The sequence below is a fragment of the Ranitomeya variabilis genome, chromosome 1 (assembly GCF_051348905.1).
Source record: "Ranitomeya variabilis isolate aRanVar5 chromosome 1, aRanVar5.hap1, whole genome shotgun sequence".
NCBI lineage: Eukaryota > Metazoa > Chordata > Amphibia > Anura > Dendrobatidae > Ranitomeya > Ranitomeya variabilis.
In genome coordinates this window covers 942991905-943096708 of record NC_135232.1, presented here as the reverse complement: position 1 = coordinate 943096708, position 104804 = coordinate 942991905, and the positions used below count along the sequence as shown (strand labels likewise).

Below are 104804 nucleotides of genomic sequence, written 5' to 3'. Positions count from 1 at the left end.
GGGCAGATGTTTTTAGCCAGGAAGGGGGGGCGGCAATAATCATGGTCACTCTCTGGGTTATTAATATCTGCCCTCAGTCACTGGCTTTCCCTCTCTGGCAGAGAAAATTGTGCGGGAGAAGATGCCAGTTTTTTCTATGAATTAAACCTTTAGTTTAACACCTACAGCTTCCAAATTTTATACTCAAACACTTCTAACATTATTAGTGAGGGATATGTAAAAATCTAACAGATATGAAATGGTTTACTGTATGTAAACCATGCCTCATATCCTGTCGGGTTCGGTAAGGATTTATCAAAAGCCGACAATTTAATTACCGGCTTTTCTGCTATCTAGCTCTGTATGAAAATAAATAAATAAATAGAATATATAAATATGTGTATATAGTTAAAAATAGAATAGATAAAATAAATGTCTACACATAGTATAGGTATATACACAGTACAGACCAAAAGTTTGGCACACCTTCTCATTTAAAGATCTTTCTGTATTTTCACGACTATGAAAATTGTACATTCACACTGAAAGTCACCAGACCTGAACCCAATCGAGATGGTTTGGGGTGAGCTGGACCGCAGAGTGAAGGCAAAAGGGCCAACAAGTACTAAGCATCTCTGAGAACTCCTTCAAGATTGTTGGAAGATCATTCCAGGTGACTACCTCGTGAAGCTCATCAAGTGAATGCCAAGAGTGTGCAAAGCAGTCATCAAAGCAAAAGGTGGCTACTTTGAAGAACCTAGAATATAAGACATAATTTCAGTTGTTTCACACTTTTTTGTTAAGTATATAATTCCACATGTGTTAATTCATAGTTTTGATGCCTTCAGTGTGAATGTACAATTTTCATAGTCATAAAAATACAGAAAAATCTTTAAATGAGAAGGCGATTCCAAACTTTTGATCTGTACTGTATATATACCTGTACTATGTGTAAAATATTTAGAATTGAGAGTCCTCAGTGGTTGATACCTTTTAATGGCTAACTGAAAAGATGGTAACAAATTGCAAGCTTTCGAGACTACATACTCTCTTCATCAGGCAAAGACTAAAACAAATTCTGAAGAATCACATATTTATGCACAACATAGTATAGAGAAAAAAAAAAAGAGGGGAAAAAACCATGGATAAGCCAGGTGACATGAGGCAGGAATGGATGTGTCACATGGATTTATGTCTTTTTACATTAACTAAGGAACTTGCCCATCAGACCATGTGGGGTCATCACAACAGAGACCCTAATCACAGGACAATAAAACAATCCTTATCTAAGAATTGGCCCAATATTTATGGACGTAACTGTTTATCACCCATGGTAATTCTGCTTCATGTCACCTGGCTTATCCATGGTTTTTTTCCCCTCTCTTTTTTTTTCTCTATACTATGTTGTGCATAAATATGTGATTCTTCAGAATATTTTTCTATCTACTGGCTAACACGGTACCAAGATATATTTCTTTCCTGTATACTATGTGTAGACATTTAATTTTATCTATTCTATTTTTAACCTGTCAGTGTGATTTTACTGTACACCACACTGAATTGACATCTTTTCTATAGGACAACGGTGCGTATTTCTCACAAGTCACACTGATGGTCCGTGTGGTGTGCGAGTTTTTCTCACACCCATAGACTATCAGCGGTGATTCTCGGCCGATATATGGTGCAAATCACCGCATGCTGCGATTTCTCTCGCACGTATAATACGGCCGAGAAAACAACGGATGATGGGAGCTGCCCCATATATTAACATTCGTCCGAGTGCTTTTGAGTGATTTTTTTTTATATCATAGCACTCGTCCGTATTATGGTCTAGTGTGACTCCAGCCTAACAGGGAAGATCCTTGCTTAGATTCAGAGGCTTATGTCTTGCCTATGTCCAAACTAGAAATAGGCCCGATGCTATCGCATCGGGGGTGCGGTGAAATTGCGGCCACGAACTGCACCTGCGCAAGTGACATACACGTCACAGCTATTCATGCACATGCGTAGTAACTATGCAGCTGTTACTGCACCTGCATGGGAATTGTGGGGATGTGCGTGTCACTTGTGCAGGCGCAAATGACACTGCCACAGTGCCTTACGGGATTCGGGGACAGCGGCCGGAAGTACCAACTGGCGATTTTATATATGACTAGAAATAGGCCCGATGCGATAGCATCGGGAGTGTGGTGGAATTCGCAGGCGCAGTAACAGGCGCGTCTCGTTACCGCGCATGCGCGGGTAGAGCACGCAGTTGTGGCTGTTACTGCGCATGCGCAGGAATAGCGGTGACATGAATGTCACTTGCGCAGCAGCAGTTCGTGGCCTTGCATCCATTAACTGTGCCTGCGCAAGTGACACTGCCGTGGTACCTTATGGAATTCGGGGACACCGGCCAGAAGTCCCAAATGGCGATTATTATATAGATGACAAAGGCACATAAGCTCATTACAAGAGAGGTGTAAATTCATGAGGATTTTACGTATATGAAGTCAACTATGATACATGCATTCACTGGTGGTAGCATTTTAAATTTAAAAGTAGATAGTAGAGTTGGGAATTTTGGAGGACATTTCTTGCGCCAGTAGCCTCTGCTGCAGACTATAATGTCATGTCAATTACTGGTAAATGGATTAAAAAAATCTGTCTTGTTGCACTCAAAACGGCCATATTTATTCCTGAAGATGGATGTTTTGTATTTTAGTCTTTATGCCGAGATCACCGAGTATCATGTGCCAAATTCATCAAGAACAGGGTTCTCAATTAATTTGGTGCCTTTTTCATTTCTGTTGCAAAAGAGGCAGAAATGTGCTCAAGTCTTAGACTTTATACTGTTTCTGCTATAATTTACACCTCTTTGTTTCGGGCACCTCCTGCTAAGCTTTGTCCACTTCTACAAAAGTTGTCAGAGCTGCCATAAAAAGGCCAGAAGTTACACATTTTTCAGCAGTACATATTTGCGCAAAAAGCTCTGCAAGACTTTCACATCGGTATTCTGGCTCAAGCTCATTAATCTAGTCCAAAAGTTAGGGCTGCTCAATCTGCCCTGATAGAGAAATCTCTGGTCACTGGCAAACATCTGCAGGGCTTAGGATCCCATAAGCCGAAGACGTAACATGTCGGTCAGAGTCTTATCTCAGGGAGAACAATGCGATTGAACACGCCTGATTGACATCTCTCCCGACTAGTTGACTGGCGCCTTCATACGCATTAGACAGTCATCCGATCCAGTTGGTAACGGTGTGTTCAGCCGATATTAGTCTAAAGTGTATGGGGGCCTATACTTCCAATCTATCACATCGACTATTGTGTTGGACAGAGGAAGATATTGTCCAGTGACTACAGTTTTCCTTCAATGTCGGTGCTGAATGGCCTCGGTAACAGCTACATTAGAACCATTCAATGCAATGACTGTGCTAACAGCAGCATGAAACCGAGCTGCTTGGCATCCAAAGATATCTTTGGAAGGAAGTGTACAAATAGATAAGCTGTGCCTGAAAGTGGGGACAGGGCAAACCAGAGCCCTGCCATATGTACAATTATAAAAGTTTACAATATGCACAAGTTAGCAAATTTGGTTACCTATAAATGTTGCAGGGTCTCAATTCTTGAGCTACTGAGCTCACAGTTCACATGAGGATTAAGATTGAAAGCAAAAAATGCATCCACAAGAATGGGAAAATAGAAATATTCTGGTGACCATTCTTGTGCTACATGTTTGTACAACTCCACAGCCCCAGCTAAAACCCCAATTGTCAAGACCTCCATCACCCATTGGTTCAACTCATGAATTGTTTTTCAAAAGGTTTTATTGCATTATTTTTGGTACCTTATGTTTGACAACAGAAAGGAAATGACATAAGTATCTGCAGAGATAAGAAGCTGGTCTGCTATTGGAAGAAGGGAATTCAGTATCTGCTGCTCCATTACAAAGCATAGAGCCTCGCCGATAACTGAGCAAGAAAGTCATATTAGAAATAAAGGGCTTCAAGTATAACAAACCTGCCAATGTGGAAAAAATCCAGAGGTATCGAAACTGCAGTTACTGTGTTTAATCTGCATGACATGAGCAAGGCCTGCTGAGGTTTGTCTCGAACACCACCAGACCCAATGGCAAAGCACTCTCCACCAAGCCAGCTGTTGATCACACCACGTGACAGACGAAGCAGAGTCCTGGACAGCTCGCTTGGTGTCACATCATTTCTTTTGGTACTCGTAATACAGTTCTGACATGTTTTGGCAAAAGAAAACAAAAAGTTACAAATTGTTGGTCTGGGCCTTGATTTTTATCTCAAACAGTAAAGATCACAACTCAAGTTTCTCTTGCAAATAGGTTATTCTAAAATTGCAAAAAAAAAAAGTAAAAAAAAAAAAAAATAAAACAAACAAAAACCACATCTCATTTAAGCACAAATTAAGTATCCAGAGTCACCATAATGTACTTTGCTGAAAGTCCTTAGGCTCTCAATATATTCATTTTATTCTATGCCATACGCAGATCACACTTTCTTTCTGTATATCAGCAAACTGCGTTTTGTGTGGAGTATTTCAGATAACCTGGAAAGCCCAGAGAATCTTTTGTGCCAATAATAAAACAGGAAAAATCCAGTGCTAAAACAGCAGCCTGACCATGTGCAACGCCTGAGGCGTCTGCAGAGCTGACTTTGTCCTGCAGGCCCCCTTAACATTATTGGGAGCGTGCTGTCAGAGATCGGTAATCTCTTAGTAAAGGGGAGAGGGTTGGGGTAATATTTCTGCCACACACCTGCTCTGACCACTGTAACATCTTCTTATGGTGCCCATAAATTATTTTAAAAACAGCATTTGTTTCATTTTTTATTCCCTCTTCAAATTTTAGCAGCAAAAGGTTAATTTTAGCGACTCTCCACCCATATCCTGGCATACATTGTATGTTTTTTCTGCATCAGGATATAGAACATATATATATATATATATAAAAAAAAAAAAGTAAAACAGTCTTTAAAGGCAACAACTCTTTTACTCCTTTCAATCTCCACATAAGTTACAGAGCAATACAGCAGGTGCGTGACAAAAATATTAGATTGTTGATATGGTCCAATGTCTGTTCGATATAAGCGTTCACATTTCGTTGGCCAGTTCCTCTGGTTCAGCAGAACTATCTCCATTAATTGTGATACTCATGTCGTCTTCGTATCCAGGCGGCATGAAAGCTAAAGCGTAAGGGAACAGCTTGTGGCAGCTCGCTCTGTACGACTCGACAGCTTCTTTGTTTTCTCCTAAGTTGCCATCATGCAAGGCTTCTAGCACCTCCGTACACGTCTGCAAAACACAGGAAATGAAAAGGCTAAGATGCATCGCACAATGCAAGGCCTACAAAACTGGGCATGAACGCAAGTGGTTTTCAACCCTGCTATAGCTAAATTCAGCCATCTGTGTGGTCCTTCTACAGTCTGAGCTGTTTGGACTAGCCATAGGTCGCCGAACCCAACTCTAGGCACCAACATACACCTATGTGGCTGAGTTAGTACAGAGAGACCTGCAGCGAGCCCATACATCCCAAACCATGCCCAGGAAAAAACAGTCATCCGTGTAACATGGTCCTTCTAAGATATATGGAATAGCCACGGTTCGCTGGACCCAAACTCTACACCGTTATATACGCAGTGTATCACAAACATGAGTACACCCCTAACATTTTTTAAAATATTTCATTATATCTTTTCATGGGACAATACTAAAGATAAGACATTTCGATACAATGTAAAGTAGTCAGTGTACAGTTTGTATAACAGTGTAAATTTGGTGTGCCCTCTAACTATAGCATTTTTCGGACTTTAAGATGCACTTTTTCCCCCAAAATCTGGGAGGAAAATGGGGGTGAGTCTTAGGCTATGTGCAGACGTTTAGTATTTGATTGCAGAAATTTCTGCAACGTTTCTGCATCTCTAGGAATTTGTTGGCAGCAAAAAAGTAACATCAAAAAAGCGTGTTTTTGCATCTGTTTTTAGTACAGCAATGAATGCTTTTTGGAACTAAATAAAGATATTTGAAAAACATTTTGTGGTGTAATTTCCTTGTAAAACCCCTTCTTTATGCTTATTTGCCCCATCTGAATACATGAGAAGGTAGTGTATATAAGAGGGCCATAATGTGGGTAACATAAGGCTGACAGAGACCTGTGGTTTTGGATGGACACTGTTCCCCGCCGCGTACCGCTAATGACGTAGTGTGTGATCCTTATCCTCCTGAATCGACATTCAGATAAGTTTTCTGAATAGTTAGAAGTATGTCTCCTGATGAACTGATTTCAGGGAAACGCGTCAAGAATTACATACTTTATATGGGCTTATAATTTGATAATGGACACTGGTGTGTTGTTTTTTGAGTACTTTGTCACTTTTAGGAAGCTGCCGCGTTATTATAATTTGTTCTGGTTGAGATTTTTTTTTTTCCCGATTGAGGGTTTTATCCCTGTACAAGTAGTGCAGGGTGCAACCAGGGAGAGACTGTGCGGAGTGGGGGCGCCATTTGCGCAGGATTGGAGGGTGCCAACCCCCACAGACAGGTAGGGGCACCTAGGCACGGAATATAGGTGACCCTAGATTCCTCTTTTTGAGAAAGGGTGCAATACAAAAAGAGTGCCTAATATTTTGATAAAACACACTAGTGTATCTGGGCATGTGCAATATAGCTGTGGATACATGTTATCAATTATCATTTCAGATTATTTGTCTAGAGTGAATGCTTTGTTGTTTGACTTTTTCTTTTCATTCTTGCACGTAAGGGCCCATCAGGGCGACTTAGGGAGAGCCTGCATTGAGCAGGGGCGCCATTGTGCAGGATATATAGTGTGCCAATCTCCGCGGCAAGGTAGGGGACAGATAGTTGATTCATTAGGGATTTAGTGCACCCTGTATCTTATATCTTTTTTCTCGTGTCAAGCAACTGGCACCGGTCTAAGGTTGTATGTGGTGTGATCTTTTATTATAGAGATAATAATTAAATGTTAAGTTTTATTGAGAAAATTATTCATTTTTTATGTGGTGTTCCTTGGCTGTGAATTCATTTGCCCCATCCAAAGCTAAAAAATACCAGCCTGTTAAAATGAGAATAATAACCAAACAACTCAAAATGCACAAAAATATATTTCTAAAAAAAAATATCACTGACCAATATAGCCAGAAGTCTTTTCAATAACAGCCATAAGCCTTCCATCCATAAAGTCTGTCAGTTTCTAAATCGGATGATCAATTTTTTTGTGAGCACCAACCACTACCTCCCAAACATTGCTCAGATAGGTGTTCTGTTAACCTTCAGCATAAATATTCAGTTTAAGAAGGGCCCAAAAGTTCTCAATAGGGCTTAGGTCTGGTGAGGAAGACGTCATGTAATTACTAGTGATGAACGAATATACTCGTTACTCGAGATTTCTCGAGCATGCTCGGGTGTCCTCCGAGTATTTTTTAGTGCTCGGAAATTTAGTTTTTATTGCCGCAGCTGAATGATTTACATCTGTTAGCCAGCATAAGTACATGTGGGGATTTCCTAGCAACCAGGCATCCCCCACATGTGCTTATGCTAGCTAACAGATGTAAATCATTCAGCTGAGGTGATGAAAACAATCTCCGAGCACTAAAAAATACTCGGAGGACCCCCGAGCATGCTCGAGAAATCTCGAGTAACGAGTATATTCGCTCATCACTAGTAATTACTCTTTAATCTTAAAGGCCTTTACTGGCAGCTAAGTAGTTGAGACTTGATGCATGCAAGAGTATTAATAGTTCTGCATAAAAATCATGGTTTTGTTGAAAGATGCAGATTTCTTTCCTGTATCACCGTTTAGAGAAAGTGTCTTCTAAAAATAGACAGTAGGTTTTGGAGTTCATTTTGAGTCTATTTTCAACCTGAAAATAGCAGTACCCCATCTCCACTCATGCTGGCGTCTCAGTTGAAGTGGAGGTCTGTGCCCATTACTAATCCAGCCATAGTTTCATCCATCTAGTTAATCAAGAGTCTCAACTCATCAGTCCATAAAACCTTTGAAAAAAAAAATCTGTCTTCAGATATGCCTTGACCCAGTCTTGACGTTTCTATTTCTGTACTTTGTTAGTGGTGGTCTGGTTTCAGCCTCCCTTATCTTGGCCATGTCTCTGAGAACTGAACACCTTGATAAAGGGTGGTGATATCCTTAGGCCACAGTCGTCCTCATTACAAAAATACACATCACCTGATCTGCTTCATCCAATAAGCAGTCAAATTTATACGGCTTCAAAAATATGTATAGAAATGATGATATGGTAAAAATACTCACTTGCCTGAAAACTAAGACAAGGCCTTCAGGTGTCGTGGCATCCATAGGTTCCATGTTTTTTGAGGGGCTAGTAGACACCAAGGCAGGATTATGTGGTTTAGATAGTTAACGAGCAAGATCAGAGCTAGCCGAGTACCACAGCAATCACCGGCCCTATGTGGAGTCGGCTGAACTCCTGAGCCTATGACCCACAACAACCCATTCTATCAAAGATAAAGCTATCATTTGGCATTAATGGATAAGGGAAGTCTTCTAGTCTAGCAGATAAGAAAAATATATTTTTTTTCATGCATTTAGGGTGAATATATCTGCAAAGCAATTTCGCTCGATTCGCAGAATTAAAAAAGTTCTAGTACCTTATAGGGAGTGATCTCCGGTATGATCGCAAGGCGAACGACCGAGCTTTCCGCAGGTCTCATGTGATTGTATGCTTTCTTAACTTTCAGTTTAACTTGCTCAATAGATGGTTGTTTTTTTTGGAGGCATCTTAAATACTCCTTAGTATTATGACTAGTGTTGAGCATTCCGATACCGCAAGTATCGGGTATCGGCCGATACTTGCGGGTATCGGAATTCCGATACCGAGATCCGATACTTTTGTGGTATCGGGTATCGGTATCGAAACAACATTAATGTGTAAAATACAACATTAATGTGTAAAATAAAGAATTAAAATAAAAAATATTGCTATACTCACCTCTCCGACGCAGCCTGGACCTCACCGAGGGAACCGGGAGCCTTCTTTGCTTAAAATGCGCGCTTTTCCTTCCTTCCGTGACGTCACAGCTTCTGATTGGTCGCGTGCCGCCCATGTGGCCGCGACGCGACCAATCACAGCAAGCCGTGACGTAATTTTCAGGTCCTTCTAGGCATTCTGTATTTTAAAATTACGTTTCGGCTTTGTGATTGGTCGCGTCGCGGTCACATGGGCGACGCGACCAATCACAAGCCGTGACGTCACGGGAGGCAGGAGACGCGCGCATTTTAAAATGCGCGCGTGTCCAGCCTCCCGTGACGTCACGGCTTGTGATTGGTCGCGTCGCCCATGTGGCCGCGACGCGACCAATCACAAGCCAGAACGTAATTTTAAAATCCTGAAGGACCTGAAATTACGTCACAGCTTGCTGTGATTGGTTGCGTCGCGGCCACATGGGCGATGCGACCAATCACAAGCCGTGACGTCACGGGAGGCTGGACACGCGCGCATTTTAAAATGCGCGCGTCTCCTGCCTCCCGTGACGTCACGGCTTGTGATTGGTCGCGTCGCCCATGTGACCGCGACGCGACCAATCACAAAGCCGGAACGTAATTTTAAAATACTGAATGCCTAGAAGGACCTGAAAATTACGTCACGGCTTGCTGTGATTGGTCGCGTCGCGGCCACATGGGCGGCACGCGACCAATCAGAAGCCGTGACGTCACGGAAGGAAAAGCGCGCATTTTAAGCAAAGAAGGCTCCCGGTTCCCTCGGTAAGGTGCAGGCTGCGTCGGAGAGGTGAGTATAGCAATATTTTTTATTTTAATTCTTTATTTTACACATTAATATGGTTCCCAGGGCCTGAAGGAGAGTTTCCTCTCCTTCAGACACTGGGAACCATCAGGGATACCGTCCGATACTTGAGTCCCATTGACTTGTATTGGTATCGGGTATCGGATTGGATCCGATACTTTGCCGGTATCGGCCGATACTTTCCGATACCGATACTTTCAAGTATCGGACGGTATCGCTCAACACTAATTATGACCCTTAGTAATATATATCAGCAAATGTGTGTCCTGAGGGATCTCAAATCTCAGTTACGAAAACTACCTCACAGACTGTTCTACTTGTCCATAGCAACCAATCGGAGACTCGACTTTCACTTTACCTCAGCAGCTTCAATGCTGACAACTGCACTCTGGTTACTAAAGGCAATCTGTGTTGAACGCTGAGGCGAGCAGACACTAATGAAGCTATTCGTGAATTTTAGAAGTTTAAAAGAATCGTGGAAATGTAAAGAGCATCCAATCTTTCTAAAAAAACAAACAAATGGATATTTCGAGGCAACCAACACCCAAGTGAACAGGATTCACAATTTGCAAGCACGTCGGCAAATAACAGAAGAACTTTGAAAAATATCGGGTTGAGTGTTTGACAATTTCATCACTCGCAATATGCAAAACTTACAAAAAGAATGTAAAATTATTTTAGACGCCAGATCGAGGTGTAGGATTTAAAATGCTGTAAAGATATTTACATTGATTCCTCAACAATTATTGACAAGTCATTTGAAATCACCTGTCCCACTGGGTCTGTTTTTCGACTTTAAGGGTATGTGCACACGCTGCGGATTACTCTGCGGATTTTTCCAGACCGATTTTGGTAAATCCGCAGGTAAACCGCACCGCGGATTTCCTGCGAAATTACCCCGATTTTTTTTGTGGATCTTGCGTGGATTCCACCTGCAAATTCCTATTATGGAGCAGGTGTAAACCGCTGCGTAATCCGCACAAAAAATTGACATGCTGCGGAATAAATAACGCTCCGTTTCCGTACGTTTATTTTCCGCAGCATGTGCACTGCGGATTTGGTTTTCCATAGATTTACATGGTACGGTATACTCAGGGAAAACTGCTGCAAATCCGCAGTGGCCAATCCGCTGCGAATCTGCAGTAAAATCCGCAATCTGTGTACATACCCTTAGTTGTTGAACAAAAAGGCCTACATTTTTTTGCGGCTTTATGGACATTTGCCATGGCATAGCTATAAACACATCTTACACGTGCAATGAAAAATATATGGAGAAGCATCTACAGTGTACAATGGTATTTTATTGTAAAGAATGAGGAAGCTGGATATGTTGCAACACATTTAAAGGAAACCTGTCAGCAGGATTCTGCTCAGTAACCTACAGACAGTGTCAGGTTGGCGCCGTTATACTGATTAAAGCGCCCGCTCTGAGCGAGTCATTGCACTGGCTGCCCATTTGTTATAGGATTACGGTAATTTAAACTGCTTGTTCTCACCCACAAAGCTCTCCACAGTGTGGCACACCCCCCTACATCTCCTCCCTCATTTCTGTTTATCGACCTACCCGTTCGTTACGCTCTGCAAGTGATTTTTGACTAACCTCTGTACTAATCTGTACCTCCCACTCACAGCTCCAAGACTTCTCCCCGGTCGCGCCAATCCTCTGGAATGCTCTCCCCCCAAGAATTAGGATTATCCACAATTTACACAGTTCTAGGCACTCCCTAAAAACACGTTTGGTACCTCATGCAGCCTATATCTATCCCCCACTCCCTGAAGATGGCTGGACCATCAGTGTAAATAAGCCCCTGTACTTTGTCGTCCCACCGCCACCACCACCTCATTGTAGATTGTAAGCTATCACGAGCAGGGTTGTCTTATTTTGCTTTAATTATTGTATTATCGCTAATGTTATTACTCATAACTTGTGTATGAACTGGTAAACTGTAAAGCGCTGCGGAATATGTTGGCGCTATATAAATAGAGATTATTACTACTGTATTTTTTCGGACTATAAGACGTACCCCCACATTTTCAGAAGGAAAATGGGGGGAAAAAAATGAATGTGTCAAATGGGGGTCCCTCTTACAGTCCTGAATTCAGCTTACCCTTGGGGATGACAATCAGCGCTGGTGGAGCGGAGTCAAAGGGGGTGTTTGGTGATATGACCGAGACTGGTGCAGCAGGTTCGGCAGTGCTCGCTGGTGCAGGGGCTCCGGCGACATTTTGTGAAAGCCCGAAGCCCCTGCACTTCCATTGCCTTGATGCTATGGCCTCCGGGAAAATGGCCGCCGGAGGAGGCACATGCGCAGATAGAGATCTCGGCAACAAGATCAATCTGCGCATGCACCGCCAGAGGTGGCCATTTTCCTGGAGGCCACAGTATCAAAGCAATGGAAGTGTGGGGGCTTCGGGCTTTCACAAACTGTCACCGGAGCCCCCGCACCACCAAGAAACCTGCCGCACCGGGATGGGAGATAATCGCCCTGCAGCTTCAGACCACCGGAACAATTCCGACTATAAGACGCATCCCCGTTTTCCCCAAAAAAATTTGGGGGGTCTTCATGTGGTGACCTGATTATGTATTCATAATTAAGACTACTGACAGGTCACTGATCCCTCAGTGACCTGCCCCCTAGTTAAAGGGAACCTTCCACCCCCAAAATGGAAGTTGAGCTGAGCCCACTGGCATCAGGGGCTTATCTACAGCATTCTGGAATAGGTTATATTATACTCACCCAGGAGCAGTCCCGCTGCGGTCCAGTCCGATGGGCGTCACGGTCCGGGGCCTACCATCTTCATAGGATGACATCCTCTTCTTGCCTTCACTCTGCGGCTACCGCTCAGGCGTACTTTCTCTGCCCTGTTGAGGGCAGAGGAAAGTACTGCAGTGCGCAGGTGCTGGGCCTCTCTGACCTTTCCCGGCGCCTGCGCACTGCAGTACATTGCTCTGCCCTCAACAGGGCAGACAAAGTACACCTGAGCGGTAGCCGCAGAGTGAAGGCAAGAAGAGGATGTCATCCTATGAAGATGGTAGGCCCCGGACCGTGACGCCCATCGGACTGGACCGAAGCGGGACTGCCCCTGGGTGAGTATAATATAACCTATTCCAGAATGCTGTAGATAAGCCCCTGATGCCAGTGGGCTCAGCTCAACTTCCATTTTGGGGGTGGAAGGTTCCCTTTAACTGTTTTCAGACCCTATATTTGAGCCATTTCACTACAGCCATCTTTGATATTACCTTATTTCTTAATCAGACTGGTGCAGCATTGCGGAGTATATATTTTCACTGCGCCCAGTGCTGTCACAGTGGTGACCACACAGTTTTTATTTTCTCTAAGTCGGCACTTATTTACCAATACATTGCCGCTAATCTTCAGTTGTCTTTTCTACCTCATGTACCTTTTGTCTATATACTTTATATGTGCAATAAATTTATACATTTTTATCAATACCCCGTTTTTCTCCTCATTGGTATTTTTGGCAATTAATATATTATTGGTAGTTATTTATATATGATAAATTCTCATAGCAGTGATTTTGCCCATATCCAATGGGATTTTTGTTTGGTCCTATGTATATAGCTTTAGGGGTATGGTCCCAAGTAGCTATGGTGACCACATTGTAGGTTCTTAGGGCAGACAAAGTACGCCTGCGCCGGAGCTGCGGCGTGAAGACAAGAAGAGGACGTGATCGTAAAGAAGATGGGAGGCCCCAGACCGGACCGAAACGCCCATCGGATCGGACCGCCCACGTGAGTATAATCTAGCCTCTTTTTTTCATCTTTCAGGATACATCAGGGGCTTATCTACAGCATTTCAGAATGCTGTAGATAAGCCCCTGATGCCGGTGGGCTTAGCTCAACTTCCATTTTGGGGGTGACAAGTTCCCTTTAACATATCTATTATATCTTGGAAAAAAACAAAGAAACCTGCTCTGAAGCATGATCGCAAATGTAGTGACTTATATACACATTTGTTTGATGTAATCCTGAAGTTCCTAAAAAAAAAAAGTTTGAAAATGCCGGAATCTGCGCAGTAGCAGTTATTGGTGACCTGACAGCTGCTACTGCGCAGGTGATACCATCTTGCTAGATAAAAAATATACATCTTGGAGGAGGCACCGCCTCAGCAGTAGCAGCTATCACGTCATAGTTGCTACTGAGCAGGTGTCGGCGGTGCCATTTTCAAACAGATTTATTTTAAATTAGGAACTTTAGGATTACATCAAACAAATTTGTATATAATTGATTAAATATGTGATCATGCTGTAGTGCAGGTGCCACTGGCAGCTGCCTGCAAAAGGTTTTTTTTCCCAAGATATATATTATTCATTATGTAAACCAGGGGGCAGAAGCCATACACATGAATACCTTCAGAGCACCACATGAAGACCCCCCAAACACACACACAGCGCCGTCCTGGAGCACGAGCATATCATTAACTCAAAAATGAAAGATTAAACAACAACCACAAGACAGGTTTCATCACCAGGTATCATTTGAATCAGTATAAAGGCGCCAACCTGACACTGTCTGTAAGTTACTGTGCACAAGGTTCCCCTTTAACAGTTTCCGGCGATGGAACATGGGGGGGGGGGGGGGAAGATTGCTCATTTTCATTTGGTGCGTCTACTCTAATTGGAAAACATTGAAAAAAGTAGTTGATGCTGTGGTTAAAGATTGTGCTAAGCGTGTAGTATGTGGAACAAAATAAAGGACTACAATATTGAAGAATACAAAGAATGGTCTGAAACATATGAAGAAACATGCTAAATAAATCACGAAGGCAGTGTGGGCAATATGGAGACCAACGCCATCACTGAAATGTTTTTGAGATCGTAGAAGCACAGAGCGCTTTATGAAAAGTACATTGGAGACAGGGACAGCAAAACGTTTAGAAGAATTTTAAATGCAAATCTGTTTGAAGATGAAGCTACTGTGATGAAAAAAGAATGTGTCGGCCACGTAGACAAAAAGGATGGGCTTGAGACTTTGCAATGTGAAAAAAATTAACAAAAAGGTATCGGTGGCAGAGACGATGGAAAGTTAACATATAAAGTTATTAGTGAACTCACTAAGTATTATGGCTTGGCTATTCGCAGACTTCATCGACGACAGAAATATGGGCCTCGTATATCAAAAGCCCCACCGATGATAAACCGCAACATGACAACTGCCGACCGGGTAAAGAGAGCTGGGGCAAGGGGTGTAAAGCTGAAGGTACACTCACAATTTCCATCACAATAAACCACCTCTTACGGCGAAGGTATTGGTGGTAAGAAAGCCAATTTATGAAGAGCTGTCATTGGATGATTGGCTGGAACATTGTGTTGGAGTAGAAACGCAAAATAACAAATCGCTCAACTCACCCATTTGGACTTTTGCACCAAAACATCTTCATTCGGGTGCAAAGATTGTGAACATAGCTATGTACTTGGGCAAGGGATTTGCCAATTCTTAAAGTAATAGTTGTGAAGGGAATGACTATTGGACAGCAAGCTGAAATGTAGGCACACACTCAGGATGAGGCTTGTTAAATCGCTCAGAGTAGCGTTCGTCTGACTCTGCTCAGGATGGCAGATCTCATCGCAGAAAAGAGAGAGCAGCTCTGCAGGCATTTTATTAGCACGAGGAAAAAAATCACTCTATGGTCCCGAAATAGCTGATTGATCATAAGCAAAAGAGACACTGTGTAATCAGTACGAAACTTCAATACGTTATTCTTTAAACCACTTTTTTCAAATCTGTGGCCAGCATATCTCAAGAACCAAGTGCCTATCTCGTGTATAAGAATCAAGTCAAAATTTTATTTTTTTGTAATGTTGAAAGGCCTCCAAATTGTGCCAAAAATCAACACAGTATTTTCAGCATGGTGCCATTATTTTCATTTTCATTGTTTTTAATTCTGCTACCGGAGATAGTGACAATTACAGTAATAAAGAATCTCTTTGTATTTTTGTTTCAGAAGACAAAGTACAACAGCTAGGATTGTGGCCACCATTCACCCGTTGTTTTGTTTACTTCACTGCATTTTTACAGTACTTATTTATACTCTTTTCGCTATATAAAAATTTTTAAGCATACTTAAAGGGAACCTGTCACCACGTTTTTGGAAGATGGGATAAAAATAGCGTTAAATAGGGGCAGAGGTGGGCGTTACATTAGTGTGTGTGTTATGCGTTTATTACCCACCTAAGTTGCCGAAATAACTTTGCAAAGTCTCCGTTTTCGCCTGTCAATCAGGCTGGTCAGGTCACATGGGCGTGGTGTCTTCACCCAGATTTGGCGTAGTTTTCCGTTGGTGGCGTAGTGGTGTGCGCATGCCCAAAGTCCGGAATCCTCTTCCAGGGGATTTAAAATAGCGCGGTGTTCGTTATTGCATTGGTGATCGGTGGGCGCGGCCATCTTCCTTTGGCCGCGCGTGCGCAGAAGCGGCGCTCTGCTGGCCGCGGCTTCAGGAAAATGGCCGCGGGATGCCGCGCGTGCGCAGATGGATATCGCGGCGGCCATTTTCCTGAAGCCGCGGCCAGCAGAGCGCCGCTTCTGCGCACGCGCGGCCAAAGGAAGATGGCCGCGCCCACCGATCACCAATGCAATAACGAACACCGCGCTATTTTAAATCCCCTGGAAGAGGATTCCGGACTTTGGGCATGCGCACACCACTACGCCACCAACGGAAAACTACGCCAAATCTGGGGGAAGACAACGCCCATGCGACCTGACCAGCCTGATTGACAGGCGAAAACGGAGACTTTGCAAAGTTATTTCGGCAACTTAGGTGGGTAATAAACGCATAACACACACACTAATGTAACGCCCACCTCTGCCCCTATTTAACGCTATTTTTATCCCATCTTCCAAAAACGTGGTGACAGGTTCCCTTTAAAACATTTGTAAATATGTTGAAAAAGACCCTATCCCAAGAATCCTTATACTTTTTCCACATTGCAAAAATAGCATAAAGATTGGGTGTCTAGACTAGACGACCCCCTTATTTAAGTTGTTGCTTCTTGATAAAGGGGTCATGGCGCGATTGTGCGAACCATGGCCCTTTCATTCTGCTGATCAGTTGGAATCACTATAGATCATACAATGAGGGTCTATGCCAAAGATAATCCAGCAAATGAAAAGCCTGGTAAGTGCTATTATGGTACGTTCACAAAGCGTTTTCATTTCACTGAAAGTGTCTTTACTGTGTGGGACTCATGGCAGTTCAAAATGCAAAATTTGCTGCTGAAATCTGAGGGTCAGTGATTCCATTGCACACACAGTTGAATGTGCTTACAGGAAAACTGACGTGTAAAAGAAAAAAAAAAAAACACTCTATAGTGCTACTGAGAACATACCCGGAGAGTAATGCAAATGCAGAATATTAACAAATATTATTTGCATCATGGGAAATATCTATTCATGCATACATTTTTTTTCCCCTCAGATGAGCGAAGGGTTAAAAAAAGATGAAATTAAACGTATAAACCTTTAGACATCACATGTAATTTGAAAATTGGCCAAACAAAATCATGTCCTCAACAAACCATACGATCAAATGCTGCACCTACCCAGGCCTTACTCAGACAGAAAGGACAAAAGCCATTACCTGGAGGCTTCTGTTTGTGAGCGATTCATCCAATGCGGTGGCCAACTCCACTGCTCGTTTCTCACTAGAAGGGTCCAGATAATACATCATTTTGGCAGCTGTAAAATGGAGGAAAAAAAGAAAACATCTATATTAATATGACTCAAACATGGACACAAATTATCCATTCTTAACCATTAAGCAACTGCTGCTTACATGTATGACAGATGAGCACCATCACTAGATGGAGTGCAAAATGTTAAATCCCGCTGTTAGGTGTGATATCTCCAGTTAGAAGGTGTCCACGATGGCTGGTGTCAGTTCATAGCCCAAGATCTTAAGGAACTCCACTCAGTTACTGCTGGGCGCCTGTACAGAATTTTTAGAGACTCTAGTGACTGGATCAGTGCCAGGCGAGTGGCACAACACTAATGTGGTGTCCATTTTCAAAAAGGTCTTTAGCGGCCATCTCTTATCTCAGTAATGGGAGAGTCTGTCTTCTTTGGATACAAATTTTACCTCAGAAGGAGGTTTTTGATAGTGACCATTCAATTCTCGCAGAGAAAGAAGTACGTTTCTCTGATCAGATATATTACAAATCGTGATGAGCGAATATACTCGTTACTCGAGATTTCTCGAGCATGCTCGGGGGTCCTCCGAGTATTTTTTAGTGCTCGGAGATTTAGTTTTTCTTGACGCAGCTGAATGATTTACATCTTTTAGCCAGCATAAGTACATGTGGGGATTCCCTAGCAACCAGGCAACCCCCACATGTACTTATGCTGGCTAACAGATGTAAATCATTCAGCTGCGGCAAGAAAAACTAAATCTCCGAGCACTAAAAAATACTTGGGAGGACCCCCGAGCATGCTCGAGAAATCTCGAGTAATGAGTATATTCGCTCATCACTAATTACAAAGTTGCTTAGTTTCACATGTACTATTGATTTATGAAATAAAAATGAACACAACAGTTACCTCTTTTATCCATTATGGGAAAAATGTCCAAAGGACTTCTATACAGGAGTATGTGATGGAAGGGAACATTATACATGATGACCAGGATGGGTTTACTAAGGAAAGAAGTTTAACCCGGTTCATTTTTATGAAGAAGTGAGTACAAGCCTGGATAGAGGGGTAGCTCTGGATATAGCGTTTTCAAACTTTGCTAAGGCGTTTGAGACTGCCACAGAGACTCCTAATGGGTCAATTAAGGGTTATAGGCTTAAAAAGTAAGGTTTGTAATTGGATCATAAAATGACTCAAACACTGCACCCAACAAGTTGTGGTGAATGAGTGCTACTTTGAATGGTCTCTGGTAGCAAGTGATGTACCCCAAAGTACAGTGCTGGGTCCGCTATTATTTAACTGATTTATTAATGATGCAGAAGACTGGATTAATAATATTGTTTCTATTTTTGCAGCCATGTAATATAGTGCAATATGTGGAAAATGTTCATAAGCAGGCTGAGTTCAAACTGAGTGTTTGGGCATCCACTTGGCATATGTAAAGCTATGCACCTAGGTACTAATAATATGTTGGCATCATATGTTCTAGTGTGGACTAAAACTAGGAAGGTCAGGACTCCGAGCCGTGCGGACGCGTGTGGGGTGAGCTCCTCAGGGCTCACTAAACTAACCCGGTAACTGCCATCAACCGGCTGAAAACACCGGAACCACGCAGCTTTATTACCTGCTCTGCTGAGCGATCGTTCCTCAGGGGTCCCAGTGGTGCTGCACTCCCGCACGGAACGCCATTACCGTCCATCGGCCGGAGCAAGGAGCCGGAGTGCCGCTCCGACCGAGCGGCAGAAGAAGAGGAGACAGTAGCGCCAACGCCGCGGTCGGCGCTGCAGACCCAGGCGCACCCGAGGAAGGTCTGGGTGAGTGAGGGAGCGACGGCAGAGCGGGAGGGAGACTATATAACTGCAGCGGCGGACATCTTGATCCCCGCGTGCCCAGGAGACAGACAGGACGTGGGTGGCCCTGGGCGCCGGTGTAGTTCCCCCGCTCCCCTCCTCCTGTGTCTCCGCACACTTATTCCACCTGCCGCGGCCTTATCTACCTGCTGAGGGGGACCTGGACTCTAGCAGAGCTGCGGGACCTTTGGAGCGCTCTCCTTCTCTGGGGACTCCTTTTTTGGCGCCAAACGCCACCATCTTGCAGCCCAGCAGTCTTTGAGGCAGTGACCTATTTTTTCTTGCTGAGACATAATATCACCGTTGCTGCGTGGCTTCTGGGAGGCTTCAGGGCACTTCTCTACATTGGGTGGGGGTTGCATTGGGGGAGGGAGACCTGCTGATGGGGGATAAGGTAGCTTGATGTGCCCCCCCCCCGCGACCATTTATATCTCTATAAAGTCCACTTACATATGGGCAAATCCAAAAAGCAGGCCGGACAGTCTCTGGCTAATAAAGTGATCGCAGAAGAAATGGATCGCTTTCTTACTACAAAAAATCCACAACGCAATACCAGGTCCATGTCTTCCAAGACCCCCGGGGAATGTTCCTCTTCTCAGGACTCTTTAGCTTCACACAGCTCGCCTGATAGAGCAGCGGAAGATGGGGACGATACTCCTGAATTATCAGATGACTTAACTATTCACGATATTGGTAAATTTATCAGAACCCTCCCCACTAAAAATGACCTGGAATAATTCGCCCGCAGAATTGAAAACTCTTATAAGAAAGAACTGCAGGTCCTAAAATCAGAATTCACCTCTAGGGTGGAGGATGTGGAGAAATCCCAGGAACTCATCTTGCAGGAACTACAGACCCACAGAGAGGTGATTACTAGCCAAGCCATGAGATTGGAAGATATGGTAACTGGACTGGAGGACCTGGAGAACCGTAACAGACGGAACAACATTAGAATCCGTGGCCTCCCGGAATCTGTGAGCCCTTCCGAGCTGGACGCAACGGTACAAAAACTTTTTCTTGAGATTTTAAATGAAAGTGGAGAGGGTTCCATAGAATTTGACCGGATCCACAGAGCGCTGGGGCCTAAACCATCATCTGAGCTAAGGCCCAGAGATGTCATCTGCAGAATACATTATTATAAAGTTAAAGAATCCATCATGTCTGCAGCCAGACAAAAGGGTACCATCACCTTTCACGGAACCCAGATCCTAATACTTTCGGACCTGTCTAGACGGACTTTGCAGTTGAGAAGGGCCTTGAGACCAATTCTATCTCTTCTAAAGGAAAAAGACATTCCTTATAAGTGGGGATTCCCATTTCAGCTGATAGCTTTCAAGGGAGGGAAAACAGCAATTTTTCGCAACTTGGGTGATTTGGCTACCTTCTTGGGAACCTTTGAACTACCCTTAATGGATCTCCCGGATTGGCCGAGATCCCCTCAGCTCCCTGACATCCCACCGAGGTGGCTGAAGGCCCAGCACGCTAAACAGCACAAGAAAAATGGCTCCGCTTCTTGCCAGACCTGAGGGGGTTCTCCTATTCTTCCCTGTTGTTCCCTGAGCTTAATAACCTGCATACATATTCCCCGATGGGTTTCCTTGACCCGGTATACGTCGGGTTTGCCCGTGTTTAACAATATGAGCAATCTTCAACCATGTGGACTGCATGACCTGTGTTCTATTACAGATTAGGTGGTTTAATTACCCCTGCTACAGTTTGCATTTTTAGTTAGATCTTAAAGTTAATTTTTAATGGGGTAAGATGTTGAATAATTTTGACAGTCATTAACCAATGTTTTCTTCAATGGTCATTACTTGCTTAGGCCGCGGGGGTGGCTGCGGGGGGCCGGACCTCGCCCTCGGCTGTTTTTCACCCCAAATGGTGTGTCTGGTGGTCTCATGTTTCACCACCATGTCACGACTTTTGTTTAAAGATGTATATATAATATGCACTAAATTTCTCCTTGTTTCTCTTCTAAACCTGTTTGTTTTCTGTTCTTTCCCTGCCTCTTTACTGTTTTTTTCCCAATCCTTTTCTCTGTTCCCAACTCCGGATGTGCATATGATAATCCGAGGAATCCGGTGTCCGTTCTCAACTAATCAATTATTCAAACAACGCCTTGATTATGGCTGGAGTTAAATTTTGTTCCCTTAATGCCAAGGGGTTAAACATTCTGGAAAAAAGAAAGCAGATCCTTTACTCCAATCATAAGCAACGTGTCTTGGTCCTGTTACTCCAGGAGACGCACTTTAAGTCCGGTGTGACCCCTGAGTGCTCATCTTTTTATTACCCGAAGTGGTACCATAGCACAAACCCTCATGCCAAGTCCAGGGGGGTCTCGGTGGGTTTTCATAAGTCCTTCCTTCCAGAGGTTCTCGACTCAGTTATTGATACGGAGGGGAGATATATCTTCTTGAAGTTGGCTTGGAGATCTCGTGAATTAATTTTGGCGAATGTCTATTTCCCTAACCAGGACCAGCAGAAATTTGGCTATTCGTGCAAAAAGCTATTGGAGAAGTTTGCGGGTGATTCGCCGATCATTCTCGGAGGTGACTTTAACCTTCCGATGAATCCTCTGGTCGACGTGTCGACGGGTAAGTCCTCTTACTCTCTGTCCTCCATTAAAAAAGGAAGAAAGCAGATGAGCGATCTCCGCTTGGTTGACGTGTGGAGGGCTCTCCATCCGGATGAGAGGGATTATAGCTTTTAATTCACGGGTACATTCCACTTACAGAAGGATCGACTACTTTTTTGTATCCCACTCCTTGCTGGATCTGGGGGTGGGGGCGGAGGTGGGGTCGGTGTTGTGGTCTGACCATGCCCCCATTTATTTCTCAATACAATTAGACCCCTCTGCAAAAACTAGGTTCTCTTGGCGACTAAACGAGAATTTATTACAAGACCCGATATGCGTTTCAGAGATTAAACGATCTGTCGAGGGTTTTGTGGTGGACCATGCTGAGGACCCCACATCTCCTTCAGTTAAGTGGGAGGCCCTAAAGAGTGTTCTGAGGGGTGTCCTTATCTCACAGGGTGCCCACCTTAAGAAGATTCGCATTGCGGAGATAGCTGACCTCTCCTCCCAGATTTCTAAACTCGAGACACAACATAGGCAGGACCTCTCCCCGCTCACCCTGGCTAGTCTATCTACAGCTAGGTAAAAGCTTCTCAATATTAGATCAGAAACCCCGCTGCCTTAGGGAGAGGACTAGGAGCCGTTTCTACCATCTAAGTAATAAAAGTGGCAAATTTCTAGCGAGGGCTCTAAACCCACGGGGTCCGCAAACATTTATACCCTCCATTAGAAATGCCAAGGGTAAACTTGCCCATTGTACACGAGATATAATATCCAGCTTCTACGACTATTATAATTTCCTATATAACATAAAGAGTCACTAAAGGGACCTCCCGGCCTGCTCACTTCATGATAAAATCAAAACCTATATACAACTAACCAAGTTGCCCGTGGTTCCAGAGGAGATATTGGCGAGCCTGGAGGAAGACTTCTCCTTGGAGGAGGTTACCTCTGTAATTGGGGACCAGAAATTGGGTAAGAGTCCTGGCCCTGATGGTTACACAGCGGGATTCTACAAACAGTTCGCAGATCTATTACGCGCCCCATTTTTAGCGGCATGTAATTTTGTGGCATCAGGGGGATCTTTTTCTCCACAAGCCTTGACAGCCCATATAACGGTTATCCCGAAGCCAGAGAAAGACCCCTCGCTCTGTAGCAGCTATCGCCCTATCTCACTCATCAATGTTGATGTGAAGATATATGCCAAAATGATCGCTAAAAGAATGGGGGGGGTCTCTTGCCCCGCTTGATTAATCAGGACCAGGTGGGTTTTGTTCCAGGGAGGGAGGCAAGGGACAACACCATAAGGCCTATCTCCCTGATAGACAGAGCGAACAGGACGGGGGATCCCATGTGCATATTTTCAGTCGACGCCGAAAAGGCTTTCGACAGGGTGGGGTGGGAGTTCCTGCACCGAACTTTGGAGGGTATTGGATTGGGAACGAGAGCTCTGAGGAGCATTATGGCCCTCTACGAATCACCCTCTGCACAGATTAAAGTCAATGGCGCCTTTTCAGATCCCTTGCTTATTCGAAACGGCACGAGACAGGGGTGCCCTCTCTCCCCCTTGCTTTATGTACTGACTATGGAACACTTGGCCAATGCGATCCGTAATAATCCATCTATAAAAGGGGTGAAGATCCTCTCAGAGGAGCACAGGCTGGCACTTTTTGCTGACGATGTGCTCATGTTTATTACCTCCCCCATAACCACTTTGCCAAATATCCTATCGGAACTGAATCGCTTTGGTCAACTGAGTAATTTTAAAATTAACTCTCATAAATCCGAACTATTAAATGTATCTTTGCCACCCTCTCTTGCCTCCCAGTTACACTCTTTCCCGTTTAAATGGCGTGCGGATTCTCTCAGATACCTAGGCATTAACCTAACTTCGAAAACGTCTCAGCTATTCGAGGCCAACCATAAAATAGCCCTCCGTAAAGCAGAGCTTGACCTGGAGAGATGGAACAAATTGCACTTATCCTGGCTTGGGAGGATTAACACTATAAAGATGGACCTTCTACCACGCCTCCTTTATTTTTTCCAGACTATTCCAATGGTGTTACCCGCTTCCTTTTTCTCCAGGCTCAAGACAATAATCACAAGATATGTGTGGTCGGGTAGGCGCCCTCGCTTGTCGTATCAGCTATTGAGCAGACCTAAACAAAAAGGAGGATTGAGTCTTCCCAATTTCCTATTCTACAACTATGCCTCTCTCGGAACATGCCTTCTGGATCTTTATCACCAGATTCATAAAAAAAAAAATGGGTGGATCTAGAATCAGGGATGTTAACTAACAATCCCAAGGCAAGCATTTGGCGGAGGGGTGGGGGATCGGGGGGAGGGTCTGCCCTATCTCACAAGAAATTTGATCCTCTTTGTTAAATATAACAACCAAAAGCTAAACATCTCGTCCATACCAGGCCCCCTGACTCCGATTTCTGACAATCCGGACTTCCCGGCGGGTCTAGATAAGGTTGTGTTCCTACATAAACACAGGGATAGCCATCCAATAGTACATGACTATATAACCCAATCCGGTATTAAGTCCGTGCAGTCCCTTTTTGGAGAGTCGGGTCCTCCCCCTGGCTCGTGGTTCTTCTATGAACAAATTAAAAGCTATATTACTAAAATATCCAAACAGGTAGATCTGTTTAGACCTCTTACTCCCTTTAAGTTGGCTTGCCTGGATGGAGACCCTCCAACGCGTACGGTTTCGTTCCTTTATAAAATGTTTCAAGAGCTCTGGATGTCTACGTCTGATCCTCCGGCTTTCTTCTCAAGATGGGAAAACGATTTGCATAAACCATTAACAATGGAGGACAGGGATAAGAGTCTCCTCTTCACGTTCCGATCTTCATTGTGTGCAGACTTTCAAGAGAGGAGTTATAGACTGTTGACTCGCTGGTATAGATGTCCAGATAGTATTCACGTTATGTTCCCCTCTACTCCAGACACATGTTGGAGATGTTGGAAGGAGAAGGGTTCATATGCTCATATCTGGTGGTTCTGCCCACCCATCAGGGGATTCTGGGAGGCTGTTTTTGCTCTGTTCAACGGACTGTCCATCCATAGGGTCTGTCCTGCGATGGAGGTGGCTCTGCTGTCTATTTGTGATCTCTCTATAGCCAAATATAAGAAAAGCCTTCTTAGACATTTCTTAACAGCTGCACGCAATCTAATACCTCGTTATTGGAAACAATCAAACTTCCCTTCTAAATCTGAATTTGTGGCGGAACTAAACCACCTCCTCCGTATGGAGCAGTTGGTTGGTCAGGATACCGGAACCTCGGATAAAGTTTTGAGAGTCTGGACCCCCTGGTTGGTGTTCAGGGAAACTGAGGAGCTTAATGTCTGGCTTGGTTGATCTACTAGAGTACTATCGGGTTTGCGCATGGTGCCCATTTTAGGTAGTGGAACACACTTAATTCTAACTAGCAACCGAGATGGACGAAACGCCGGAGACCTTGTCCTTTTTCCCCACCCCTTTTTCTCTTCTTCTTTTTCCTCCCCTCTTTTTCCTTTAACTTTCTATTTCTTTCATTAATCATAATGTTGGTTTAATCATACCAAAGTTCATATAATGGGACATCCTGGTTACTCTTATCCCAGCATTAACAAACCTTAATCAATAGAGCGGGCCCTGGAGAATTAGACCTATAGTGGTCAGGACTTGCCCATGGCTTTAGACCACTTCATAGTCGACGGGAAGACGTACCCAGGCCCGCCTTCTAGAATGTGATCACTGTTCGAGGACTCTCCTCTATAAAGTTTTTAAGATAGCGTTCTATATATTCAAGGAGACAAAGAAGCCTTTTCGCAGATTGTTTTGAATACTTTATTATTCTTTTATGTATCACAATACTTGATTATGCTGGGAGTACTTGTTATGTTCCTGACTGCTATTACTTTGTCTAGTAAAGTTCTGTTATATGCAAATTCTTTCAATAAACTTGATTTACACAAAAAACTAGGAAGGTCACTTGTAATGAAGGATCTGGGTATACTTGTAGATCAGACTAAAGAACAGCATCTAATGCCAATCAGCAGCTTCTAAGGCCAACAGAAAATTTTCAGATATCGAGGCATGGAGTTTTGGGACAGGGATGTAATACCACTACTTTAACCCCTTCACCCCCAAGGGTGGTTTGCACGTTAATGACCAGGCCAATTTTTACAATTCTGACCACTGTCCCTTTATGAGGTTATAACTCTGGAACGCTTCAACGGATCCCGGTGATTCTGACATTATTTTCTCGTGACATATTGTACTTCATGATAGTGCTAAAATTTCTTTGATATTACCTGTGTTTATTTGTGAAAAAAAACGGAAATTTGGCAAAAATTTCGCAATTTTCCAACTTTTAATTTTTATGCAATTAAATCACAGAGATATGTCACACACAATACTTAATAAGTAACATTTCCCACATGTCTACTTTACATCAGCACAATTTTGAAACCAAAATTGTTTTTTGTTAGGGAGTTATAAGGGTTAAAAGTTGACCAGCAATTTCTCATTTTTACAACACCATTTTTTTTTTAGGGACCACATCTCATTTGAAGTCATTTTGAGGGGTCTATATGATAGAAAATACTCAAGTGTGACACCATTCTAAAAACTGCACCCCTCAAGGTGCTCAAAACCACATTCAAGAAGTTTATTAACCCTTCAGGTGTTTCACAGGAATTTTTGGAATGTTTAAATAAAAATGAACATTTTACTTTTTTTCACAAAAAATTTACTTCAGCTCCAATTTGTTTTATTTTATAAGGGTAACAGGAGAAAATGGACCCCAAAAGATGTTGTACAATTTGTCCTGAGTACGCCGATACCCCATATGTGGGGGTAAACCACTGTTTGGGCGCATGACAGAGCTCGGAAGCGAAGGAGCGCCATTTGACTTTTCAATGCAAAATTTACTGGAATTGAGAAGGGACGCCATGTTGCGTTTGGAGAGCCCCTGATGTGCCTAAACATTGAAACCCCCCACAAGTGACACCATTTTGGAAAGTAGACCCCCTAAGGAACTTATCTAGAGGTTTGGTGAGCACTTTGACCCACCAAGTGCTTCACAGAAGTTTATAATGCAGAGCCGTAAAAATAAAACAAAAATTTTTTTCCCACAAAAATTATTTTTTAGCCCCCAGTTTTGTATTTTCCTGAAGGTAACAGGAGAAATTGGACCCCAAAAGTTGTTGTCCAATTTGTCCTGAGTACGCTGATACCCCATATGTAGGGGGGAACCACCGTTTGGGCGCATGGGAGGGCTCGGAAGGGATGGAGCGCCATTTGGAATGCAGACTTAGATGGAATGGTCTGCAGGCGTCACATTGCGTTTGCAGAGCCCCTAATGTAACTAAACAGTAGAAACCCCCCACAAGTGACACAATATTGGAAACTAAACCCCCCAAGGAACTTATCTAGTTGTGTTGTGAGAACTTTGAACCCCCAAGTGTTTCACTACAGTTTATAACGCAGAGCCGTGAAAATAAAAAAAAAAATTTTTCCACAAAAATTGTTTTTTAGCCCCCAGTTTTGTATTTTCCCAAGGGTAACAGGAGAAATTGGACCCCAAAAGTTGTTCTGCAATGTGTCCTGAGTACGCTGATATGTTGGGGTAAACCCCTGTTTGGGCGCACGGGAGAGAGCTCGGAAGGGAAGGAGCACTGTTCTACGTTGAAAAAGTAAAATTGGCTGGAATTGAGATCGGACGCCATGTCGCGTTTGGAGAGCCCCTGATGTGCCTAAACAGTGGAAACCCCCCAATTATAAATGAAACCCTAATCCAAACACACCCCTAACCCTAATCCCAACGGTAACCCTAACCACACCCCTAACCCTGACACACCCCTATTCCCAACCGTAAATGTAATCCAAACCCTAACCCTAACTTTAGCCCCAACCCTAATGGTAGCCTTAACCCTAGCCCCAACCCTAACCCTAACCCTAACGGGAAAATGGAAATAAATACATTTTTTACATTTTTTACTTTTTCCCTAACTAAGGGGGTGATGAAGGGGGGTTTGATTTACTTTTATAGCGGGTTTTTTAGCGGATTTTTATGATTGGCAGCCGTCACACACTGAAAGACGCTTTTTATTGCAAAAAATAATTTTTCCATATTTGAGTCCACAGAGTCATGTGAGGTCTTGTTTTTGCGGGACGAGTTGACGTTTTTATTGATAACATGTTCGGGCACGGGAAATTTTTTGATCGCTTTTTATTCCGATTTTTGTGAGGCAGAATGACCAAAAACCAGCTATTCATGAATTTCTTTTGGGGGAGGCGTTTATACCGTTCCGCGTTTGGTAAAATTGATAAAGCAGTTTTATTTCTTCAGGTCAGTACCATTACAGCGATACCTCATTTATATCATTTTTTTATGTTTTGGCGCTTTTATACAATAAAAACTTTTATAGAAAAAAATAATTATTTTTGCATCGCTTTATTCTGAGGACTATAACTTTTTTATTTTTTCGCTGATGATGCTGGATGGCGGCTCGTTTTTTGCGGGACAAGATGACGTTTTCAGCGGTACCATGGTTATTTTTATCCGTCTTTTTGATCGCGTGTTATTCCACTTTTTGTTTGGCGGTATGAGAATAAAGCGTTGTTTTTTGCCTCTTTTTTTACGGTGTTAACTGAAGGGGTTAACTAGTGATATAGTTTTATAGGTGGGGTCGTTGCAGACGCGGCGATGCTAAATATGTGTACTTTTATTGTTTGATTTTTTTTTATTTAGATAAAGAAATGTTTTTATGGGAATATTATTTTTTTTTTTTCTTATTTAGGAATTTTTTTTATTATTTTTTTTTTTTTTTTACACATGTGGAATTTTTTTTTTTTTTTACTTTTTTTTTACTTTGTCCCAAGGGGGGACATCACAGATAGCTGATCTGACAGTTTACACAGCACTGTCAGATCACCGATCTGAGTTCCAGCGCTGCAGGCTTACCAGCGCCTGCTCTGAGCAGGCACTTGGTAAGCCACCTCCCTCCCTGCAGGACCCGGATGCAGCGGCCATTTTGGATCCGGGCCTGCTGCAGGGAGGAGAGGAAAGAGACCCTCGCAGCAACGCGATCACATCGCGTTGCTCCGGGGGTCTCAGGGAAGCCCGCAGGGAGCCCCCTCCCTGCGCGATGCTTCCCTGTACCGCCGGCACACTGCGATTATGTTTGATCGCGGTGTACCGGGGGTTAATGTGCCGGGGTTGGTCCGTGACCGCTCCTGGCACATAGTGCCGGATGTCAGCTGTGATAGGCAGCTGACACCCGGCCGCGGTCCCCCCGTGAGTGCGGCCGATCGCGCTGGACGTACTATTCTGTCCTTGGGAATTAGGGCCCACCACACGTTCCCGACGCTAGCGTTGTCTCCGCCGCACAACGGGGGCAGCGGATGCATTTTTCCAGCGCATCCGCTGCCCCATTGTGAGGTGCGGGGAAGCGCGGGGAGGTGGGGGCGGAGTTCCGGCCGCGCATGCGCGGTCGGAAAAAGCGGACCGTCGTGAGCAAAAAACGTTACATGTAGCGTTTTTTGCTCCCGACGGTCCGCCACTGCACGACGCATCCGTTGCGCGACGGGTGCGACGTGTGGCAATCCGTCACAATGCGTCGCTTAATGTTAATCAATGGCGAAAAAACGCATCCTGCAAACACTTTTGCAGGATGCGTTTTTTCGGCAAAACGACGCATTGTGACGGAATGCAGTTCACGCTAGTGTGAAAGTAGCCTAAGAGAATTGCATATATTTAGTCTTTAGAACAGAAGTCTAAAGGTACCTTCACACGAAGCGACGCTGCAGCGATAGCGACAACGATGCCGATCGCTGCAGCGTCGCTGTTTCATCGCTGGAGAGCTGTCACACAGACCGCTCTCCAGCGACCAACGATGCCGAGGTCCCCGGGTAACCAGGGTAAACATCGGGTTGCTAAGCGCAGGGCTGCGCTTAGTAACCCGATGTTTACCCTGGTTACCAGCGTAAAAGTAAAAAAACCAAACAGTACATGCTCACCTGCGCGTCCCCCAGCGTCTGCTTCCTGACACTGACTGAGCTCCGGCCCTAACAGCACAGCGGTGACGTCACCGCTGTGCTTTCACTTTCACTTTAGGGCCGGTGCTCAGTAAGTGTCAGGAAGCAGACGCTGGGGGACGCGCAGGTGAGCATGTATTGTTTGTTTTTTTTACTTTTACGCTGGTAACCAGGGTAAACATCGGGTTACTGAGCGCGGCCCTGCGCTTGGTAACCCGATGTTTACCCTGGTTACCAGTGTAAAACATCGCTGGTATCGTTGCTTTTGCTTTCAAACACAACGATACACAGCGATCGGACGACCAAATAAAGTTCTGGACTTTATTCAGCGACATCACAGCAGGATCCTGATCGCTGCTGCGTGTCAAACGAAACGATATCGCTAGCCAGGACGCTGCAACGTCACGGATCGCTAGCGATGTCGTTTCGTGTGAAGGTACCTTTAGGAGATTTGTGGTATCCCAGGATCCGTTCTACTGCTGCTGAATGAGACAGTTGTCGTCGTGTGGCAGTAGATTTGTTCCAGTGTGTGAAAATTAGTTTGGGCACTGAGTTAGAAGATTGTATTACACAGCATTGTATAGGGACGATTCATGTGCTTTGCTGCCATCTACTGGCCAATGTGTATATGAAAGTTAAAGGAAACCTGTCACACCCCAACCCCCCCCCCCCCCCCCCCCAGTCTTTTCAAACTAAAAGAGCCACCTTGTGCAGCAGTAATGCTGCATTCTGACAAGGTGGCTCTTTTAGTTCTGGGTGCTGTAACTAGAGAAATAATCAGTTTTTTAATTTGTCAGAAATACCTGGTCTTCTGTCGAGGAGGCAGGCATTTCCCCCCTGCAGCAGACGCCACACAGCCGTCACTCAAATCTTCTTGGCCCGGGCGCCACCTCCTCAGCGCTGTTTTGAAAATAGCCGGCACCTGCGCTCTTTTTTCCTGCCTGGTGCAGGCGCAGTGAGTGCTGCCCGTCTTTCCTCATATGCAGTCTCGGTGACTGCGCCTGTGCGGCCGCCCTGCTTGTGAATCCCAGCCCCGCAGTGACTTATGATTTATTCACATTACTGCTGCACAAGGTGGCTCTTTCAGTTTGAAACGACTGGGGGGGGTGACAGGTTCCCTTTAAGTGATTATACTCCTCACAACAAGCTGCCATAGAAACGGCTCAGGGCTCTCACACTTCCTGAGGTAACTCCCAGCTCAGGGCTCTCGCTCTTCCTGAGGTAACTCCCAGCTCAGGGCTCTTGCACTTCCTGAGGTAACTCCCAGCTCAGGGCTCTCGCACTTCCTGAGGTAACTCCCAGGTCAGGGCTCTCACACTTCCTGAGGTAACTCCCAGGTCAGGGCTCTCACACTTCCTGAGGTAACTCCCAGGTCAGGGCTCTCACACTTCCTGAGGTAACTCCCAGGTCAGGGCTCTCACACTTCCTGAGGTAACTCCCAGGTCAGGGCTCTCACACTTCCTGAGGTAACTCCCAGGTCAGGGCTCTCACACTTCCTGAGGTAACTCCCAGGTCAGGGCTCTCACTTCCTGAGGTAACTCCCAGGTCAGGGCTCTCACACTTCCTGAGGTAACTCCCAGGTCAGGGCTCTCACACTTCCTGAGGTAACTCCCAGGTCAGGGCTCTCACACTTCCTGAGGTAACTCCCAGGTCAGGGCTGTCACACTTCCTGAGGTAACGCCCAGCTCAGGGCTCTCACACTTCCTGAGGTAACTCCCAGGTCAGGGCTCTCACACTTCCTGAGGTAACTCCCAGGTCAGGGCTGTCACACTTCCTGAGGTAACGCCCAGCTCAGGGCTCTCACACTTCCTGAGGTAACACCCAGCTCAGGGCTCTCACACTTCCTGAGGTAACTCCCAGGTCAGGGCTCTCACACTTCCTGAGGTAACTCCCAGGTCAGGGCTCTCACACTTCCTGAGGTAACTCCCAGGTCAGGGCTCTCACACTTCCTGAGGTAACTCCCAGCTCAGGGCTCTCACACTTCCTGAACACTGGCACAAACCAGTTCTGAGCAGTTCAAGCTGCCTAAGGCAGAGGAAGCAGACTACTCCTCTCATCATACTTTTCCTTGTGAGTCCACACTGAGGGGACATCTTTCTCCACATAATCTCCTCCACGCAGCAGTGAAGCATCTTCCAGACAGGAGAGATAATGCTAGCCAGGACCTGACCCATGTGGCTGCTACGCCACCAACTTTGTTTAACCTACTCCCTGTAAAAGGGAATGGTAGGCTCAAAACTGTGAATACTTCCACACTTTAATGTGTTTCCACGGAGGACCATCCATCAGTGTAATATTTCTTGGACTGCACATAGCACTTCCTCTAATAGCAAGTGAAGAGAACTCTGCTCCAGCAGCCCTGAGAGGCCATAACCTCACTTGAGTCATGAGGAGAGAACCATTACTTTCATATGCACAATATACAGTGAACTTTGACTTTAAGAGAGAGACTATACCCAGTTACCTCATTCAGTAAAATTGTTATGTCTACAAGTTCACCTGCGTGTCTGGCTGCTTGAGATAGCACAAACACCACGGGCGCCCCAAAACCTTCTCCCAGACACCACCATTACTGGAGTGCCTCCGGGGGGGGTCCTATACATCCACAAGTGCTACCGTGACATCACTATCTGCTGCCAGTGGCACCTCATGCCCCAGCTGGCCCTTCTGCAACATCTGGTGCCTCCCCAGTCGTCCACCAAAGATTTTTGAATAACTAGTACAAGTACATAAATGCCTGTAGAAAAAAAAATTGGGTCTCAAGCTATTTCATGTAAAGCTCCCTAAAAAGGCAAGGGGAAAATGCCTCCATCTATGAAAGAGAAAAAAAACAACCAAAACCTCAATCTCAAAATGAGTCTAGGCTACTTCACCATGAGAACTATCTGTAGATAGATGTTTATTATTTTTAAAAGAAGAAAATATTTATGTAAATATGAACACAACTTGGGCTTAAGAGGGAAAAACCTGCTCTGTAGGGCAGACCGTATCATTCACTACGATGGTGCCTAGGCCACTTTTCTTTATCCTTTTCCATCCCTTGGTTGAGCATGATGGACTTGTGTCATTTTTCAAATATACTATGTAACCTGCCCTATAGTTGGAAAGTGTATATTATGGCATCTAAACGACTGTAATGACAATTGTAATGGGAACTTTTCTAGTTTTTATCTGCATGTCCAATTTACAAACATCTGTAAAGTTAAAAACCACCCACCTGATAATCTGTGTGATAAGGAGCCAATGTTCTCTTTCAGGAAAGTGTTATTGAAGTTTGCAGGACTTGTTTCCCCAAAAAGTCGCTTCACCTCCTGCTTTAACACTGTTCTAACGGATTCATTTAGTTCTTTGCTCTCAGATACTGTCAGAGTGTGGAGGGAAAAAAATGAACAAACAGCAACTTTAATAGACAAATATGTATGAACAGCGTTCCAGGCTCATATCTTAAGTACATATTATTAATACTGAAGAAGAACCATACCCGTATATGAGATACAATATTACCTGCACTAAAGAAACGGATCAAGCACTGGTGGAGCCAAGGATGGTTTGGGTCTATGGCAAAGGCTCTCTTTGCGGATTGCAACATTAAAAGGAATTTTTCTGCAAGTTTAAGAAAAGAAAATTCCATTAAATAACATACCTGCACAAATACATTTTCATAGGGGCCACGTATAGGTTTCCTTACCTTTCCTGAAGTAAATTTCAAAGGCATATAGATGTGTTTCTATTTTGTTCTTCACCAAATTCTTCAAAGGTGTTAAAAATTTATTAGCTTCTTCCAAAGGCTTGTCAACCTGTTTACAGACGGAGGATTCAGTGAACGCATTGTTACAAGCCAAACAGGCAATGCAATGACTTGTTTCTGTGAACCTGCACAAACATCCATCATTATCACAGACAGTATAACTCGGGTGGGATTACCTAGTTACATATAGGACATATAGGAAAAAATACATATAAAAGGAGAATGCCTTTCCATCCATGACTGCGATACCTTGGCCAACTTTTCCGGAATAAGTTCTTCTTTTGGGCCGCCAATTTCCTCATCATCGTCCTCCTTTTTCTTCTTCTGGTTCCTCTGCTGCTTCTCCTTCTCAGCGTTTTTCTTCTCCTCTTCTAGCTGAGCTTTCTTTTGGGCTTTCCTTTGTTTGTTGCGCAGCTTCTTTAGTTCTTTGTCAGACATATTGGCTTTCACAGACAAGAATAATTTGATAAGTCATTGACTCACACAAATAATTTTGGCTAATACGACAAATCTCACAAAACAAACATTATTGGCCATTTATCATACAACATTACAGATCATAATTTTTTTTCTTGCCTATTCTGACAGTCAGTCTAGGTTTTAAGCACAGAAAATTAACCCTTCATTAAAAAGACAATGTACACAAGGAGGAAAGGCAGCCAGTGTAATGAGGTAAGATACTCGGATTAATGTCTGAGCCACATGTTTAGTTTATACAATGTAAACATAGCCATAGAACTCTGTCCACCCAATGGAAGCCTGAAGTGTTTCCTTGCTGCATCACTCAAAGTCCAAAGCACTTCCATAAATAATTGACAAACAACCTGTCACTCTATTCAATCTCTCCTGGCCACAATTTTACATGCTGGGGGGGGGGGGGGGGGTGAGGTGGGGGGGTCACTTATACCCCATTCTGGAGATTAGTGGGAGTCTTATTGTTTGGCCCACCATAGATCTAAAGCTTATCACTAGTGATGAGTGAATATACTCGTTACTCGAGATTTCCCGAGCACGCTCGGGTGTCCTCAGAGTATTTGTAAGTGCTCGCCAGCATAAGTACATGTAGGGGTTGCCTGGTTGCTAGGGAATCCCCACATGTAATCAAGCTGGCTAACAGATGTAAATCATTCAGCTGCTGCAAGGAAATCTAAATCTCCGAGCACTTACAAATACTCTGAGGACCCCCGAGCGTGCTCGGGAAATCTCGAGTAACGAGTATATTCGCTCATCACTAATTATCACTTAACTGATGGGTGATAGTTTGTGCTAACTGGGATACCCGCTTGAAACTAGATGTCTACGTTCACATTTGCGGTCTGCGCCGCAGCGTCGGGCGCCGCAGCGTCGCCGCATGCGTCATGCGCCCCTATATTTAACATGGGGGCGCATGGACATGCGTCGCACTTGCGTTTTGCGCCGCATGCGTCCGGGCGCAGAGGAGGCAGAAGTTGCATTTTTGCTGCGTCCAAAATCAATGAAAAAAAGGATGCATGCGGCGCAAAACGCAGCGTTGTGCATGCGTTTTGCTGCGTTTGTTTGCGTTGTGCGTTGCAGCGCCGACGCTGCGGCGCACAACGCAAATGTGAACGTAGCCTAAGGCAGGGAGAAGATAAGCATGCTCAGCAATTTTATAACTCCCATACAAGTGAATGAAAAGAGTTACACACATGCGGCAGTGTGTGATAGGCAACTGTTCAATGGGAGTAAATGTGCCATAAAAGGCACAGATAGCATTAACCTTTAAAGACTTTTAATAGACCCAACATTTCCAGACACTTTTCACAACCGTCTAGCGAGGCGCAAAACATTGGAGTAGCAAATGATAACTACACGTACCAGTGTTTGCCTCCAGCTCTTTATTCTCATCTGTTATAGGGTTGTCATGGAGCTTCAGGTAAATTTCTATTGCGATCCGTGCTGCTTTGAAGTAAAATGGATGTTGTCGGAGGACGTCTTCTAACTTTAGCAAGTCCACATATGACCTGAGTGTAATTTTCCTCATACAGTAGGTGTGAAAATCAAACTGATCGTCCGTGATCTCCACAAAATGCTAAAAACACACACACACACAAAAAAATCAAATTCATCGATGTTTATCAATCAAAAACCCGCCAACATTTTACTATGCTGTCAGTAAATATCCTCTCTTAGTTCTTGAAGTTCTTTTGCTCTAAAATGCTCACATGTTGTGCTGCAGACTGTATGAAGAACTAGAACTCCTACTGCTATAGTGCCTTATTGCTGGGCATTTCTAGGAAAATTCATTTGTTAACCCTGGATGAAATATATGTGTCCCGTTTCAAGTGAATAGAGAATAGGTGGCTCCAGTACTCCTTCTGTTATTCTACCAGTACACAAAGACTCACTCTTTCAATCTCGTGGCATTTTTTAAGTGCTTCCCCAAACTTGTTCATAGATCTGTATGCTTGTGCACACTCCGTCTGGAACCACATACACTGCATCTCGTTCAGGTTCTCCACTGCGGATGTTCCCTCCTGCAGAAGTAAATGACATTTAAGAAAAAAACAAACAAAAACATTTTGGTTCTTAGATCGATTTTACAGTTGTTTTTTTAGCTAGAGAACCGGTCAGCAGTTTTCATGCTGCCAGGACACCAGGAAACAGAATATCCAGACAGGTTCCCTTCATTACAGAAGGTAATTTGATATCTGGCCACAAAGATGGAAGAATGTCTCAGGTAAAAGGAAAAATGTCTTCTGAATCGTTCCTTTAGGTTTTACCTAGCGTGACTTGATCGTCAGGTCTCTTTTTATATGGAATAGGAAGAAACCTGTCAAACCTGAGGGAGCCGCTCAGTGAAAGTTCAGCCTATACCCGTTTGTCCAGGTATGTATTGTCTTAAATACGTCAGCGTTTCAGAATAAAACATATTGCATTGTAATGAGTGAACCTGCCTGTGATGCAGGTGGCATGAAACTGTCGACAGGTTCCCTTTACACAGCATGTACTGGTAATAATGAAGAACTATTAATGAATATGCCTGAGCACCAAAAAACACAAACCCTTGTAAACTTGGAGCACATTTCCTCCGCCTCTTTTATCATGTTGGCTTTCAGCATGTACTTTGCACATTTTGAGTTGATAAACCTATCTGCCGTATCCAGAGCCTGTGCTTCATCCATCCACCGTGCAGCCTCCTTGATGTTACCAGCATGCTACAAGATAAGAGAAACCACATTACAGGAAGAAAGGATGAAAGGTTTATTGGTGGCTGCATTTTGCTACAGATGTAGCACAACAATACACTAATGTATACTGAAGAGCTCACCAAGACAGTTCACATAAATAACCTAATACCCCCGAGGTTGAAATGACCAATGTACAAACAAGATCTGAAGATGTTTAGAATTGAGAGTCCTCAGTGGTTGATACCTTTTAATGGCTAACTCTCAAACAAGATCTGGTAATCTTACATCAACCTAGGTGTTTGCCGAGTTTCACCTTTATGGAGGAATAAAGTGCTGCCATTGTTCTCATACCTTGTAGATTTTAGCTTTCACAAGGAAGAGCTCTATCAGTGTTGGTGTGCTCTCTATGGCGGCATTTATATATTCCAGAGCTAAAGAAGGTTGCCCAATCTTATCATAGTGCTGAGCCAAATAGTACTGGACCCATAGTAATGTAGTCGGAGGTTCTTCTTTACCATCATCTATGGGAAGAGGAGAAAGATTTAACTCTTGCAATATGATCTTACATTTCTATTAATATAACCTATAGTTACAGTTTAAATCTACAAAAAGTAAAACTGGGGTCATTTTAATCAGTAACAATCAAAATTCATGATCTTGATGCCGAAAATACTATATATCCTTCATAATGCACCAGTTTGGATACCACGCGGGAGATTTAGACAGATTAATTCTCTGTTTAGGAATTTAATATGGGGGAGACAGTATCCGCGTATCAAACTGGAGACACTTCAGTGACCCAAAGAAGATGGGGGACTGGCATTGCCTAATCCCGAAATGTATTTTCTTGCAGCCCAAAGTCAGCATTTAAAAGGATGGGCGTGTGAAGGGTCATCTGGAGCGGTACAGCGGCTGATGGAAGTAGTGACAAAAAGAAGGCCAGTGGTACAATGTTTGGAGGATGGGTCCCTGGGGGCTATGGGGAAACTATACCCGACTGTGTTGCCGATACGTAAATTGTGGGGTAGGCTGAGATATATACGGGGGATCACAAATTTGACTAGATTTTCACCGATATGGCATAACAGCAACTTACAGGAGTTCGCGGCACTGGGGGTACTGAAAGAATGGCAGGTCAAGGGGATACAATACGTGTATCAAATAATTGAGCGAGGTGAATTGAAATAATTTCCTCAATTACAGGAAGAGTTTGGTCTTGAGTCGGTAGGAGAATTTCAGTACTTGCGGATGAGGCATGCTTTTGGAGCTCAGAGCAGGAACGGAAGTATTGGAATTCAGAAGGATATTGTACTGGAGTATGTATGCAACGAAGGGACTACTGGGGGAGTCATATCCACTTTGTATAAAGATTTGTTGCATACTTTTCTGCTGAGATTTCCAATAATGGCGAGAGCTAAATGGGAGAGAGATCTAGGTCCATTGGAGAATGAGACTTGGGAGTCGGTGCTAGAATGGGTGCCACGACTGTCACTGAGTGAGCCGTATAGAATGTCACAGCTCTATGTGATACATAGGGTTTATAAGTCACCGATGGTGCTTTATAAGGCTGGTCTGCGGGACGACTCAGAATGCCTGAGATGTAAAACGGTGGATGCTGATATATCTCATATGATGTGGACGTATCCGAGACTGGCCGCCTTTTGGGTGGTAGTCTTGAGCCGTATGGAAGGTGCGTATGGGTGTAAGGTACCTAGGGATCCAGTTGTGTGTTTGTTGGGATGTATAGATGAAATTGGAATGGATAATCATTTTAAGATAGCTATTGCCAGACTGTTATACATGGCTAGGAAGGTTATTGCTCGAAATTGGATTAGGGAGGAACCACCGTCAAGAGGAGAATTCCTCCAGTATGTGAAACAGGGTCTGACACTGGAAAAGGGATTTTATAAAAAAAGAGGGAAAATTGAGACGTTCAATAAAATGTGCTCTCCGTGGATTGCTATGGGATAGAGGTATTATAGTGGAAAAGGTAATTAACGGTTCTAATTGATAGTAATGTAAATTGTGGCTTATATTACTGATTAAAGGATTAGATATTATATTGGTTTTATGATGAAAGAAATAAACAAGATGAGCTGCTTTAATGGGATGGGAGGGGGGGAGGTGGGGTTAAAGGGGACGGTTTGAGGGGTGGGGGGTAAGATTTGTATTAAAAATAAGAATGTTGCAAGTCATTTATCTTGTTGTTCTTAATAAAAATTTATTTGAATTAAAAAAAACAATCAAAATTCAATAAGTACACGTTCTTAAAAGCTTTGACCAACCATCCACAAGGAGTTGGGACACACGCAGTCATAGAGAAATGCCGTAAAACTACTAGAATTTACCCTTAACTATTTACCAGCACATAAAAATGGGAAAACTCTTCCTGAAAATGTCTTTTTTATTGTAACTATAGCAGAGTTGCCATTTTTGTAGGGACTATGGGGGCAAATCTGTGTTTTATCCTGAAATCTCATGAAACACTTTGAAAAGTCATAATTTTTTTTCCCCAAATTGTAGCTGCACAAAAATTTGGCAAATTTTGACAGTTTGTAACTCTAGTATAAAGCCGCCAAAATGGGAGGAGTCAATAAATGGCCACACCCACCATTGAAATACCTTAGGAGTGTTGGCATTTTCTGCACCAGAAATGCTACTCCAGTCAGTGGCTGGGGTAACATTTCTGGCGAGGCGCACACTACTGAGAAGATGAGCCAAATTATCTAAGTTGCCTGTGCCTCAATTAATTTGGAGTTTCGTGTTCCAGCAAGCGTTCAATAAGACTGGCGTGTGCTAGTCTTAATGTATCGGCCCCTCAATCCTAATCCTGCAGAACCACGATCTGCACCACATACCTGATCTATGGTAAAAAAAAACCAAAAAACACAAACCACAAAGATAGTGCAATGCAAACATCAACTCAAGGCCAAAGTTTGTGACATTTAGGCTGTGTGCACACGTTCAGGAAAGTTGGCAAAATTTTCCTGAGCAAATCCAGACTACTTTCGCAGGAAATCAGCTCGCTTTTTTTGCAGATTTTTCCGGAGGTTCCCAATGCAATAATATAGCGGCAAATCCACGAAAAATCCGCAAAATTAATGAACATGCTGCGTTTTTTTCAGCGATGCGCTTTTTTTAGCGGAAAATAAACGCAACATGGGCACAAAAATTGCGGAATTCATTAAAATTGATGGGATGCTTAATGTAAGCATTTTTGGAGCAGAAAAACGCGAAAAATCCGAAACGTGTGTACATAGCCTAACCCTTTCAGCTCCTTTATCCAGTGAAGTGCTCTTTTTCACCCCTTCAAAATGTTTTTTTATGAGGCACGTTTCGAAGTAAAACAAAAAAGTGGTGCATCTTATCAAAATAGGTCCAATCAATCTCGCTCTAGCGGCCTGACAGATCAGGAGGCTGGCCGCCTGCAGAATGGATAAATGTAGACAATCCTACATATACATTGCGCACATACATATGAAAGAAATTACATAAAACATACAAACCATTTATGTTAAACAACCGGCAACTTTTTAATGATGTATCATAACCCACTACAAGATCTTCAATAATCTCCACCTAAGGAACAGTATGAAAGAATTACTAGATAAGCGCAGTACTCAAGAAGTACATAAGGAAAAAAAATAAGACAAAAATCTGTTACGCGACTCGCTACTTTTTATTTAAAGAGAGATTTTGTTTTCTCTAATGTATGCGTGTGTACACACACACACATTATATACACACATACAATATTAGTCATAGTTTTGGACACACCTGTTCATGCCACAATTTCCCTTGTTCTTATTGAATGTTAACATTGTAGTTTCAGACTCACGGAAGCAAAACCACAAAGTAATATGTATAACAACCTCACAAGAATGAAGTATAAACAAGCTAAAAAAAAAATTTGATAAAAACTAAAGTTTATTAAATACACCACTAAAATTACAACAAAATACAAATATTAATAGATAATAAAGTACTATAGAGTGCTTAAAGTATTGGGTACAGGTGCACCAAAAATACATGCAAGGTGTCACATTATGGAAAGAAGGAAGAAAAATGGAGGGTAAAGTCACATGAGTACTGATCTCAGTAAAAACCAATTTTGGCTCATATGACTGTTAGTCTTAATACAGAAACCCACCACTACACTATATTGCCAAAAACCCTATGCTACGGTCCAGTGACCAAAAATTCTCCAAATGCAGGGGGGACAATTCATCTCCTACTTAATTCTTACCCTTTTCCTTCTCCATAATGACGACACACGCCCCTTTTTTTTTTAAAGTAATATGTATGTATGTATGTATGTATGTATGTATGTATGTATATACACACACACACACACATATATATATATACATACTGTACACACGAACACACATACATACATGCATACATATATATAGTCTTCAGAAGGGGAATGGCACTAGGTCCGCATGAATCACAGCACGAAAACTTTCAATCACATCTTTCCATGTGAGTGCAGTCAGTGTGGAGCAACTGGATTTATGGTGCTCAGCTATAACTCAAGTGTTGCAATACGACATTTCACAAAGTTAGTTCATAGAAAATAGCGGCACTCACCAGTTTGCTGATCCAAAGTGTTTAATCCATGTGCAGATTAATGCAAACACATCTTGGAAAGTGCGGAGGGTACGGGGAGTGCAGAGGGACGACGGCCGTTTCGTGCGATTAGCACTTCTACGGGTCCAGGTACATACATATATATATCCATCCTCCTTATTATTGTCATACACTTTCACTCTGCGGTCTAATGCATCTCAAACCAGGTCAGTTAGGTTGACGTCAGGTGATAGTGGGTCCAAGTTTTCTATCTCTTCTCTTTGGGTTGTCATGTCATTGCAGAATGATTTGGTAGCCATGCTGAGTAAATGTACCTTGAATTTGTAATAAATCACCAACAGTGTCACCAGCAAAGCACCCCCACACATTAATGTTTCACAGTGGGTGCCACACATGTAGAAACCATCTGCTCACCTTTTCTGTGCCTCACAAAGACAGGGCGGTTAGTAACAAAAATCTAAAATTTTGACTACTTGGACCACAATACAGATTTTCACTGATCTGATGTCTAATTATTGTGTTTCTTGGCCCAAACAAAGTCTGTTCATCTTTGAGGTCCTTAGTAGTGGCTTATTTGCAGTAATCCGACCGTAGTGACCTACTTTTTAAAGTTTTTTCTGGACAGTTGCTGTTGAGATGTATTCGCTACTTCACGACTGTACATCATTTATGAGGGCTGTTTGAGGTGCTGTCCATTTGCAATTTCTGAGGCTAGTAACTTTGATTAAGATAATTTTGGTCTTCCTTTCCTGGGGCGGTCCATAAGAGAGCAAATTTTTTCTCTTACCCCATGACGGCACCACGGAGAGAGAGGGATCCGCCCTCAGGGACAGGAAACCTACAGGTGAAAAATATAGTACTTACCGATAACGGTATTTCTCTGAGCCCACGACGGCACCACGGAGAGAGGGGATCCGCCCACCAAGGACAGGAAACCTACAGATAAAAAGGCGGTACCACTCTCCTGCATCAGTTTGTTTACTAGAGAACGATGGGAGACTATGAACAGAGACTTGTTTTAAACATTACTTAACGACTTAATTTGAGATACCGCGTGACTATTTACACTATCAGCATAAGGCACTATAATAACGTGCACACCCAAGAAGTGAAGGGAGGGAATGTACGGGTGCCGTCGTGGACTCAGAGAAATACAGTTATCGGTAAGAACTATATTTTTCTCTGACGCCCACGACGGCACCACGGAGAGAATTGCAGAGATTTGTACATTAGGGAGGGACCACCGCTTCCAGAACCCTTTTACCGAAGGGAAGGTCTGAAGAGGAGATAAGGTCCAATCTATAGTGCCTATAGAAGGTGGACGGTGAAGACCAGGTAGCAGCTTTACATATCTGCTCAATTGTAGCTCCGGCCTTCTCCGCCCAAGAGGTTGCCACCGCCTTGATATTTCCCGGGACGGGTACGCCACTCGATGAGTATGACAGGCTGATGGCTTCTGTAATCCATCTCGCCAGGGTGCTCTTAGATGCTTTCTTCCCCTTCCGGGGACCCTGGAAACATACAAAGAGAGAGGAATCCTCCCTACTCTCCCTAGTGGCTTCTATATAATGCATCAGGCATCTCCTCACATCTAATGTATGTAATGCCTCCTCCTCCTTGTTTTTGGGGTTAGGACAGAAGGAGGGCAGGGATATTTCTTGTGTCCTATGAAAACGGGATGCCACTTTTGGGAGATATGCCGGGTCAGTTTTTAGGATGACCCTATCATCCAGGATTTGCGTGAAAGGGGGGTTGGCGGATAAGGCCTGGCTATCACTGACCCTACGTGCGGAAGTGAGCGCGACGAGCAAGGAAGTCTTAAGGGATAAAATTTTAATTGAAGCATCCGCTAAGGGTTCAAAGGGAGGTTTAGATAATGCCCTGAGAACTAAATTTAAATCCCACTGAGGGATAGATTTCACGGGTAGAGGCCTTAATCTACCGGCTGCTCTGATGAATCTAGATATCCATCGATTTCCAGCTAAATCATAGTTGAATAAAGCCCCTAAAGCCGCTACATGGACTTTCAAGGTGCTTGTGGCCAAACCCAACTCTAATCCATTCTGCAGAAATTCAAGAATGGCTTTCAGGGGGACGTCCTCCCCCATTTTGGCACCTGAAGATGAAAGGAATTTTTTCCATACTTTCCCGTATTGTCTGGTTGTGATGGGTTTTCTACTTTGTAGCAGTGTAGATACCAGCCCTGGGGAAAACCCCCTGCTTTGTAGTAACTCCCTTTCAAATGCCAAGCTGTCAAGTGCAAACTTGCCACCTGTGGATGATGAACTGGGCTCTGGGAGAGAAGGTTCGGGAGATCCGGCAGTACCCATGGATCGGAGACGGACATTCTCATCATCCAAGAAAACCAAGGCCTCTTCGGCCAGAACGGAGCTATCAGGATTATGTGAGCCCCGTCCTCACGAATTTTCCTCAGCACCGCTGGAATCAGAGCAATAGGGGGAAAAGCATATGCTAGTGGATGGTTCCAGGATATCAGGAACGCATCTAGGGAAACAGGGTTCCTCAACGGCGTTATTGAGCAAAAGGAGTTCACTTTTTTGTTTAGATGGTTTGCGAAGAGGTCTATGTTTGGTGTGCCCCATTTTAACAAGATCTGAGCGAATACTGACTGATTCAGCTCCCATTCCCCTTGTTTTAAGCGAGTGCGACTTAGGTAATCTGCCCTGTAGTTGTCCACCCCCTTTATATGCAGGCCTGATAGGGATTGAAGGTTGGTTTCGGCTATGTGGAAGATTGATCTGGTTATCTCCATCAGACTCCGAGAACGGGTACCCCCTTGGTGGTTTAGATATGCTATCACCACTTTGTTGTCCGACATAACTCTGACATGGTGAGATCGGAGGGGCCCCAGGAACTCTAATAGTGCAAATTTTACCGCCAGAAGATCCTTCATATTGGAGGACACTTTTCTCAAATATGGAGGCCAAGCCCCCTGGGCTAGCAGGTCGTTCAGGTGAGCCCCCCACCCGCTGGGACTCACGTCTGTTGTTACTATCTGAGATACTGGAGTTACCCACGGGACTCCTTGAGCAAGATTGTCTTGAGAGGTCCACCAATCTAGTGACTGAATCGTGTTTGGAGATAAATTTAGCCGACCTTCTAAATTTCCTTTTAGAGAGACTTCTTCTGACAAGATCTGCCATTGAAGCTCCCTTGAGTGTAATTGAGCCCATTGGATTGCCGGGAAGCAGGCCGTCATGGATCCCAGGAGGGACATTGCTTGGCGCAGGGTTATGGCGGGGTTGTCTCGTCTTCTGGATACCAGACTTATGATGTTTTGAATTTTTTCCTCTGGAAGACGGCATACTTGATTTATAGAGTCCAGAGTGAGACCCAGGTACTCCTCGATCTGGCATGGTAACAACCTGGATTTTTTTTTAAGTTCACTAACCAGCCCAGTTTTTCCAGTTAATGTCTGATTGTTTTCAGCTGTTCCTCGCAATGTTGTGGAGAGGAACCTATTATCAACAAATCGTCGAGGTACGGCACTATCAAGGTATCTTGCTCCCTCAGGTGAGCCATTACCTCTGCAACTAATTTCGTGAAGTCCCGTGGGGCTATAGCCAGCCCGAAGGGTAGGGCCAAGAATTGAAAATGGTATATCACCCCCCTTATGTGGACTGCTATTCTGAGGAATTTCTGATGATCTTTGTGGACAGGGACGTGATAGTAGGCATCCCTTAGATCCAGGACTACCATAAAACACAGTGGAAACAACATTTTTATCGAGGTTTTTATTGTTTCCATTTTGAATGGCTGGATTTCTAGGAATTTGTTTAGACCCTTCAGATTTATAATAGTCCTGAAGGAACCGTCCGGCTTCTTCCTCAGGAACAGAGGGGAGTAATACCCTTGACCTCTTTCTTGTGGGGGAACTTCCATGAGAACCCCTTTGTTTACCAGTCCCATGACCTTTTTCTAGTGCTAGTTGCTCTTCCTCCGAAGATTTTAGCGACGTTGTCATGAACGAGGGATGAGGGGGCTTTTGGAATTTTAATTTCAGTCCGGATCTTATTATGTTCAAAACCCAAGGACTGCTGGTAATTTTCTCCCAGGCTCAGAGGAAGAGGGCCAGTCTCCCCCCCACCTGGGGCAAGCATTCATTGTGCGGGTTTTTTGTTGTCGTTAGGGTTTTTGTTGAATATGAAACCCTTATTTTTGTTTCGCCTGTCCTCCCACCTATCCTGGTTTTTTCCCGGCTTCCTTCGGAAGAACCTCTTGCTCCGAAAGGGCCTTCTATATGAAGGGAAACTCAGGGAGGGAAATTACTTCTTTTTATCTCCCGCTTTCTCCAGTATATCATCTAGAGTGGGCCCGAAAAGGAACTCTCCTTCACAGGGGATGGTACACAATTTAGACTTCGTCTGGAGGTCTCCTGGCCAGCATTTCAGCCAGAGGGCCCGCCTTGCGGCATTAGAAAACACTGCTGATCTGGCAGATAGTTTGATTGAATCCGCAGAGGCGTCAGCCAAGAAGGCGGCAGCTCCACGCATAACAGGTAACATTTTTAAGATTGAATCTCAGGATGATCTGTCTTTGAGCTGGCTTTCTAATTGGTCTAACCATACCATCAGGGAGCGAGATGTACATGCGGCAGCGACTGCCGGTTTGAGGCCTCCACCAGCCGCTTCCCATGAACCTCTGAGGAAGCCATCTGCCTTCTTGTCCATTGGGTCTTTCAAGACCCCCATGTCCTCAAACGGAAGGGCATATTTTTTTGATGCCTTAGCAATTGCCACATCCAGTTTGGGCGCCTTATCCCAGAAGGAACAGGATTGATCATCAAACGGATACTTCCTTTTCGGAGTGAGTAGTGACTTCCTTATAGGCTTTTTCCATTCTTTCTTAATCAAAGCCTGGATTTTTTCATTAAGGGGAAAGGCCCTTCTCTTTTTTTGGTCAAGCCCCCCGAACATTATATCTTGTACGGATCTTTTTGGGTGAGAGTCTGCCAGCCCCATAGTGTTCCCAACGGCCTTAACCAGGCTGTCAGTTTCTTCAATGGGAAAGCAACTACGGCCCCCCGAGGAAGAGGATGATGATGATGACGAGGATGATGAGGAGGAAGAATTGGATGTGTTTGAATCCATATCTTCCCCTGAATCACCAGATTCAGGAGACGGAGATCTATGCTTAGTCTTCCTTCGCTTTTTTCCTCCTTTTAGGGATTTAAAGGTCTCTTCTACCTGGACTTTAATCAGATTTTTGAGGTCTGCTGCGAACCCGGGGAGGCCTTCTGACACTGTCTGCTGAATACAGATACTGCACAGTCTTTTTTCCCATGAAGATGGAAGATCATATGTTATGTTTGGTTTTACTTGCACTTTTCTTCCCCGGTTGGGAACGATCCATGTTTGTTGTCGATTTATCCCTTGAGCCGCACGCCACGCTGGACCCTTTGCTACGCAGTGATCCAGAACGCCCTTTCCTGGTAGAGTCCTGGTGGCCTTTCTGGGTTTCCCGCTTCTGCTGCTGCTGTGGCGGCGGCCGTGGAGATGCCCTGGGTATGGGGGATACTTGCTCCCCATCGCTCAATGGTGAACACTGGCTGGTCTCCATTTGGAAGCGTTCCTTCCCCCCAGGTGCTCGCTAAAAATAGCGGTGGAAGGCGCCATTTTTTTTTCTCTTTGCGCATGCGCAGTCAAACTCCGCGCCCGAAATCCCGCGCCTGCACAGTTCGCATCGCCAGAGGCTGTGCGCACAGGGCGGGGTGCGCACAGGGCAGGGATCGCAGCGCGCGTGTGCAGACGGGGGCAATATGGCGCTGCGCACCCCCGCAAGCTGACTCCTCGGAACTCCCGGGAGCTGCAGCCTGACGCCAGGGAGCAAGACATCGGTTCCTGTCCATAGAGGGACCCCCCTGGACATGGCTGCTGCTGGCGAGTCTTACCTAGAGAGGCGGCCGTCCTGCCACCTCTCCCCGCGCACCCTAAAAGGCCCACTAGCCCCTAGCGGTGGCGCTTCGGGTCACCACATCTGGCCGAGGCAGGGGGGCCCCCGCTGCCTGGATCGGCCGATTGGCCCCGGAATTCCCACGAAGTATCTGCTTTCCTCTGACGGAGGTGAATCTGTAGGTCTCCCATCAAGGACAGGAAACCAACTGATGCAGGAGAGGTACCGCCTTTTTATCTGTAGGTTTCCTGTCCTTGGTGGGCGGATCCCCTCTCTCCGTGGTGCAGTCGTGGGCGTCAGAGAAAAAGGCGGTACCTCTCTCCCACATCAGTTCGGTTTCCTGTCCCTGACGGGGAACCTGCAGCATTATCGTCGTGGGATGCCGGGGGTCCATCTGTGCGGTTATTGGCAGCCGGGGGACCCTGCTTCGTGACGATGGGTATTCCCAGGGTCAGCGGGCCTTGTACGTGAGCGGGGGAGAAGCAGTGAAGAAAGATCCAGTCTGCTTCTCCCCCATAAGAAACTAGCAGCCGGTAATAGGTGACGGCGGTGCCTTACCGCCGGTTATGCAGCCGGAATGCTCGTCCGGGGGTTCCCTCCGCTGGCGCCGGCGGGCGCTTGGGACCCTAGGGCTGGAGCTGGCGTCTCCTCCGACGTGGTTGATCAGGAGCCGGGGGATCGCGGAACGGCCGCGCTCCCTCCTGGAGCAACATGGCGGCAGAATGCGCGCGCATGCGCGTACCGGGCACAAAGCATTCTGGTAGTCCCAGAATGCTCGGCGCAGGGGGTCACTTCCGGAGAGGCGCACGGTATCTCTGGGTAAAGAGCCCAGCGGTGCGCTGCACCGCTTATACATATAAAGAGGGCAGAAAACAGATGGCCGTTGCTCAGGAAGGTCTCACCACGAGCGAGGTAGAGCAACTGGCAGAAGAAATTCTACAGTCCCCGCCAAAAAAGCGCCAACCTCAGCAGCACCATCGCCAGCAGCAGCGACAGCACGATGCTTCTTCCCAGCGTCGCAGTTCGGGACTCTCAACGTAGCAGAGGCTCGGGTGGATCCAGCAGACCAGTAACGGTTCAAGTCGAGGAAGCTACTCCTATGCCAGAACCGGTATCCCCCTTAAATTAGGAGGGTAAGTGATCTTCGTGAATGCTCAGTTTCTAAAAGGGGTTTTATTGTGTTTTTCTTAGAGGAAGAAATGTACAGCGAAAACCAGGCACAGAGTATGCCTGATCTGCTCCGTAGAACTGCCCACTACATGGGTTAAGAAACTCTGTGCCATATGCATAGAAAATACCATTTCCGAAGAGTCCCCAAGATTCGCATCCGACTTAAAACAATTAATTAAATCCCAGGTAGAGGATGCGTTAAAAAGTGCCAAAGGATTAAAGAAGCGTAGATCCAAGCATAGGTCCCCGGAGCCAAGTTTTAGTGAAGAAGATAGTGATTCCTCTAATTCAGACAGTTCACTGTCCTCTCCATCATACTCTTCTTCCTCGGAGGGGGGTAGCAATTGCTTTTCCATTGAGGAGACAGATGCTTTGGTAAAAGCGGTAAGAACTACCAAGGGACTAGTAGAGACTAAATAAAAAAAAACTGCACAAGACTTTATGTTTAGCGGTCTGGAACAAAGGAAACGTAGAGCGTTTACAATAAATGATAAAATACATGCCCTAATAAAAAAAGAATGGAAAAAGACCAGACAAAAAAAGTCCTCTTAACCCCGAAAAGGAAATATCCTTTTGACGTCCCAGCCTGTTCTTCCTGGAGTAAAGCACCAAAACTAGACGTCCCTATAGAAAAAGTGTCAAAAAAATTTGCTTTACCTTTTGAAGATATGGGGACCCTAAAGGACCCTATGGATAAGAAGGCTGAGGTATTTCTAAAAGGTTCTTGGGAAGCCGCGGGGGGGGGGGGGGGACTAAAACCGGCTATAGCCGCCACATGTACCGCCAGAGCATTAATGGTGTGGTTGGACCATCTACAGTCACAACTAAAAGATAGATCCCCGAGAAAATCAGTACTAGATTCAATCTCTTTTTCAATTTCAATAATGAAAGGAGCAGCGGCGTTCCTAGCGGACGCATCTATAGACTCTGCAAGACTGGCGGCAAGAGCCGCTTCTTTTTCAAATGCAGCTAGAAGGGCTTTATGGCTCAAATGCTGGCCGGGGGACCTACAAACAAAGTCCAAATTATGTTCCATACCCTGTGAGGGGGAATTTCTATTCGGCCCTACCTTAGATGATATCCTGGAGAAAGCGGGGGACAAGAAGAAAGCCTTCCCGGGGTTCCCTAACCAATTATATAAACGGCCCTTTCGGAACAGGAAACTCATGCGTAGAAGGCCCCCAAAAAATCAGAAAGGATGGGACGATAAAAAATTTAAGGGAAAAGGCTACTTGGTCAACAAGCCTGACACCAAGAAACAACCCCAATGAAGGTGGTCCCCAGGTGGGAGGAAGACTGGCACACTTTCTTCCAGCCTGGGAAAGAATATCAGGGAGCCTATGGACCCTAAATATAATAAAAATGGGGCTAAAACTAATTTTTCATACAATGCCGTCTCGTCACTTTGTCATGACACCGCAAAGGAAAGCAGAAGCCGAGCAGCTCAGCCTTCAAAAGGAGATACAAATGCTTTTAGCAAAGAATGTCCTACAGGAGGTCCCAAGCCAGGAGAGAGGCATGGGATTCTACTCTCCTCTGTTTCTTCGGATGAAACCGGATGGAAATTACAGGATGTTAATAAATCGAAAAAAATTTAATCAGTACCTAGTGATAGAGTTTCAAGATGGAAACAATAAAGACATGTGTGAGAACGCTTTATCCGTCTTGTTTTATGACTTATCGATCTAAAGGACGCATACTACCATGTGCCCATACACCCAGACTACCAGAAATTTCTAAGAGTGGCATTATTAATGCAGGGAGAGTTAAAGCACTACCAATACAGGGTCCTTCCCTTCGGTCTAGCCATAGCCCCGAGGGTATTCACGAAGTTGATGGCAGAGGTCATGGCTCACATAAGAGAGCAAAACATATTAATAGTTCCTTATTTGGATGACCTCCTGGTAGTTGGCAAAACTCCCCTCCACTGCACTCAACAATTAAACAAAGTAATGACATCCCTGACGAATCTAGGTTGGATGCTAAACCTAGCAAAGTCAAGAATCATTCCAACTCAAGTACAACAATACTTGGGGTTAATAATAGACTCAAACCGGCAAGAATGCCGCCTTCCAGGGGAAAAAGTTTCAAATATGGTCCAACTGATAGAACAACTCAGGAAGTCTCCAGTAGTAACTCTACGAAAAGCAATGTCCATACTGGGATCGATGACAGCCTGTCTTCCAGCAGTCCAATGGGCCCAGAGTCACACCAGAGACCTCCAGTGGGAGATCTTAGAAGCAGATTCTATGTTAAAAGGGGATTTGCAAACAATACATTCCCTAGTTTGGTGGGTGGATCCACACAATCTAACCAGGGGTGTTCCATGGGATGGCCAACATCTATAACCCTAACCACCGACGCGAATCCTTGGGGTTGGGGGGCTCATGTAGGCAACCAGGTCGCTCAAGGGCCATGGTCGGAAGAGGAAAAACTGGGTTCTTCCAACATGAAAGAACTCCTAGCGGTAAAATATGCACTCATCCACTTCCTACACTCCCTCCATTCCCATCACGTCAGGGTATTATCGGACAACAAGGTGGTGGTGGCCTACTTGAATCACCAGGGGGGGCACGAGATCTCGTATGCTGATGGAAGTAACAAAATCCATTCTATTATTAACAGAGGCCAATCTGTTGTCACTGTCAGCCCTTCACATCAAAGGGACGGAGAACCAAACTGCAGATTTTCTAAGCCGAACACAACTCAAACAGGGAGAGTGGGAGTTGAATCAAGCAGTCTTCAACCACATAGTACAATTGTGGGGTCTTCCAGAAATAGATTTATTTGCGAACAACCAGAACCGAAAGACTCGGGCCTTTTGTTCAATAGACCCACGCGGGAACCCAGTAGCCCTAGATGCCTTTTCAAATCCATGGAATTTTCATCTAGCCTATGTGTTTCCCCCAATAGCGCTAATTCCTTTAGTGTTCAAAAAAATCAGAGAGGACGGAGTGAGAGTCATCATGGTAGCTCCTTTCTGGCCAAAGAGGGCATGGTTTCCATGGCTAAGGATAATGTCTTTAACAGATCCCTGGGTCCTTCCAGAAATTCCGAACCTGCTGTATCAGGGGCCGGTAAATCATCCACAAGTAAAGAACTTGCATATGACGGCTTGGAATTTGAAAGGAGCCTTCTAATCAAGAGAGGGTTCTCTTCAAATCTAGTCTCCACTCTCCTGCTAAGTAGAAAACCAGTGACTACTAGAGCGTATGGGAAGGTTTGGCGAAGATTTTGATCAGCATCAGGTGCCAATTTATCCGAGGAAATCCCAATTCAAAAAGTGCTAGAATTTCTTCAGAAGGGGCTAGAAAAAGGCTTAGCAAAGAGCACGCTTAAAGTCCAGGTAGCAGCTTTGGGCGCCCTTTACAACTGTGATTTAGCGGGGAATCGCTGGGTAAAAAGATTCATTAAGGCTTCGATCAGATCTAGAGCAGTGGTACACCATACTACAGCTCCATGGGATTTAAATTTAGTCCTCTGCGCTAACTAAAGCACCTTTTGAGCCACTGTCACAAGCCTCTTTAAAAATAATATCGCTCAAAGCCTCCCTTCTTGTGGCGCTAACGTCGGCACGGAGGATTAGTGACATGCAGGCCCTATCAGCATATCCACCTCTGACACGCATACTAGACAACAGAGTAATCCTTAAAATTGATCCATCCTACCTTCCTAAAGTGGCATCACATTTTCATAGATCTCAGGAGATCTCGCTACCCTCCTTCTGTCCAAACCCCAGAAATGAGAAAGAGGAACATCTACACACACTAGACGTTAAGAGATGTTTAGTTCAATACCTAGCGGCCACAAGAGACTATAGGAAGGATAGGGCTCTGTTTGTGTGTTTCTAGGGTCCAAATAAAGGGCATAAAGCATCAAAGGCCACTCTTGCGAGATGGATAAGGGACGCCATCATCCTCTCGTATTCATCAAGTAATGAGGCCATTCCAGAGGAAGTCAGAGCTCATTCAACCAGATCGGTGGCGACCTCCTGGGCAGAGAGAGCAGGAGCATCATTTGAACAGATATGTAGGGCGGCCACTTGGTCGTCTTTTTCCACATTTTTTAAGCACTACCAATTAGACTCGACCCCCTCTTCAGACCTCACTTTTGGCAGAAGGGTTCTAGAGGCAGTGGTCCCTGCCTAATGTACATTATGAAATTCTCTCTGTGGTGCCGTCATGGGGTAAGAGAATATCGTAGTTACTTACCGATAACGGTATTTCTCCGATCCCAGAGGTGTATCTAGCGTTTCTGGCACCCGGGGCAAGAATTCATTTTGGCGCCACCCCCCCAAGGACATATGCCCCCCGTCAGCCCCATCATTGTCCTCTCCTCCTCCACCATCCCCATCATTGCTCTCTCCCCGTCAGCACCATCATTGCCCTCTCCTCCCCCCACACACACACCATTCACTTCTCTGCACATTCCCCTGCAGCGCGATACACACGCACACACACCCAATACTGAGCCACATACACACACACACTCACATATACACACACACATTCACACACTCACATACACACACATTAACAAACACACCTCTCCTCGCGCTCTGCCGCAGCAGCTCCATCGCCTTCCTCTGACACAGCCGGCCGCTGAATCATGACGTCATCCAGCGGCGCGTCTGTGTGAGAGGAAGCAAGAGGAAGCAGGAAGACAGATCGCTGGGCAGCGGAGCTGCAGGGATTTCTCCCTGCCCTAAGCAGCCACTCTGCAGGGGCTCCCCTCCCCCTCTGCACACATTGGGAGCAGGAACTCTGCAGCTTCTCTGTGCCGGCTGTCAGCTTGACAGTCGGCACAGAGAACAGCTGACTCCCAGACCGGGGGCGGCAGAATGCAGCCGCCGGGGGAGACACTGCGGACCGCTGAATTAGGCGGCCCGAATGCGCCCCCCTGCCCCGACCGTTGTTTCTCTCAGCTGAGTGATTCTTGCCATATTTATACGGACTTACTGTAGTTATGAAGAAGTCTGCACTGTATTGAACTGTGTGCCAACATTGCCCATGTAAAACACACCCGTTGGTCTCAAACCCGTTCTGAAAGGCTGGCGAGTACACACATTAACCCCTGACAAGGCATAACTGCTCACTGGAAGCCATTCTGACTACCTGATGAATCTGATTAATAAAATGGCAATGGGGAGGTAGATATTGGATCCAGTTGGATGAACATATAGGTGGGCTGCCCTGCTGAAGTAAATCAAATCTTCAGAAAAGATGATGAGGAAAAGGCTTTTTATCCACAATGCGTTTCAACGCTGTACCGGCATCTTTTTCAAGTGAAAAAAAAAAAAAAAAAGAATCAAAAACCAAATTAAATTTTGTTTCTTCACTTGAAAAAGACGCCGGTACAGAGCTGATATGCATTGTGAATAAAATCGTAGTTACTGACCGATAACTGTATTTCTCTGATCCTATGACGGCACCACGGAGAGAGAGGGATCCACCCTCAGGGACAGGAAACCTACAGGTGAAAAAGACGTTACCTCTCTCCCACATCAGTTGGTTTACAGAGCATTATACAGAACTTTCAGCTGCAACTCAAATGATTATGCAAACAAAAATTTTTGGACTTAAACTTAAAAGAGGCACCGTGTGGCTAATTATTAATAACTAACTAATTCTAGTGTGCACACCTAAGTGTAAAGGGAGGGATTGTACAGGTGCCGTCATGTGATCAGAGAAATACCGTTATCGGTAAGTAACTACGATTTTCTCTTTCCCCCATGATGGCACCACAGAGAGATTTACATAGATTGTACATTAGGGGGGGACCACTGCTTCCAGAACCCTTTTTCCGAAGGTGAGGTCTGAAGAAGAGATCAAGTCTAAGCGGTAGTGCTTAAAGAATGTAGAGGAAGAAGACCAAGTGGCGGCTCTACATATCTGCTGTATTGAAGCGCCGGCTCTCTCCGCCCAGGATGATGCCACTGCTCTCGTCGAATGGGCTTTTATCCCCTCTGGGACGGCTGTTCCACAGGAAGAGTAGGAAAGGGTGATGGCGTCTCTTATCCATCTCGCCAGTGTGGCTTTTGATGCTCTTTGTCCTTTTCGTGGACCCTGGAAGCAGACAAACAGAGCCCTATCCTTTCTACACTCCCTAGTAGCTATTAGGTATTGGACCAGGCATCTCCTCACATCTAAGGTATGTAACACTTCTTCCCCTTCACTTTTGGGATTGGGGCAGAAGGAGGGTAGTGAGATTTCCTGGGTTCTATGGAACTGTGATGCAACTTTCGGGAGGTAAGCTGGGTCGGTTTTAAGAATGACCCTATCATCCAGAATTTGCGTGAAGGGCGGGTATGCTGATAAGGCTTGTATATCACTAACGCGACGGGCTGAAGTTAATGCTACCAAAAGAGATCTTAAGGGATAAGATTTTTAAGGGCACCTCAGTTAGGGGCTCAAAGGGAGTTTTGGTAAGGGCATCGAGGACTAAGTTTAGGTCCCAGGGAGGAGTAGTGTGGAGGGAGATAGGCCTGGATCTACTTGAGGCTCTAATGAATCTCGCTATCCAACGATTTTTGGTTAAGTCATAGTTGTACAATGCTCCCAAGGCCGCCACTTGGCCTTTTAAAAGGTGCTGGTGGACAGACCCTGCTCCCAACCTTTCCGCAAAAACTCCAAGATTTTGTTTATTGGAATCTCCCCAGTCAAGCCAGAACTGGACACTGAAATGGATTTTTTCCATACCCTCTTGTATGCTTTAGGGGTTATAGGTTTTCTACTCTGTAGTACAGTCGATACTAAGTTTGAAGAAAACCCCCTACTGCTTAGGAGTTCCCTCTCAAAAGCCAAGCTGTCATGTGTAAATTTTCTATGTGTGGGTGATACACTGGTCCTTGGGACAAAAGGTCTGGAATGTCTGGGAGGACCCATGGGTCCGAGATAGACCTCATCTTTAGCCATGAGAACCTTATTCTCCGAGGCCAGAAAGGCGCTACCAAAATCACCCTTGCTTTGTCTTCCCGAATCTTCCTCAATACTAAGGGGATTAGAGCTATTGGTGGAAAACCATAAGCAAGATGATAATTCCAGGCTATTGTGAAGGCATCTAGAGCTCCCCCCCCCCCCCCCCTAACCCAAGGGTCCCCAAACCCAAGCGTCGATTGAACAGAAGGTTTCTATTTTCCGTTTCTGACTGTTCGCAAATAAATCTCTCTGGTTGCCTCCAGAGTTTCACAATCTGATTGAACACTGACTGGTTTAATTCCCACTCCCCTTGTTTTAGATGTGTTCGGCTTAGAAAGTCCGCTGTTCGGTTTTCTGAGCCTTTTATGTGAAGGGCTGACAGTGATTTTAGATTGTGTTCCGCTAGATGAAGGATGGACTTTGTTACTTCCATCAAAGCTCGAGATCTGGTGCCCCCCTGGTGGTTTAGGTATGCTACTACTACCTGGTTGTCAATGAACACCCTTACGTGGTGGGAACAAAGAGTCCAGAAAGTGGATTAGAGCTAGTTTTACTGCTAGTAACTCTTTCATGTTTGAGTAGACTGACTTTTGATCGGTAGACCAGGGACCCTGAGCCACCTGTTTTTGTAGATGTGCCCCCCACCCCTAAGGACTTGTGTCCGTGGTTAGGATCTTTGGTATTGATAACACCCAGGGAACTCCCCTCGTTAAATTGAGTGATTCTGCCCACCATGCTAAAGAGTGTACTGTGTTTGACGAGATGTTTAACCGCCCCTCTAAATTCCCGTGTAGAGAAGCGCCTACGTCTAAGATCTCCCATTGTAGGTACCGGGTATGGGCTTGTGCCCATTGCACTGCCAGGATACAGGCTTTTATTGATCACAGCAGGGACATGGTCTTTCTTAGGGTAGTGATCGGGGAGTCTCTCAGATGAGATACCATCTGTATCATACTCTGAACCTTCCCTGGTGGTAGATAGCATTTCTGGGCGTTCGAGTCTAGGATTATCCCCAAGTACTCCTGTACCTGACTCGGTACAACTTTGGATTTGGGTAAATTCAACATCCACCCCAGACTCGTTAGAGATCTCATGACTGAGTCCAACTGTTGTTTGCAGTGGTTGGAGGAGGTGCCTATCACCAAGAGGTCGTCCAGATAAGAGAACGAAACATCCTAATAGTCCCATATGTGGGCCATTACTTCGGCCATAATCTTTCTGAACACTCTCGGAGCTATGGCCAGGCCGAAGGGGAGTGCCTTGAACTGGTAATGTTTCACTTCCCCCTGCATTGTTACTGCAACTCAAGAATGTTCGGTGGCTTTTGTGGATGGGAACTTGGTAGTATGCGTCTCAAGTCTAGTAAAGTCATGAAACACGAAGGGAAAAGCATTTTTACACGAGACTTTATTGTTTCCAATTTGAAATGTTGGACCTCCAGACAACTGTTCAGTTTTTTTTTAATTTATGATTGTCCTGTATGACCTGTCTGGCTTCCTGCGAAGGAAGAGAGGGTAGTAGAAACATTTGCCTTTTTCCTGGTAAGGAACTTCTTGCAGGACATGTTTCCCTATCAGATTCAAGATTTCTCGTTGAAGTGCCAACTGCTCGTCTGCTGTTTTTTGGGGTGTTACTATGAAAGAATTGTTAGGAAAAGTACAGAATTTTAATTTTAGGCCTTCCCTTATTATATCCAATATCCAAGAGCTTCTGGATATTTTTTCCCAGGCCGGGAGAAAGGCGTTCAATCTTCCTCCGACCCGGGGAACACCTTCATTGTGGGTTATTATTATCAGGGGTTTTTTTTGAAGATAAATCCTTTGTTTTTATTTTTCTTTTATCTTCCCATCCGTCTTTATTTCCCTTTGGGGGGGCTTTTGTCGCTTAAACCTTGTGTTCCGAAAAGGCCGCCTATATGATTGATTGGGGAAACCGGGAAAGGATTTTTTTCTTGTCCCCCTGCCTAGTCTAAGATGTCATCCAAGGTCAAACCAAACAAGAACTCGCCTTCACACGGAATTGAGCACAATTTGGTCTTAGTCTGTAGGTCCCCTGGCCAACATTTGAGCCATAAAGCTCGTCTTGCAGCATTAGAAAAAGGAGGCGGATCTGGCAGCCAACCTGGCTGAGTCCACAGATGCGTCCGCCAGAAAAGCTGCTGCGCCTTTCATTATAGATACTGATTTTTGTATTGTTTCTCTGGAGACCTTCTCTTTTAGTTGGGAATCCAAATGATCCAACCTTTAACGACCCCATGTCTTCAAAGGGCAGGGCAATTTTTTTTTTAGAGGCCTTTGCTATAGCCACATCTAACTTTGGAGCCTAAAGGCCCCGTCTCACATAGCGAGATCGCTAGCGAGATCGCTGCTGAGTCACAAGTTTTGTGACGCAACAGCGACCTCAGTAGCGATCTCGCTATGTGTGACACGTACCAGCGATCAGGCCCCTGCTGCGAGATCGCTGGTCGTGTCAGAATGGCCTGGACCTTTTTTTGGTCGTTGAGGTCCCGCTGACATCGCTGAATCGGTGTGTGTGACACCGATCCAGCGATGTCTTCACTGGTAACCAGGGTAAACATCGGGTTACTAAGCGCAGGGCCGCGCTTCGTAACCCGATGTTTACCCTGGTTACCAGCGTAAATGTAAAAAAAAACAAACACTACATACTCACCATCTGTTGCCCGTCAGGTCCCTTGGCGTCTGCTTCCTGCTCTGACTGAGCCGCCGTAAAGTGAGAGCACAGCAGTGACGTCATTGCTGCACTCTGCTCTCAGCTCTCACTGTACGGCGGCTCAGTCAGAGCAGGAAGCAGACGCCAAGGGACCTGACGGGCAACAGATGGTGAGTATGTAGTGTTTGTTTTTTTTTACATTTACGCTGGTAACCAGGGTAAACATCGGGTTACTAAGCGCGGCCCTGCGCTTAGTAACCCGATGTTTACCCTGGTTACCCGGGTGCTGCAGGGGGACTTCGGCATCGTTGAAGACAGTTTCAACGATGCCGAAGTCGTTCCCCTGATCGTTGGTCGCTGGAGAGAGCTGTCTGTGTGACAGCTCCCCAGCGACCACACAGCGACGCTGCAGCGATCAGCATCGTTGTCTGTATCGCTGCAGCGTCGCTGTGTGAGACGGGGCCTTTAGTCCATGAGGAGCAGACTGGGTCGTCAAACGGATACGTTCTTTTAGGGGGTTAGGATAACTTTTTTTATCTGTTTTTTCCACTTCCTTTTAATTAGTGAGTGTATTCTCTCGTTTATCAGGAAGGCTCGCCGCTTTTTTTGTTCTAAGCCACTGAACATTTGATCTTGGGCTGTTTTCTTAGGTCGTTTGTCTACTAGCCCCATAGTTGCCCTGACCGCTTTTACAAGGGCATCTGTCTTTTCGATTGGGAAGCAGCTACGACCCCCCCCTCAGAGGATGATGAAGAAGAGGATTCGGAACCTGACGATTTACTTGAGTCAGATAGTTCACTCTCTGACTCATTTAGGCTAGATTCCGGGGACCTATGTCTGGATTTATGCTTTTTTCTTCCAGACATGCACAGGGCCGCCGGCGGAAGTGACGCATCACGCATGCGCACTGCGACTCGGCAGAGTCCTGCGCCGCTTTTTTCATTCAGGGTAAAGTGTGCACGTGCCGTATGCGTCGGCTTTCTCTGCTCTGCATGTCTCCGGGACCATCCGGAGAGACCGCGCTACCTGCCGTATCGAGGCCGCCGCCCACGTTTGACAGACCGCAAAGAAATGCCGGCGACTGCCGCCCCCCTCCGGTTCCAGGTATCCCTGCTGAGCACCTGTGCAGCATACATGCCGTGGCCGCCGCCACTCTTTTGCTGTGCGATTAGCGCGGAGGGCCCCCTTTCAAGTGACCGCAGCCACTATAGGGGAAAAAGTTTTTTGTTTTTTTTTCTTCTCGGGAGAAGCAGACTTGTTCCTCCTTCACTGCCTCTCCCCACTCACCCTAAAGGTCCGCGCTGACCTCATCGGTGGTGCTTCAGGGGGAAGGAAAAGCCACCGACAGGAACCCCCTGCCTACAACCGTACTAGATTGGCCCCCGGCATCCCACGAAGACTCCAAAGGTACGTGCTGTAGGTTTCCCATCAGGGACAGGAAACCAACTGATGTGGGAGAGAGGTACCGCTTTTTTCACCTGTAGGTTTCCTGTCCCTGAGGGCGGATCCCTCTCTCTCCGTGGTGCCGTCATGTGGGAAAGAGAAAAAGCCTTTTCCTTATCTCTTCTGAAGAATTCATTCACTCCAGCAGTGCAGCCCACCTACATGTTGATCCAACTGGATGCAATATCTCCTGGAGGATTTATCCACCAGCCATGGGGCAGCAGCTATTTTACTTCATGACTACATAGGAGTTGTGCCTGTCACACACCACCAGGTGAGAATAACCTAGATTTACACAACGGTGAAGGGAGAGGGGTAATTTGAAATATTTGCATATTAAACACATATTTTAGTCTGTTTCACACTTCTCTTTACTCATTGCTCTCTTACGTGTTCCTTTGTACTTTTGCTGCCATCAGTCTGAATCTACAATTTTCAAATTTCATCAAGTACAAAGAAACCCATTGCATAAACGGTGTGTCCAAACTTTTGACAGGGACTCTACATACATATGCCCTCTTGTATTTCAAGGCAATTACAGTAATATGTATATAACATGGCATGTATGAGAGCGACCGCTGTACACAAATAGCAAAGAGCACACAACCCATCTGTAAATATCTGATAGAAGAGTAAAACACAATTCCCATAAAGGCCATCTGTACTTTCAAGTAATTGTTCAGGATTAAGCTGTCCTATGCGAACATGTGGAATAACACTATTTCTAGTGTTTCTATATCCTACATTTTTGCCAGTTCTCCCTCATCAGGCTCTATATTCAAGGCCATATTTCAACATTATGTTTCACAGTTCAGGTACCGACCATGATTCTCAGACTGGCTGCAGGTCTCCTGGCACCAACTTGACAGCCTCATACATATATGTAGCGGTCATGCTCAAGACAGGAGACCAGTGTGTTTATGGGAAAAATGCCCCTTTACGTTTTTACATGACAATTACGACGTATTTGTCTAAAGATCTCTTTGCGAAGACAAGTTGTGTGTATTATGGCAGGAGGGCAGAAATATCCCTCACTAAATGAGCACAATTCATTCTAAAAACATTAAAGGTCAAGCACACGTTTCATTTTAATAAAATCACAAATCATTAAAATTTCGAACATAAAATTGTATTTACCTTTTCTTTGTCACTGTACAGTGATCGCAAAGTGTTAAAAACCGGAGGGCACCCTTTACTGAAGTTCATTCTCAAATACTTATCTAGACACACTCTGAATTTTTCACCTGAGAGAATAATTAAAATAAAAGGTATAATCATTTCAAGGAATCAAAATGGTAAAAAAAAACCCAGCCATATGATAAAACAAAAAAACAAACAAACAAAAGTCATGTGTGTCACCTGTTAAGAAGTTTAAAGGCAATCGTCTTGGCACCAAACCTCTGGGATATTTAATCCAACTGTCCTCATAGATCTTCAACCTTTCTTCCATTGTGGCTGTAGGAGGGGAGAAAGAACATCTCCGTAATAAAATACATATACACATTCACAGCAAACTTTAGCCAAAACGATCATTTGATTTGTGAAATTTAACAGCAAAGAGATTGTGCTACATATTTTACGGCCAGGTAAACACTCCTCTTACCAATTCTGGGGAGTAGTTGCAGTAATGAACCTTTTATTCTGCACCCAGTAATAGTGCTCCTCTTAGTGCAGAGTAATCAGTCACCTTTGTGTGGCAAAAAGTAAAAAATTCTTCTTGTGCTTTACCACATGACAATTATAAGTTTAAGTTCACACAAGGTGTTTTTTCAGGAATTTTTGTTCTGCAGCCAAACCTGATCTCTTGGCGGGAAAGAAGCTGCCAAAAAAAGCAGGTTTTGCTTGCGTTTTTTGCATGCTAGATTTGTCTCTTGTGCATGCTGATAAAAAAAAAAAAAAAAAATTCCTGCTCTACAGAATCAGGTTTTGGCACAAAAAAAAAAAAACCGCAGCAAAACCTGATACCTGCATTTTTGCTATTGATTTTCAGCATTTTTTTCACCATCCATTCATGTCAATGGGTGAAAAACGCTGAAAAAAAACAGGAAAGCAGTCAAATGCACTCTTGAGCAAAAAAGCAATGCAAGGCACAAAATACTGAGGGCATAAAAACAAAAGGTGTGTGCATGAGATTTCTGAAATCTCAGACATAACTGGTTCTGTAAAACGCAGCTGAAAATTTGAATAAAAAAAGATGAAAAAACGCCTACTGTGAACTCACCCTAATACTCACAGTTGTCCTCCCTATACAGATCAAAAGTAGGGCTTAGACACTTATAATGTCTCCATTCTGCCCCAACAAAGCAATAATGTCCCTGTTTTGTAGAATATTGCCTTGTAGAAGAGTTGCATTATGTGGCGACACCACTAAACAGTAATTGCCTGTGAAGTCAGTGGGCCGACACAAGGAGCGATGTAGTGATGTCATTAGGCTGCAGCGAGTCGAGCCTCTGATGTCACGTGCATGTCCTAAAGGGGCTGTGGCTGTCATACAGATAGTGACAGGGGGCCAAAGGCAAGCAACCTCCCCGTTTCACTCACACCGGGTACTAAAAGAAAGGTTAATGAGCCGATACCAAGAGAAGTCAGATATATATCATGCAGCTGTCAGGCATGCAGCCCGACAAATTAGGATTAATATCAAAAAGCTGTTGGAAATTTTAGTGCAAATCTATGAAAAGCAGAGCTAGAGATGAGTACCTCTTAATAAAGAGTATGCTGGTGTAAGATGCACCTAATTTATTAAGGCTGGCATAAAAAAATCCCACTCACAGAGTACTCCGTGTACATTCATTACATAGCCAGTGAAGAAAGCACAGACTGTGGCATTACCCAGTACTAGGGGAGCAGTGCTTCACCTTCTATGGGAGCGGTGAACCCATGGACTATGCTCAGCTCTCCAGGAGTGTGGGTAATGAATCAGTGTGCAGTACACACCTCATTCACACACTGCTGCTCCGGTATGTACAGCTTCCTCCCTCAGCAAAATGAGCACAGTTCTAACCACCCCTGCATTGTGCCTTGTGTCCTAATAGTTTTATTAGCAGCAGTGCTACAAAGACCCAGTGACCTCCGAGCACATCCTCAGAGGGGCAGCAGCCATCTGCAGTAGAGATGCTAATATATCTATAAGGACACAGAAAATCCAACATTAAGAGCAACAGTCCGGCTCACTGTGCTTGTGTGGCCATGGCTCCGCTCTCATTTGCTCAGCATTCAGCCTCACAGATATATGCATGAAGCTTAATTTAAAGATATTTGCTACCTCGGTGTATGATCACGGGCAGTCACCAGCTGGAAACAAGTCTACCAGCTTTAAAACTTACATCCACTAGAAGGATCTTCCCTCCTTCGTGGTTGAACATGTGGGCCAGTCTGAAGGTCTATAGCAGTGTACAGATTAAAATGGGTCTGGTTGTGTTGGCATAATGATGATCACTCATCTAACGGTAGTTTAACAATCAGTCTGCTTTTATCAAATTTATATAGCTAAAGGTAACACTAAAGAACTTGTAATGCACAATTAGGCACCTGCTGCAACAGCAAGGATCACATAACAGATCCTAGTGGTTTAAGCATTAATGGGCTATTCCCATCTCCAAGATCCTATCCCAATATAGTAGGTGTAATATTATAATTATTATTATTGATAATAACATTATTATTATTAGCAAATACCTCTAATTAAAAATGTAATATAGTGCATGTCATTGGAGTAGCTAAGGTATCTATGGTTATGACCACTCTTATAGTGAGTTAGTAGTTAATTGTCGTAACCATGGATACCTAAGCTACTGCAATGCCCTGCACATGGGGTAAGCAACATAGCGATGCAGAAGAAATAAACTTCCAGGGTTGCAGAGCGGAGATGAAAGAGATCCTATTCAAAAAAAAGCACTTAATCACATACAAAACAGTCCCAATTTCAAGTCCACACTCGCTGCTGCAAAAAAACCCTCATCTCTCATATCCTCCATGTCTCAACCGTAAACAACTATTCAACACTTTCAATTATATCCTCTGTACTCCAGCACCTACTCCCTCTTTCTCCTTTGCCTCATTCTTCAAGCAGAAGATTGACTACAGAGAAAACTTTGGCCTTAAGAACCCACAGCCTCTCCTCATAACTACTCAATCCTCTTGCTCCAAAATCAGCTTCTCCACCATTACAGAAGATGGTTTGCTCTCTACTCTCCAGATCACATCTTATCATCTGTGCACTTGACCAAATCCTGTCCCACCTCATCCCAACCCAAATCCATCTCTTCAACCTATCAGCAACAACTGGTTTCTTTCCCTCACACTTAAATATGCCTCGATCACAACCATCCTCAAAAAGCCCTTTCTCGACCTGTTGCCCCATATCACTTCTCCCCTATGCCTCAAAACTACTGGAACAGCATGTCCATCTTCAGCCTTCCTCCCACCTCTCTTCCTTCTCCCTCTTCGACCGGTTAAAATCTAATTTCCGACAGCATCATTCAACCAAAATTACCCTAACTAAAGTCAACAATGACCTACTAACCACCAAAGCCAAGCGACATTACTCTGTCCTCCTACTCCTGAACCTGTCCTCTACCTTCAACACAGTAGACCATTCCATTTCCTCATCTCTTGACATTACAGCCTTGGCCCCATTTTGGATCTCTTTATATCAAACAGACCGGACATTCAGCATCACACACACACACACACACACACACACACACACACACACACACACACCACCTGATAATTACCATCTTGTCCCCTGTCAGTGTCCCCCAGGGTTCAGTTAAGTTCTAGGACCCCTGCTCTTCTCCATCTACACCTTCGGCCTGGGACAGCTCATAGAGCCCCACGGCTTTCAGTATCATCTCTATGCTGATGACACACAGATCTACATCTCAGGACCCAATGTCCCCTTACTAACCACAATCCCACTATGTGGTTTCAATTGTGGTTGATTTCTAAAACTTAACAAGGACAAAAACAAAAATTCTGCTCACGCTCCCCAGTCCCGCAAGCTTGAAGCATCAGGGTAACCCTTGACTCTGCTCTCTCCTTCAAACCACATTTACAAGCCCTTTCCACCTCTTGCTGACTCAAACTCAAAAGTATTTCAGGGATCAGTACATCTTTAATCAAGAATCTGCAAAAACACTAGTGCATGTTCTCATCATCTGCCACCTCAACTAGTGCACCCTCCTGCTCTGTGGCCTCCCTTCTAACACTCTTGCACCTCTCTAATCTATTCTAAACTCTGCAGCCTGACTTAGCCACTAATCCACCAATCCCAACGCACTTCACAGGCCTCTCCTCTTTGTCATTCACTGGCTCCCCATTGCCCAGAGACTCCAGTTCAAAACACTAACCATGGCATACAAAGCCATCAACAACCTGTCTCCTCCATACTTCTGCAACTTAGTTTCATCGTACTTACTTACATGCAACCTCCGATCCTCACAATATCTCCTTCTCGATTACCCTTTTATCTTCTCTTTTCTTGTATAAATACATACAAGATTTCTCCTGTGCATCCCCCATCATCCGGAACGCTCTACCCCAACAAATCAGACTCCTGCCTACCGTGGAAACCATCAAAATGAACCCGAAGACCTAACTCTTCCGACAAGCTTACAACCTCCAGTAACCCTCGCTCCACCATACTGTTGCACGACCAGCTCTCCCCTCACCTACTGTATCTTCACCCATCCCTTGTAGACTGTGAGCCCTTGCGGGCAGGGTCCGCTCTCCTCCTGTACCAGTCGGTGACTTGTATTATTCATGATTATTTTACTTGTTTTTATTATGTATACCCCTATTCATATTTAAAGCGCCATGGATTAAATGGTGCAACAATAAATGGTGCAATAATAATAATAATTAGTGACAAGACTAGTCAGTCTGCGCTGCCTCCGCCGAGCACTGCTGGAGGTGATTGGCACGTCTTTGCCTCGTGCGTTCATTGGGGGAAACCTTTCAATCACCTGCAGCAGCGTTAGGAAGAAAAGACTGAAATAGACTGGAGAATCTTTTAAGAGTCTCTGGAATAATACTGACTTTAGCTATTTCACACAATTGTTTAAACAACTGTATGGGTTTTGATCTTATCTTTTTATCTATGGAATTTTAACCTTACTAGACCTTACCGGGCTTAAGAGCCTTCTCTAAACCTTTATAATACGCCCAGTTCTCTGGGCTTCTGTCCAGCAAACCTCTGTAGACATCTGCAGACTCTTCAAGGCGACCCAAACGAAGAAACAAGTCACCTGAAAAAAAATGAAAATTAAGAAATATATTGCCACAAATATACTGTATGGCAAGAGCTACATGGCGACTTCAGTAATACAACGTTAAAAATCAATATGTGGCAGTGATAAATAGCTAATGATGGATTATGTGGTTGGACTGCGACATGCAAGTTAATGTGCCTAACATGACAGTCAACTAAAATCCAAATCTGTTGGATTTTAAATTTGGCCACATTACCTATAATTGGTTAACAATTTAGCATAGATCATTATCAGAATGTCTCAAGTCCAAAGATGCCTTTTTGCCCTAGCACAGTTTTGTGATAGAAGAGTCAATGTAAATGTCACTAATAATAGACAATACAGTATACACAGAACTATTTACATGCTCTAAAACATGATACCTTACAATATTAGTCATATACATATTGTACCAGTAATTACAGAATTATAAACACACAAATTGCATGCTATACAAGTACCTTTTGTTTCTTCCACTGCCAGCTTATCACATATTTGCTTTTCATAGGTGCAGAGGTGATGCAATGCCTCCTTGTACAGCTCAGCTTCTCGGAGAACCTGGTTCTGGTAGAGCAGCAGTTCACTATACTCATAGTCAACTTTGTCCGGTGAGGTCTACAGAGGACAAAGCAGAGGACAGGCACACCGGCCTTTAGATCAAAATGAAGCATAGCGAGACCCTGCTCTTCCACTAAATACCCAGTAGAATCCCAAACTCCAATTCAAGAAATTGTAATATATAACGAAAGTCTTGATCTTTATATTTAGTCAATCATTTTTTATGTTAGCAATTGTAGTTTGCATTTTTTTTATAACGACAGCCCGGTTGTGGAATGGCACTGTTGTCTCCAGTAATTTAGTACCTATACAGAATGGGCTAAAACTTCATATAAACCACACTGTGGAAGAGTGAAACTTAAAGGAGTATTCCAGTAATATGACAGTAATATGACAGTTATCACACACCACAGTAACCACCGACCGACCAAACCGCTACATGACCAGCTCTATCCTCACCTACTGTATTCTCAACCATCCCTTGTAGGTTGTGAGTCCTCGCGGGCAGGGTCCCCTCTCCTCCTGTACCAGTTATGACTTGTATTGTTTAAGATTATTGTACTTGTTTTTATTATGTATACCCCTCCTCACATGTAAAGCGCCATGGAATAAATGGCACTATAAAAATAAATAATAATAATAATAATATCACCTATCCACCGGATACGTGACAACTTCTGATCGTGAAGGGTACAGCTGCTGAGTATCACCATATTGAATGGAGTGGCTATATGCATGCTCGTCTGCAGTTATAGCGTTTATAGGACGGCTGGAGCACGTCGACTACAGCGCTCAGCTTTCTTTGGCAATCCCATAAAGAGTTAATGCATTGGTGACCAAGCATGCCCACTGGCACACCATTCAGTGTGGGTGGCTGAAGAAGTCCTTGTTCTGCAGATATGAGATCCCAGTCATTGGATCCCCACTAATTTAGGAGTTACCACTAGATAAGGATACTCAATTTGTGGCCAGGTCAGTAACATGTGGATGTTGGACGGAAGGCCTGCATATTTCCTTACCTCCAGCATTGACAGATCATCTTTTGATTAGCTGGGCTGACACTATGTCATCATTATGGCATGATGCTCAGACAACGTTGCGCCAGTCTCGGCTAATCAAAAGAAGAGAAGAGAATGGCAATAGCTGAGGAGGTCCGCAGGCCGTCTGTCCAGCAGCCACAAATTACTCAACTGGCCCTGTGGACCGGTGTCCTGCAAATCGAGTCTCCAGTCTCAACTTATCACTGATCCTGTGGGCAGGTCCTGCTACATAGGAACACAATATACATAGGATCTTCTCTCTCTATGTAGGACAAAACTTCGCTAATTTCTCTTTACAAATCTTTATTCTAGTTGAAAGGAAACACTTGTGAACATTGACAGTTATTTTTTAAGCTAATTCCTAAATAATCGACATTATAAACAGCTTTCTACAACAGTCTACACAGCACCCTTGTACAAAAAAAAAAAAAAAAAAAAACATTTACAGCGCACACTGAAATAAAACAGGGTCTTCAGTACATATTGCAATACCCTATTGCATATATAAATGGCTGGACATGAACAAAAAAAAAAAAAGATATTAGTGGGCTTTTTCAACCCTCTGAATGGAACTTAAAGACCAGCCAATTTTTTCACCTGATTTTGCCTCTTCCCTTTTAGCAATCATTTTTCTCCATTTACAAGGCTGTATGAGGCTTTGCTTTATGTGGGACAAATTGTAATATTTTAGCGCTGTTGTGGAGTACACATACCGTAAATTACTGTGAAATTTCTGTAATTTTTCTTTGCAACACAAATATTAGTTTATGTTTACACCTAACGTGGACATATTCTCCACATATTATGAGCATGTAGATACCTAATATCATTTGTTATATATGCAATAAAATGTGTTATATATAATAAAAAAAAGTTTATTTTTTGTCGTTCAGACATTACTTTTTTTGGGGGGGGGGGAATTGATAGCGATATCGTTGTTTGACACACAGCAGCGATCAGGATCCTGCTGTGATATCGTTGGTCGGAGCTAGAAGTCCAGCACCTTATTTCGTCGCTGGATCTCCCGCAGACATCGCTGAGTCGGCGTGTGTGACGCGTGCCGCGCTTAGTAACCCGATGTTTACCCTGGTTATCATTGTAAATGTAAAAAAAAACAAACACTACATACTTACATTCCGGTGTCTGTCGGGTCCCCCGGCGTCCGCTTCCCTGCACTGTGTCAGCGCTGGCCGGCCGTAAAGTAGAGCACAGCGGTGACGTCACTGCTCTGCTTTAGGGCCGGCGCTTACAGAGTGCAGGGAAGTGGACGCCGGGGGACCCGACAGACACCGGAATGTAAGTATGTAGTGGTTTTTTTTTTTTACATTTACAGTGGTAACCAGGGTAAACATCGGGTTACTAAGCGCGGCCCTGCGCTTAGTAACCCGATGTTTACCCTGGTTACCCGGGGACTTCGGCATCGTTGGTCGCTGGAGAGCTGTCTGTGTGACAGCTCTCCAGCGACCACACAACGACGAAACAGCGACGATGCAGCGATCGGCATCGTTGTCTATATCGCTGCAGCGTCGCTTAATGTGACGGTACCTTAAGTTGTTGATCGCTCCCCTTTCTCATACTAAAAAAGTTAAGTTGCTTACTGCATCTTCAGATCACTGGGATTGAAACGATAAGCTACCTGAACACTATACCAAGGGCTCATCAGGCAAGGCCAGGAATAAAAGATCTGACTTCTCTATGGGCTCTCTGACCACCAGAACCACTCTCAGAAGTCTCAGCAGAGAAGTTTAAAAACATTTAAAGATCAGGCAAGAGGTTATAAAGACGTTGATGAAAGAATTCCTTTTCATACAAGGCCAGCTATCTATTCAGGACAGCAGGCAATGCGGATGTAAAGAAGTAACAGTCATTTACCTGTTGAGTTTTCCGAAACTCCTCAAGAATCTTTGCTGCCATCTCATAATCCTCCAGCAAGTGGTATGCAATCGCATATCCAATCCAGGAGGCTCTTTGCGCAGGCCGGAGCTGCAGCAGCTGATACCTTGTTTCCTGAAAAACATTTTTATATTAAAACACTACTTCAAAATCTTCATTATACAGCACAGTGCATATGTCGCAAACAGAAATAGCAGGAATAGTGCCAAGCTAGAAAATCAGAGCACAATTTAGCTTGGGTTATACATAAAACACTGCACCGATGTTGGATAATATGCAGGAACGGGGGGGTACAGTGACATGGTCTATGGCAGCTTCTTGTAAGGCAGATCAAGCGATTCCTTTAGGCCAATCGTGCAAAAGATATGCACTGATTTACATACTCTGATAAACTTCAGTTTATCACAAACATAGAACATTTTTTAACTAGTCTCAACTTTCAAAGTCACTTACAAGTAGAGGAAAATTGCACATACCCGGTAACCCTCCAGGTCCCTCATCTGGATCTGAAGCAAAGAAAGGTCCCGAAGGATCTGTAGATTGTCTTTATCCCATTTCAGAGCATTCCTGTAACACTTGATGGCTTCATCATATTTTTTATCAGATCTTTGTAATAACCCATACACATGCCAGCCTGGATGAGCAAAGTTGAGGCAAATAGGACTCAAAATTCGCACAACATAAAATAAGTGCTACAATGAGACTATAGAAATGGGACGCATTGTATAAAGAACGGCTTTATATATATTGTGTAATCCCACTGTAAGCTTGAAAAGTTATCAAATAATAGGAAACTAGAAAACTAGCCTCTAAATGGGTTAGGCTACTTTCACATTTGCGTTTGGAGCCGCTGCGAAGGGCTGTGGACTTCCTCCGTGAAGCCCCGCCCTCCGCCGCTAGCTCCGCCTACTTCTGCATGCGGCCGGCATGCGACCTGGGTACCTATATTTAACATTAGGTACGCAGGTCGTGCCGCAGTATGCGGATGCTGCCGCATGCGTCGTTTTGACGATGCGGGAAAAAAAAAATTGCTACGAGCTGCGTCCTACGCTGGTCTCCGCATCGTCAAAACGACGCATGCGGCAGCATCCGCATACTGCGGCACGACCTGCGTACCTAATGTTAAATATAGGTACCCAGGTCGCATGCCGGCCGCATGCAGAAGTAGGCGGAGCTAGCGGCGGAGGGCAGGGCTTCACGGAGGAAGTCCACAGCCCTCCGCAGCGGCTCCAAACGCAAATGTGAAAGTAGCCTTACAGGGACTAATGAGATCATAAATACAGCACGTTATGGGAAATCTCTCAGCAAGATCAGCCCCCTTAAATAGTTTATATGGGCATGCACTGTACATTATTTAAAGATACACTGAGTTTTCACTCAGAGGGAGGCGCTAATAATGGAAATAAAGTGCAAAGGTGAAACGGCAATATAAAGATAATCTGTCATGTAAAATAACGCTATTAACCTGCAGATATGGCGTTAAGCTGCATATTAAATAGCGTTCTGACACTGCGGCACCTGCACTGAGGGCTCCGCTGCTGGGAGGAAATTATCTTTATTCCTTCCAGTGGCATTTGGTTTCCAGTCATGAGTGTTACCGGCATGGTTTCAGTCTAATGCTGAGGCTGCTGTCAGTCAGTGCCGGGGGAAAAGTTACAGCTACCACTCTCGTTATACACTATGTTCCAAATTATTATGCAAATGATATTTTTCTCGGACTTTCCTAAATGGTCGGTGCAAATGACAGTCAGTCTAATAAAAGTCATCACCCTTTAGAGTATGCATTGAATTTTATTGAAGAAACCTCCCAATGATAACCGTATAATCTCCAAAATGAATAAAACTCAAAATGCACTGTTCCAAATTATTAGGCACAGTAGAATTTCTAAACATTTGATATGTTTTAAAGAACTGAAAATGCTCATTTGTGGAATTTGCATCATTAGGAGGTCACAGTCACTGAACAAAAAAGCTATTTAACTCCAAAACATCCTAAGGGTATGTCTCCACGTTCCGTACGGCCGACGGTATCGCTGCAGCGGCGAAGCCGCTCGGCGCTAAGCCCCGCCCCCTTAATGGGACGCGATCATGCCGGATGTGTTAACTCTTCACATCCGGGATGATCGCTCTCTCCCATAGGGCCCTGTGATATGCCTTGCGGGGACGCTGCGTCCCCGCAAGGTGTACGGGCATGCTGCGATCTGAAAAGACGCGCAGCATGTCCGTAGTCGCAGGGCCGCCGCGTGCGGGTTTCCACGCATAGTGGAGACGGGATTTCATCAAATCCCCTCCACTATGCAGGAACATCTGGACGCTGCTTGTTTGACGCTGCAGCGCTGCGCAGCGTCAAACAAGCAGCGTTTCCTGAACGTGGAAACACAGCCTAACAGGCCAAGTTACATGTTAACATCGGAACCTTTCTTTGATATCACCCTCACAATTCTTGCATCCATTGAACTTGTGAGTTTTTGGAGACTTTCTGCTTGTATTTCTTTGCCTCCAGAGCTGCTGTTTTGATGTGAACTGCCTCCCACCCTCATAGATCTTTTGCTTGATGATACTCCAAAGGTTCTCTATAGGGTTGAGGTCAGGGGAAGATGGTGGCCACACCATGAGTTTATCTCCTTTTATGCCCATAGCAGCCAATGACTCAGAGGTATTCTTTGCAGCATGAGATGGTGCATTGTCATGCATGAAGATGATTTTGCTCCTGAAGGCACGTTTCTGCTTTTTATTCCATGGAAGACAGTTGTCAGTCAGAAACTCTATATACTTTGCAGAGGTCATTTTCACACCTTCAGGAACCTTAAAGGGCCCTACCAGTTGTTTCCCCATGATTCCGCCCCAAAACATGACTCCTCCACCTCCTTGCTGACATTGCAGCCTTGTTGGGACATGGTGGCCATCCACCAACCATCCACTACTCCATCCATCTGGACCATCCAGGGTTGCTCGACACTCCTCCGTAAACAAGACTGTTTGAAAATTAGTTTTCATGTATGTCTGGGCCCACTGCAACCGTTTCTGCTTGTGAACACTGTTTAGGGGTGGCCGAATAGTAGGTTTATGAACCAAAGCAAACCTTTGAAGGATCCTACACCTTGAGGTTCGAGGGACTCCAGAGGCATCAACGGCTTCAAATATCTGTTTGCTGGTTTGTAATGGCTTTTTAGCAGCTGCTCTCTTTATCCGATGAACTTGCCTGGCAGAAACCTTCCTCATTATGCCTTTATCAGCACGAACACAACTGTGCTCAGATTCAGCCACAAATCTCTTAACAGTAAGATGATCACACTTAAATTTTCAAAAAATATCTAATGTTTTCATCCCTTGACCAAGGCATTGCACTATTTGATGCTTTTCGGCAGCAGAGAGATCCTTTTTCTTTCCCATGTTACTTGAAAACTGTTGCCTGCTTAACCCCTTCATGACCTTGGGATTTTCCGTTTTTTTCGTGTTAGTTTATCGCTCCCCTCCTTCCCAGAGACGTAACTTTTATTTTTCCGTCAATTTGGCCATGTGAGGGCTTATTTTGTGCGGGACGAGTTGTACTTTTGAACGACATCATTGGTTTTAGCATGTCGTGTACTAGAAAACGGGAAAAAAATTCCAAGTGAGGTGAAATTGCAAAAAAAGTGCAATCCCACACTTGATTTTTGTTTGGCTTTTTTGCTAGGTTCACTAAATGCTAAAACTGAGCTGCTATTATGATTCTCCAGGTCAGTACGAGTTCATAGACACCTAACATGACTAGGTTATTTTTTTATCTAAGTGGTGAAAAAAAATTCCAAACTTTGCTAAAAAAAAAAAAAAAAAAAAAAATTGCGCCATTTTCCGATACTCGTAGCGTCTCCATTTTTCATGATCTGAAGTCGGTTGAGGGCTTATTTTTTGCGTGCCGAGCTGGCGTTTTTAATGATAGCATTTTGGTGCAGATACGTTCTTTTGATCGCCCGTTACTGCATTTTAATGCAATGTCGCGGCGACCAAAAAAAACTTAATTCTGGCGTTTCGAAATTTTTTCTCGCTACGCCGTTTAGCGATCAGGTTAATGCTTTTTTTTATTGATAGATCGGGCGATTCTGAACGCGGCGATACCAAATATGTGTAGGTTTGATTTTTTTTATTATTGATTTATTTTGATTGGGGCGAAAGGGGGGTGATTTAAACTTTTATATTTTTTTCCCAATTTTTTTTTTTTTTTTTGCCATGCTTCAATAGCCTCCATAGGAGGCTAGAAGCAGGCACAACGCGATCAGCTCTGCTACATAGCAGCGATCTGATGTTCGCTGCTATGTAGCAGAAATGCAGGTGTGCTGTGAGCGCCGACCACAGGGTGGCGCTCACAGCTGCTGGGAATCAGTAATCATAGAGGTCTCAAGGACCTCTATGGTTACTATTCAGAAGCATCGCCGACCTCCGATCGTGTGATGGGGGGTCGGCGATGCGATCATTTCCAGCCGCCCGGCCGGAAGCGGTAGTTAAATGCCGCTGTCTGCGTTTGACAGCGGCATTTAACTAGTTAATAGGCGCGGGCAGATCGCGATTCTGCCCGTGCCTATTACGGGCACATGTCAGCTGTTCAAAACAGCTGACATGTCCCGGCTTTGATGCGGGCTCACCGCCGGAGCCCGCATCAGGCTTCTGACCTCGGATGTACTATCCCGTCCGAGGTCAGAAAGGGGTTAATAATGTGGAACATCATTTGTAAGTAGTTTTCCTTTAATTATAATCACCTGGAAAACTAATTATCACATGTGTTTAAGATTGATTTCAGTGATCCATTGAGCCCTGAGACATAATGCCATCCATGAGTTTATTTGAAAAACAAAACAATTACATTGTTTTGACACTTAAATCCAATTTGCATAATAACTTGGAACACCGTGTACACATAACGATGACTGAAACCATGCCAACGTGACTGAAAGAGGAATAAAGTTCATTTCCTCCCAGCAGCGGGGCTTTCAGTGCAGGCGTTGCACTGTGTCAGAACGCTATTACCCTCCATATTAAACCCATATCTGCAGGTTAAAGGGAACCCATCACCAGGTTTGCCCCGTATGAAATACGGCCATCACCTTCAGTTCTCTTATACAGCATACTAATATGCTTTGTGTATACCCTCGATCCAGCCTTACCCACCAGCGGGACAGTCGCTCGTCCTGGTCTGGCACGTCCCTTCTTTCGATGCCATCCTCTTTTTAGGCTTCGATACAGCGTTTCTCGGCATTGCACTCCTGCGCAGGTGTACTTCTCTTCCCTGACTACTGCAATGAGCATGTTCTGGGGCTCTTTGATCTTTTCTGGCACATGCGCATTACAGTACTTAGCTCTGCCCTAGTCAGGACAGAGAAGTAAGCCTGCCCAGGAGTGCGATGTCGGGGAGACTGTATGGATGACGTAGGGATTCATCATCCACACTAAGCAAAGAAGGAGGACAGCATGAAACGAAGAAGAGAAATGCTGGGCTAAAACCAGCGACACCCTTCGTACAAGCGTTTTTCTTTTGTTGCAGGCAGGATAGGGGGGACATCATATTAGAATGCTGTATATCAGGGCTGAAAGCTGGTGGCCATATCTCATATGGGGCAAACCTGGTGACAGGTTCCCTTTAATAGCGCTATTTTACATGTCTGGTTCCCTTTACAGATCCCAGCCGTTCATTCTCATCAGTCAAAACCTGCAGGCCGGCAGGACATCAAGCAAATTAGACACAATCCTCTTTTAAGACAGCAACTTCTTTATTTCAAAATTATAAATATCCACATAAACAAAAGTCAGAGTTGAAAATCTATGTGTTTCAAACTTTAACACTTCTTACTCATAGTAAGCCAAAAAAAAACCTTTCAAAATGCATTGGCAAGAGTCTAAAACATGGAACTTTTCAACTCTGGCTTTCATCTGTCTATTTGGATATTTATCATTCTGAAATTAATAAGTTTCCACTTTAAAGAAGAACTGGATTACAGGAGGGAATTTATTTGTAAGGATTGAAGTAACAAAACGCTGTGTCATGGGGTTAAGTGCAGTGGGTGTGAAAAAAAGTACTCATCGGCTCAACTGCATATTGGGAAAAACATGGATTTCTCTGGATTCAGGCAACAGAAGTTGATAAGCAGTTACCAGTGTACATGGCTGCAAATATGATGTGTTATCTTGGACTTTCTTCATACAAGGTAATTTAATTAAAGAGTTTTTACTTTTCATTATCTCATTCTCAGGGAGATATATGTCCAACTCATAGATCTTAACAGCTCATTTTCATATTATAAAAACGTGGTATTATTTTATTCAACATTCTATTATCTAGATCTTATCTAGATGGCTTAGGAGGTTGATCCTACTAACAAATTCCCTTTAAGTTGTTAAAAATAAAACTCAAAAAGTTACTTTTTTGGTTACCAACTAGTGACAAACATCCAAATCTCATCTGCACAGAACACCATTCACATATTGCTTTTTGCAGTTTCACACCTACATTATAGAATATGAAAATGCATAAAAGGATACAGACATGACTTCTGAGGTCATTCCTTAGTCCACGGCGCACAAGATCATAAGCATCTTCTTTCTTCCCAAGACAATTTAGAGTCAGTCCTTTCATTGCTAGTGTTTCTATAGGGGAAAAAACATTATGTGGATTCACTTGTAAAAATACCTAAATGCCAATTACAATGAAAAACTGGATTGACAACAACTCACCATGTAGTTGTATGTAGTAATATGAAGATTAAATGGCTGCCAGAAGGCTTATAGCAGCGCAGGCAGGGAATGGCTGTTATGGCTTCTTTCACACTTGCGTCGGTACGGGTCCGTAGCTAAGCTTCGGCCCGACGTACGTTGTGAAAATTATGCACGACGTGGGCAGCAGATGCAGTTTTTCAACGCAAAATCCACAATGAAGGACAGCATCCAATCCAGGTGAAGTCTTAAAAAACGTTTCCTTTATTTGCCAGATGCAACGTTTCGACCACAGAGGTCTTTTTCAAGACCTCGGTGGTCGAAACGTTGCATCTGGCAAATAAAGGAAACGTTTTTTAAGACTTCACCTGGATTGGATGCTGTCCTTCATTGTGGATTTTGGTATGTACATTTTCCATGTGGTCCAGTGGAACTAGGACTTGCATCTACAGGTCTGTTGTGCTGTCAGCCATTTTTTATTTTTTTATTGTTTTTTACAGTTTTTCAACGCATCCGCTGCCCATTCTGAAGTCCAGGGAGGAGGGAGAGGAGTTTCGGCCACACATGCGCGGTAGAAATTGGCGGACGCGACGTACAAAAAACGTTCCCTTGAAAATTTTTTCGTACCGACGGTCCGCCAAAACACGACGCATCCAGTGCACGACGTGTGGCCATACGTCGCGATCCGTCGGCAATACAAGTCAACGGGCAAAAAATGCATCCTGCGGGCACATTTGCAGGATCCGTTTTTTTGTCCAAAACGACGCATTGCGACGGATTAAAAAAAAACGCCAAGTGTGAAAGTAGCCTTATGCCATGTCAATGTTTTGCATGTGGGTGTGATAGATATATATATATCTATAATATAACGCTGGGAGCGTCACTCTGTCCCACCATTTTATAGACTGTGCAAGCGCAACCGCCTGTGCAACCGCCTGCGCACCCTGGACCCCACAGAGTGACGCAGCCCAGAGGAGATCGCGGTATGCGTAAGCACTGAATGCATACCGCGATCTCCGACGGAGAAGCAGGGACGTGCCAGAAGAGTGAGTATGCTATATTCACCTGTCCCCATTCCACTGCTGCCATCTTCCGCGTTCTCTGCCTGTGACATTCAGGTCAGAGGGCGCGATTAGTGCGTGCCGGCGCTGCCCTCTGACTGAACAGTCACAGCCAGAGGACCCTGAAGAAGGAGCGGCGCGCAGCGGTGGAATAGGGGGGACAGGTGCCGGGGGCCTGAGCCAGTGGCGACACCGGCATCTGACTCCCATAGCGTGCCGGTGTCCCCGCCTGCTCAGGCCCCCGGCACCCCGCGACGATAGGGGAATGTTTTCTTTTTGTTTGTTTTTTTCTTTTTGTTTGTTTTTTTTATATCTCAGCAGCATACGGGGCATATAATACTATGGAGCATCTTATGGGGGTCTTCAACCTTTATGGAGCAGCGTACAGGGCATATGGATGGGAGCAGCACATTACAGAATGGGGGCGCAGGAAGGGAGCAGCACATAACAGAACGGAGGCGCTGGATGAGAGCAGCACATGACAGGATGGGGGTGCAGGATGAGGAGCACCACATGACAAGATGGGGGTGCAGGATGGGAGCAGCACATGACAGGTTGAGGGCGCAGAATGGGAGCACCACATGACAGGATTGGGGTGCAGGATGAGGAGCACCACATGACAAGATGGGGGTGCAGGATGGGAGCAGCACATGACAGGTTGAGGGCGCAGAATGGGTGCACCACATGACAGGATTGGGGTGCAGGATGGGAGCACATGACAGGATGAGGACTCAGGAAGAGAGTAGCACATGACAAGATGGAGGCGCACAAAACAAGATGGAGGCTGCGTATGACAGGATGGGGGCGTAAGATGGTAGCAGCACATGAGAATATATATATATATATATATATATATATATATATATATATATATATATATATATATATATTTATATATATATATATATCTCTCTCCATACACACACACACATTTGTATTAGGACGTACATGCACCCAATGTCATCACCTTCTACAGTGACTTTTCCATCTACTCTATAATATTATATATTTATATATATATGTATTAGAGTAAGTGGAAAAGCCACTCCTGCTGTATACTGGGACGGACACTAACACCAAAGAGTCCCTGGGCAAGAACACTCTTGCATGACCAACATGTCACAGCAAGATCCCCTTATTCTCTGTCCCCCAGCATAGCTGAACTAGCTTGCCCAGAGAGTATACATGCCCCTGGTTGTCAAGGTGCATTGGAAAATGAATAATAGGGCTTGTGAGGGATGTCACACACTATTCCAGACCTCAGCACTATGTGACACTCTTCCTGTAGTGAAATTACAAAACCCTGCACACCTTGACAGGAGCCTGCTAGGAGTAGTAGTTTTTCAGAAGCGGACACCTCCACTACAGGTTTCATAGACGAGGCATTGCTAAATCTAATGCTCTTCCTGTCTAACAACTTACAGATGGAAAAAGATGTCAGCTTTTATGAGTGAAAACTAGATTACATGTAAGACTTTACGATTAATCTCAGGCACGCGATAAGCCTTGGAGAGGTTGCCCCCATTCAGAAAACTTCTGATATATACGGTTCATTGTAAAAAAAAAAAAAAAACAAACAAAAAAACCCCTTGTGCTTTAATTTCACTCCCAGGTCCAGAGCAGTGTCTCCGCTGCTGCCCAATTCTCAGCTCTTTGGCTGCAGCGGCGATGTCCAGTTGTTTTCGCTGTAGCTAATCACTGGGATGAGCAGCTTTGCTTATGTAGATGGCAAGAGCCACGGCCGGCGGGAGAGCCACGGCCGGCGGGAGAGCCACGGCCGGCGGGAGAGCCACAGTAATTTGCAGGTTTTTCTTTTTTAAATGACAAACTGTGCATGACAAAATTATTCCGAAAAGAAACAACCTTGCCCAGGCTTATGTGTCAGAGATCAATCATAAATTCTTACATATAACCCAGTTTCCAGCGATACCAGCTGCCATCTTTTTCCATAACCAGGTGTGCAAAAATGTTCTTTTTACAACGAACTGTGCAAATAAGGAAAAGTTTTCTGAAAAGGGGACAGCAGTTCTAGCATAAGTCTACTATTTAACATTATGCCTTTTAGGTCTGTTTTGTGACAAAGCTGAATAACATTTACTTTAATAGGGATATTTGGATCGGGGCCAAGGAAAGAAGATGGAGTCCTTGAAGTTTCCATAACAGTGATATCACTGCTATACTCTAATGTTGCCATCCCCATCCATATTTGTCTTGCTCTTTCCCATGTGGAATTTTGTAGTAACGTGCACATGATACAATGTAGCAGAACATGTAAATAGGTTACTCTAAAATCACAGCGCTCATAGTTACCTCCATGTTCAGAAAACTTGGGGTTCGACAGTATCTGTTTGCAAAACTTCAACCCATTTCGATATTGCTTGTGTTCGTAACATCTCTGAAAATACAAAGAAATCTAGGCATTAGCCCTCATGTACAGCACCATGGAATCAATGGTGATGCCTAAGTAAATAATAGTACGACCCGATGATGGGTGTGTGCTGTCCTCATTTTTAACGTCTCTGCTCTGTACTCACGACCCCAGGCTTTTCCAACTCTGGTTATAAATGACCAGACCTTTGCACTCTATCCAAGGCAAAGGGCAAGTTTCATCAAAGATTTCAACAGAGTTTTCTAGCATAAAAGCTTTGAAAAGTCCAAAACAACTCAGAATTGGTCCCAAATTTTGCAACTTAGGTGTTTTCATGCCAGTTTCTTCTAGCTCTGCCAAATGGCCAAAATGGGTGTGGACTGGCAACGGGGCAGGAGAATGACGCCACAGTTCGTCTAATTCATGACAAGCTGTGACGTTCCATACACAGGATAGCTCACTCCAGTCCCTGACTGGAGTAGGATTTCTGAAGTGGTGCACCAAGGGGCTCACCACTCGTTAGACACTCCAGAATCATGAAGAGGAGTGCACGCCTCCATGAATCAGGCGCTTCTAACTCCAGCATGCCTTAAGGTACCTTCACACGAAGCGACACTGCAGCGATAGCGACAACGATGCCGATCGCTGCAGCGTCGCTGTTTGATCGCTGGGGAGCTGTCACACAGACCGCTCTCCAGCGACCAACGATGCCGAGGTCCCCGGGTAACCAGGGTAAACATCGGGTTGCTAAGCGCAGGGCCGCGCTTAGCAACCCGATGTTTACCCTGGTTGCCAGCGTAAAAGTAAAAAAAACAAACAGTACATACTCACCTGCGCGTCCCCCAGCGTCTGCTTCCTGACACTGACTGAGCTCCGGCCCTAACAGCACAGCGGTGACGTCACCGCTGTGCTTTCACTTTCACTTTAGGGCCGGCGCTCAGTAAGTGTCAGGAAGCAGACGCTGGGGGACGCGCAGGTGAGTATGTACGGTTTGTTTTTTTTACTTTTACGCTGGTAACCAGGGTAAACATCGGGTTACTAAACGCGGCCCTGCGCTTGGTAACCCGATGTTTACCCTGGTTACCAGTGTAAAACATCGCTGGTATCGTTGCTTTTGCTTTCAAACACAACGATACACGGCGATCGGACGACCAAATAAAGTTCTGGACTTTATTCAGCGACCAGCGACATCACAGCAGGATCCTGATCGCTGCTGCGTGTCAAACTAAACGATATCGCTAGCGAGGACGCTGCAACGTCACGGATCGCTAGCGATATCGTTACAAAGTCGTTTCGTGTGACGGTACCTTTAGTCAAGAGTGGTGTGAACAACTCCAGTCTTGGTGAATAGATAAGACAGCCACAAGTTTTGGTGCAAATGTTCTCTATTCCCCCCAGTACTACCCCCAGAGTGATTTCATGTATGCCTGTTATGTCGGCATAACAATTTACACTATTTTGTAAAATGTGCTGCAAAATTGCAAAAAATGCTAAAGACAAGAATAAATACTTTTTTTTGGGGCACAAAATTCAAGAACCGCCTGCACCTCCTTGAAGGTTTTGCCACAAAACAACGGCAACCAAACAAGACAAATGACTTGACACAAAAGATGAACTGGGGCTATGGACTTTCTAAAATTGCCACAAGCAGGGCTGTGGGGTCGGTATAAAATGGACCGACTCCAACTCCTGAAATATACAATTAATGGGTACAATAGTACAATGCAGGATGTGCTGGAAATGTTTTCATAAGAATTTGGGAAAGTTATGAAAATGTCCTATAAAGGTCTGTTCTGTTCCTGATGTAAGGTTTTTTTAGTTGAGCTGAATCTGTGCTGCAACTTTATGCACATGCTCAGTAGTGACCAGTGCTGGGGAGTTGGGGTATTGAGGAGTCAGATTTGGCTTACCGATTACACAGCAATGATTTCAGACCAGTTTTCAAGCATCTCTAAAAACTAAAATCGGGCTTGTCCTTTTCATTAGACCTTGCATATGCATTTTTTGAATGTAAAGAACACATGACATGGACCACAGTTCTGCAGTGATCTAGTTTCCCTTGTATCAACAGGGGCGTGATTTTGGGAGCCATGTTGCTGTACACTTATTCCACTGCTTGTTTAGTCCATATGTTCTGGCCATTTAAGAGTGGCCTGAAGAAAACTGTATCCCAGGGGACAATCCTATGGTTCACTGCAGAATGTGCGAGATTAGAATGATTTCACCTTGGGCAGCACATGGCTCCCTACTGTATCGCGTGCAGGAAGTAAACAGCGCGGCGAGATCTGTCCTCAATGTATGGAGAGCGGCAGACTTCTTGCTTTCTGCTGTGATAACAGAATAGCTTGCCCTTGACGTTTTTCTCAGCATCAGCTATATAAAAACACATTATATGCAACTATGAAGTATTGGCCTCTCACAACAGTGTACTCCTAAACGACAATCAGGAGAGGATTTTTTTAACAATTCATTTTACATAATTTTAAATGCATTACAGGAAATGTGGAGAATATAAACATTTACATGAAAAGTTTGCACACAGTTGAATGGGCTACAGACGTGGTAAGTGGAGACCAACGAGAAAACAGGTGGAGGGTTAAAAATACAGCCCACAAGTGCCGGCTCCATATATTAAGTGGCAAGGCTGGGGGGTTCCCAGGACATTAGTCCGATTGTTGTGTCCTGCATATTCGCATCATACAGCCGCTAAGCCACCATGTTGTGTCCGACTGCTACAGGGTGATGTCACGTCTCCTTACTCAGCACATAGGATCTGAGACATTTCTGGCCTATTTTATCTATATGACACAGATATCCTGTACGCCTACATCTGTACATGTGTTCACAGAAACTAATGCCAGAACTGAGCCCATAGATTTCTATCGGAAGGTGCCCAGCCATCCAGCTGCCCTTGTGACAGACTGATTCTCGAACTAGATCAGTAACCGGGGTCTTGGTCCTTCTGCACATTTATGTCATTTTGACATATGGATAGGTTTTAATACTAGAGGTTAGGACCATCATGAATAGGGTCACAGTGATGAAGTGGATTGCTTATGTGTTTTTTTTTAATCCAAATGATGTTAGCCAAGTACTCTCGGTTATTTTCATGCACTAATGCTATTTATTAACTACTAGGACAACCCTTTCTTGGATTAAATGTTTGGCCCCAATAAAGTAATCAAGCCTATACTCACCTCCTGTGCCATTCCTGCAGTGTCCTTGTGCGGTGTAGTGACACGTGACTCCGGTGCCTAATCAGCGTCACTGTCCCCGCTTAAGTATGGACTGAACATGAAGAGAAAGTCAGGGATTAGTGTCAGCCCGGACTTCCTCTTCATGTTCAATCCATACGTAAGCGGGGACAGTGACGCTGATTAGGCACCGGAGTCACGTATCACTACACCGCACAAGGACACTGCACAACGGCACGGGAGGTGAGTATTGGCTGTATTATTATATCGGGGCTGAACATTTAGTCCAAGAAGGGGTATTCCTAGTAGTGGACAACCCCTTTAAGAGTTCCAGGGGTGTGCATAATAAAAGAAATCTATACTTCTCACACACTATTATTTTGCTTGGCTGATATTGTGAAGGCTGCAGCGGTCATGTGACATTATTTTACCCCTTAACGACCGCCGATACGCATTAAAATGGTGGTCGTAAAGGGCACTTATTTCCTCATTGCCGTTTTAAAACAGCAATGGGGAATAAGGCAATAGCGCCGCCCGGCTGTACATGAAAGCTGACACCCACCAGTATCGGCCCCGGCCAGTTTTGGAACTGATCGGGGTCGATTAACCCCTTACTGGCTGTTGACTCTTATGACCGGAGCGTGACAGCATGTATTTCTATGAAGCCGATGGCCAATCCAAGGATTGCAATGCAACATCAAAAAAATATAAATCAGAGAGGAAAGAGGATTGGGCAGAGAAAAAAAAAAAAGTCCCAAGCAGTTCATACCTGTCCATGCTGATGTCATAACTTGCAGATACAATGCACTATGTGGGTGGATGTAGAAGATGCTGAGCCAGCATGATCCCAGCTGCTCTAACACTTGAGGCTTGTGTCTGCCTCCCATGAGAGGGACATGAGCAGGAAGCATAATGTGCTCAGGCTCATGGAGAGTGCCAACCCGGGATGAATAAGGGTCACAGCCTGCTAGCAGCACACGGCACTGTGCTAATCTCACACTGCACCCTTGTTATTTGGTGGGGGAAGGAGACCAGGCTCCCCTCAAATAATACGCACTACTCTAGGAACCTACAGTACTTTACTGTGCAAAAGAAAAGGACAACGTCCATGTTGTGTTCAGCGCCAACAATACTACAGCGGTGACTGCGAGACACGGACCCAATAAGTTGGACATATCCAACATCAGAATGTTACATTCACTGTGGGGCCTCGCTATATATGGCTGTATACAGGGAAGCATTGCTGACAGTGACCACACACCATGCAGCCTCTCGGTAACAGGCTGCAGCCCGCTGCCAACAGAGAATCCACTCACAAGTCTGAACTGCACATGGCAAATCTCAGCAATAAAGAACATCAAAGGGGCTGTCTGATCCCATAAAAAGGTGTGTTTCACATCTAAATTAATTAAACTTAGTGATTATACCATAATTCTTCCAGATTAGTGCTGACAGAAATAGGGAATTCACCTTTTACATCCTGTGGATTTGAAAAAAAGCACCAAAGGTCAGTTTATGTAGTGTGAGGCTATGTGCACACTTGCGGATTTTGCTGCGGATCCGCAGCAGTTTCCCATGAGTTTACAGTACAATGTAAACCTATGGAAACAGAAAACGCAGTGCCCATGCTGCGGAAAAAAATGTGCGGAAACGCAGCGGTTTACATTCCGCAGCATGTCAATTCTTTGTGCGGATTCCACAGCGGTTTACACCTGCTCCACAATAGAAAACCGCAGGTGTAAAATCGCAGTGGAATCCGCACAAAAACAGCGGTAAATCCGCAGGAAAAACGCAGTGTTTTTGCCCTGCGGATTTATCAAATCTGCTGAGGAAAAATCCGCAGCCCTCACAAATACGTGTGCACATAGCCTTAGGGTATGTGCACATGTTGCAGATTTGCCTGCAGAATTTTCTGCACAGAATATGCACCTCTTGGCAGAAAACGCAGGTAAAAATCTGTGCATTTTTTATGCGAATTTGATGCATTTTTGTAACCTAAATAAAGATCTATTTAAAAAAATAATAATAAAAAAAAAAAAGAATTGTGATGTATTTTGTCCTCTTATTTTACATACTCCATGGAAGAATAGTGTTTACACACACACAGATAGATAAGACAGATATATAGATAGATATGAGATAGATAAAATGGTACATAAATAGCTAAAGACACACACAAAATCTGTACGCAATATCTTTAATTTAAACAAAAAAATGGTGTGGGCTCCCGCACACTTTTCTGCGCCAGAGAGGGAAAGCCGATCGCCAATATTTCTAGCCTGGGAAGGGGTTAATACCCATGGACCTTCCCAGGCTATGAATATCAGCCCTCAGCTGTATATTTAGCCTTTACTGGCTATATAAAATAGACACCCCCCCCCCAAAAAAAAAAAAATAAAAAAAAATATATAAATTATAACCAGAAAGGCTACGCAGACAGCTGCGGGCTGATATTCATAGCCTAGGAAGGGGCCATGGTATAAGGGGTTAATGTCACCGTTGATTGTAAGGTGACATTTAGCCTGGTTAATAATGGAGAGGCATCAATAAGACGCCTATCCATTATTAATCCTATAGTTATTAACCCCTTCATGACCTTGCCGTTTTTTGCAATTCTGACCAGTGTCCCTTTATGAGGTAATAACTCAGGAACGCTTCAACGGATCCTAGCGATTCTGAGATTGTTTTTTCGTGACATATTGGGCTTCATGTTAGTGGTAAATTTAGGTCGATAATTTCTGAGTTTATTTGTGAAAAAAATGGAAATTTGGCAAAAATTTTGAAAATTTCGCAATTTTCACATTTTGAATTTTTATTCTGTTAAACCAGAGAGTTATGTGACACAAAATAGTTAATAAATAACATTTCCCACATGTCTACTTTACATCAGCACAATTTTGGAAACAAATTTTTTTTTTGCTAGGAAGTTATAAGGGTTAAAATTTGACCAGTGATTTCTCATTTTTACAACAAAATTTACAAAACCATTTTTTTTAGGGACCACCTCACATTTGAAGTCAGTTTGAGGGTTCTATATGGCTGAAAATACCCAAAAGTGACACCATTCTAAAAACTGCACCCCTCAAGGTGCTCAAAACCACATTCAAGAAGTTTATTAACCCTTCAGGTGTTGCACAGCAGCAGAAGAAACATGGAAGTAAAAAATGAACATTTAACTTTTTAGTCACAAAAATGATCTTTTAGCAACAATTTTTTTATTTTCCCAAGGGTAAAAGGAGAAACTGGACCACGGACGTTGTTGTCCAAATTGTCCTGAGTACGCTGATACCTCATGTGGGGGTAAACCACTGTTTGGGCGCACGGCAGGGCTCGGAAGGGAAGGAGCGCCATTTGACTTTTTCAATGAAAAATTGGCTCCAATCTTTAGCGGACACCATGTCGCGTTTGGAGAGCCCCCGTGTGCCTAAACATTGGAGCTCCCCCACAAGTGACCCCATTTTGGAAACTAGACCCCCCAAGGAACTTATCTAGAAGCATAGTGAGCACTTTAAACCCCCAGGTGCTTCACAAATTGATCCGTAAAAATGAAAAAGTACTTTTTTTTCACAAAAAAATTATTTTAGCCTCAATTTTTTCATTTTCACATGGGCAACAGGATAAAATGGATCCTAAATTTTGTTGGGCAATTTCTCCTGAGTACACCAATACCTCACATGTGGGGGTAAACCACTATTTGGGCACATGGTAAGGCTCGGAAGGGAAGGAGCGCCATTTGACTTTTTGAATGAAAAATTATCTCCATCGTTAGCGGACACCATGTCGCGTTTGGAAAGCCCCTGTGTGCGTAAACATTGGAGCTCCTCCACAAGTGACCCCATTTTGGAAACTAGACCCCCCAAGGAACTCATCTAGAGGCATAGTGAGCACTTTAAACCCCCAGGTGCTTCACAAATTGATCCGCAAAAATGAAAAAGTACTTTTTTTTCACACAAAATTTCTTTTAGCCTCAATTCTTTCATTTTCACATGGGCAACAGGATAAAATGGATCCTAAAATTTGTTGGGCAATTTCTCCTGAGTATGCCGATACCTCATATGTGGGGGTAAACCACTGTTTGGGTGCACGGCAAGGCTCGGAAGGGGAGGAGTGCCATTTGACTTTTTGAATGGAAAATTAGCTCCAATCGTTAGCGGACACCATGTCGCGTTTGGAGAGCCCCTGTGTGCCTAAACATTGGAGCTCCCCTACAAGTGACCCCATTTTGGAAACTAGACCCCCCAAGGAACTTATCTAGATGCATAGTGAGCACTTATAACCCCCAGGTGCTTCACAGAAGTTTATAACGCAGAGCCATGAAAATAAAAAAAAATTTTTTCTTTCCTCAAAAATGATTTTTAGCCCAGAATTTTTTATTTTCCCAAGGGTAATAGGAGAAATTGGACCCCAAATGTTGTTGTCCAGTTTGTCCTGAGTACGATGATACCCCAGATGTGGGGGTAAACCACTGTTTGGGCGCACGGCAGGGCTCGGAAGGGAAGGCACGCCATTTGGCTTTTTGAATGGAAAATTAGCTCCAATCATTAGCGGACACCATGTCGCGTTTGGAGAGCCCCTGTGTGCCTAAACATTGGAGCTCCCACACAAGTGACCCCATTTTGGAAACTAGACCTCCCAAGGAACTAATCTAGATGTGTGGTGAGCACTTTGAACCCCCAAGTGCTTCACAGAAGTTTATAACGCAGAGCCATGAAAATAAAAAATAATTTTTCTTTTCTCAAAAATGATTTTTTAGCCCACAATTTTTTATTTTCCCAAGGGTAACAGGAGAAATTGGACCCCAAAAGTTGTTGTCCAGTTTCTCCTGAGTACGCTGATACCCCATATGTGGGGGTAAACCACTGTTTTGGCACACGTCGGGGTTCGGAAGGAAAGTAGTGACGTTTTGAAATGCAGACTTTGATGGAATGCTCTGCGGGCGTCATGTTGCGTTTGCAGAGCCCCTGATGTGCCTAAACAGTAGGAACTCCCCACAATTGACTCCATTTTGGAAACTAGACCCCCAAGGGAACTTATCTAGATGCGTAGTGAGCACTTTGAACCCCCAAGTGCTTCACAGAAGTTTATAACGCAGAGCCGTGAAAATAAAAAATGTTTCCTTTCCTCAAAAATATTTTTTTAGCCCAGAATTTTTTTATTTCTGCAAGAGTAACAGGAGAAATTGGACCCCAAAAGTTGTTGTCCAGTTTCTCCTGAGTACGCTGATACCCCATATGTGGGGGTAAACCACTGTTTTGGCACACGTCGGGGTTCGGAAGGGAAGTAGTGACGTTTTGAAATGCAGACTTTGATGGAATGCTCTGCGGGCATCAGGTTGCGTTTGCAGAGTCCCTGATGTGCCTAAACAGTAGGAACTCCCCACAAGTGACTCCATTTTGGAAACTAGACCCCCAAGGGAACTTATCTAGATGTGTGGTGAGCACTTTGAACCCCCAAGTGCTTCACAGAAGTTTATAACGCAGAGCCGTGAAAATAATAAATGTGTTTCCTTTCCTCAAAAATATTTTTTTAGCCCAGAATTTTTTATTTTTGCAAGAGTAACAGGAGAAATTGGACCCCAAAAGTTGTTGTCCAGTTTCTCCTGAGTACGCTGATACCCCATATGTGGGGGTAAACCACTGTTTGGGCACATGCCGGGGCTCGGAAGGGAAGTAGTGACGTTTTGGAATGCAGACTTTGATGGAATGGTCTGCGGGCATCATGTTACGTTTGCAGAGCCCCTGATATGCCTAAACAGTAGAAACCCCCCACAAGTGACCCCATTTTGGAAACTAGACCCCCCAAGGAACTTATCTAGATGTGTGGTGAGCACATTCAACCCCCAAGTGCTTCACAGAAGTTTACAACGCAGAGCCGTGAAAATAAAAAATCATTTTTCTTTCCTCAAAAAAGATGTTTTAGCAAGCAATTTTTTATTTTCACAAGGGTAACAGGAGAATTTAGACCCCAAAATTTGTTGCCCAGTTTGTTGTGAATACGCTGATACCCCATATGTGGGGGTAAACCACTGTTTGGGCACACGTCAGGGCTCGGAAGGGAAGTAGTGACATTTGAAATGCAGACTTTGATGGAATGGTCTGCGGGCGTCACATTGCATTTGCAGAGCCCCTGATGTGCCTAAACAGTAGAAACACCCCACAAGTGACCCCATTTTGGAAACTAGACCCCCGAAGGAACTTATCTAGATGTGTGGTGAGCACTTTGAACCCCCAAGTGCTTCACAGAAGTTTATAACGCAGAGCCGTGAAAATAAAAAATAATTGTTCTTTCCTCAAAAATTATGTTTTAGCAAGTAATTTTTTATTTTTGCAAGGGTAACAGGAGAAATTGGACCCCAACAGTTGTTGCCCAGTTTGTCCTGAGTACGCTGGTACCCCAAATGTGGGGGTAAACCACTGTTTGGGCGCACGTCGGGGCTTGGAAGGGCGGGAGCACCATTTGACTTTTTGAACGCAAGATTGGCTGGAATCAATGGTGGCGCCATGTTGCGTTTGGAGACCCCTGATGTGCCTAAACAGTGGAAACCCCTCAATTCTAACTTCAACACTAACCCCAACACACCCCTAATCCTAATCCCAACTGTAGCCATAACCCTAATCACAACCCTAACCCCAACACACCCCTAACCACAACCCTAACCGTAACACACCCGTAACCCTAATTCCAACCCTAATCCTAACCCTAATCCCAACCGTAACCCTAATCCCAACCCTAACCACAACTGTAACCCCAACACACCCCTAACCCTATCCGTAACCCTAACCACAAGCCTAATCTTAACCCTATTTCAAACCCTAGCCCTAATTCCAACCCTAACTCTAATTCCAACCCTAACCCTAAGGCTATGTGCCCACGTTGCAGATTCGTGTGAGATCTTTCCGCACGATTTTTGAAAAATCTGCAGGTAAAAGGCACTGCGTTTTACCTGCGGATTTACAGCAGATTTCCAGTGTTTTTTTGTGCGGATTTCACCTGCAGATTCCTATTGAGGAACAGGTGTAAAACGCTGCGGAATCCGCACAAAGAATTGACATGCTGCGGAAAATACAATGCAGCGTTTCTGCACGGAATTTTCCGCACCATGGGCACAGCGGATTTGGTTTTCCTTAGGTGTACATGGTACTGTAAACCTGATGGAAAACTGCTTCGAATTCGCAGCGGCCAATCCGCTGCGGATCCGCGGCCAATTCGCGGCCAATCCGCTGCGGATCCGCTGCCAATCCGCGGCCAATCCGCTGCCAATCCGCTGCCAATCCGCTGCGGATCCGCTGCGGATCCGCGGCCGATCCGCGGCCGATCCGCTGCGGATCCGCGGCCGATCCGCTGCGGCTCCGCTGCGGCTCCGCTGCGGCTCCGCTGCCGATCCGCTGCCGATCCGCTGCGGATCCGCTGCCGATCCGCTGCGGATCCGCTGCGGATCCGCTGCCGATCCGCGGCCGATCCGCTGCCGATCCGCGGCCGATCCGCTCTGTGTGCACATGCCATAACCCTAACCCTACCCGTAACCCTAACCCTACCCCTAACCCTACCCCTAGTTCTAACCCTAGTTCTAACCCTAACCCTAGTGGAAAAAGAAAAAAAAATATTTTCTTTATTTTATTATTGTCCCTACCTATGGGGGTGATAAAGGGGGGGGGTTTATTTATTATTTTTTTATTTTGATCGCTGTGTTTGAACCTACCACAGCGATCAAAATGTACCTGTAATGAATCAGCCAGCCGGCAGATTCGGCGGGCGCACTGAGCATGCGCCCGCCATTTTGGAAGATGGCGGCGCCCAGCGAGGAGGCGGACCGACACCGGGAGCCTCGGTAAGTATAAGGGGGGGGAGATCGGGGCACGGGGGGGGGGGGGGGGGTCGGAGCACCGGGGGGTGACATAGGAGCAGGGGGGGAGCGGGCAGGAGGACGGGGGAGCGGAGCAGGGACGGAGGGGACCGGACCCCATAACGGAGCACTGGGGGGGGCGATCGGTGGGGTGGGGGGGGGTCACTTCAGGTTTTCCAGCCATGGCCGATGGTATTGCAGCATCGGCCATGGCTGGATTGTAATATTTCACCAGTTTTTTAGGTGAAATATTACAAATCGCTCTGATTGGCAGTTTCACTTTCAACAGCCAATCAGAGCGATCGTAGCCACGGGGGGGGGGTGAAGCCAACCCCCCTGGGCTGAAGTACCACTCCCCTTCTCCCTGCAGATCGGGTAAAATAGGAGTTAACCCCTTCACCCGATCTGCAGGGACGCGATCATTCCTTGACGCCACATAGGCGTCATGGGTCGGGAAGGGGTTAATTGGTTTAAAAAAAAAAAAAAAAATAGCCAGAAAAAAGTATTTTAATGAAATAAAACACTACACATTTTTTCATAATTTTTATTCCACGCCTAATCCAATCGAAGCCATTGATCACCTACAAAAAAAAAAAAAAAACCAAGCAAAAACAAATACTCCCTGTTCTGACGCAGTCCCTCTTTAATAACGAGTGTCCCACGACAATCTCCCATATATAGTTGTCACATCAGCAGAAGTGACCGCTCTATAGGGCTTCCGGTGACACACTGAATGGAGATAACCCTCCCACAGTGTATCATCAGAGTTCACTTTAAGGCACTACAGCCGTGAGAAAATTCTCACGCTGTAGTGCCGCAAGTGACAGGTCAACTCAGGTTACTTGTCAGCGGCGGAGTGATACAGTGAGGAGGATTATCTCTGTCATTGTAGCGACAGAGCTCCTGGAGAGCAGTCACATCTGCTGATGTGACAGCTCTCCACGGGAGATCATCGTGGGACAATCATTATTAATTGAATTACGTCAGACACAGGGAGTATATTGTTTATTATTTTAATTTTATTTGCAGATGATCGATGGCTTCAGGGATTAGATGTATATGGTAAATATGTACTATATGTGTATGTTTTGTTTTTTTTAATATTCAACACATTAGCCAGATGTTGGGACTACTTTCCCATCATTGCCTAATTGTGTCACTGTAATAGGCATATAGCCGGATGGGACCAGTAGTCCCATCAGACGATGCCTGCCTACACAAAGACACACACACAGCCCAGCAAAACAAGACGCAGATTAATGCAGACCCCCGAAACACACATACAGTCTTCGCCCACACATTTCCCTCATTCCGATCTGCAGCGTTTCTAGCACCCACATCCGCAGCAAATCCGCAGATGGGTCATTCCATATCAAGTGATCCAAATACGAATATTTTTTTTCCCTTACGTCTTTAGATTTTTTTTATTTTTTGTTTTTATGAAGTACAACTTTAGTTAATTACAAATTAAAAGTTTAGAATTTTTTTCTTCATCAGTTAATTTTTTACAGATTTTTAAAGTTTTGAAAAAGCATGGATTTTGGCCTGGTATGGCTTTACATTTTTTATCATATCTCGGGCTAGAATTAAGATACAGAGGTGGGAGAGGCATCATTTTTCTCAGAACGGTACCAGCTTTCATTTGATATGTCACAAGACTATGTTTCTTTATATTTTGTTTTGGAGAAATCAAATTAAAAATTTTGATGCGCAATTCTGAAAAAAAACGTATGTTTTAAAATTGTGAAAACATGCCATGTGTGTTACTTGTGTCCTTGTTTATATTTGTACAGGGATTCAACTTGGGATCTATCGCATTTGTATTTTTTTTTTTTAAGCCTTGAATCATCTGATTTTATGTTTGTGTGAGTTTCTTTCTTTTTTCTTTTCAAATTACAACTTATTGCATTCAACATTTATATGCAACAATAAAGAAACACAAAAAACAATTACCAAAGTGCCAGAATAAATGCATCTTAATCATCATAACAACTTGCTCAGCATTTTCAACCTGAATTCATTGAACAAGCCAAAAGATAAAAGGTGATCACATCCTCAAGTGTGGTTTTCTAAATACAGTCTGATCCTAATTATATGTTAAAAACAAGATTAAAAGAACCAATATTTCTACCACCTATTTATACATGGAACAATTTTTTTTCTACTATATCACTAAACATGTCATTTCTGAAGTGTTTAAGAAGAATAGTCCAGTAGTTAAATCCTCGTTCTATAAAATATGAACTAATCAAACAATTAATAGTAGGTTTTTACACTGGCCTGTTATCATCAATGTGTCCCTTCAAGTGGGTGAAATGTAATGTTGTCCATAAGCGCTTACTAGCAATGGCCGTTTCCTTCTGTGTCGGAGTATGTGCGGCTGTCATGGTGCTCGGCTCCACCTGAGTTAGATCTGATTTTTGTTCACTTTTACAATGTCTGATTTTCTTGGATACACAAAGGATGGCGCTGGACCAGAAGGTGAAGAAAAGTCACTTCTACGTCTTCATTTTCACAATCTTTCGAGAGTCAGTAGCCGCCAGCGCCGATCATATTCACAGGTCACATAGCCAGTTGTGTCATCCATGGCCGATCTTGTGCCGCCTTCTACCATGTCATGGACGTCACTGTCTTTATTTCCACTACATGGGATGACAGTCCGGTATTGCTGAGTCCCTGTGATGGGTTCTGCTTCCTGTAACCGATGTTATAACAAACTCTCCTCCTCTTCCTAGTCCTGGTTTGTACAATACATGAACTGGATGTTAAGAATATTTTTCTCCCTCCATTTGAGGAGTTTCCTGGGTGATAAGATTTGGTGTGAATCTGGCCTCTGGAGGCCCGAGCTGCCGGCCCGTCATCTGCTCTGCAGTCACCGTCTACCCCTGGTCATTCTCAGCCCTAACAAAGCTTCTCCTCTGTCCTCTCCTGCTTCTAATACTCTGTAACATAATAAAATAATACAGTAATATCTAGCAATCATGGATTATTTGGTAAATATGGACCTCACACTGTTAGACCACAAGCTGAGCAGATCTGAAATCAAGATTTTTGAACTGACACTGTAATAGTTTTATTTTTTAAAATATGATCCCATCATGATCCCATCTTGTATTTTGGTACAGATGTGAATAGGAGCATAGCAGCTACATGTGCAGTTTTTGAAATTTTTAAATTTAACGTTTTTTTCGGAAATGCGTTTTAAAGTTTTGCGCTTGCGTTTGCATAGGCAAAATATTATCAAAGATACTCTTGTGACATATCTGGTGAAAGCCTGTACAGTTCTGAGTAGAATGGTGTTTATTTTGTTTCTCTCTTTTCTAGCCTGAGTTATGGGGAGAAATGTAATGGCAGGCAACACCGAAATTCGCACTTTTTCCGAACTTTGAAAATCAATAAAAAATAACAAAAAAATCTAGAATTTTTTTCTTCTTCTCAATTTGCATTCTCTGACACACTATTACCAAATAACAAAATCTCAAAAGAATTAAAAATATAGTGGTAAAAATCATTGGTTCACTTGACATGTAATGACCCAGATCTTTTTTACACCAGCGGTTTTGCTGCTGGATTTGCCTGACTGAGTGGAAGTCAATGGGTGCAGAAATGCTGCAGATCCACAAAAAGAATTGATGACATGCTGCGGGAAAAAAAACAAAACTCGTTTCTGGGCGGATTTTTCCACAGCATGTGCACAACAAATCTCCATTTCTCATAGATTAACATTGGCTGTGCAATACACTGCGGATTTGATGCAAATCCGTGCGGCCAAAAACGCTGCAGATCCGCATCTAAACCTGAAACGTGTGCACATAGCCTTAAAAAGAAGCACAGTGGGCATGATGTTTCTTTAAATCCCATCCCCTTTGCTGGAACTGTAAGGCCAGGAGCCCATGATCTGGATGTAGCATCGATTTTGATGCAGCGTATGTTCGATGTGTCCAAAGCACTGCCTTCTACTGAACACAGGTGAATCCACATGTGGTCACTGAACCGTGCAGATTCACAGCGTTCAATAAATTCTATGCACACGTGGGGAATAATCAAGAAGGGTGCAGGTACTTGTATACAAAAATAGAATTTAGTTATCCATGATTAAAAAATGTTCCATAGGTGTTACCATAAAAAAATATATTTGGTGAACATCAACACATAGCAGCATATGACACTACAGTAACATTAGCCTACGCGTTTCCACAAACATCTTATTCATGGCATGAATATTCACAGCCAAGAGCAATATGTGACTTCCAGACAATACCTCCAGTTATGGATCAGTGATCAAAGCCACACGGTCAGCAAACGTCCAACTACGAGCTCAGCCGACAGTCCCCTATAGCCGGTGTAGGAACGCCATGCTCCCCGTTCAGTTCTACTCTTTGGGACTGGTAACGTGTAGTGATGAGCAGACGTGCTCGGATACGGTGTTATGCTCCAGTAATATGTGCGCGTCCCTGTGGCTGCATGCTTTCCGGCTGTTAAACAGATGCAGGAATCGCATGTTTGCTAGGCAATCCCTGCATGTGTTGCAGCTAACAGCCACAAAACATGCAGCTGCAGGGACTCGCACATATTACTAGAGAATAACACCTTATCCGAGCACGTCCGCTCATCACTGGTAACGAGCACATGGCAGCACTGCTATTTTTGGGATTACACTCTAGTACACCACAGCATTGGCGGGATCATGTGGTTTTCTGCCCTGACTTCTCCGGTCACACTTTATACAGCAAAATCACCTGTCAGATTTTGTGATCTCCCCAGAGATCCATTTCCACATGAATAACAGTCAGCTAAAGTGAAAGCTAATTTTACAGTTTTGGAAAACCACCTCCCTGGTAGAAGTTTGTTTAACAAAAAGAAACTGGTTTTCTCTCAATCTCTCACCTCCACTCCCAGGGAACAGCACTGCAGCCAATCAGTGACATCACCGGGTCTGCCAGAGGTGACGGCACAAGCCACTAAGAGCCGCTGAGCTCAAGGATTGGCTGAAGCGCCGACAAAAGAAACAGACACCGGGTTACACTCAGAGCTGCACCCGCAGAAGGTGAGAAAAGCAGGGTGTGTTTTTTATTCTTCAGCCGGGGAAAACTGGAAAACCCCTTTAGTGGGGATGACAGTATAGACTGTCGTCAGTCACATCTGGAAGAGGATTAAAAGCAATGAAACAATGTACAGAGACAGGTAAAGCAGAATCGCTGCACATATGGAGATTACGTTCCTGTCTAGTTCTGGCCATTTACCGGCTTCACAACAAAGATCTAGGTTGCGGAGTGCAACTCGCACAGAGTCTCCCTCTAAAATAATCCCCCACACGGTACTCCCAAGTAGCCAAGCATGTCTCATACGTGGTCGCCCTGCCTGGTGCCCCCTCTACATCTCCTGCGGCCCAGACTGCACAGTGGTAGATGTTATTCTCCTGCTTCCTCCAAGAGCACCTTGTGTGTAATCTAGTGAGGTCAGCCTGCAGGACCCCCCACACAGAGGGCGCCATGTGATACAGGGGCAGTATGCCTGCCGCCCCCAGGCTGCTCATCCTCTCAGTACAGACAGTCTTCATTTTCCTGCCATTTCTGAGAGCACAGACTATAAGACACGATGAGCTCCCTACATGGACCGGCCCACACAATGGCGGCATGTTCACCAACACTGGATCATACTCAAGACTGGCTGAGAACAGCTCCATCGTGAGGATTTCACACAATCTAAAGGCCCCGTCTCACATAGCGAGATCGCTAGCGAGATCGCTGCTAAGTCACAAGTTTTGTGACGCAACAGCGACCTCCATAGCGATCTCGCTATGTGTGACACGTACCAGCGATCAGGCCCCTGCTGTGAGATCGCTGGTCGTGTCGGAATGGCCTGGACCTTTTTTTGGTCGTTGAGGTCCCGCTGACATCGCTGAATCGGTGTGTGTGACACCGATCCAGCGATGTCTTCACTGGTAACCAGGGTAAACATCGGGTTACTAAGCGCAGGGCCGCGCTTAGTAACCCGATGTTTACCCTGGTTACCAGCGTAAATGTAAAAAAAAAAAAAACAATACATACTCGCCTTCTGATGTCCGTCAGGTCCCTTGCCGTCTGCTTCCTGCTCTCACTGACTGCCGGCCGTACAGTGAGAAGTGAGAGCGCAGCAGTGACGTCACCGCTGCGCTCTGCTCTCAGTGTACGGCCGGATCTCTGTCAGAGCAGGAAGCAGACGCCAAGGGACCTGGACACCGAAAGGCGAGTATGTACTGTTTGTTTTTTTTGGTAACCAGGGTAAACATCGGGTTACTAAGCGCGGCCCTGCGCTTAGTAACCCGATGTTTACCCTGGTTACCCGGGTGCTGCAGGGGGACTTCGGCATCGTTGAAGACAGTTTCAACTATGCCGAAGTCGTTCCCCTGATCGTTGGTCGCTGGAGAGAGCTGTCTGTGTGACAGCTCCCCAGCGACCACACAGCGACTTACCAACGATCACGGCCAGGTCATATCGCTGGTCGTGATCGTTGGTAAATCGCTTAGTGAGACGGGGCCTTAATGCACAGAGGGGCGAACATTCCTATTGACAGTGATAAGAATTGGGCATCCTTTGTTCCCATGACAACCTGATCCAGGTGTTCATGCTGAGGGTAGAGTTGTGGGCTATTACATGGCTACAGTCAGTGTCACACCATGATCACCCAGCACTATAACGTGTGGCTAAGGTCTAGTAGGGCACGTGGACATAGTGGCGGAGGCCTGAGCCACAATAGGCCACTGCTTTGTATGTGGGCCTCTCAGATTCAAGCTGTTCTCACATCACATGGACGAACAATCACCTGCCGGGCCCATAAAATTACATAAAATCAGTTCTGATAAATGACAAAAAAGTGTTAATTACCGCAGCTCCTGCCCCTGGTTTTTATTTACAGGATGCAGAGGTCATCCTATGTACAGCCAATAGGTGGGCCATATGGTCTCTGCCATCACTGATTGACTGCAGCAGCCATCATGTATACAGCCGATCGCTAGGCTCGATCGTCTCTGCCATCACTGATTGGCTGCAGCAGTCATCATCTATACAGCTGATCACTGGGCTTGATGATCTCTGCCATCACTGATTGGCTGCAGCAGTTATATATACAGCCGATCACTAAGCTCGATGGTCTCTGCCATCACTGATTGGCTGCAGCAGTCATCATCTATACAGCTGATCACTGGGCTTGATGATCTCTGCCATCACTGATTGGCTGCAGCAGTTATATATACAGCCGATCACTAAGCTCGATGGTCTCTGCCATCGCTGATTGGCTGCAGCAGTCATCATCTATACAGCTGATCACTGGGCTTGATGATCTCTGCCATCACTGATTGGCTGCAGCAGTTATCATATATACAGCTGATCACTAGGCTCAATGGTCTCTGCCATCACTGATTGGCTGCAGCAGTCATCATATATACAGCTGATCACTAGGCTCGATGGTCTCTGGGCCATCACTGATTGGCTGCAGCAGTCATCACATATACAGCTGATCACTGGGCTCGATGGTCTCTGCCATCACTGATTGGCTGCAGCAGTCATCATATCTACAGCCAATCACTGGGTTCTATTGTCTTTGCAATCACAGATAGGCTGCAGCAGTTATCATACAGCTGATCACTGGGCTTGATGGTCTTATCTCTTCACATCTACAGCCAATCACTGGTCTCTGCCATCAGTGTTTGGCTGCAGATGTGATGACCGCTGCAGCCAATCTGTGATGACAGAGAGCAGTGATTTGGTAATGACTGCTGTAGCCAATCACTGGTCTCTGCCATCATGTATACAGCCAATCGCTAGGCTTAACGGTCTTGTGCCATCACATCTAGAGTCAAACACCAAGTCCATAGTCTCTGCCATCAATGATTGGCTGCAGCTGTCGTCACATCTACAGCCAATCGCTGGGTACTGGGTTCTGTGGTCTCTGCCATCACTGATTGGCTGCAGCAGTTATCTCATATCCAGCCAATCGCTGGGCTCGGAGTCACGTGCTGTAGACGGGATGTCACCGCTGACAATGCCTGGCTGTGGGCAGCCCGCACACCAGGAAGGCGCTGACATGGCAGCCGTCAGTGACACTGAGCACAGGCCGCTGGCAGGACGGCTCCGGTGCTGGCACACCGCGCCCTGTGGTGACGGCGGAGCCCCGGCCACTGCCCCTTCTCACCAGGATCCTCTTGAACAGCGCGTTCTCCTTGGGCGGGAGGCTGACACTCGGCATTTCGCGGTCGCTCCTCACCCGTCCACACGGACTCGTACAGCACCCGCTCCCCTGCGTCCGCTCCTCCTGGCCTACACCGGGGACTCACGATGGGCGCTTGGGACTAGACAGGAGTTACCGGTCCGGCTGCTTCCTCTCCTCCGCCCCGGCCGTCAGGGCCCCGGCCGAGTACTTCACGTGGTAACAGAACAGACCCGACAAGAAGCAGAGGCCAAAATGGCGGAAGGAGGAGGGACGGCTTCCCGGGTCACGGTGAGATCCGCGCCTGCGCCGTGACCCGCCACTTCCGCTGCACCCAGCCACGCCCACTCTCCGGGGCGGGTGGTGGCGGCGGCCGCACATGTGGTTATTGCTCGCACAGTGCTGTCCCTTCTTCCATAGGAAAATGAGCAGTGTTCACATTTGCGTTGTGCGCCGCAGCGCACAACGCAAACAAAAAAACGCGGCAAAATGCACGCTAAAACGCTGCGTTTTGCGCCGCATGCGTCCTTTTTTTAATTGATTTTGGACAAAGCAAAAATGCAACTTGCTGCGTCCTCTGCGCCCGGACGCGGGCGACGCATGCGGCGCAAAACGCAAGTGCGACGCATGTCCATGCGCCCCCATGTTAAATATAGGGGCGCATGACGCATGCGGCGCCGCTGCGGCGCCCGCCGCTAATGTGAACGTAGCCTAAGGCTACGTTCACATTTGCGGTGTGCGCCGCAGCGTCGCCGCCGCAACGCACAGCGCAAATGTGAACACATGCACAACGCTGCTTTTTGCGCTGCATGCGTCCTTTTTTCCATTGATTTTGGACGCAGCAAAAATGCAACTTGCTGCGTCCTCTGCGCCCCGACGCGGGCGCCGCAGGGACGCATGCGGCGCAAAAAGCAAGTGCACCGCATGTCCATGCGCCCCCATGTTAAATATAGGGGCGCATGATGCATGCGGCGCCGCTGCGGCGCCCGACGCTGCGGCGCTAGCCGCAAATGTGAACGTAGCCTTAGTCAGACGGGCAGGTTCACACGACTATAGAGAATGGTGCGCGTTTCTTCCAGAAAACCTAGGCGCTTATGGTCTGTCATTTACCATCTGTCTGCAGTCGGTGCAGCAGTTAAAAATCGCAGCATGCTGCGTATGTCAGCGTAGTGTGCAAAAAATCCGCCAATGAAAGCCTATGGGGCGAGAAAAATACGGATTACACACGGACCATCAGTGTGACTTGTGAGAAATACAGACCTGTGTCCTATAGAAAAGCCGGTAATTCAGTGCGGTGTACAGTAAAATCACACTGACAGGTTAGAGTAGAATAGATAAAATTAATGTCTACACATAGTATAGGGAGATATATATATATATATATATATGTCAGTGAGACACATATATATATATATATATATTTCATACAGCGCTAGATAGCAGAAAAGCTGATAATTCAATTGCCGGCTTTTTCTTTCTCCTTCCCAAACCCGATAGGATATGAGACATGGTTTACATACGGTTAACCTTTTCATACCCCCTTTTTTTTTTTTTGCATATTCCTCACTACTAATGTTAGTAGTGTGTGTGTGTGTGCAAAATTTGGGGGCTCTGTTAGGCCGGTTTCACACGTCAGTGGCTCCGGTACGTGAGGTGACAGTTTCCTCACGTACCGGAGACACTGACACACGTAGACCCATAAAAATCAATGCATCTGTGCAGATGTCATTGATTTTTTGCGGACCGTGTGCCAAACACGGAGACATGTCAGTGTTCGTGGGAGCGCACGTTTTACACGGACCCAATAGAGTCAATGGGTCCGCGTAAAACACGGACCTCACACGGACATTCTCCGTCTGGGGTCCGTGTGCGTGCAGGAGACAGCGCTACAGTAAGCGCTGTCCCCCCCACATGGTGCTGAAGCCGGTATTCATATCTTCCCTGTAGCAGCGTTTGCTATAGAGAAAATATGAAGAATAGTGTTAAAAATAAAGATCCATGTGTCCGCCGCCCCCCCACCCCCTGTGCGCCCCCCCGCTGGTCAGAAAATACTTACCCGCTCCCTCGCTCCTTCCTGGTCTGGCCGCGCCTCCTACTGTATGCGGTCACGTGGGGCCGATCATTTACAATCATGAATAGTCGGCTCCGCCCCTATGGGAGGTGGAGCCACATATTCATGACTGTAAATGATCGGGCCCACGTGACCGCATGCAGGAGAAGCCGCGGCCAGACCAGGAAGCAGCGAGGGAGGCGGGTAAGTATTTTCTGACCAGCGGGGGGGCGCACAGGGGGTGGGGGGGCGGCGGACACCTAAATCTTTATTTTTAACACTATTCTTCATATTTTCTCTGCAGCAAACGCTACTGCAGAGAGGATATGAATCGCAGCTTCAGCAGCTTCAGCACCATGCAGAGTGGGTACCACACGCTCCGTGTGGTACCCACTCGCCATACGGGCGGCACACGTGTGCCGCACGTATGGCCTCCGTGAGTTCCCAGGCACACGGACACGGATAACTCCGGTACCGATTTATTCCGGTACCGGAATTATCTGGACGTGTGGGACAGCCCTTAAAGGGCTAAATCCCGGAAAAAACTGGTGTGGGCTCCCGCACAATTTTCTCGGCCAGAGTGGGCAGATATTAATAGCCTAGAGAGGGTCCATGGTTATTGGCCCCCCCTGGCTAAAAACATCTGCCCCCAGCCACCCCAGAAAAGGCACATCTGGAAGATGCGCCTATTCTGGCACTTAGCCACTCCCCTGTAGCAGTGGGATATGGGGTAATGAAGGGTTAATGTCACCTTGCTATTGTCAGGTGACATTAAGCCAGATTAATAATGGAGAGGCGTCAATAAGACACCTATCCATTATTAATCCAATAGTAGTAAATGGTTAATAAAACACATTATGAAAAAAGTATTTTAATGAAATAAAGACACAGGGTGTTGTAATAGTTTATTTAACCCTTTATTTTAACAGAGCCCCCAAATTTTGCACACACACTAACATTAGTAGTGCGGAATATGCAAAAAAAAAAAAAGGGATATGAGATGGTTTACTGTATGTAAACCATGTCTCCTATCATGTCGGGTTTAGGAAGGAGATAGCAAAAGCCGGCAATTGAATTACCGGCTTTTCTAGCGCTATATGAAATATAAATTTATGTATATATATGTGTCTCACTGACATTATATATATATATACTGTATATATGTTTTCACGAATATTTGAGCTCATGGATCCATTCTATGTCCATTTTACAAGCCGGCGAGAAAATCTCGCTGTACGGATGCCATACGGATTACATACGGAAGATGACATGCGTAAAATACGCTGCCACGCCTTGCCTACGGATGACATACGGATCACTGTTTTGGGATAATTTCTGCGTATTACGCATGTAAAATACGGACCGTATTTCCCTACGCTGAGTGTGACCCCGGCCTCAGGCTGTATGAGCCCACAGTGTCCTATGTCAGAGAAGTGCTGTGTGTCTGTCACAAATGGCTGCGGATGGACTGCAGACTAGGGTATGTGCACACAGTAAATGCTGCGGGTTGGACGCCTCGTACTTTGTAGCATCCAGATGTTACAGCTTAGTGATGGGAGTTAAGAAATCCCATGTCCACTATGCGTGCACAGACACCTGTGGAGACGGACATGTGATGCGTACCTCCAGACTGCAGCATGTCTACTTATGGAGATGTGAGCTTCCGCAAGCTAAATGTCGCCTGTACAATGTATAGTGAATCCACACAGTTCCGTGATCACAGAGGAGTCGCCTGCATTCAATAGCCAGCAGCGGACATGTGCTGCATCCAAAGCGCTGCATATTCCTGACCCTGTGCACCTACCCGAATGGGCGATAATCCAACACAGACTAGCGCCAGCTGTGGTCTTACTGCTCACACAGACTCCCACCAAGAATAAATCGGCAGCCCCGGTGAGACACAGGTGGGGCGGTCTGTACCGGCTATTTTCATGGACACTCAGATTGATAATCTGCTTGTATGAGGTGGGCCTGTGCTTGAGAACCGAGATCACAGCGTGCACGTTACTGAGCCCCCCATATAAGCCTCCGTGTGATTGGACACTTTTTACTGATACACAGCCCTTATTAACTTCGGAAACTATTCACATACTTTTTTTTTTTTTTTCTACAAAAATTCCTGTCAGATCACACAGGGATTCTAACTACAGACCTGTCTCCAATCTTCCCTTCATCTCTGAACTCCTGGAACACTTGGTCCACTCCTGTCTAATCCGCTATCGCTCAGATCACACTCTCTTCTTGACCCTTTACAAACCGGTTTCCACTCTTTACACTTTACTGAAACTGCCCTCATTAATGTCTCTAATGATCTACTAACAGCTAAATCTAATGGTCACTGCTCCCTGCTAATTCTCCTGGATCTCTCTGCAGCATTCAACACTGGATCACCAGCTCCTCATTATGCTCTGCTCCATCGGCCTCAAGGCCTTTCTCTCTGACCGCATTAAAGAATAATGTTTATACACACAAATAGGTCTATAGATAGATAAATCTATAGATAGATAAATCTATAGATAGATAGGTCTATAGATGGCTTGATAGATAGATCTATAGATAATACCAAGCCCGGTGTTTAGTAGTAAAAATTAATAAAATGTTACATAAAGAGTTAAATAAAGACACACAATCTGTGTTGGCCGGGGTGACACTTGCGAGAAACTCGCACGAGTCTCTAACCTCAATACCCAACACTGACTCCAGCACTGAGACCAGAGCGTTCAGCTACATAGAAATACATGCAGCCACACACTCCGGTCCCGAGTGCCGATCGATTAAATAAACACACATACAGAATAATGTATTTTAATGAAATAAAACACCACACAGTTTTGCCATTTTTATTGTACGCTCATTCCTGCGACGCCCTCGGTGCCTCAAGTGACAGTATGAACTCTGCATTCACAGTGGCGGAGGAATACAGTGCGGAAGGATACCTTCCGCCATTGTATTGCCGGAGCCCCTGGAGAGCGATCGCATCTGCCGATGGGACAGCTCTCCACGGGAGATTGTCGTGGGGCACTCGTTATTACATGGAATACATCAGATCAGGGAGTATACTGTTGGTTTATTATTTTTAATTTTTTTACAGGTGATCGAGGGCTTCGGGGATTAGCTGTGTGGTATGTACTGTATGTTGTATGTACTGTGTGTGCTGTATGTCTATATGTATGTACTGTATGCGTTTTTACACTTGAACACAGTAGCCGAATGATGGGACTACTACTGTCCCATCATCCGGCTACCTGTCACTGTAGCAGGCATAGCCGGATGGGAATAGAAGTCCCATTGGACAATGCCTGCCTACACACAGACAGCACGCACACACACACACACACACACACACACACACAGCCCCGCAGACACACACAAACACCCGCACACAGCCCCGCACATCTTCCCCACACACACACAATCTCCTTCTACACATAGTCTCTGCCCACACTCCGCCCACACACTCTTCCCTTTCCCAATCTGCAGCGTTTCTCGCAGGCACATCTGCAGCAAATCTGCAGATCTTTTTTAAACCTGCGGTTTTGCTGCGGATTGGCCTGACACAATAGAAGTCAATGGGTTCAGAAACGCTGCAGATCCGCAAAAAGAATTGACATGCTGCGGAAAATATAACGCTGCGATTCCGCACATTTTTTTTCTGCAGCACAACAATTTTCAATTTCACATTGACTAACATTGCTTGTGCACTACACTGCAGAATTGATGTGAATCCGTGCTGCCAAAAACGCTGCGGATCTGCATCAAAAACCACAACGTGTGCACATACCCTAAAAATGTCCCACTTGTTAACCCTTTCAGTGCACGCCATAAAAAAACGAGGCAAAAAACAATGCTTTATCATCATATTGCTGAACAAAAAGTGCAATGAAATGCAATCAAAAAGACTGATGTAAGTAAAAATGGTACCGCTGAAAACATCATCTTTTCCCACAAAAAAACAAGCCATCACACAGCTACATCAGCAGAAAACTTAAAAAGTTATAGCTCTCAGAATAAAGCGAAGCAAAAATTATTATTTTTTCTATAAAATAGTTTTTATTGTGTAAAAGCGCCAAAACATAAAAAAACTATGTAAATGAGGTGCCACTAATCGCACTGACCTGAAGAATAAAGCTGCCTTACCAATTTTACTACACATGGAACAGCATAAAAAAAATAAAACAAAAAGCA

At 44.9% G+C, this 104804-nt stretch overlaps 1 protein-coding gene across 3 annotated transcripts; it reads right to left on the bottom strand.

Annotated features, from left to right (window-relative positions):
* Window positions 1-3770: 3770 nt before the first annotated feature.
* On the bottom strand, window positions 3771-98959 carry NAA15 (N-alpha-acetyltransferase 15, NatA auxiliary subunit). 3 transcript variants are annotated; one of them, XM_077279191.1, is made up of 20 exons: window positions 98555-98959; window positions 79288-79372; window positions 75746-75850; window positions 69709-69866; window positions 69212-69346; window positions 66203-66356; window positions 65619-65738; window positions 60847-60942; window positions 60625-60731; window positions 40288-40360; window positions 37133-37302; window positions 36656-36808; window positions 35999-36127; window positions 35469-35682; window positions 33882-34075; window positions 33573-33681; window positions 33389-33487; window positions 33102-33245; window positions 17381-17478; window positions 3771-5280 (listed from the first exon to the last, which is right to left on the bottom strand). In XM_077279191.1, the coding sequence occupies exons 1-20, from the start codon at window positions 98606-98608 to the stop codon at window positions 5080-5082; spliced, it is 2598 nt and encodes an 865-aa protein (XP_077135306.1). In that variant the 5' UTR covers window positions 98609-98959; the 3' UTR covers window positions 3771-5079. The 3 variants fall into 3 exon arrangements, 2 of the variants coding, with proteins under 2 accessions (XP_077135306.1, XP_077135307.1); XM_077279192.1 differs by having other exon boundaries at window positions 98697-98717; XR_013219872.1 differs by lacking the exon at window positions 3771-5280 and adding an exon at window positions 15685-15878 and having other exon boundaries at window positions 16673-17478; window positions 98555-98862.
* Between the last annotated feature and the right edge of the window lie 5845 nt (window positions 98960-104804).

Excerpts from the sequence above, each read along its gene's own strand:
- NAA15 (XM_077279191.1), bottom strand. The coding sequence starts at position 98,608 with ATGCCGAGTGTCAGCCTCCCGCCCAAGGAGAACGCGCTGTTCAAGAGG. Across the intron at positions 69,867-75,745 it reads TGACCTCAGAAGTCATGTCT|GCTGGCATGTGTATGGGTTA; the intron begins GTATCCTTTTAT and ends TTGCTCATCCAG. Across the intron at positions 65,739-66,202 it reads GGCAGTGGAAGAAACAAAAG|GTGACTTGTTTCTTCGTTTG; the intron begins GTACTTGTATAG and ends ATTTTTTTTCAG.